Source organism: Hyaena hyaena, unplaced genomic scaffold (assembly GCF_003009895.1).
Source record: "Hyaena hyaena isolate Hyena2069 unplaced genomic scaffold, ASM300989v1 scaffold_501, whole genome shotgun sequence".
Classification (NCBI taxonomy): domain Eukaryota; kingdom Metazoa; phylum Chordata; class Mammalia; order Carnivora; family Hyaenidae; genus Hyaena; species Hyaena hyaena.
This window is the reverse complement of record NW_024081135.1, coordinates 1008900-1152107: the sequence shown is the minus strand read 5'-3', so window position 1 is coordinate 1152107 and position 143208 is coordinate 1008900. Positions and strand designations below refer to the sequence as shown.

Here is a 143208-nt window from a genome sequence, read left to right as displayed (position 1 = left end):
ACTCCAAGAGAAAGGAAATTACCAGAAGTGGAGTGGGACATTATATGATAAAAGAATCAATCCACCTAGAAGGCACAGCAACCCTAAATGTGTATGTACCAAACGAGAGCTGCAAAATATGTAAAGCAAAAAATGATAGAATTGAAAAGAGAAGTAAACAAGTTCATAATCATATTTGGAGTATTCAACATCCCCTTTTCAATGATGGCTAGACAGCTAAACAGAAACTCAGCAAGGATGTAGAAGAACGTTACTCCAACCAACACTCCACCACCAGCAGCAGAATACACATTATTTTCAAGTGCCCATACAACGTATATCAAGATAGACTATATCCTGGGCCAGAAACTCGACAAATTTAAAAGAACTGACATCGTACAGAATATATTCCCTGACCACAATGGAATCAACTACAAATCTGTAACAGAAAAATAACATGACCAGCTCCAGGCACTTGGAAACTAAAATCACATTTCCAGGCAATCCATAGGTTAAAGAAGAAGTCTCTAGGGTAATAAAAGTACATTGAACTGAATGCAAAAACACAACATATCAAAATTTATGGGAAAGAGCTAACACAGTGCTGAGAAGGAAATTTGTTGAATTAAATGCACAATTTATACAAGAGGAAAATTCTCAAATCAATAATCTAAGCTTTCATATCAAGAACTTAGGAAAAAGAGCAAAGTAAAGCAAAAAGAAGGAATAAATTAATCAGTAGCAGATATCAAAGAGATTAAAAATAGAGAAAATGTATATCACACTTCTTGATTTCAAACTATATTACAAAATTATAGTGTCAAAATAGTATGGTGTAAGCATAAAAACAGACACATATGTCAATGGAACAGAATAGAGAGCCAAAGAAATAATGACCATGTATGTATGGTCAATTAATTTATGACAAAGCCAAAAATATATAATGAGGAAAGGACACTTTCTTCTATAAATGGGAAAACTGGACAGCCATATGCAAAAGAGTGAAACAGGACCCCCATTTTATATCACACACAAAATTCAACTCAAAATGAATTAAAGACTTGAATGTAAGACCTGAAATTATAAAATTCATAGGAAAAAAAATAGGGGGTAAGCTCCTTGGCATCAATCTTGACAATGATGTTTTATATTTGACACCAAAAGCAAAAATAAACTAGTAGAGCTACTGCAAACTAAAAAGCTTCTGCACAGCACAAGAAACCATCAAAAAGTAAAAAGGCAACCTATCAAATGGGAAAAAATATTTGCAAATCATATTATATGATAAGGGGTTCATAAGAAAAATAAACAAAGAACTCATACAAGTCAATAGCAAACAACCAATCTGGCTTCATAATGGGCAGAGGACCACAACAGACAGACATTTTTCCAAAGAAGACATACAAATGACCAACAGACAACATGAAAAGGTGTTCAACATCACTAATGATCAGAGAAATGCGAATTAAAACCACAATGAGATGTCACCTCACACTAGTCAGAATGGTTAGGATGAAAAAGACAAGAAGTAACAAATGTTGGTGAGGATGTGGAGAAAAGGGAACCCTCATGCACTATAGGTGGGAATGTCAACTGGTGCAGCCACTGTGGAAAACAGTATGGAGGTTCTTCAAAAAATTAAAAATAGAACTACCCTATGATCCAGCAATTCCACTTCTGAGTATATATCCAAAAGAAATGAAACCACTCTCAAAGAAATATATCCACTCCCATGTTCATTACAGTATTACATGCAACAGCCAAGATATGGAAATAACCAAGTGTCTGTCAATGGATGAATGGATGAAGAACATGTGGTTTACACACACACACACACACACACACACACACACACATACACACATACACACAGAGGATATATGTACATATATATGTATAAAATGTGATATACACCCACATACAATGGAATATTGTTTAGCTATAAAAAAGAAGGAAATATTGTCATTTACAACAACATAGATGGACCTTGAGGGCATTATACTATGTGAAATAAGTCAGAGAGAGAGAGAAAAATATCATATGATTTCACTTATATGTGGAATTTGGAATCTTATAAAAAACCAAACCCACAGAAACAGAACACATTGGTAGTTGCCAGCGTACAGAGTAGGGAAATGGGTGAAGATGGTCAAAAGGTACAAACTTCCAGTCCTAAGATCAACAAGTTTTGGGGATGTAATATATGGCATAGTGACTATAGCTAACATTATTGTATTGTATATTTGAAAGTTGCTAAGGGAGCAGATCTTAAGTTCTCATCACAAGAAAACAATTAAAACTATGTGAGATGATAGGCATTAACTAAACTTATCGTGGGGGTCATTTCACCATATATCTATACATCATATCATTATGTTGAACACTTTAAATGGATATAATGTTATATGTCAATTATATCTCAATAAAACTCAGCGGGGGGAGGTATTTAAAAATAGAGAAAACCAATGAAACAAATGAACAAGATAAATAAAATTGCCAAGCCTCTAGCAAAACTGACAGAGGAAAAAAAAGACACAAATTATCAACATTTGGAAACAGAAGATAATACTACATTCCCCACACTCATCAAAAGAATAAGGGAATAGTGCGATCTACATACATAAATTAGACAATGGACCAATTCCTTGAAAAACACAAACTACCACAACTCATTCAATATGAAATAATTTCAATAGCCCTATAACTATATGGAAATCAAATATATAATTTTAAAAACTCAAAAAAGAAAACTCCAGGCTCAGATAGTTTTATTGGAGAAACTACTAAACATTCAAAGAAGGAGCAATACCAATTCTACACAATCTCCCTGAAAATAAAAGAGGTGTGTATCAGCCAGAATTCAATCAGTGAAATAGAATCCAATAAATGTATGGATTTATTGCGAGGACTTGGCCTATGCTATTGTGGTGGCTGGCTAGGCACTCTGACACCCAGAGCATGGTAGTCAGTAAGGGCTGGCTGGAGCTCTTGGCTATGACATGAAGCTGTAGTCCACAGGCAGAGTCTCAGGGAAATTTCAGGGAAACCATAGTACTGCTTCTATAACAGTTCTATTGATTGAATCAGGCCAACCCAGATAATGTAAAATAATCTCCTTTGCTTAAAGTCAACTGAATGAATTATGAATGATAATCAATCTACAAAACACTTTCATGACAACACTTAGATTTGTGTTTAAAGGAGCAACTGGGGACTAAAGCCTAGCCGAGCTGACAGATGGACTGACCATCATCACAATCACCCCCTGTCAGCTTGGCACCCATACACATTTCCTTAAACCATACATAATCTATAAAAAAAAAAAAAAAAAAAAAAAAGCTACATCATAGCTTCATACAACATATTGTAACTACTCCTTTTTTTAATGTTTATTTATTTATTTTGAGAGAGAGAGCATGCACACGCGAGCTGGGGAGGGGCAGGGAGAGGGAGAAAGAATCCCAAGCAGGCTCCATGCTGTCAGTGTGGAGTCCAACACAGGACTCAATCTCACAACCATGAGATCATGCTCTGAGCTGAAACCAAGAGTCAGACACTTAATGGACAGAGCCACTAGGTGCCCCGATATAACTGTTCTGTATACAACTGAAAATATACTAACCGTTTCCCCAGAAGACAATGCAAAGTCACTGAGTGATGTTCTTTCCCCCTTGATTTCCTGTCACCTAAATACTGTGATATAAAGTTAACCATTATTAATACATCTTATGTTAGATGGTAAGTGGATAAAGGAGGTGGACCCATAGCTAAAACAAAAATATTTGCATAATAGGTCTACACAAACATATTCATAACAAAATGATGAAGAAATACTCATAACTATTATAGCTCCCATTTCCACAACTGGTCAGCTGATTGTAGCTGGTGTTTATAATGATGTACTTCTACTACACATTCCACATTCCATTTGCCCTTAGCTGGTCATGGTTCTTTATTAAGTGGGGTGACCCAAACCTTCATTTCTGAATGGTTTGGGCCACTGGTAATTCTACCTGAATTGGATTTTTGTCATTTTTCCATTTACTTTAATCACATGGTGTGGCATTATTAAGAGACAGCCTAATGGATCTCTTGTATTCCAGACATACTTTTCCTTGTATTATGCAATGGTCATATTTTGCATATCTGTATTGCCACATCGTACCATGGTCTACCAGTATCCTCTACCACTGAAAACAGTTGTTCATGTTCTTAAATACAATCACATTAGAGAACCAACTTTGGAAAACCCAGAACCAATGAAAATAACTCTTCCTTCAGATTGTATTCCCCCAGAACTACTTCTGGTACCAAAATTTGTATCGGTTAGGATTTCAACCAGAGAAACAGAACCATATGTTTCTGTCTCTCTGTATGTATATGGATTTATTGCAGGGAATTGGCTTCCATGTCTGTAGAGGCTGTCTAGGCAAACCTGGAATCTGTAGGGCAGGCTGTCAGGATTTGGGCACAAACTGAAGCTGCAGTCCACAGGCAGAGTTTCTTCTCCTTCAAAGAAACCTCAGCTCTGCCTTTCAACTGATGTCAAAGATGATCTAGGATAATCTCCTTTCTTTAAAACCATCTGATTATGAATGTTAATCAGATCTACAAAATATCTTCACAGCATGGGGCACCCGGGTGAATCAGTCGGTTAAATATCCGACTCTTGACTTCAGCTCAAGTCATGATCTCACAGTTCGTGAGTTCGAACCCCACACCCACCTCTGGGATGATGGTGTGGAGGCTTCTTAGGATTCTCTCTCTCTTTCTCTTTCTCTACCTTAACCCTCCCCTGGGCTCTTGAACTCTCTTTCTCTCAAAATAAATAAATAAACTTTTTTTTTTTTACAAATAGTTTATTGTCAAGTTGGTTTCCATATAACACCCAGCACTCATCCCCACAATAAATAAATAAACTTTAAAAAATATCTTCACAGCAACACCTAGTGTTTGATCAAATAACTAGGTACTGCAGCCTAGCCAGGCTAACACATAAAACTGATCATCAAAAGGAGAGAAATCTTCCCAATTCATTTTTAAAAGCTAGTATGATCCTGATACCAAACCAGGCAAAGACAGTCAAAAATGTCCTGGGAAGAGCAGGAACCCCATGGGGTTGGACTCCGTCCACCAAGTGACCTCAAGAGCAGGGTCATATTTTTCACCTGACCATTTGGCTGCCCAGTTTCCATTTCATGGGAGAAATTTCAGCACATTACATCAGTTTCAAATTACTTGTGACTAGTTTGGTAACTCCACGCTATGATTAAGAGGGTTCCCTTGTGTGTGTGTGTGTGTGTGTGTGCACGTGTGTTCATTGATTAATTCTAGTTAACATTTATTATGGTGTTTGTCACACACTGGATGAAGGAATTTAATGTCATGAGATTGTTTTATCTTCCCAGGAATCTGACACAGTGGATACCCTTGGCCCTGTTTACAAGTGAGGAAACTGAGGCTCAGCAAGTTTATATCAGCTTGAAGATGTTCAGCTGGTGGTTTTGCTTTGACCCCAAAGCCTGTCCCTACAATAGCATTTGATTCTGAGGCTGCAGACTGTCATCTGAACTTGAGCATCTAGGAGTCTAAGTTCCTTGAATCTCTAGGAAAGTTGCCCAGAGCTTTAAGTTGGCCAAGAAACACTGTTGATAATCTGTTTGTCCCAAGGTTTTCATTCTTGCCCTAGGCCTTTGCTCACGACATTTCTTCCTACTTTCCAGGGGCTGGGCAGTGGTAACAGTGCAGGCTCCAGACCCAGTCAGAACCCTAGCTGTGTGGCATGAGTCAGGTGGCTTCACCTTGATAAACTGACTACTTAAAAATGGGGAAAAGAATCTTTATCTCACTGGATGTGGTGGAGGCTAAATGCCAAGGTGCAGGACACCTCAGTGTGAAATGTGCCTACGAGTTACCTGGCCATCTTGCTAAAATGCAGATTTGGACTCAGCAGGTCTCAAGAGGAGCTGGAGATTCTACATGTCTGACACGCTCCCAGGGGATGCCACTGCTGCTGGTCCACAGGCCACATTTTGAGTAGCAAGGGAGTTGTTCACATGATGCACTTTATGCAATGTTAAGTAATACATACATACCCCACAATAAAGATAATAAAAGTTCACCTGCTCCAGAAACCCAACCCAGCTATCTTGCCCTGTCCTCATAGGCTTCTCTGATTAAAGGAAACATACCAATTCATTAGAAGGGACAGATTTGTGTTTCTTGGCACTGACTTCTGAGAGACATTTGTCACCTAGATCCTCATCTAAGAGATGCTGGTCAGAATGAAGGATCCTGTCTTCTAGAAACGATCCCGCTGCAGGCGCCAGCAATGTATAAGAAAGAAAACTTGATGGCCCTGGGTTGTAGGCCCAGCTCTGTCTGCATGACCCCTGAGGGGGAGCTTCCTCTCTGACATTCGATTTTCCTACTGGCTGGCATGGAGCACAGGCTTCATGATGGTGCCCATGACACTGCCTAGGCTGCTCTTCCCCTCTCTGGCCTGTAATGCAGGCCTGGCAGTACCCTCCCCATATGATGGTTGTGAGAGCCATGGATAGCATAGGTCAATGGTTAACACATGCTCTGGGTCAAGAATTTTAGGAATAGGTCAATGGTTAACACATAATCTGGGTCAAGAATTTTAGGCTGAACCATATGAAATTGCTGACAGCAACATTTTTTGACCTGTAAAAATGGCTTGAACTAATATGTGTGATCCTTACAACAAACCTTTGAGGCAGATACAATTTTTATTGTCATCTCCCTTGAACTACAGATGAGAAGAGTGAGGTCCTGCCCAGGGTCACAGAGCCTGTGATGGGCAGAGGCTGGATGGGCAGAGCCAGCACACAGGCTGGCTGCAGTCTCATGCTTGCTCTGCCACACAGCCCCACCTTCCCTCTAAGGGGCCACAAAGCAGACCCTGAGTGTGCCTGTCTTCCCACTCCAGCTGTGTCTAATGCAGACCCCTATGAAAGCCAAAGGTCCGTAGCTAATTGTCCTTTTCTGGCAGCATTTCTGTAAGGAGCTGGGCCAATTCATTCTGGGAACGCTGCTTTCTGATGATCTGGCTGGAGCTTGAGAAGCCAAAGAGGGAAACAGGCTTGGCTTGGCCTTTACAAACAACCCTTGTCTGAGTGGCTTCTAGTCCAGGAGCTCAATATGGAAACCCAGCATCTATCGTGCATTCAGACCTGGCCTAATGACTGCCAGCTTGGCCAAATCACTGGCCATCCATCCATATCTTACCCATCCCTGCATCCTGGTCCTAAGATTATCCTGCTCCAACCCACTCTGCCCCCTATCTCTTCTCATATAAGTCCCTCCCTGGGCTTTTTGAGCATCATTTCGTGGCCAAGCACTGTGGTGAGCATGCCTTCAGCCAGCAAGGAAGGTGTGATGAATACCTAGCTATGGATGAGGCTCAAAGAGTGGGTGGTATTTACTCAAAGTCACATAGTGAGTGACTAACCAAGCCTGTTGAACAACCATGACCTCCCATCAGAAGGTCCCAAAGAGCCAGTACCTTTGTATCATTGGGAGGAGCTGCAATGGGGGACCTCAGAAGATGGGGATTGGGACTGCCCTCAGTCCATATGACTGGATAAGTTTACTTAGTAAGAGCCCTACATTCATGGCTGCAGGGATTGGCTCAGAGATGGTCATGTGACGTGTGCCAGGCCAGAGTTCATCCTGGGACTTTTTCTGGAACTATTGGGAAAAATTGCCCTCTCTCTGTTGAGGCTTCTAAGCAGATAGAGCTCCTAGGGGCACCCTGGCCACTCCATGGGGAAAGGCCTACTGGATATGGAAGCCAAACTAGGGGAAAGTGGAGACAAAATGTGGAGAAGGACTAATTTCTGACAATATCCTCTGAGGCTCTGGATCTAGCCATGCCTCCATATGCTTCTATTTGCACACTGCCCTTCACACACAGCTCATCACCTTCCAAAGTAGCCCCTTTTGTTCCTAAGCTGAAACCTACCTTTCCAGATGTTTGACTGGTCTAGTCCTACCAATCTGAGAGGCAGCAAAAGACTCTAATGGCAGACAGATATGATTTCAAATACCAACTCCAGCATTTATGCTTCAAATCTCAATTTAAAATTGGAATGATGATACTTATGTGAGAGGGATGTTGTAGGGATGAAAGGGCTATTGTAAGTGCTTCGTTTTTGTTATCATATTGCCACTGTTTTGTTTGTTGCCAGATTGTGAGGCCCCAGACAGCAGAAACCTCATTTTATTTAACTCAGATTCCCCAGCACTTGGCAGCAGTTGGCAAAGAATAGGTGCTCAATAAATGCTTGTTGAGGGGCACCTGGGTAACTCAGTCGGTTGAGCAACCAACTGTTGATATCAGCTCAGGTCATGATCTCACATTATGGCATCAAGCCCTGCATCGTGCTCTGTGCTGACAGTGTGGAGCCTGCTTGGGATTCTCTCTCCCTCTTTCTCTGCCCCTTTCCCTTCCTGCGGTCTCTCTCCCTCTCTCAAAATAAATAAATAAACTTAAAACATAAAAATTAGTAAATGCTTGTCAATATAAATTTGAAGTACATTCTGACCTCCCACCTATAGTGAGCTACAAGAGACTGCTGCTGTGCCACCCAGAATCTTCTCTCATCCCTGCCTTCCTCTCCACCATTTCTTTATATAACACGGATGGTTTTCCTTCTAAAAAATGTACTAACTCAATTATTCTGTGAATATTTATCAGTTACAACCAAAAGAATGAAAATAAGCTCCCATGGTACAAAGAACCCAGATGTTTGGGGTTAGTTTTTTAACACAATGCTCAACTATTTTACTTATTTGATGTTTTTTCTCAAGAAATAAAACAAAACCAATCTGCCCTAAAATTTGGAAATGAGATCCCTTTCTCACAGTGTCTCTTGCTCTCTATTGGGAGTGGTGTGGGCATGCTTGGCAGTCATGACAGGCTGCTGAAATGGGACAAGCAGGTAATGGGAAACAGCTGCTTGGCTTGCGCTGTCTCTAAGCCCCAAATTGGTGACGAGGTGCCGCAGACAAAAGACAGGCAGCTATGGTTTGGGTGGAGGCCCCACAAGCAGTGATTAACTCCTCCTGCCAAGGTTCACCAGGCGAAGCAGAGTCTGCTCGGCTGTTCAGAGGACTCCAGACAGCACTTTCTGCACATGCATCGTCTTTAGGGCAATGCACGCCCAGAGAGATGAGTCCACCATCCTCCCTCTCTCTGATGTCGGAGAAAACATCAGTCAACAAGGATGGATGCTAAGAAAAGGCCCCACCTTCCTCTGTGTCCTGCAGTATTTTATAACCTTACTCCATGGTGGTGCCTCACAGGGCAGCCAGAATAACCTTCTGAAAATATCAGTTAGAACAGGAGTCAGCAAATTAGTCTGTAAAAGGCCAGAGAATAGGTATTTTATGGTTTGTGGGCCAGGTGGTCTCTGCCCCACACACAGCTCTGCCTTTGAAGCATGAAAGCAGCCATGGACAATGTGGAAATGAATGGGTGAGACTGGGTTCCAATAAAACTTTATTTACAAAAAACAGGCACCAGCCTGGATTTGGCCCGCAGGACTGTAGTTTGTTGCAGCTTGGTGCCTCTGTTTGAAAGTCTATAATGGCTCCTCATCCCCATAGAAGAATGGCCCCTGCCGATCTCTCTACCCTTATTTGGGCCCCAGTCCTCACTCACCATCCCCCAGTTGCACATGGGCCTTTGCACTCATTGTTTCCCCTGCCTAGAACACCCCTCCCCCATCCCCACTTCACATTTCCACATGACTCACTCATTCCCCTTATTTAGGTGTCGGCAAAAACAACACTTCCTCAGAAAGGCCATCCCTTCAACCTTCCAACGTGACCATCACCTCCCCCCTCAGTCACTCTGTCATAGCACAGGGTTTATTTTCTGCACAGCATTTATCCCAGTTTGAGCTGATCTCTTTTCTTTGAGTGCTTACTTTTGTTTGTTTGTTTTCCTTCTGCCCCTTGAGCTCCAGGAGGGTAGAGAGCCTTATCCCCACTGCCTTTAACCCATAGAGTTGGAGTGCAGCACAGACTTAAAGAATGAATGAATCACCTCCTCACCAGGTTCCCTCATCTGCGCATTCCCTCCAGTCCCTTAGCCACTCATCTGACAGAAACACCTTTTAAAAATGAGTGTCCAGATCAGGGCCTGTCACTGCTTTAAACTCACAAATAACTTCCCATTGCCCAAAATCAAAACTCTTCACCATTGCCCTGAAGGCCCTGCAGAAACAGACTCCCGGCTGCCTTTGCTCACTCACCTCTCCCACTGTGAAGAGCAGGCTGCTGGAGGGTCCATGGATGTGACCCCAAAAGACATCATTTGGCACTGAAGGTGTTTTTGCATTGATATCAGAAAATGGGTTATGTTCCAGGAATTCACTTTGAACAAAAGAATGAGGCCATGAACACCTGACTCATGAGAGGCTGGGAAGTCATCCAGTTTCCTCCAATCACCCCACCCAGGTCAGGCTCCCTCTTGTGTTGCGCTCTGGGTAGAGAGAACGTGATCTTTTCAGACAGATGCCAAAGCCCAATGGGTCTCGAGCTTTGGGGCAGTATGGGGAAGACTGGGAAACATAGAGCTTTTAGTGCTCTTTCTGGTTGGACTGAAAACTATATTCAAATCAAAGTACAAAAGATTAGGGGTGGAGCCATCAAGAGAATATGCAAGCTGAGTGGGCAATATTGGAGTTGTGGGCTTCTTATACAACCAGCCAGTTTACAAGGCTTTCTCCACTGCTGCAATTCAACTAGTTGAATTCTACGGGAGAGACAGGATCATGTGGAGGGCCCACATGGGCCTGATACAGCTTACTGATTGGGCTATATTGAGATGAAAGACTGGAGAGCCGACACTTTATGGCTTCTCAAATGGGCCTAGAGAGCAACATCAAAGCGGCTAAAAGTAGTTCTGATTCTCCAGCTGATGTTGTATAAAGTAGGTAACTGAAGTTAGGAGAATATTCATTTTTTTTTTCATGGATGTTAACAGAGGTATTTTAATTTTCAGTATATGTGTGGTGGGGGTGGGAGGAGCATGGCCCTTAAACATCTCTGTTTTTCTGAATGGGCCTTCCCAAGCAGGTGCTCACTGGTGCCTACAGTGCAGTGTGAACAGCAAGACACAGAAAGCACTCCACTTCTGGGCATTTTTAAAGCCAGGCTAATGCACCAGGCATCACATTGTCAGCCTTATAAAAGTGACCAGTTAGTATCTCTGTCCTCCAATCTTACTTGATCTTGACCTGTTTTAACTTTATCTTATCTCTTCTTGTTAATTTTTCTCTCTCTGCCCTGAATTCCTCCCTCTTTCTGATCATCTCTGACACTTGGGTCCTGGCTCTCCTTCTAAGGGTTAGCCTTGCTGCTCTCCTACCTCCTCTTTGTTCCACTGCCTCCTGTGGCCCGAACTGATGCCTGTAGATAAGCCTTGGCCCCAAATCCCTGAGCAGGGAGGAGAGGTGCTGTGTTAGGTTGTGATGACATCATGAGAACAAGACAGACATCATCTCTCCACTTGGTGCATCCCATTCATGGCCAGGAAGCTCTCAACTCCCTAGGACTGTCCTTTTCATTTTCTGACAACCTTATCAGAAAGCTTGAGCTGTCAACAAGCTTGAGAGCTGTCCTAAAGTCATCTGTTTCCTGCAGAGTGCTGACGGTGTGGTGTGAACTCCAAGGCAGCTGTCAACATACATTCTGCTTACACTTGCTAAGACCGGCCCAGGGGGCATGCGACATAAATTAATCACTTCCACTTCTCGACAGCACAGGCTCCTTGTGCTTTTTCTGCCTCTGGTCATTCATGCATAGAAGATAACCGATAGCCATAGCACTCTGTGGAACATGGGCATGATTCCGGGTGAGCCAGATATAGCCCATTATCATTGCAGTTACAGTGTGTGGGCTCATTGAGAAGTTTCGGGACACTTTATCAATGAGGGAGGCTGTCCCAAAACTCTGGCATTGGGTTTTGTGTGAGGGAATGGAGGTGAAGATGAAGGTTGCTGAGATAGCAGGGCCTTCTTATCTGACATATTTTCCCAGTGAGGTTAAATATCAGTGCCATGGCCATCTTCCCAGGCGGAAACAAACCATAGAACACCAGAGCTGGGAGACCTTGGAGGCTTTGCAGAGGGAGAAAATGGACAGTAGCAAGTGGACAGGACTTGCTGTCCTGTCTACAAGATTCTACAGGGAGACAGTGTCAGAGACTCATGTCTGCAAGAAAAACAAGGGCCCCTTTGCCCTCTTCAGTAAAGACCAGGCTTTGAGGAGGAATAAAATCTTCGAGGATGTGAATGTTTTGCTTTTCTGCCTTTAAACATATAAAGGGGTAAGCAAGGAGCCAGAGATGAGCTTTCTTTAGAATCCCAGTTGAAACATGACTTTTTATTTACATCAAATGTCTGTATTTTTAAAAATAATGTCACCCATTTTCAGTTTCAGGGTGTCTGTACACATGAAAAAGAAAATGACAATGATTGCTATTGGTTCCATGAGAACACAGTGGGAAGCTTGGCTGGCTCAATCCGTGGAATGGATGACTCTTGATCTCAGGGTTGTGAGTTTGAGTCCCACATTAGATATAGGGATTACTTTCAAAAAATTCTTTAAAAAAAAAGAAACATTGTGAACTATTACGTGATGATAGTTTTATATTACTGGTATTAATGATTCAAATAGAAAAGTCTTTGGTTCCAATGATGTTGGCTTTTTTTTTTTTTTTTTTAAAGTGTTTTTTTATTTATTTCTAGGAGAGAGAGAGACAGCGTGAGCAGGGGAGGGTCAGAGAGAGAGGGAGTCACAGACCGAAACAGGCTCCAGGCTCTGAGCTGGCAGTCAGCACAGAGCCCGACGCGGGGCTTGAACCCACGAACCGCGAGATCATGACCTAAGCGAAAGTCGGACGCTTAACCGACTAAGCCACCCAGGCGCCCCGATGTTGGCTTTTTAAAATTCAATTCTTTCAAGTTCTTTTTGCCCAAGGTACGATGTCTGACATTTTTTGTGAAGACCATTGTAAATTTAGCTTAAAATTCAGCTCTTAAAGAAAACATCATTTCTTTTTCAGGTAATAAGACACATAAAAACTTAACTGGAGCACAGCACCATGATACAGCCATGTTCTTACTTAACAAAAATAAGTAAAATAAAAAGCCTAAGGCTTTTCCCGTCTGCGCTCGCGGAGAAGCAGAGCTTTCGGAGAGATATCCCACCTCTAACTGTGGGGCTTTCCTTGGACTGGTGGCCTCGGTCTGGCACTGGACAGTGGAAGTTCCCTCCGGGTTAGGTGGTATCCCAGGGACGCGGTCGGCATCAGGAGGAACCAGTTCCCTGCCCTGAAGTGCCTTGGCTTGTGGGATTGCAAGTTGGGAGGCATCATTAACAACACACGGAGTGAGGGCGTGAGGCACGGGAGATGGCCCGCCTCCTCTGCGCCTGTGGCACAGGCTACTTCAAGGAACAAACCTAAAGTGCACATCGTGGAGAGTTCAAAACATCACTACGAGTAGAGAAATAAAACCAAAGTCACAAGAGAGACCAAGGGACACCCTTCAAAGAAGACTTCCTGAACGGCCAGGCCCTGGACAGTGTATGAGCCTCCTTCAATATTAATATAGCAGCACTCACAGGGGCAGAACACATCACAAGCTTTTAAAACTAACGAGAAAGAAAGCTAGCCAAAATGACAAAACGGAAGAACTCTCCTCTAAAGAAATTCGAGGGAGAAATAACAGCTAGAGAACTGCTCAAAACCGATCTAAGCAACATAACTGAACAAGAATTTAGAATAATACTCATAAAATTACTCATTGGGTTTCAAAAGGGCTTGGATGACATCCGAGCCATTATTGTTGCAAATACTGATGAACTAAAAAATGCAACACAAAATAAAATGGAGGCGTTGGCTACTGCACGGATTGAAAAGGCAGAAAAAATACGTGAATTAGAAGATACAATTATAGAGAAAGAGGAAGCCGAGAAAAAGAGAGAGAAATTGGTCCAGGAACATGAAAGGAGAGTTCGAAAGCTGAGTGATACAATCAAACGGAAGAATATCCATATCATAGGAATTCCAGAAGGAGAGAGAGAGAAAGGAGCAGAAGGTGTACTTGAACAAATAATACCTGAGAACTTCCCCAACCTGGGAAAGGAAACAGATATTGAAATCCAAGAGGCACAGAGAACTCCCCACAGACGTAAACTGAATCGATCTGCACGACATACAGTGAAACTGGCAAAATACAAGAACAAAGAGAGAATTCTGAAAGCAGTTAGGGATAAAAGGGCCCCAACATACAAAGGGAGACATATCAGGGTAGTAGCAGACCTATCTACTGACACTTGGAAGGCCAGAAAGGAATGGCAGGAAATCTTCAGTGTGATGAACAGGAAAAATATACAGCCAAGAAGCCTTTATCCAGCAAGCCTATCATTCAGAATTGAAGGAGAGATCAAGATTTACCCCAACAAAAAATGGAGGAATTCATCATCACTAAACCAGCCCTACAAGAGATCCTATGAGGGAAATGTTGCAAGGAACACAAAGTCCCAGAGACACCACTACAAGCATGAATCTAACAGAGAACACAATAACTCTAAACCCGTATTTTTCAATAATAACACTGAATGTAAATGGACTAAATGCTCCAATCAAAAGACAGAGTAGCAGAATGGATTAAAAAAATTAGATCCATCTATTTGCTGTTTACAAGAGACCCATTTTAGACCTGAGGACACATTCAGATTGAAAGTGAGGAGATGGGAAAACATCTATCATGCTACTGGACATCAAAAAGAAAGCTGGAGTAGCCATATTTATATCAGACAAACTGGACTTTATTTTTTATTTTAAAGGCAAAGAAGGGCATTATATAATAATTTCAGGGTCTATCCATCAGGAAGAGCTAACAAGTATAAATGTCTATGCACTGAATTCAGAAACACCCAAATACATAAGACAATCACAAACATCGATAAGAATGTGCTAATAGCCAAATATGGAAAGAGCCTAAGTGTCCAACTGATGAATGGATCAAGAAAATGCAGTTTATATATACAATGGAATACTACATGGCAATGAAAAAGAATGAAATCTGCCATTTGTAGCAACATGGATGGAACTCAAGGGTATTATCCTAAGTGAAATATGTCAGGCAGAGAAAGATACCAGGTTTTCACTCATGTGGAACTGGAGAAACTTAACAGGACCATAGGGGAGGGGAAGGGGGGAAAACAGTTGGGGGAGAGGGAGGGAGGCAAACTATGAGAGACTCTTGAATACTGAGAACAAACTGAGGACTGATGGGGGGGAGGGGAAGGGGGCTGTTGGCATGGGGAAGGGCACTTGTTGGGATGAGCACTGGGTGTTATACGGAAACCAACTTGACAATAAACTATATTTAAAAAAAAAAGCCTAAGGAAAAGTGTACTTAGAATTAATTTTGGCACACACATACTTCATAGTTGTCTCCAAAACAACCTGCAATAGTAAATATACAAAAGTTTGTACATCCCCATAGTTAGAGTAACAAAACTTTTTTCTCTCTTTCTTTTTTCTTTTTTTCTTCCTTCCTTCCTCCTTTCCTTCCTTCCTCTTTTCCTTCCTTCTGTCTATCCTTCTTTCCTTCCTTCCTTCCTTTCTTCTTTCCTTTCTCTCTCTCTTTCTTTCTTTTATAAACCCTTGTGTCAAGGGAGGACTTTCAATAGATCGGAGTGAGGGAGCTGCTCTGCTACATATGAAATACAAAATATTTTCATTACAAAACAAATGATAAAAAAAAAGAATCCCAGTTCACAACTCTAATTACTAGATGAATTCCTTAATATATTCCTGAGGTCCGCACAGAAATGACGATAAATCCACTTACTCATTGATTTACTCTATAAAAATTTGCAGTCTCATTCACTCCTTTTGCAGGCCCTGTTCCAGAGGGCCACAGAGGTGAACCAGACATCTAGCTTCCATCTTCATGGAGCTCCTATTCTACTCGATAAGGAGGATGGAAAATAAACAGTAATATAGAATGTAGAGAACTTAGAACTTATTGAATATAGAGAAAATAGAATGTTGAATATAGAAAATGTTAAATGGTGATAAGTGCCTTAAAAAACCAAAGTAGATTAAAGGCATCAGAAATTCTGAGGACATGGGGTTGCTGTCAAGATCAGGTTGTTGATGAAGGTGTTGCAGAGAAGGTGTCATTTGGGCAGAAATCTGAAGAAATAAAGGAGCAAGACTTGGAAGTATCTTTGGGGAAGACTGCAGGCAGGAAAGAAATAGTGCAAAGCCCCTAAGGCAGGAATGTGTTTGCTATATATTAGGATCATCAGGGAAACCAGTGGGGCTGTAGCCAAGGGAGAGAAATGAAGAGGGGTAGGAGATGAGGGCAGATCATGCGGGGCCTTGTACACTCTTATTTGGACCTTGGGTTTATTCTGAGTAGATGGGAGTACCTGGAGTTTTTGAGCAAAGAACTGACATGACTGGACTCACCTTTTCAAAGGTCACTCAGGCTGCAAGGTTGAGAGAGGACTGTAGGAAGGCAATAGCAGGAGCAACTCTAAGCACTGAGGGACTGGATATAGGGAGAAATCAAGAGGCACCCCAAGGATTTGGCCTTAGCTAGTGGACAGATGAGGTTGTCACTGCTGAAGTAGAGAAAATACAGGATGAGCAGGTAGGGGGGATAGAGAATTGGGAGTTTGGTTTGGGACATGTTGAAGTTGACATATCTACAATTATCCAAGTGGGATGGCAAGCAGGCAGCTAAACATGGAGTGTGGAGTCCAGGGAAGAGCCCCAAGGTAGTGATAGTGATAGTGATTTGTGCATTGTCAACCTACAAGAAGCATTATATTGTATTGTATTGTATTGTATTGTATTGTATTGTATTGTATTGTATTGTATTGTATTGTATTATATATATATTTTTTAGCTTATTTATTTATTTTGAGAGAGAGAGAATGAAGAGGGAGGGGCACCCGAGAGAGAGAGAGACAGAGAGAGACTCTCAAGTAGGCTTGGTGCTGTCAGCACAGAGCCCGATTGGGACTTGAACTCACGAACCGTGAGACATGACCTGAGCCAAAACCAAGAGTTGGACACTTTACTGACTGAGCCACCCAGGTGCCCTACACGAAGCATTTTAAACCTACAAGAGGCAGGAGGAGGGAGTAAGCGTGGTCAGAGAAGGAGGAGTGCTCTGGAAGAGGAAGAGAGTGCTTCAGGAAGGAGGAAGTTAGCAACATTGTCCACTGCTGCTGATCAGTCAAGAAAGAATGAGGAGTGACCACTGACCATGGGATATAGCAATGTGGAAGTCATTGCTGGCCTTGATGGGCATTTTCAGTGAAGTGATGGGTACAAAAGCCTGATTTTGAAACTGACAAGAGAGCAATTAGAGACAGGAGGGGAAGAGAATAATTTTGAAGACTTTTTCTGTCAAGAGGAGCAGAGAAATGAGAGAAATGAGGCACAAGCTAGAGGAGGTTGTAGGGTCAAGACAGAAGATACCTCTCAAAGTTCTGGGAAAAGCTGATCCTACCCTCATCCCACTGTCCCCATCACCAGGAGTCAAGGCCATGCCCCAGAGCTCTGTGTTCCCCTGGCAGATCCTCCTCCCTCCTTCTGAACACTCAGGGCCTATCACTGCCACCCATCTGCTTTGGAGACTTTTTGGCCCATCTCAACAGTTCTGTGTGCTTTGGTTAAAAGAAAGATATTAATCAGATAAGTACACCAAAAATATACGAAGACAATTTAATATAAACAGAAATTAGAAAGGCAAAATGCCCTCTGAAAAAGAATAATGGAAGGAAATAGTTTATATTAGGGGTTTAGAGGCAGCCTTTTTTTTTTTTTAAGTGGCTTTAAAGCTAAAATCTGAAGGATAAGTAATGATTCACCAAATAGCAAATGACGGAAAGATCATTGCAGGTGGAAAAACATGTGCAAAGGCTCTGAGGTAGGATATGGTACAGCATATTCTAAAACTAGAAGAAGGCCTGTGGGGCTGGGTCCAGTGAGTGAGGTGGACAGGGGCCTAAGGGAGACTAGAAGGAGGCTGAGGTCAGATTGTGGTGGGGATTGTGTGTGGACTGTGTTAAAGAGGCTTTTGGTTTTGGTTTTTTATTCCGAGGGCAATGGGCAGCCACTCAGTGAGCAAAACATTATGTCCATCTAAGTGCCAACTGTTTTTATGCTTGAAAGGGAAGGAAAGTAGTCAGAAGAAAGAGACTAAGCTTCCTTGAGGGAAGGAGGACAGACATGGTGTATCTTAGCCTGGGTTCCCCAAGAAGCAGATCTTGAGCCAAGGATTTGAGTGCAAGCAGTTTATTTCATGCCAGGAAGCACTTGCAGGAGCAGGAACTGAGATAGAGAGGGAAGGAGCCAATAAACTAGGTGATATCAACAAGTTACCACTGTGAGCAACTGGAGGTTAATTCCACTGGGAAGTCCGGGAGCCAGCATAGAGTACAGTGACATCCTGATACCTTCTGTGATATCCTACCCCAAGAGGGGAAGTATCTGAGGGCTGCTATTGGGGGTAGGGTATTTATACTCTGGTACTTACAGATGTCCATGCTTGTGATTAAAGCAGGCTGCAGGAGCCAGAGAAATCCTCCAGATAGAGATGCAGAAGCTGGCAGATGAAAGTCAGGGCAGCTTGCACTAAAGATATTGGTGGGGCACTGATGCCCTACACTGAGTTCCACTCCTTGTTGATATTTATTCTTTGAGGTGGTTACCAGTTACATCTTCTACAAAGAACACAAAAGGGTTTGTGGGACCAGCCACAGGACCCACTTCTGCAAGTGTTTCTAAAGTTATAATTGGTGTTCATCATTTCCTTGTATCACTATTCATTGTCCTTACTTTAAAAAGTCTATAAATTAACTATTTAAAATATCCTCAAAGAGGGGTGTCTGGGTGGCTCAGTCGGTTGAGCGTCCAACTTGGGCTCAGGTCATGATCTCACAGATTGTGGGCTCAAGCTCCACATCGGGTTCTGTGCTAACAGCTAGCTCAGAGCCTGGAGCCTACTTCAGATTCTGTATCTCCCTCTCTCTCTGACCCTCCCTTGTTCATGCTCTCTCTCTCTCTCTCTCTCTCTCTCTCTCTCTCTCTCTCTCAGAAATAAATTAAACATTAACAAAATTAAAAAACCAAAAAGCAAATAAATAAAATATCCTCAAAGAGCTAAAGGAAACCATGATTCAACAAGAAGAGAATATCAATACAAAAATAGAAATTATAAGAGAAACTAAAGAGAAATTTTGCAGCTGAAAAAGACAATAACTAAAATGAAAAATTCATGGAAGAGAATAAACAGGATGTTTGAACAGGCAAAAGAAAGAATCAGCAAACTTGAAAATAGGTCAGTTGAGATTTCCAGTCTAAGGAGCTGAAAAAAAAACTAAAGAAAAATGAACAGAGCCTAAGAGACCTGTGGTATACCATCAAATATACCAACATATGTATAATGGGAGTCCCAGAAGGAATTCAGAGAGAAATAAGCAGAAAAAATATTTGAATAATGGCCAAAACTTTGTAAATTTGATGCAAAACATGAATATACATATTCAAGAATCTTAATAAAATTCAAGATCCTCACTGAGACACATTATAATCAAACTGATGAAAGTTAAAGGTAGAATTCCACAAGTACCACGAGAGAGATGACTTTTCACATAGAAGTCATCCTCAATAAGATTACCTGCTAATTTCTCCTCAGAAACCATGCAGGCCGGAAGGTGGTGATATGACATATTCAAAGAACTAAAAGAATAAAATGGTCAACCAAGAAGTCTATATCCAAGAAGCTTATAATTCAAAAGGCAAAGAGAAATTAAGACTTTCTCATATAAACAAAAATGGGGAATCTATTGCTTGTAGATCTACTCTACAAGAAATGCTCAAGGAGATCCTTCAGGCTGAAATGAGAAAACACTAAATAGCAACTTGCATCAGCAAGAAGAAATAAACACTAGTAAAGGTAATTACATAGATAAATATAAAAGTCAGTATTAAGGTATTTGTAGTTTGTAACTCCTCTTTTTTCCTATATAATTTAAAGAGCAACTACATACAACAACAATTATAAGTACTATATCGATGGGCACAGAATGTATAAAGATGCAACTTGTGACAATAACAACATCAGTGTGGGGGTGGGGGACAGAGCTATATAAGAGCAATGTTAAGTACTATTGAAATTAGTATTAACTCAAAATAGATTGTTATGAAATAGGATGTCAATTGTCGTTCTCAGGCAACTACCAAGACAATAACTAAAAAATACAAATAGTAAAATAAATAAGAAAGGAATCAAAATGGTAAAGAAGAAAATGTCTACCACAAAAGAAGGCAGTAATGCAATGGAGGAATTTGAGGAATAAAAAAGGTATGACATATAAAAAATAGCAAAATGGCAGAAGTAAGGCTGTCCTCCTCAGTCGTTACAATAAATGTAAATGGTTCAAACTCTACAATTAAAAGAGAGACTTTAGCATAGAGGATTTTTAAAAATGATCTAACAATATGCTGTCTACAAGAGACCCACTTTAGATCCAAAGATATAAATAGGCTGAAAGTGAAAGAATGGAAAATGGTATTCTATGTAAACAATAACCAAAAAAGAATTGGAATAGCTATACTGATTTTGGACAAAATAGACTTTAAGACATAAATTGTAACTAGAGACAGAGAAGGACATTACATAATGATAAAAGAGCAAATATATTGAGACGATAAAACAATTATAAACATATATGCACCTAACAACATAACCCCAAAATATAGGAAGCAGAAACTGACAGAAGTAAAGGGAGAAGTAGACTGTTGGACAATAATTGGAGATTTCAATACTTCACTTTCCATAATGGATAGAACAACTAGACAAAATATAAAAATAGAAACAGAAGACTTGAACAATACTATAAACCAACTAGAAAAAGAAGAGAAACTAAACCAAAGCAAGCAGAAGAAAAAAAAATGAGCAAAAATGCATGAACTCAAGAATAGAAAAATGGAATTAATGAAATCAAAAGTTGGTTCCTTGAAAAAATTATAAACTGTCAAAATTTTAGTAAGACTAAGCAAAGAGAGAGAGACAGAAAGAGAGAGACAAATTACCAAAAGCAGGTGGAGACAATATAGAGAAACAGAAACATAGCATGGAGGTTAAGAGTCTGGACTGTGGAGCCAAATTGCCAAAAGCAGGAATGAAAGCAGGGACATTACTAACAACTTTACAGAAATTTAAAAAGGATGATAAGAGAAAATTATGAACATTTACATGCCAACAAAGTAGATAATATAAATGAAATGGACATACTCCAAGTATACACTATATACTATATGCTATATACTCCTAGAAACACACAAACCACCAAAGCTAACTCAAGAAGAAACAGAAACTCTCGATAGATCCATAACAAATAAAAAATTAAATCTATAATTAAAAGCTTCCAACAAAGAAAAGCTCAGGACTAGATGGCTTCATTGGTGAATTCTACCAAGTATTTGAAGAAGGATTAACACCAATTCTTCTAAACTCCTCCAAACAACTAAAGAGGAAACACTTCTAATGCATTTTAAGAAGCCAGCCTACAAGTGGTGGAAGGGGCAGAGAAAGAGAGAGAAGAAGAGAATCCCAAGCATGCTCTGTGCTCCACACTGAGCCTGATGCAGGCCTCAGCCTCATAGGCCATGAGATCATGAGCTGAAATCAAGAATTGGTTGCTTAACCAACTGAGCCACCCAGGTTCCCCTGTCATACATCCTCTGCCATCAAGTGGGTCCCTTGGTAGAAGACAATGTGGGATCTTAGGAAGATAAGCCAGACCCTCTGTAAGATCTCATATGGTTCTGCTGGCTGAGGCAGCATTGACAGGAAAGTCAATGAGAAGCTGCTGGAAGTTGTGTCTGCATACAATGAACTATCAAGGCCCACTGAGAAAAGGATGAGGCACCAACGATGCATCTTTCAGAAAAGAAGTTCAAACCGATGAAAATCTTCCTGAGATGTCCTAAGCAATGCTAACACTTTACCGAGAGGACCCCTGGAAAAATGAGATGACTTTCTGCCTTTATTAAAAACCAGAGCCTCCATTTGTGGTGTAACACGATTAGCATCTTCTGCCATTAAACTCCACTGATTCTTTTAGAGGCTCTTCAAGATAAATATACTCACTGTGCAAATGTGGGAATTATTGCCTAACAGGCTAAGTCACTGCAGCGTGATCATGGGACTAAAAGGTAAAGGTGACTGTGAACAGGGCTGCTGCACTCTGTGATTCATGATGTTTCTTTAATGAGATGGCAAAGACATGGCACGCACGTAGTCACAATTACCTACTTTAGTGCTCCTGGCAAACATTATTAATCAATCATGGCTTCCTTTCCCTCGGAGTCTGGATTCAGCTTTACCATCCTCTGCAAGACAGCCATTATCATTCATAAATGGCACCTAAGAGAAAAACTCCTTTGCCATTCTAGCCTCACACAGAACACTGACTCCCTCTATCTGAACTGGCATCTCCTGAATCTACTTTTGAGCCAACAGTGAAGTCCAAGTCAACCCCTCTAGAGAATGTGGCCATTTCTTACCTGGGGCCAGAATGAGGTGTGGTTGTTAAGCCTGGGAAGCTGGGCACCAACTGAAGACAGAGAAAAGGGTCAAGAAACTGAAAGAAATAGGAGGAACTAAAGACATATGTCCAAGGTCCCAGCCCCATATCTGCTTCATTTCCAGAATGAAGCAAGTGATTCAGGCCTGGTCAGTCAGGTCCAGTAATTTTTTTCCAAGATTTTCTTTAAATTCAACCAAGTTAACATATAGCATAGGATTGGTTTCAGGAGTAGAACCAGCGATTTATCACTTACATATTACACTCAGTACTCCTTCCAACGAGTGCCCTCCTTAATGCCTATCACTCAGTTAGCCCATCTTCCTACCCACTGCCCCTCCAGCAAGCCTGTTTGCTCTCTGTATTGAAGTCTCTCATGGCTTGCCTCCCTGTTTTTATCTTATTTTTTCTTTCCCTTCCCCTATGTTCATCTGTTTTGTCTCATAAATTCAATGTATGAGTGGATTCATATGATATTTGTTTTTCTATGGCTTATTTCGTTTAGCATTATGCATCTTAGCTCCATCCACATCATTGCACATGGCAAGATTTCATTCTTTTTGATGGTTGAATAATATTTCAGTGTGTGTGTGTGTGTGTGTGTGTGTGTGTGTGTGTGTACCACATCTTCCTTATCCATGGACATTTGGGCTCTTTCCATAATTTGTCTATTGTTAATAGTGTTGCTTATATAAATGTTGGGAAGTCCTAGCCTCAGCAATCATACAACAAAAAGAAACAAAAGGCATCCAACTCGATTAGGAAGAAATCAAACTCACTTTTCACAGATGACATGATATTCTGTGTAGAAAACCTAAAAGACTCCACCAAAAAATTGCTAGAACTGATACATGAATTCAGCAAAGTTGCAGGATATAAAATCAATGTACAGAAGTCTGTTGCATTTCTATGCATCAGTAATAAAACGGCAGAAAGAGAAACCAAGGAATCGATCCTGTTTACAATGGCACTCAAAACCATAACATACCAAGGAATAAACCTAATCAAAGAGGTAAAAGATCTGTACTATGAGAACTGTAGAATACTTATGAAAGGAATTGAAGAGGACACAAAGGAATGGAAAAACACTTCATGCTCATGGATTGGAAGGACAAATATTGTTAAAACATCTATACTACCCCAAATGATTTAGGCACTCGGTGCAGGCCCGAGTGAAATGGGCACGTGAGCTGGGCAAGGCCCTGGGAGCTGGGTTGACGTTTGGGCGAAGAGGCAGGATTGCTAAACTGTAGAGTGTCCACTTGGTGTTGTTGTGGCCATTTTGCCACCATGAGAGGAGCACCTGGTGAGAGCAGAGCGCTCTGAGAGCAGAGTGAAGGGCAAGTAAAGCGGAGCCAGCGATGGGGCAGGGCAGATTCCTGGTGCTATCATTTTAACTCCTGGATGCAGCCATATCTGCAGTCAGTTCCCTTGCTCATTTTCCCCCCTGAGCCAGTTAGAGGCGTGGGTTTTTCTTTTCTTCTGCCAATTTCCAATGAAAAAATCTTGGTTAACATAATCTACTTGTTTTCTATAACTGCTCTCTGCCTCAGTTATCATTTAAAAATATGCTCTTAATCTTCTATGAGGAGTAAGCATGTCTTCACTTATCTTTGCCCTAATTTATTTACCCCCCTCCCCACTATTAATGCTACATGCGAACCTACAGGCAATTCCTGGGTTATTTGCTCAAACTCCTCCAAGGTTTATGAGAGATTAGCTGCCAGGAAAGCCTCTGAGTGTTTTTTGGAAAACCTCTTTTTCTAAGACAGGAACTATGGTGTTTGTTGCCTAATGTTCCCTGTGAAGAAATCATGACATAAAACCCTCTGTGCAGTGTGCCAGGAAAATGTAGGTGCTATTATTATCATCGCCTTTTCACAGCGATGAACAGGGACCCTTAGAGACTAAGTTTCTTGTCCAAGATCACACAGTGAATCCATGATGGCCTGCGACTCCTGAGCTCACTGTCTACACTGAAGTAGACTGTCCACATTCAGTAAGTGGCTACAATTGCTGTTATTAACAATAATAATCGACTCCAGCAAGGCTGATGGCCTGATGGTTTTCTTATCCCTGATCACTGGCCCTTCCCCATCTTCCAGTGACTCCAAATTTGCTTTATAAAAAGTGATCTATAGCTGGGGGCACGTGGGTGGCTCAGTCAGGCTCAGTCAGTTGAGTGTCAGACTCTTGATTTTGGCTCAGGTCATGATCTCACAGTTTGTGAGTTCAAGCCCTGCATTGATCTCTGAGATGACAGCGCAGACTCTGCTTGGGATTCTCCCTCTTCTTCACTCTCTGTCCCTGCCCTGCTCTCTCCCTCTCTCTCAGAATAAATAAATACACTTTAAAAAAGTAATCTATGGCTGGATGAGAGGTAAACTAGCCGTGTTAAGACTTCCAAGTGGAGAGAGTCACTTAGGATGGACTCAAAGCTGTCTTGTTCCATAGTTATCTTTTTCAATACAAGAAGCTTCAGAACCAGTTTATTTGGTACAATAGAAGCTAGGTCAATCCATAAATTATTACCTGGCTGTCTCTGTTCCAGCCAGTTTAACCTGGGCACTGTGGCTGATAAGAACTGTGAGCCGAGGAGTGAAGAAATGGAGGGGGTCCAGGCCTAGCTGTGGATTAACTATGTACAACTTAAGTCATTTTCTCCCCCTCTCTGGACCTCACCTTCTGCACCTACAAAATGGGTAGGTGTGTTAGGGGGTGTCTGACTAGAGTGATAGATCCCAAAAGTGTTTTCTAGTAGGTATTTTTCGGAAGTTTAAAAAAAGGAGACACCACCTCCCACACTTTCCTGGTCTAGGAATTTGGGGAACACTAGGTAGGACAAACTTAAACAGAAGTATATTTACCACAGGACTTCTCAGAAACTTCATTCTACTTCTGTGCCTTGCAATTCCTCCCAAACAGGGAGGTAAAAGCACTAGAGTTCCCAAATTTACTTGACAAAGGAAATGATTCTGGGTGCACTATTTTGTGGGGGGGTTGTTTTGTGAAACAGAATTTGGGAAAAGTTAGATTAGGGGATCTGAAAGGATCCCCTTCAGCTCTGAGAAGTTGTAATTCAAAATTCATTATTTTGACTTAGGGCTCTGTGAGATGCTAAACTACATCCTGAATCATGAAAGCAAAATAAACAAACAAACAAACGATTATGGTCAGTCAAGTCTAGGTGGAGTTCTGCTGTAATTTGTAGAATTCCAGCTGCTGAAAATGAGAGTTTGTGAGCAGAATGGATAGTAATGATCCAATAAACAGAACATTCATGAACTTGGACCAGGCTGGGCAATAGAAGGAGCTGTATCAAAAGCTGATCCTGCTAGGTGTTTCCTTTTTGGAAATTCCAGGATGCATAGATTACCCTTTCTGTACCACCAAATTCTGGGTTGAATATAAAGTCGTAAACTGCATGGCTGGAGGACAGTGACCTAGAGACTCTGAGATGTAAAACCAAAATGGCTTTGGGCTTTTGGAGAGAGGAAAAACAAATGTCTGGTGGTATGCATGTTGTCTGCAGGAGAGCAAACAAAAATGAGCTAACAAGCAACTCACTGAACCTGCCTGGAGAAGAAATGGATTCCACAGCAGCCCTTATTACTGCACACAATGCGATTGACATTCTCTTCAGGGAGCTTTATTTTCATGTTTTTGGTGAGTATAAAAAGTACCCATAGAAAAGGACTTCATGGAATCAGTCTTTTTTTTTTTTTTTTAGTGTTTATTTATTTTGAGAGAGAGAGAAAGAGAGAGAGAGAGCGAGCATGAGCAGGGGAGGGGCAGAGAGGGAGACAAAGAATCCGAAGTAGGCTCCAGGCTCTGAGCTATTAGCTCAGAGCCTGATGCAGGGCTCAAACTCTTGAGCCAGGAGATCATGACCTGAGCTGAAGTCAGATGCTCAAATGACTGAGCCACCTGGGTCCCCCCTCATGGATTCATTCTTCACTGAAATCCTCCACGTCAATTTTTTTTTTAAATTTTTTAATGTTTATTTATTTTTGAGAGACAGAGACAGAGCATGAGTGAGGGAAGAGCAGAGAGAGGGAGACACAGAATCTGAAGCAGGCTCCAGGCTCTGAGCTGTCAGCACAGAGCCCAATGCAGGGCTTGAACTCATGAACAGTGAGATCATGACCTAAGCTGTAAGTCGGATGCCTAACCGACTGAGCTACCCAGGTGCCCCCTTCCAAGTCTATTTTCACTCATGCTGAAGTTTCCCATCATGGGGGTTTTCAAGAGGAAGTGAGGTATGTGGCATTAGAGGCAGACATTTCATCAATGAATGCATATTGGGTGGCCCTAGGTGCCAAGCATTGGGACTACAGCAGCAAACAAAGGGGTCAGAAGTCCCTACCCTAGTAGTGCTGCCATCCGGGTTCTGTTACTTATCAGCTGTGTCTGCTTGGGCAAGTCTTGTAACCTCTCTGAGCCTTAGCTCATTACAACATGGTCACAGGATTGCACATAATTCCAGGAGTGCCGGAAAACTAAATGTCAGATTTTGCAGGGAGAGCATCAAGCCTAGGGTCTAGTGCTCAAGAGGCTTCCAGAAACAGCACTCAGTATTATGGCTCTTGCAGCCAGAAGGGGAGAAGGGAGTTCAGTTAGATTCAGGGAGGCTTTGCCCCACAGGCACCGCCTTTAAAGAAGATGCAGGAGGAGCAGGAACATCTGAGAATAATGGCTTTCTTCCCCCAAATAAAGTCCTGCTTTTTTGCCTGCCCCTTACCTGATTCCCCTGTGCCTTCCCAGCTTCACCAGTGTGGGCAGCTGCTGGGCTGGTGACCTTGACACCAGGGCTCTGCCTGCCGGTCCACATCCTCACACAGGGAGCCAGAGTCCCTGTCACACATTCAGCCCCCACTACCCTAGCCCCTTGGATATCCTCCAAGGTAACACCCATGGCTCTATTCCAGCCTTGGGGCAGGCCAACCCTACTAAGCCCAAAGACACCCAGAGGGTAGTCAGCACAGATCTACCTGAAAGCAGTCCACTCAGCACACCCCAAGAGTCTGGAGACAGGGGCCTTTTGTCCTGCCTGCCTGTCTTCCTTCGTGCTCCTGAGCTGCTCATTTCCCACCCCTGAGTCAGGTTCTCCTTCACATACTGAAGGGATGAGATCAGACACCTCCAGCGCAGTCCCCCAGTTTGGGCATTCTGCACAGCACAGCTATTCCTCTCATGGGACATCTGGCCGAGATTTGGGTCCAGTCAAGTTTCAGCCTGTCCAGTATTACCTCTGCTCTCTGAGCTGTTTTTCTATCAGCAAAAATGGGGTTAATAATTCCTACGTTTAAATCAAGGCTGCAGACACAACGGAAAGAATATGAATCTTGGGTCAGACTGGCTTGAGTTAGAACACTGGCACTGCCACCTGCAAGGCACAGCACTTCCTCTCTCTAGATGCCTCAGTTTCCTCATCTGGAAAATAGGCATATTTTCAAGCACCTAGCTTGAAGAATTGTACAGGTGAAGCAAATGATGCATCATGCCTGCACATGGCAGATGACCAATAATTGGCAGCTCTTACTGTTACTATGGATGTTATTTACTCCAGAAATAAGTGCCTGATTAAAAGCTGATACTGGCCCCAATTTCTACCCATGCTCACCCTCTCTAGGTCTTTGATGCTGGGGTTCCTCTATCTCTAATCAGTGACAGGGCCTCTCTGGCTGAAACTTACATGCAGAGGGAGTTCAGTGGCCACACCAATTCCTCTTAGGCTGGAGTCCATGGTCCATGCAGTATTCCTTATTGAAAGGTGTGTCCTCAAATACACAATACCCTACTTACCCTCTTCTCCTGGGATCTTAATTCTGGTTCATGCTTTGTAGCGAGTATAAAGCCATCCTTTCTTTGCATGATTTGAATCTCAAGTTTACCCATTAGCTCACCTGTCATCACCTTCATCCCCAAGTGCTGCTGCACAGCTCCAACGGTCTATTCAGAAGAGCATGTGACACAGACAAGGAATCGAATCCCTGAGTCTCAGGGCTGGAGGGGAACGAATGTTACTGAGTTGAATCTCTCTTCTGGTGCTTGAGAGCTTTCTCTACTCTCTACTCTACTCTTTGCTGAGAGTATGTCCAGCTTATCCTTACTTACCCAATGATGGGGAACTCACTAAATGCAAAAGTGGGTAATTTTATCATCCACCCACTGGTCAGTTAGCTGCCTGGCTCACTTGGAAAAAAGGTCACTTAACAGCAACAAAAAAGCTTCTCATGGGTAAGTAATCTGTGAGTCGTAGTTCCAAAGAACAATACTGTTTTCTTGTCCACCCCTCTCCCCAACTCTGAACTTTGTGGCCACAAAAAAAAAAAAAAAAAAAAAAAAAATGGAGATATGACATTTTCCTCTAGAATAACAAAAGTCTGTTAATGTGTCTCTTTTATTCACCCACCCGCTAGACATTCCCGTAAGGAATCTACTTGGATGCCCACAGAGAATGTATTTTCAATTCTCAACATAATTAGCTAACTTCCAGAAGGAGAAGCATTTATGGGCATACCCTTGGCTAATACCCTCCTCTACTTTCCAGTAGGGAACCCAGAGCAATTTCAGGACACGACTCAGGGGGTAGCATTGTTTTCCTTGTATAACTTCAGAAACCAAGGCAGAGAAGTGAAGGTCGCCCAACAAACCAAGGGCAAAGGCATGCACTAAATCCCAGGAATCTGAGACCTCCCAGCATCGTAATTGATCCCCTAAGATAAATGTTTGTCTTGCTAACCAGGGAAATTTACTGTGGTCTTACAGAGGGATTCTTGAGGCTCAAAATCATAAACAGGGAAACAGGCCCTGGTAATAAGTTGAGTGATTAATTGGCAGAGAAGGCTTTCAAGGGGAGGAAAGGATCAATGAGTTGAGGAAAAATTAAACATCCTTTAGGAAGTTGTCCCAACTCCCTTACATTGTTTTAATTCTTCATGCTCAGTCTCTTCATTAAACATTTTTTGAAGTGGGTTTTCATTTTGATTCTCAGTTTTTGCTTTTTCAGTTATTTTTCTGGCAAGGTTATTTGATCGCATCTCCAACTTAGATTTATTTCTCAGGCTGAATTTACCTTGACCTTTGTCCAGTGAGGCAGAACCGGCTTTAGCTTATCGGAAGTAAATGGGACCAGGAGGCCATGGAATAATCAAAACCATAATCAGAAATAGCTGAGATACAGCACGCTCTGTTTCCGTGCCGGCAAATGGAGCACAGGGAGAACTAGTGGTGAGGTCAGGGGACACAGGTGGTGTGACAGCTCTGAAGGAAACAGCCCAGGAGTGGACAGACTCACGGCGGCTTCCCTCCCTTGAGGCAGCCCCTCAGCAGCCCTAGGAGAGCTTGGGCTTTGGCCGGAGATGCTTGTCATCTTCCCAGCTGTCCCTGTGCTGGCTGCGTGACGGCAGCAGCTCAGGCAACCTCTCTGAGCCTTGGGGTTTTCTCAGTCAGCTCTGGCTAATGCAGCAAGCTCCATGGGAGTAGAGGTGGTAATTGTCATGTCAGTTTTTCTCTGTGCCTTTTAGACAACTGGCACTCAGTCCACATTTGCGGATGGAACAAGGGTACTGTCACCAGTGTGGCAGGATCGTTGTGGAGATTAAATGACAGATTGTAAGTAAAAGCCTAGGACATGTTGGATGTTCTTTAAGCAGTAGCTCTTATGTTGCCCGACGCTGTGAGTGTCAGGGCTGGGAAGGAGCTGGGTGTTGAGTTGTGGAGTCCCTTGTCCTGCAGATGTGAAACCTGGGACTCAGATACATAGATCTGTTTGCTTGTTCATGAATGTAACACAAACCCCCCACCCCTCTAGATGTTAGGCGCTGTACTGGAGGATGTATGAGGACAGAAAAAAAAATCTCTATACTTAAAAAGTTTACATTCTAGTGGGAGGAGACAGGAAAGGAGAGGGCAAATCCATAAACCGGGATAATTTTACAGTTAACAAAATGCTATGAGAATAAGAAAGCAGGTAATGTGATAGACAGGGTGTGACAGTGGTGGGGGGGGTTTCGGTTAGATGAGGTGACCAGCTGGGGCCTCTCTGACGACGTAATGGAGGAACAGAGACTTGAATGACGGGAAGGACAGAGTCGTACTAAATTTGGAAGCAAGTGTTCTGGAACACTGCTTCTTCCCTGGTTTATTTTGGTCTTTGCTCCCCCAGGTCTTTTTTTTTGGGGGGGGGGAAGGACGGGGGGGGAAGGACTTTCATTTTGATATAGTTTCAAACTTACAGAAATTGAAAAGTTGAATAGTACAAGGAACTCTCATCTTCTAGATTGGCCAATTGTTTACATTTGCCCCACTCTCTCTCTTCTCTTTCTGTATATAAATATATACCCATACTTTTACACATACACATATACTTTTTCAGAAGTGCTTGAGAGCATCTAATGCAAACATACAGCCCCATTACCCTACACTTCAGTGTGTATTTCCTAAAATAAGAACATTGTCTTACATACCCACCATCTGTATAAATCTTGTTGGCTGCTCCATCCTTTTGAAATTACATACATTTTTCTGGGTCCAGGATCACCTGCTTGCATGTAGCTCTCCTTTAATCTGGAACAATTCCTTAGCTGCTGTCTTTCTTGACCTTGACATTCCTTAACAGTGCAGGCCAGCTATTTTGTGGAACATTCCTCTTGGGTGTCCTAGTGATTCTTGAGGAGTAGACAGAGGTAACGCCTTTTGGCAGGAATGCCACAGAAGCAACATCATGTCCTCCTCAGTACATTGTAGCAGGAGGCATGTGGTGTCAGACTGTCTCAATATGGGTGATGTTAACTTTGACTGTTGGGTGAAAGAGGTCTCTGCCAGGTTTCTCCACATAAAGTTACTGTGTTCCCTTCTGTAAGTCATTTGTGGGGAGGTTACTTTTAAAGCATAAACATTCTGTTCCTCAAACTTCAACCTATTAGTTTCTGCATTCATGGATGATTTTCTTACTCCATCTTTCCTTCTCTACTTATTAGCTAACATTCTATTGTAAGGAAGACTTTTCTTCTCTCATTTATTTATATGATAATCTATTTCTTTAATACTATGAACTCATTGGTTTTCATTTTATTCCACTACTATCAGATTCTTTCAGATTTGGCCAGTGAGAGCCCTTTTAAATGGACCCCTGTGTCTTTCTGACATGTTCCATCATCCCAGACACCTGGGGGGCTCAGTCGGTTGGGCGTCTGACTTTGGCTCAGGTCATGATCTCGATGTCCGTGAGTTCGAGCCCCATGTCAGGCTCTGTGCTAACAGCTCCAAGCCTGGAGACTGCTTCCATTTTGTGTCTCCCTCTCTCTCTGCCCCTCCCTTCCCCCTCCACCAAATAAATAAATTAAAAAAAAAAAGAATACCCTTGCTTTCTGACACAAGATATTTCAGGCCTTCTTGCACTTCCCTGGCACTAGCCCTGGAATTTCTCTTCAATGTGCCCAGTTCCCATTGATATTAAATGGTATTTGGAATACAAGATGTAGGAAGGGTGATGTGACCTGAATGCCTTAATTATGACCCTCATCCAACAGTCTTGAGAACAGATCTTCTGCCAGGTCTTTCTACCCAAAGGAGTTTGGATGGTGACAAATAAAGTATGAAATGGATTCACAGGTTTCTCTAAGTGACCCTTCCCCACATGGATTTTGTTTAGAATTACTGTCCAAGGCTTTGAAATCCTTGGAAGTTAAGTTTAAGCACAGTAATAAGGGGGAAAGGACTTGGTGGATACAGGACATCTCTAATTATTGATAAAGACATGTAAGAGTGCTTTAAGAAAACTAATGTATGTTGCACAATAATGTGAATATGTATCTAACACTACTGCTTAAAAGTGAAGATAGTAAATTTTATATTATGTGTTCTTATCACAATTTTTAAAAAAGATATTTATCATACATGTGGAAGACAAATCTGCAAAGCACTGAATTCTTCAATTTGTTAATTTTTCATTTGTACACCAGTAAAGTTACTGTATTTCATTACCATAAGGAAAACTATATCATACCATTAAGAATAATAGAGTTTAAGCCAAGAATGAAAAAAGATAGAAGAAAAATGTAAAAAACCATGAATTTGAGAGATGGACAAAGTTGGGAACAACTACTCATTTTAACGCAAAGATTCTTGATGTGAGCATTTGCATCAGGTTGACCCTCTAGGGCACTAAAAACATGATTCACTTGACATGTAGCATTTGCAGAGACAGAACCAGCCTCGAGAGAGAGAGGATGGCGAGAGGCCTTCCGAGATGTCAATTCCAACAAAGTGATAATAACTTTGAGATTCTGCTTATCTGCTCTATCCCCTCAAGGCCATTGCACAACATGAGTGTGCTGGGATTGGACAGGATTCCTGTGACACGATTCACATTCTATTTTGATTCTGGCAGCTGGTAACCTTTCTTCTAGGAAATGGAAAAAACCTGTTGGTGACATTCTGCTGTCCTGAGCGTGTGAGGGCAATGAGGCTGCCCGGGGCCAACTGAGCAGAGGCCGCTGTGGCCCCTGTGTGATTTTTAGCAACACTTCCAGGCCTGATATTTGGTGGTGGCCTGCAACTAGCCTTGTCAGCCTGCCATGGAGATGACCTGCCCTTTCCCTCGGTTATGTGAGCCCTGGGTTTTTCCTGGGCAGGAGCTGACAGTGATGTCATCATCTCGTGATGTTGTTGGGTGACCTTGTTCGCAGAGCTGGTTCCACTCTTTTCTCTTCTACCCTAAAGTTGAACTGTGAAAAACATTCCTGGGAACCAAAGATGAGGAGGGTTGCAAAAGGGGAGCCCCCTGGTCCTTCGCACCTGATTTCCAAACCGTTATCATGATTAGCTTTTATTTGACCCAGTTTCCAGCAATCCTCAGCCTGGAAAAGTCATAAAGGAAAAACAATGTGAGAAGAGATTGATGAGATTAGTTTTTCAATGTAATGGACTGAGCAAGGCAGAAACTATGGACTCATAAAGAATGACTTTGATCCTTTGTAATAAAGACAGATAAGTATTGTCAAGGTGTCTTTTTGCACCACGGACCAACCACAGAGGCGGTTAGGAGAAAGGAAGCACATTATGGGGAGCCACTGGTTTAGATAAAGGAAAGAATGATACTGTGAATTCCTGCATGCCAGGCCCTGAGCCCTTCTGCAGGAGGTGGGCATTGCCCACCATTTCATGGAGGAGAAAACAGAATCAGAGAGGCCGAGTCTGTTATCCAATGAATAAGTGCTGGTGCTGGAATATGAACACAAAGCTTCTTGACTCCAAATCTGTATTCTTTCCCTAGCACACACAAGTGTTGACTTCCAGATACTGTCGCCAGGACCCTTCCAGAACTCTGTTACCCCAGGCCTTGCCCTGCCACAAAAGGTCTGAACTGAAAGGACATCACACAGATGAAGGCACTGAGGCTTTGAGCAGGTAAATGGATCTGCTCTATAGAGTGGCGGCATCTGGCCTTAAATCCTGACCAAAGCGCTCCCAACCACCAGTCAACTGCACACGAAGGAGTGCTGACAAAAGCCATCTTGTCTGGAATGTGGCCTTGTTGACAATCTCCTTTTAGCTCGACAGGATGTGGGCACAATTAGGAGGGCATTTTACCTTACAACTTGCTCCCTGGGGCCTAAACAGCATGTTGTTTTCTTTCCTTCTTTGCTCTTGGCAGCAACAGATACTGTTGGGCTGGAACTCCACAAACTGTTTAGATTTAAGAAAATAAATGATACAGGCTTTGCTGGCCAATATTAATACACATGGGAACCCAAGGAAAGTTTCAGGCTGAAAAGCATAGAGCACAGCACCACCTGGTGTTGAGAATCAAGACACGTTAAACTGAGGTGCCCTCGCTGAGCTAGAAGCAGCTTTATTAGCAGGAGCCTGGCAGGGGTAAAACTTACCCCTGCATTTCCCTTCAGGTGAGGAACTGAGCCCGGAAGGGCTGAGAGGCTTCCTAAAATTCACAAACATGAGATGAGAAAGATGATCCTGACTATTTGGTTTCTGTGTCATTTCTTTGTGTCATTTCACCCGGCCCAACTGAGGGGGAGAAAGCGCAGTCCTTTTGCCGTTGGTGAACATGGGCTACTAGCTCATGCTGGGTCTAGAAGGCAGCTGGTACTCAGAAGGAAGACCCTTCCTCTGCAAAGGGGAGTGACCTTCCTGGCAGGGATGACCTCCCTCTAGAACTTGCCTCTTGCAAAAATCTCCATCCGTCTGCAGGAGAGAAGAAGCACAAGAAGGGCCCCATGCTCAGGCCCCGTTCCTGCACTCCAGCAGCCTATACATCACCGCCTTCTGTCACCAGGCACAGGCAGCAGTGCCCTACTGTCCTCTGCCAGCCCACAGGAGGAAAAGCAACACTTGCAGACGGTGGCTGCTGCAGACAGAGGCCGCACTCTGAGCCAAGAGTGGAAAAACATCCCAATAAACATGTTTTGTTTTCACAAGAAAAAAAGTAAGAGAAAAGAGGAGGGAAATAGCATGTGATCAGAAGTAAGGGGCTGTGTAGCTGCACAAACTACACCTTGCATAGCTCCAGGGACTACGGTGTGAGCGGTACTTGCTGGAATGAGCCACACAGTGCCTCCAATTTAGGTTTTAGAACTAGATTGGGGTGAATTGCTTGTGGCCTTGGGCAAGTCTCTTGAAGTCCTGGCCTTTTCCTCCCCACGTGTACAACAAAGATGCTGACTTACACCTGGACTGCTGAGGTCTCTGGGATCTGGTGGCTCTCTGGCCTCCTCTCCTTGGCTCACTCCCCTCCAGCCCACCGGCCTCCTTGCTGACCCTTGACTGGGTGAAACTGTTCCTGCCTCAGAGCCTCTGCACAAGTTCCAAATGCCGGGACAAGTGCGATTTTGCCAATTCCCAATAGGGCCGGCTCCCTCTGGCTCTTTAGATGTCTGCTCAAATGTGACTTCTTTGGACACACTTCCCCTGAGCCCCTCGGATGTTCTTCCTTCTCTCCTGCTGCTGTCATGCCCCTTCACCTTACCATCCATGCCCATAGCACTTAGCACTGTGGCTTCCCCTTGTTTTGTTCTATTGACAGGGCCTGGCACTCAGTAGATGTTTGATTATAATTTTTAATTGATTGAATTAAATTATTTAACATCTCCTGAAAACTATCTAGGGAGAAAAAGAGCAGGGATACTTGGAATAAGATGAATGAGTGATGAACTGGCCTCCAATACTGCATCCACTCCTATGACTTCTGCCATTGGTGCCTATGATGTGTCAGGAACATTCCAGGCACTACCCTAGGCTGTTTATACAAATACTTTCCAATCCTTACTGGTGACCTTAGGGCAGATGTAAGTTGCCCAGCGGGTACATGGCACAGCTGGGATTTGAAGCCAGGTTTATGACTCCACCAGACTTCCAGACTTTATGGTCAGTTTTCCAAGTGACCAAGGGCAACACTGTGAGGTCCTGTCAACACCCGGGGCCCAGATCCCCACAGTCCTGTAGGTGGGTGGGAGGGGAGCCAAGAAAGAAAATTCCTCTGGAGTAATCAATATCAGGAACTGCAGGGGGGCATGTTGCTTCCACATCCAGCAAGCTTCTAGAAGCAGCCAAGAAAAGAAGAATCTACATGCTCTGCGTATTAAGAGCAAGCAATGGATCTAAAAGGAATTTAAAGCACTTGGCTTTGGCTTCCTCATTTCTTGGTGTTAGTTTTCCATGTAAAGTGATAACAAGTTAGGTATCTACAGCTGGCACATGTAAATGGTAATGGAGACAAGACGGCTAGAAGGGCAGAAATGGGAAGCATTGTCCAGTTATAAGGAGGACGTCACAAGTATCTGGAAAACAATGTGCAAAATTCACCTTGGAAGTATCATTTGGTATATGTGCTGCCAAAGCGAGCACACCTTGGAAGTATCATTTGGATAAAGAAGTTGTGTGTGCGTACGTGTGTTATTTGTTTATTATTCAGCCATAAGAAGGAAATCTGATCATTTGCAACATGATGGACCTTGAGGGAGTAATGCTAAGTGAAATACACCAAAGACAAACACTCCATGGGTACCACTTATATGTGGAACCTGAAAGAAAGAAAGAAAGAAAGAGAGAAACAAAAAAGGAAGAAAAAAAGAAGTCAAACCTTTAGATAATAGAAAGTGGTTGCAGGCACTGGGGGTGGGGGAAATAGGGAGAGGTTGGTAAAAGCATACAAACTTTCAGGTATAAGATGAATAAGCAAAGAGGATCTAATGTAAAACATGGTGGCTACAGTTGGTAACATGACATTGTATAACTGAGACATGGCTCAGAGAGTGAAACTTAAATGTTCTTACAAAAAAAAAAGAAAGAAAGAAAGAAAGAGAAAGAAAGGATAAATATATTAGGTAATGGATGTATTACTTATCTAGGAGGTGAGAATCCTTTCACAATGTATACATAATTCACAATGCACATTTTAAATATCTTGTAATTTTTTTCAATTACATTTTCATAAAGCTGGAGGAAAAAGGTACTACATGTCCCTCCACTAACTGTTGTCATTGGTTTTCCTGTGGCTCAATGACTCATTCAGCGTTTACTGAGGACAAACTCTTGGCCAGGCCCCATGCCAGGGGTGGTGAGCACCCAATCCCTGCTTATAAGCAGGAACTTGTCTGGTGGGGCTCGGTGTTCTTCACTCACCTCATGGACGTAACCTGTCTGCCTCTGAGCTCCACAGACCCCAATACCCATTCTCAGCCTCATCCCTTCCTATGTGGCAGGTCTCATACCAAACCCCCAGAGAAGACTCCAGCTACCATCAGGCCCCGTCACAGAACAAATCTAAGCTTCCCCCACACTGACTCTTCCTTGGGACTCTCCAGGGCGTCCAACTAGATTCCAGAGTGATGGCTTTAAATAAGTCTCCACTATGAAGTGTGTTTCAAGAAGTTTTACCACTAATCAAGTAAATCAAAGGAGTTTTCTATCAGCCAGGAGATTCCAAGTTCTATCTCAGGCATTTTTTGTCTGCAGCTCCCACTCTGGTTCCCTTTAAAGAATGACTCCCTCCACACGTGGACCATACGGCTTAGGTGGGGAAAATCTGGCTTAGTTTCAGGATGGACATGTGGCTCAGGCCTGGCCAATCAGAGCCCTATGTTCTCATGGCCCTCATGAGTGGCCGTGGACCAACGCACAAACACTGCCAATGGCAGGTGGGTTGTAAGCCTGATCTGCTACAGGGGAAGGCCTGCCCACATGCTTGAGTGGAGCTGGGTGACAGAAACACCAGCCAAACCTCTTGATCCTGCCAGGATGAATCCCAGAATTTTTGGTTCCCTTCTGTGTCCCACACAGAAGAGTACTGGCCTAGGGGTGGCAATGCTCACAGTGAAACATTCCTCTCATTCTGACTACAGGCTAAAAGCATTGTGCACAGTAGGTATTATCTGTAACAAAACGGTGTATGGAGCCAGTTTCTCTCTCTGCATACAGAAAGGTTAACACCTTGAGTTTATGGAGATCTTTAAAAGTCACTATTTGAAATGTGTGAAAATTTGTAGCTAATATTTTTAGTCTAAATTGAGATACTCAAGTTACTTGGGTTTCAGTTTGGGCAAATTTTGTCTCAAAGAGAAATGTGTGGTCCTACATTTCATCGGTCCATCTTCCTTTGTGGGAAGCAGTCATTCAGGACAATCTCCTTCAGGAAACCACCATGACAAGGTTCTAGGTATGGCATCTGCTGGAGAGGCTTCCAAGGGAGATGGTCAAAGGCTCCCCTTGAGCTATGTGACACCACGGTGCAGAAACCTCACCACTAGCTCCAATGACCACGGCCGTCCAGCAGGACGGAGCTCCGAGCGCTGTGCAGCCTAGGGGTCCAAGGCGTGGCTCTGGGTGGCCCCTGATGGCAGCCCCGTGCAGCTCAGCAGAGGAAGCCTTGATGCGGAGGGCTGTGGCAGGAGGCTGCCTGAGCTGCCCCACTGCAGACCTGAGGCCCAGCTCCAACCCTCCGGGCAGGTAGCCTACACCACAGAAGGGCTCACAATACCCACAGCGCTTCCTCCTCCTCTGTCGGGTAACATGTGAATGCTTATCCTGCAGCTAATCTTTTATTGCCCCTCTTCCTATATCTCAAAAGCTAGGAGGTAAGTGGAAATTTGTATGTCGCACATGAAATCAACTGTCAGATTTTAAAGACCAAGGTTTTTAGAAACCTATGTGTGTAAACAATAGCCTTCACAGCCAAGAGTTCTAGTGTAATCTATCACTTCTAAGAGAAAAAGGAGAAAGATGGCCAAGAATGGAGAAGTAGTATCCAGGAACTAAGCACGGATATCATAAGCTACTAAAAATAACACAAGGCTGGAAGGAACTGGAGGGCGTGGCAGAGCAAGAGGGCCAGATAGCCCAGGCGCCACGGAGCAGTGTACTACCCTGAGCCAGGGTCTGCACAGCGTGCCCGTCCCTGCACACACAGGTAGGAGTCCAGCAGACTCACATCCCACTGTGTCATGCAGGCTGTGGGGCCACAGGCAAGCAACGCAAGCTCTTGGTTTGTGTAACACTCTGCAGAAGAGTTGCTGTTGGGATCGAAGAGGGATATACATTCAAACTGCTTTTGCCTGATGCCCTTTGTTCAATAAATTACAACAATCACTATTGTGCAGTATCATCTGCAGCAGCATCTAGGCAAGAGTTCCTCTTGGAACCGGTGATCCAAAGCATCCGCCGCTGGCCACTGCCAGAACCACAGGTCCCACTTTCTCAGTGCTGAACAGGTTGAGGTACACAGGTTACCTTCTGGGACTACTGAGGCCTAAGGACAAAGTGTGGGGGTAGGCGGAAGTAAAGGAAGGTTCTCTCTTGTCTCCTCACAGAAGATAAAACCTCTGTCAGCTTGCCCATACTTGTCTTCCTCTTCTCCATTAACTTGCAGGGACAGGTACAATAAATAATGGAGATGAAAGCTTTTTACAGTGTTTACTCGAAGTATAGCTGAAAATGCTGTGCATAAGTTAGCATACTGTGCTTGATGATGGATTAACAAACACATTTGGCATATTCACAGGCAAGCCATCCATACATCAGATTTTCTACACTTCAGAATGGTACAACCTACTTAGGAGAGGATGTCAGGTTCTAAGTTCTGTCTAAATAAAGTTTTAAAGACTGCCCCCTATATATATATATATATATATGTATATGTATATATACACACTTTCCTCTTTCGCTTTTAAGTATTAAGTGCTGACTGACTCAAGCTAGAAATAAAAAGAGCTTTGCTTTTTAGCCATGGTGTTTCATTGTGCCACTGAGATATATTGCTGTAGACCTCTCATCATTAATGGCCCGTGATCCAAGAGTGGAAATTTGTTCTTTGAGTCATTAAATATGTGCGGCATTGGTAGAAGTGACAAAGCTGAACCACACAGGCATATAACCTCTGAAGCCTGACCTAGGACATAAATCAGACCAAGCAGAAGTAACAAAATCATGCTTCATATTTCATAGCAATGTTAGTATCTACCATGTCACAGTACCACCACCATCACACACACCCACCCACCCAACCTGTTCTTCTTTGAACAGTCTTCTTTGTGCTCTTATGGCATCCTGTACGTGCATTATTCTATCTTTTCTCTGCCCTGCAATTACTGGTTTCAAGAACTGTCCTTCCCAGAGGATTGGAAGGAAGAATGCCTACTGGAAAAATTCTAGTTTTCAGGGGTCCACCTGGTGCCTCAAACCTAGTAGATGTACAGATGAATGTATACAAATAAAGTCAATGAAAGATGTGTGCTTACTTTTTAAAGAGTTCTCAAGACAGGACACTGCATTAAAAAAAGAAATCGACAGGAAACATCAAATTCAATTTTAAGGGAAAAAAAACAGAGACTGCTTGAGAAAACAACAAAGCAAATCAACTCCTGAAAAAGTTCTGCATCTTGGTGATCACATTTATTGAAAGGGTTGGAAAAAAATAAAAATACTCTTTAGCTTAAGAATTTTTGAAATATCTGCAAATCGACTCATTTCAGGAGTGGAAGAATCCATGGTCATTTCTTAAATGTCGAAATTAACGTGGGTTCCTCTTTGGAATGTCTTCTACATTTAAAGAGGGAATCATACAAAGTCTCCTATATTCCACAACACGATAAATTCTTTGTTTCAGCCAACTCTTAATGGAGGGGCAACTAGTACGACACCATCTCCCCGGACAAAGAGCATCGGAATATTCCGTTTTGTTGACTGGAAAAGGGAAAAACAACAACAACAATATTTACACAAACATGTAGTTGTATTATTTATTTTTTGAGAGAGAGATTGAAAACAAAAAACCCCACATAGACACATTATAACACAAATTGATTTAAAAACCTGATCACTTACTTACCTTTGTAGCACAAAGAACCACTTTATTAGCTGTTTACTTTTCCAGGATGTCAATAATTGGAGCAAAGATTGGAGCATTCACTAATATCCACTTTCCTCCTCTTCCTAGCACAGAGCTAGACTACATTACTCACACTCCCTTACAGCCAGATACAGCCATGAGATTGGGTTTTAACCAGCGGGAAGTACACAAAGTTACTAGGCTGCCCCACCAATCTCCCATGAATGCCCCTCTGTGGTCTTCCTCACATGACTAGGTGGACTCAGATAAGGAACTCAGGAGATGGAAGAGCCATAAGGCAGAGGAAGACCGGGTCCGTGATTATGTACCTGGAAGAAAGCTATCATGCTGAACTAGAACTCCACTCAGGACTGTTACGTGGGTGAGAAATAAAATTGTGCTGTACTGAGCCATTACATGTTGCTCCTATGTGCTACTACTGCACTCACGTCTGTGGAATGAACACCTTGGAGCACTAGCCTACAGGGGGACCTAAGCCTAAGTGAGGAGACAGATTTGGAATACAAGTATTTGACTTCCTTTTACACCTTGGCAAAACATTAGGTAAAACTGTTGCCTGCAATGGCTTGGAAGGTAGCCCAAGGGCCCCTCTAACCTACAGGTTGTAGGGAAAGAGGTTAGAACAAGCCAAATGTTAGTTGCTGTTAACCTGATACATTTAGAAAGGCAGTATAAGAGATGAGCCCAAGGCAAGAACTAGCTGGTTTTCAAGCAGAAATTACAAGACATAGGATTCATAGGGTTTGAAGAGCCAACAGTTTTTAGATTCCAAACTATAGACAATAAACAGGAATAAAAGCTTTGTGGACTGAAGCCCAGCAAATCTTCTCAGTTAAACAGACTCAGCCCTGAGGCAAGGATCAGATTAAGGGTGCTGCTTTCCCACCCAAATTTACTTTAGCAAATACCCTAAGGGTCAACATTAATTAAGGGGAGAAGAACGGTGGGAAGGAACTCAAGAAATAAAAAGAGGCATCTACAGGTTATATGTAGGCAAGAACGTTGAGGTTACTGGCCCATAGAATTGATTGGAAATGAACAGATCAGATGCATACAAAGTCCTAAGCTTTTAAAGAAATTGCATTTAAAGAAGCCATAGTCTGGCTACAAAGGCTTTGACTATTTTTCAGTCTTCCAGCATAAGTGAGTACTTGGCTGTGAAAACTCTGCAGCCCCCATTTAGGGTTGCCAGATTCAGCAAATAAAAATAGAGTGCTCAATTAAATTTCAATTCTAGATAAACAGAAAATAATTTTTTTTTGTCTAAGTATGTCCCAAATATCCATTCTTCTCTTTTCTAAAGGCAAGCCTGCCTTTCCTTCCTTCCTTCCTTCCTTCCTTCCTTCCTTCCTTCCTTCCTTCCTCCCTCCCTCCCTCCTTCCTTCCTTCCTTTTTGCTGAAAATTCTGTCCCTGCTCCGCTATAATGGCCATGGGAGGGGCAACAGTAATTAATTCATCCTTTTTAGGTTCTAGGACTCTATATCACAAGTGGCCACATGTGGATTTGACAGAGAGAACAAAAATATTAATAATAGTTGCCATAGAGAGCAAGATGGAGTCACTCATATCAAGCAGGGACCTGTGTCAAGCAATGACGCAAGCAGCCACGGGTACTGCGGCTGCCAGATATCCCTGAGACCAGCACCCCGCAGAAGCAGAGGAGGTCTGCAGGGGCCCAACGCTGATTAAATCCCTTTAAAAAGGAGGATTTTTGCAGCAAGCTGTCACAGACACTGACCCCTGTGTGACCACTTCAGAAAGGTGGCGGCTGCCAAAGGCTCCACTTGAACAGAATGAGCAGTGAGTGCCGAGAGATGACCTGAATGGGACCAAGGCCTCATCTCACTGTGCACGCACATGCTGACCTTGCATTTGGTTCCTTAATGTCCTGCCCCTGTGTGTTGCCTTGTTTGCTGTGTGACCTGTCTTGTGTTCTGCTTTGTATGCCACGTAAGAAGCCAGGTGGATCACGTGGTGCAGTGTCACTGTGTTGGGAATCCTGAGCCTGCTTTAGAATTATGTTAACCCTGCTTTATGACTGAATTAAACTGACATCGTGGAGAGACACAACTTATGTGTCTTCATAGTGTGCTCAAGACAGCTGTGTTTTTATAACTTGCTTTAAAATGTAAAACTCATGTTTTATGGGCTTCTTGGATACTGAACTAAACCTACAAGGAGAACCCCTAAGAATAAGTTCAAGTAATACTTATAAGTTTAACATACTAAACTCAAGTATACTTATCTGTCATCCAAGAAGTGATCTAACTCTTTCCTAGATAACACTCTCTCAGGCAGTGGCTCTCAAATTATAATGTGCATAAAGAATCACCTCTTTAACAGCTCCTTATGACAGTTTCCTAGGCTCCAAGCCCAGAGTCTTATTTAGTAGGTCAGGGTGTGGCCCATCAGTTTGCATTTCAAGCACGTTCAAGGGTGATGCCAATACTGCTTGAAGGAGCACACTCAGAATCAGTCTCCAAGAAACAAGTGTCATAGGACTGCTATCTATAATGAAGCAATACTTCCTTCTGGATTCCTAGATGCAAAAGGTGCATCTTATTCTAGGACAGCAAGTTTAGTGAAGGAGCCTGTGCTCATCAAAATAACCGATATATTTTATTCAAATACCTTACTTGGTGGTCACATTTCTGAACTAAAAAGCTTCTTTCCTTACCTTCAGATGGAATCCACTTCACCTGTGATGATTCTTCATTAGTTCAATTATGTTTTTCTGGAGATTCAGTGAACAGAAATGATATGGCAGCATTCTCCAAGGCAAGTAGCTTCTATGACTGCCCTTAATGGACTTGTGCCTCTTGATGTTCACACCACACCATTGTGTATCTCTCTCTGACTGTGGGTGAAACTTATGCCTTGCTTCTAACCAACAGAATACTGCAAAGGTCATGGGATATCACTATCATGATTAGGTCACATAAGATAGTGAGTGCCGTCCTGTTAGCCAACTCTCTTGCTAGCTTTGATGAAGCTAGCTTCCAGGTAGTAGAGATCTACATAGCAAAGAACTGAGGCTCTCAGGCCAACAACCCGTGAGGAAGTGAATCTTCCCAACAACCATGTGAGATCAGAAGCAGATTCTTCCCCAGCTGAGCCTTCAGATGAGACTCTAGCCCTCATGTAGCCTCATCAAAGACCCTTGAAGCAGAAGATCCAGCTAAGCTATGCCTGGATACCTGACCTACAGAAACGGTGAACTAATAAATGTATGTGCTTTTAAGCCTCTAAGTTTGAGTAATTTGATATGTAGCAATGTGTATTCTTACGACGGAGTACTATGGTTATAGAAGTTTGGGAAATGCTGCAAATTATACACTTGCTGAGAGACAGCAATGTCCATTAGCTTTAACCTGGGTCTATTTTACTAAACTGTTAGAATTAAATACGATGTATACAAAATGGACAGCACAGTGCTTGACATACAGCGGGCATTCACCAAAGGTTAGTTCTCAACCTCTCCCATTTCCACTTGTCTATTAGAGTAAGTTAATATTATGATAGAACACTTTTTTACATCTGGTGTTATCTCTCTGAAGATATTTTGCATGACTGCTCATATTCAAGGCACCCACAATTTTTCTGTATACTGGGCACTTTCTAAATTAGTTTTAAAGCCCACAGTGGCAGGGACCAAGCGTGGCATGCCAGATCCTAGAGATTTATGATAGGCAGTCTTCCTATGTTAGCTCAGCTGCTGCTGAGCTATCGGGAAGAACTAAGTGCTATCCTGCTAACTTAAGGTTTCACTGTCCATCAATTCCATCATCAATTACTCTGAGCTTCAGTCCCTAATACAGAGGAATGAACCCTCCAGGCTTCAAAGCCAGTTAGGCTGGAGTTGGAAATCCCTATGAGATCCCTTCCTAGCTGAACGTAGTCACCTCAGCTAGAAAACGGGAGTAACACCACTGACCTCAGTGTTACCTAATTAAATGTAATAAAACATGCAAATCTTTGGCATACACCAGTTATTCCACATGTATTAGTTCCCTTTTCCCTATCTATTCTCTTCCTGGATGTTTTCTCTCTGCTTTTATCTCTTTAATTTTTGACTTTACTATGATACAAAAGCAAAAAGCATTCACTAGTAACTGTACTTCAAAACTGAATTTTGATCTTTTCCTGGACTTAATAATATACAGTCTGATACTCTCTCATGATGCTGGGCGATGACAGCAGCCCAGCTCCAAGTCAGCCATGTGATTGAGAGTGAACAACCAATACACTCACAACCACTCTGTTTTTCACTTTCAGTACTACGTGGATTATTCAATACTTTATAAAATAGGCTTTGCAGTAGGTGATTCTGGGCAACTGTAAGCTAATCTAAGTGTTCTGAGCACGTTTAAGGCAGGCTAGTCTAAGCTATGATGTTTGGTAGGTATTTCAAATGCATTCTCAACTTATAGTGGGTTTGTCAGTCTGTAACCTCATGGTAAGTCCAGGAAGATCTGTACTTTGTCATCTCTACTCCCGCCCCTACCCCATATTCCTCTAACAACCTGTGCATACACTTATTGTCTATAGCTAACATGGAACTATGGGCAATAGAATGAAAAATGTCCTGGGCTCTGCTATTGAACAGCTCACAAGATGAAAAGAAATACAGAAATGAGGAGTGTGTAAGATCAGTGTCAGCTGAGTGCCAAAAGTTAGAAAATCCAACCAAAAGAGGAAATGAACAAAGAAAGAAAGAAGGTCCAGATGGTCAGAGAAAGTGTCACTGAAGAGTAAGCACTAAGGCAGTTCTTGAAAAAGGCTTTGCAAGAAAGGGACAAGGGTAGACATTCCAGCTAGGGGGCATATTATGGTAAAGACAGAAACAGAACTATAGAGGGCGCACTCTGACAACAGTAAGTGGACCAACTTGGCCAGAGAAGTCATCGGAGAGGAGACTGGAAAGTTCCAATCAGTCTTAACCTAGTATGAACTTGTGCTTTGCTCTACAGGCCACAGAATGCCTTAAATGTCTCTAAGCATGACTGTAACAAATGAAAGCATTATTTGAGGACAATTACTTTGGCAATCAGTTGTGCATGGGCTGAAATGGAGGGGGCATGAGAAGTGCCTGAGCTACCGCCATGGCGATGGGAAAGAGAAGGAAGGACACATTTAAAGCAATGTGAAGAATCAACTGAATTAGCTATTGATCAATGTGACTGAAAGAGAGAAGTCCAAGAAAATTCTGAGATTTGTGAATCATGAATAGAAACAGGGAATGGAGAATGACCTCATTTTGTTTTATTAAAAATTTTTTTTTTTATGTTTTATTTATTTCTAGGAGAGAGAGAGAGACAGCGTGAGCAGGGGAGGGTCAGAGAGAGAGGGAGTCACAGACTGAAACAGGCTCCAGGCTCTGAGCTGGCAGTCAGCACAGAGCCCGACGCGGGGCTCGAACCCAGGAACCGCAAGATCATGACCTAAGAGAAAGTCGGACGCTTAACCGACTAAGCCACCCAGGCGCCCCAAGAATGACCTCATTTTGAAGGTGAAGAGCAGCTTCAAAAGAATTTACTTATAGATGTACTGAGTTCAGGATAACATCCACAGTGAAAACATTTTTAATTAGAATATTGGATATGAAAGAGTGAAGCTCAGAAAAGAAACTGGAGACACAGACTGATCCACAATCATATTAGCTACCAATACCACATGCCACAGCTTTACATATACCAAATTTAGTGCATCTTGTTATAGCCCTGGGAGGCAGGCATGGTTACTGTCATTTTCAAAAGAGGTCCCCCTAAGGCTCAGGTAGTTTCTCTAACTTGCTCAAGGTCACGAAACTAATCACCAGCAGCAAAAATGTGAGCCCAGATCTGTGAAGAACTCAAGCTTTGGTGCTGTACTGATTACTGTTATGGACTCTGAGTCACTAAATGACATCTCTGAGAGGAAAACAAGACATGTAGGTTAAAAATGTAAAAACCCATGTTCTGAGGGAGAAAGAAAATTCGCAAAGGAGTCAGTAGATGTTGAAGACAGAAGGCAAGGCAGCATAAAGCAGAAATACAAAAACCAAAAAAGGCTAACAGATTGAACACTTACTATGTGCCTGTCACTAATCTGAAGGCTTTCCGTGTAACCTCTCAGTGAATCGTAATAACTGTATAAAGTGGGTCCTATTACCATCCCCATTTTACAGACAAGGAGACTTAGTCACAGACAGGTTCCGTATTTTGATACAATAGCTGGTAAGCAAGGGAGTCAAGACTTAAATCCAGTCCTGCAATCTTAATCTACATTTTAAACCACTATACTCTAGAAGGGTCAAAGACTGGATTCCCAATACTTAAAAGACGTACGTGATTTCCTTTTTTTTTACATTGAACAATGAAATGTGCCGACATTCAGAAGATCTGCATGGCTCCACGAACTAATATTTTCCAAATGACCAGTGCTTGATGTTACAAAATCACGCAATGTAAACGATCCATTCAAAGGACAAAGTAGACCAATGAATTCGCATATAGGAAGAGTATGAAAAGTTCACTGATGTGGTCTCAGATTCCACACTGCAACTAACCTTTAAGAAACTACCACTTGTTGAGTTTTAATGTAGCATCAGAGGCAAATACCCACAAAAAAATTCTCCTCCCTTTTCTAACTACCTGTGAGGATGGATTTTCTTCAACTATGACATACCATAACAGATTAAATGCAGAAAAAGATGTGAGAATCTAGGTGTCATCAATTAAGCCAGGCATTAAAGAACTTTGCAAAACAGTTGAACAAAGACATTTCTCACTAACTATTTTGTTTTAGCAAGTCAACACGTAATAGGCTCATTATTACTGAGTTCGTATTTTTAAAATTTCTGAGTTAGTTTTTATTAATCATTAAAACCTTAAATTCACATCAAACAAGGCACACTGTCCAGCACTACACTTACAGACTAACACACATGGGCATCTTACACTGACATATATCAGTGAATCCTGGCAACCCGAAGATGTAAGTGGTAATATTCTTGTTTAACAATGAGGAACTTAAATCTGCCACATTAATTCACTGGCAACATACCCCAGTGGGACATGGCCACACCAGCACTGTAAATTAGGTCCGTATGACCCTAAAGTCTTTGCTTTTGATAGCTATACTTTACAAAGTCCACAAGTAGGTTAAATCATGTTAAATCATGACAGGCTTTTTATAAAATAAGTGTTAAGCTGTTGGATGTTGAGAACAATTGACATTTTAAAAGTGAAGAACAAAATTCCATGACTTACTTTATATATCTCTTCGTATGTTTCCTCATCAATTTCTATGGTAGTCACAGTCTCTTCCACATCTCCCAAGATCATATTTAAATGCTGATCATAAGCCTGCAGTGGAAAGGTGAGGGACCAGGAAATTTAGTAATCAAATTAAGAAACGAACAGGGCTCATGCACAGTATTTACACCACTAACTTTTACACACAAATAAAAAATAATTCTCCTGTATTAATACACTGTTTCTTTACAAATTATTTCCAGTGACAAGTTAACTGACCTGATAAAAATGCAAAGCTGTTTATATAGCCCAAAATGAATTTACTCAAAATAATTTGAACTTATTATTTTTTAATGTGTCCACCATGCTGGTCATCCACAGCAGTCCCATCATTTACAATAAAAGGAAGTAAGATTCTTTAACTGCAAAGATGGCACTGTAGCCTCCCCAAAGCACAAGACAAGACACTACCATTCACACTGCCCTGTCCTAAACTAAACACCACCATGTAACATCAGTAAAGCAACACCCTGCCCACTTAAAACCTGGCCAAAATAAACTGTGTTTGGCACTTGTGGGCTCAATCAACAAATGTTGCAATCCCGATATTCAGTGATAGCCTCAATCCAAACTCTAAAGTTCATGTATTTTACTAAAAAGTGCATCTCCAGGGGCCTTGTCCAGGGGCCCACTTATGCTTACTTCTTTTTTTAAAATTTATTTTATTTTTCACTTGAGGGATGGAAGCAGGGAGAGAGAGAGAATCTTAAGGAGGCTCCAAGCTCAGTGTGAAAGCCCAATATGGGGCTCAATCCCACCACCCTGGGATCATGACCTGAGCTGAAATCAAGAGTTGGATGCTCAACCGACTGAGCCACCCAGGTGCCCCTCATTCATGCTTACTTGTAACAAAGTATTAAATGGTTTACTATCTCACATCAAAATATAAGTAGCCAACCACCCACGTAGCAGCCATTGCTAGCAAAGCACACCAACAAGAGCAAAAATCTATAGATGAGATCAGAAAACAAACAAAACGTTGGGGGCCATTTGGTATAGAGGCAATCAAGTCTAATAGGGAGCTAAAGCGTCCAAGAACTAAGGCAACGTATCTGTCCTGGGAAGTCTCTCCATGTGCCACTGGCCCAGTGGATTAAGTGCAATTCTATTTTTCTTGGTAAAGTTGACACTCTTCCATTTCCTGGGGTTCCTCTTCTCAAAAAGGTAGGTGTACCTTAAAGATTACTGTCTCCCTAGGTCTCTACTTCCTTTTCAAGTATAGGACATTCTTTACCTTTAGGTTTTATGGAAGGTAAAATCAAAGTACTTAAGAATATGGGGGCTGCACTCCTACACTGTTGGTGGGAATGCAAACTGGTGCAGCCCCTCTGGAAAACAGTGTGGAGGTTCCTCAGGAAACTAACAATAGAACTCCCCTAGGACCCAGAAATAGCACCGCTAGGAATTTACCCAAGGGATACAGAAATGCTAATGCATAGGAGCACATGGACCCCAATGTTCCTAGCAGCACTCTCAACAATAGCTAAAACATGGAAAGAGCCTAAGTGTCCATCAATGCACGAATGGATCAAGAAGATGTGGTTTATCTATATCATGGAATACTACATCGCAATGAGAAAGAATGAAATCTGGCCATGTGTAGCAATATGGATGGACCTTGAGGGTGTTATGCTTAGCGAAATAAGTCAGGCAGAGAAGGACAAATATCATATGCACGTATAGGAGGATTAGGAGGAACTTAAGTGAGGACCATGGGGGAGAAGAAGGGGGGAAATGGTGGGGGAAAGGGAGAGAGGCAAACCATGAGAGACTCTTGAATGCTGAGAACAAACTGAGGACTGATGGACGTGGGGGGGAGGGGGGAGATGGGCATGGAGGAGGGCACTTGTTGGGATGAGCACTGGGTGTTATATGGAAACCAATTTGACAATAAACTATTTGTAAAAAAAAAAAAAAAAGAATATGGGGCTGCAGTCAGATTGCCTCGGTTCATATTCTGGACCTTCCTTTACTGGCTATGTTAACTTAAGCAAGTAACTTAGCATAACCAGTCTAATTAGTATCTACCTTCATAGAGTTGTTATAAAGGTTAAATGAGACATACATACAAAAACACTTATAATAAGAGCACATGGAATGTAATTAATGCTCAATAAATATTAGCTCTTTTAGCTATAATGACAGTAATAAAAACAATATACACAGCAGAGTGACAAGTTGTCAAGAAAAGACAAAATCTTCAGTATACTCTCTTTATGAATAAACAGGACCACTTTAAGGGACCAATCCTATAGAAATATGTGCAGATATACACAAAGAAATATGTATAAAAATACATACTGCAGACTTATGTATATCAGCAAGAAATGGACAACAATCTAAAAACCACTTTTAGAATACACAGAATTCTATGTGGTCGTTTTAAAGAATAAAGGAGGCGTGCCTGCGTGTCTCAGTCAGTTGAGTGACCAACTCTTGATTTCAGCTCAGGTCATGATCCCAAGGTGTTGGGATCAGGCTCTGCACTGAGCATGGAGCCTTCTTAAGATTCTCTCCCTTTCCTCTGCCACTCTCCCCTGGCTCATGCTCATTCTCTCTCTCCAAAAAAAAAAAAAAAAAAAGACAAAAGGGAGATTTATATGCACTCATGATCAATAATTTCCAAGAAAGATTAAGTGAAAAAGAAAGCTGTTCCAAAATATATATAGCAAGATCCCATTTTTATTTAGAGGTGGTATATATAGTGCAAATACATTCATGTGATCACATTTGTAAGTATATATGTGTAAATATATACATAAGATCTAAAAGGCCACAGACTCAACTTCTCAGTGGGTAGCAAAAGAAAAAAATGGATTTCACCTTTACTCTATGTACTTCTGTGCTATTTAATTTTTCTTACAAGAAAACACAAATCCATGTACATGTCAGTAACTGATAGAATATTTAAATAATGGAATAAATGCCACAAATAAACAGAAGAAATGAAAATGTTCTTTAATAAACATATCATTTCTGTTAAAAAAATATTAAATACGTGAATTAAACGCAGTTGTACTCAACTTGTAGAAATATGGGTGACCTTCACCTTCTTATCTTCACTCAAAATACTCTTCTACATTGGACAGTGTTTATACCTCAAGCGGGTAGTGGGAGGAAGGCATGACAAAGAGACAATCTGATTTCAAGGTAATTTGATAAATTTACTTACGTGTAATCTGCCTCGAAGCTCTCTGTCATTTCTCATTTTCACATAAATTCGCTCATCCAGGCTGAGCCTGATGAGATCCAGGGGCTCCTCTACTGTGTTGGTAGTTTGTTGCTGATTAAAGAAACAGGCTTAGTAATTAGTACTGGAGAGTGTTCAAGTCATTGCTATCCTGTGTGACTGTCATCCTAGCCCTGATCTCTCTGGGACCTATATTTCCAGCAGTTCTTTAATTGGAAATAACAGGAACCATTTATAAGTACTTTCAGTTTGCCAGGTACCATCGTGAATACACTTACTACATTAATTTAATACATTAGCTCATCCAGTCCTCACAAGTATTGTGAAGATTATGGCTTCCTCGTTTTACAAACAAGGATGCTGATAGTTAGAGGTGCCATGATTTTGTTTTATCTGAGTTTATAAGTTTCAGATTCAAGAGTTGAACCCACACTGCTTGACTTCAAAACTAGTGCTTTCAACCAGCAGTCTATACTGCCTGCTCAATATATTCATCCTCCTGGTCAGTTGGCACCCTAAACTCAACTTGCCCACAGTACCTGGCAAACTGAAAGTACTTATAAATGGTTCCTGTTATTTCCAATTAAAGAACTGCTGGAAATATAGGTCCCAGAGAGATCAGGGCTAGGATGATTTGGAGTCATCCAAACGTAAGGGATGGGTGAAGGCAGGAAAGTTGGTAAGATTATTCAAGGATTTTCCTCGGTGAGCACATCAGGCCAGTGGCAGAATGTGACTGAATGTTACAGACTCCAAGGTTTTAAAAAAGGGAGACTGAAAAAAGAAAAAAATCCTATCCTCGACTGGTCCGCAACCCCAATAAAACAGGTGATTGTCCAGGATCAGCTAACCACCTACTACATCACAATAGAGAGGTCAGAACTCCCTCAAGGAGTTCATTCTAGTGGGGAGAGGTATAAAAATAGATACATAGTAATTCTACAATCATATACACAACACAGAGCCATACCGCTCCTCTGGCTTTAGTCTAGAATGCCCACTATTCATACTTTTCATCCTGTATCTTCAAATCTGCCTTTTCAAAGAAGCCTCTCTGATTAACCTACTCATTCGCTCAATAAATATTTGTTCAGTGTTTCCAGCAGTGTTCTGAACCTGGAGGACAGAAAGGTGAACAAAACCCTGCTCTCAAGGATCTCACACTCTAGTGGGGAAAAAGACAGACATTGAACAACGAAGGGTATAAATGATATGAACAAACAACATGTTATGAAGAAAAATGAAGCAGACTGGGAAAGAGTGCTATTTTTGCGGGTGGCCAGATAAATCCTCACTGAGGAGGGGAGATTTCAGGAGAAAGCTAAGTTGTGGTCTGATCCACAAATATATCTTAGGAAGAGCATTTGCAGGAAACGAAGAGAAGATGAGGAAGCCTAGAGGACCATCAAATTACTTTACATGCCACTTCCTTGCTTGTTTTCTTCACACCACATCACAATTCTTACATATTGCACGTTTGTTTACTTATCTGCTTGAACCTAAGCTCCAAATGGGGACAGGGATCACGTTTGTCAATGCCGGTGTCCCCGGTGCTTAGAGGGGTGTCTAACTACACGATCTGATGTTTACTACTCACTTGTTGAACGAGTAACAACCGTCGCGCTCAGTAATAATAATTATTTAACTTTACTTTCACTTTTCCTATTAGAATCCTGACAGCTCCGTGAGGCAGGCAGGGATAACTATTTCCATACTACAGATGAAGATGAGATACAAGGGAAAGGAAGTGACGAGCGTGAAGAATAATTAGTTTTCAGGCGGGCTTCGGAGAGGAAACTGTCTCAGGGACCGAGACAAAATTCGGAAGGGGCGCGGTTACCAAGGGGTCGATTTAAAGCCGTGATTACCTAGAAACAGGACGGCAAGAAGACCACCTTCCGGTGAGCCTGGAGAAAGTTTCGAGCCCTGAGACGCAAAGCTGAGCAGGCGGAGGGATAGTAGTGGAAAAGCCGCTCTGGAGCGAGCAGTTCAATACACTCACCTGGTCCACGTCGTCCGCCATGTTTCAAACCCTGCGCTCTTTGCTGCCTCTCGCGAGAATACGCGAGCCGCTCGCGTCTGCCCGCCCTCCCGGCCACTGCCTCCGGAAATGCGATACTAAAATGAGCCGGAAGTGGGGAGAATTTCGCTTTGGGTTCTTGGTTCGTACAGTTTGCATTGGTCTTTTGAGAATGGGGCGGAGCTTCATCGGCGTCGACTTGGCCAATTAGGAAACGGCTAGCCGTGCCTCGCCCCGCTGGAAGCCGAGCTTGAGCTCCCTTTCCCGCGGCTTGGTACGTCAGTCTCCTCAGGAGTCTTGCCCGGGCAACATGGTGCGTAGTCGTGCGGCTGCGAGGAAGCAGCAGAGACGTGAACCGTGCGGGCGGAAGGCCAAGGGCAAGAGCACGGCCCGGCGTGAGGAGAAGGAAGCGGGTGAGAGCAACACCGGGCTGGGCTTAGGGGAAGATGCTAGAAGAGGGCAGGAAACAAGGTCCGGGGAGCGCGGGGGGTGGGGCGGGGGGTGGCAGACTTCTGGAGGTAGGGCGCGGAGAATATCCTGTCTTCCCTGAGCAGAGCCGGCGTTACGGCGGCCGGGAGAGGCGGGCGGTTGTAGAGCCGCCCGGGTCCTCACCGACATCGCTGTGCTTTAGTCCTCGGGAGGACGGATGCGCTCTGGGGGTTCCCCTGGAGCTCAACCTGACCACTGGCTCGCCGGCGTTGCCTCTTTCCTGCTCCCTGTTGCCCACAGGATACTGTCCAGCCTCCTGCAGATGCAAACGGCTGAATAGGGGAAAAGGCATTACAGTTATTTTGTGGCCCCAGAAGTCGGATGGACCAGAGTGCTGTAGTGTGCGGACTCCCCAGAATAATATCTTCAGTTAAATCTCACCTAGAGTTCCAGATTCAGATGCAGCCTGACTTCTCCACCTGGATATCGGATAGGTTTCTTATATTCGTCATGAGCAAAGCAAAACTCTTGATTTTCCCCTTTAAGCGTCTTTCTTCCCCCGCCTTTTCCCATTCAATAAATGATCCCTTCAACCACCTGTTAAAGCAGAGCCCTCCCTTTCATTACACATACCCATCTAATCAGCAAGTTCCACCAACCCAACCTCAGTTGTATCTCAGATCCCTCCACTTCTCTTTATTTCCGTGGTCACAGTCCCTGCCTGAGCCACCATTACTTTTCAGTTGAAGGACCACAGTTGCTTCTTTACTGGTCTCCCTGCTTCCCTTTATCCCCCTGCAATGGTTTTCCACCCAGCAGCCCAAATGATTAAAAAAAATCAGATCATGCCATGTTCCTACTTCAAACCTGTAGCTTCCCATTGCTCTTGGCCTAAAATCCAAATTCCTTACCATGGCCTGCAAGACCTTACATGATTTGGCTGCTGCTACTTCTGTTGTCTTCTACGACTCATTTCTTTGCCAGATAACCTGCTTCTTGGCTTCCTTTCTGTTCCTCAAGTATGCCATGTTATTTCTCACCTTGAGCCTTTGCCTTTGATGATCCTTCTGCCTGGAATGTTTTTCCGTGGCTCTAGGGTGGCTGATTTCTTCGGTACCTTCACATGTGAACGCACACTGCTTTGAGTGTCTGATCTAAGGGGATCTTTGCCAGGTCCTCACAGGCCCTCACAGCCTCTGTTCCATAATGTAGTGATCTTGTTAATTTATTTGCTTCCTTTTTGGATGGTGTGTCTTACTACCATTTAAGTATATGCAGATGTGTTTTATTTTTTGTTATGTCCTGTATTCTCCTCTCCCTCTTCCCTGCATATACTGAGTACTCAATAAACGTTTTTAATAATTGCATAGTGCATGCTGTAAAAGGGATTTCTGGGGTTCCTAAAATAATCTGAATAGAAGTTTAGGTAATCAGCAAGGGCTCCTATGACACTAGGTTCTATTTTATGATTCTTTTTATATAAGTTCATTATCCATTAGTAAATAGGCAAATGGAAGTCATTTCTAAACGTAGAAGGTAATTTACCTCACAGTTAACATTGCGAGTTCCATTTGATTCATTTACTCATTCAGATAACATTCTGAGTACCGATATGTGCTGCACACAAGCGAGGTGACATGGGAGGCAGACATTACTTGGAGGAGCTTAGCGTATGTTAGTGTTGCCATTTACGAAAATTGTTCAAGACAGTGTGATATCTTGGAAGAAGGTAGTGTGCTTTGTGGCTTTTGAAAGAACAATCAAGTTTGACTGGAGAGATGGGGACATGCTCTCTGAAGGAGTCACGTTTGATCTGTGACTTTTAAGAATGGGTACGTTTCAGCAAGTGGCTATGAAAAGGGTTGTTATTCCAGTTAGTGGGAATGTATTCTGAATATGTGGCAATTCAAAGTTAAAAAGTCTTACTCTGATGGAAATGCCACCTGCTTGGGAACCATTTCTTCCAGCTAAAACCTGGATCTGGACTCCAGGTTCGGGCTGCTTAGTAGTTCTGTGCACTTGTGTAAATTATTTTGGACAAGTAGTGTACCTCTCTGAACCTCATCACTGAAACACAATACTACCTTTCAGGGTAGTTATGATTGTGAGTGAGCTAGAAGCATCTGCCACGGTCCATGCCAGGTAATCAGATGGGCTAGCTTCTATAGGTTCAGCTGATGTAGGTTTGTCAGAAGGCTCATCTGCCTCACTACAGTTGAGCAGTGGGTTGAGTGGGTAACTGGAACGATGGCTAAGGGGGATTACTGTGTGAAATGATGAAACTATGGACATTCTTTTTTGATTCACAGGTATTTTTTGGTTTCCATTCTTGCCCCCCTTTTAACTCCTCTACCTCTCTCTTCAAAGCACAGAGCACACAATTGTGCTTTTTAACCAACCACGTTTGGTGACGAGGAAACAGTGCTTTTAAGGTATCTTCCCACCTGCATTTTCAGATTAGTAACAATGAAGTGTTTCACACCTCTGTTTCCTATCTACTCATAGAAGGCTAAGAAGCATTGTAAGATCCAGAAATTCCGATTTCAAGGACACCCTACTCAAACTGTTGAGTCATAAACCCTCGAGCAGCTTCTGGCCATGGAATAAGAAGTGTCTCCAGATTCTAAATAACTTTGAAATTTTTTATGTTTCCATTAAAATGTTCAAAACACGAGAATGCATGGATTCCCTTTATAAAACTTTCTAAAGAAACTAGTCAGTGATTTTATCTAGCATTAGAACATATGCCCCTCTGTAATGAGAAATTTATGAAAATTGTGATTTGATTTAGATCAAAAGGGAGAGTTTTCCCCCTGCAAAAGCATATTCTTGGGGAATATAGGTCTGTATCCACAGAGTCAGTAAGACAAACCATAAATGAGAACAATCAATCTGATATTAGGTTAATATTGCTCAACCTCAGTAAAGGCTAAAGTATTTTTGTTTTCTAAAATTAATTGAAGCAGAGCCATGCAAAGGCAAAGGAAGATGCTTTATTTCAGATTCAGGATTGTTTATTTTTATGAACATATTTGCAAAATAGAAGTTATCTTCCCCTCTCATATTATTACTTATTAAATGTTGATTTATTGAAACATGTTAAGAAACAGGCCATACTTTTAGATACCCTGATTTAACTAAAGCCAACAGCTTGTGCATTTTTTAAATTTCCCTTTAACAAAAGCCAACACTAATTATTTTAAGGAAATAAAGGTATTTTTGAATTACTACTGCCTTATTCCAACCCTAAGTTTGCCAAGACAGTTGATACATGAGTGCCTTTGGGTTAGATTGGAACGGTTTCGTAAGTATGTATCGAGCAGGGTTTGGTTTTGAAAGGCGGCAAAAACATGGATCAGTAGCAGTAGTGTTGTGGTAAAACTTGGACATGTTAATGAACTCCACACATTTCACTTAATAGAAGTGGGTTACCCTTAAAATAAATAACTAGTCTTGGCAGCTAGTAAATAAGCAGGGTGCTCATAGCAGATTTATGTGTTTTCCTTCCTGGATATTAGCTGCAGTTTGAGATTTGGAAGCCAGATTTTTGAGTCACTGCAGGCTCTGTAGTCCCAGGAGGAGTCAAATAAGATGCTGATGAAAGTGGGTTTTTACTGTGAGTGCGGGTGTAAGGCGGGGTGGAGACAGGAGGCCGCAGACTGGTTGTTGAACACACAGGGCCGTGACCGGTGATGGAGATGTGCCCTAGAGGGAGGTGACAGAAAGGGGCTTTTCATCACCTGCCTGTGAAGGCACACCACCTCCACCTTTCCTGTGCCCCTTACCTCATGTTCCATGTGGTTGTCTAGATGTCTCGGAAGATGAGAAACCTCTAAAGAGGAGCCTTCTCTCAAAAGTTTCACGAGAAACGAGGAAGAGAGGCTGCGGTGATCCCGGGAGCCCCACACACAGTCCAGCCAGAAAGAAAGCGGCCAAGGTGACTGTTAAATCAGAAACTGCCGAGGTGAAGGATGAAGCCCTCAGTGATGGGGAGGATCTCAGGTGAGATGGCTGAAAAGCTTCCAGCCAGGGCTTGATTGCTTCCATCAGGGAAGTGTGAGTAATAAAACCTCTCCTTCTTGCTTGTCACTAGGATCTGGGCACAAGATGGGATCTTCAAACTCTTCCAGCTAGAGCCCAGACCGCTAGTATGATTCTTCTTAGCAATTACAATTGGCCGTTGAACAGCCAGGCTTGAAATGCAGAGGTCCACTTAGATGTGGATTTTTTTCAAATAACATTTTCTTTTCTCTAGCTGACTTCATTGTAAGACTACAGCATATGAGACGTGTAACATACAAAATATGTGTTAATTGACTGTTTATATTATGGGTGAGTCAACAGAAGCTGAGTCGTAGTTTTGGGGAGTCAGAAGTTCTGTGCAGATTTTCAACTATGCACCACCCCCTGTGTTATTCAAGGGTATATCGTTTACCTCTCAAACCTTTCAGATGACAAGGACAACTTGCAGAAAGTCATTTATCTGTGGTCCCACAGCTAGATAGATGGTGGCAAAAACCAGATGAGACTCAGGTCTTCTGACTCGCGGTCCAGTGCTCTTTGTACTGCATCATGGTACTAGATGCCCGAAATGCTGGCTGCACTTCTAGCGCTCTCTCGTGCTGTTCTCGAACACACTCTCCTCCCACCCAACTGGACTTCTTGTCACTCCTGCTTTCCCACCTGAGTTGTGCTCATTCTTCCTTGTACCTGGAATGTTTTCTTCCACCTTGAAGGTGTGGATCAGAATCCATTCACTTGACAGTCTTTGTTGATTCTTCCCCCTTTTCCTGCGATTTCTTGCAGTGTCCCTTAAGAGTGTAGCTTGTCTACCTCGTGTTGCGCTTATTTGTGCGCATGCCACGTACTGTGGCTTGCTCCCCTATAAGCTCTCCGAGGCTTCTAGAGGTTCTAGAGGTTCTAGACCACTCCTGGTTCGTTTTCGTGTGCCCTGTGGCATCTGGAGAAGGACCTTTTGTTTGGCAGAAACGGAGCAAGATTTTGGCAGTGAATGAACATTCTTAATGATACGTGGTGAACAGGGGTTATAAGCCCAGTGAACACTTGATCATCTACCTCCCAGGAAAGTTGTGGGGAAGAGAGGAAGAGGAAAGACAGAGGCAGTGGTCCCTTTAAGAACAAATCTTCAATCTTGGTGTTGGCTTTTCCAGCAACCTCCAGTCCTGACAGAGGAAAGTGGCCCAGGAGAGGGCAGCAGTAGACGGGAGTGTGAGGAAGCAGGTCACTTTTGCACTCAGTTCATCTCTCCTTTTCCCTGAGGCTTTTCCTGAGACTATCTCTGAGCTTCCTGCTTCCTGGCTGCCTCTCCCCGACTAGCTGAATTCTTTCTCCAGTGAAATCCACATACAGAAAGACCAGGATACTGTCAGTTAAAGTTCTGGGAGCTTAGCCTTTCCCTCTCTGTTGAGTCGACTGCAGTCAAACCCACAGTGCATGGACATTTTCGTTACATTTACTCTAAGGAGAGATTTTTCTGTTTCTGTGGCCTTGAGAGAGAGAGGCAGGCTAAAAAGGCAAAATGTGTATTTTTAGAGCTGAAGACTCAGGATTGGTTACTTTAAGTGTCTGCGCTAAAATCTGAGATGATGTTCTCACTTGCTACCACTGTTGAACATTACAAGAAAGCTAAAAAGCAACTCAGTTCTAAACATATTTTATATGTGAAATTGCAAAATGTAGGTTATGTACGTATTAACCATTTCATCCTGGGCCAGTAGTCAGCTAGCTACTTACCTATGTACTTACTACTCAACTAGCCAGCTGTCTGTGCTTTTGTTGTTATTTATGACATACCCGCATATAGTCACATCCCTGCATACTCTGAAGTTAGAATTCTACCAGTTTCTGTCCCCTTACATCATAATTCTTAAAGTGGGGAGAAATAATCATCTGAGGTGGCTCATGGTAGGATCAGCAAATGGAAATTCCCTCTCCTTCATCGTGGTGTCCACCTGCACATGTATGATAGCACGGCTCTTACTTTCAGGACTCCCGTTCTTGTTGGGGTTCCTTCTGACTGTCCCTGTACCAGCAACCTGCAGGCACAGCTGTGTTTCCCCTCACACAGCTCTAGGTTGTAGGGTCCTTGTGTTCTTTCTGTCTGGCAGCACATCTAGCGTTAGACTGATGATCAGAGCACATCTTGAGAAGCCCTTGAGGCTCACACTGATGGAGGATACAAGGTTCAGCTCACATGTCATCTTTCAATAATTGGAACAGTAAATTAATTCAGTAAATAGAAGGAGTCCTTACAATGCCGTTCAGCTTAAATGTAGCGCTAGGATATGGGAGACTTCTTCACCTTCCCTCCTGTGATCTTTACACAGGGACTTTGCAAGCGCCCCCAAGAAGGCACCCCATCCAAGGAGAGAGGCTGCTGTGGACAAAGGTGGCTGTGAAGGAAGCGATGAAGAAGAAAGTGAAGATGATTGGGAAGAGGTAGAAGGTAAAAACATCAGAGCTGTGTGATCATGTTTTCCTGTTGGAGGCATGTCACATAGTTGCAATCCCGTTGTTTCCTTTTGAAGCTAAGTAAGACCTGAGAAGGTTACAGTAGGGACTTGCTTTTGATGCAAGGAAAAATTCATGACCAGGTCACCAAAAGGGTATGGTCTTCCTCTGGTGGCTGTCAGGAGTAGATTGTGAGACAGAGAGGCAATGTCATCTTGTCGAAAGTGCACAGGTTTTGAGAGTAGTGAGATCTGGGTTCAGAGCCCAGGTTTGTCACCTATAACGGAGTGAGTGAGTAAATCCACCTGTCAGAGCTGAGTTTTTTTCCCTGATAATATTCAGCAAGCATTGAATGCTCACTGTGAGCTGTGCACAAGCTAGGCTCCAGAATGGTATTGGTGGAGGAAAGGTTGGCAAATACAGTGTGTGTAGAGCATCATATATTCACAGTAAGTGGCAGCTAATGTTACCATCCCTGATTCCTTCTGTCTGCTTGATTCTGTCCCAGCTTTTGATTTTGAAAATGATTTTTGAAAACTACAAAAAAGTTTTTTTTAATTTTTGTTAATGTAGTACATAGATGCCACCTAAATTCACTAACTGTAGCATTTGTCATAATGAGCTCACTAACTGTAACATTTGTCATATTGAGCGTGTCTTTCTCTCTGTAAATATACATTGTAGAACCATTTGAAAGTAATTTGCAAGGGTGCCTGGGTGGGTCTCTGAGCTGACAGTACAGAGCCTGCTTGGGATTCTCTCTCTCCCTCTGCCCCCCCCCCCACTTGCACACATGCACTGCTCTCTCTCTCAAAATAAATAAACATTTATTTTTTTATTTTTATTTATTTTTTTTAATTTCTAGGAGAGAGAGAGACAGCGTGAGCAGGGGAGGGTCAGAGAGAGAGGGAGTCACAGACTGAAACAGGCTCCAGGCTCTGAGCTGGCAGTCAGCACAGAGCCCGACGCGGGGCCCGAACCCACGAACCGCGAGATCATGACCTAAGTGAAAGTCGGACACTTAACCGACTAAGCCACCCAGGCGCCCCAATAAATAAACATTTAAAAAGAAAGTAAGTTGCAGACACTTTGCTTGTAAATACTTCATGTATTTCAAGAGTAAGACATTTTCCTACATGATAAAATGTTTTTACACCTAAGAAGATGAAAAGTCCCCCAATGTTATAAAAATATCCTTCCTAGCTATTTTGTGTTTGTTGCTAATCCAGGATCTAAGGTGTGAACCATGTATTTGGTTATACCGCTTTAGTCTCCTTTAGTCTAGAATGGTACACCCTGCCCAGCCCCTTTTTTTACTTTTTGTAGCACTGCTGTTTTTGAAGAGTCCTGGCCTCTTCTTTTGTTTTGTTTGATAAACAGACATTTCAGGGTGGTGGTAATGTGTTTCAGTGTCTCCTGATTTCTTGTAAACTGCAAGGTAAGGTTTACTTGAATTCAAGTTAAACTTTCATTTTCTTGGCAAAATACTTCAGAGCTTTGTACTTAATACTGCATCCATTAAGGGGCACCTGGGTGGCTCAGTTGGTTAAGCGTCCAGCTTTGGCTCAGGTCATGATATCACGGTTCGTGGGTTTGAGCCCCGCGTTGGGCTTTGTGCTAACAGCTAGCTCAGAGCCTGGAGCCTGTTTCAGATTCTGTGTCTGTCTCTCTCTCTGACCCTCCCCTGCTCACACGGTCTCTCTTTCTCTCTCTCTCAGAAATAAATAAAACATTTTTTAAAAATTAAAAAAAAATACTGCATCCACTAAGAGGCACCTAGTATCAGGTTGTCCTACTAGAGATGCTAAGTTTGATTATCTAAGGTGGTTCTGCCAGATTGTAACAATGAAAAGGTACATTTTTCCTTTGTAGTTAACTGTCTTGGGTGGTACTAAAGAGTTTTTTTTAATATTTCTTTTTGTGTGTGTGAGAGAGGGAGGGAGGGAGGCGGAGGGAGACAGAGGATCCGAAGCAGACTCTGCATTGTCAACAGAGAGCGTGATGCGGGGCTCAAACTCACAAACAGAGAGCGTGATGCGGGGCTCAAACTCACAAACAGTGAGATTGTGATCTGAAGTCAAACACTTAGCTCACTGAGTTCCCCAGGCGCCCCTACTTAATGGTTTTGTATGCATTGATCTTTCCAGAGTCAAAGATTATTACATTGAGCATTGCAAAACAGAATATTCTGATTCTATCATTTTATATACATTCATCAGGTGACTTTGATCTGTAAAGGAGAGCTTTCTCTTTTAAGAATTGTATTTATGTTGAGTATCAGTAGGGACTCAGATATTTTAAAAGTTCAAATATGTTATCAGTTATTATTGTTATACTTTTCAATCTTCAGATTGTCCCAGATTTGGCTCATGGGAGCCCCTTTAAGCCAGCTACCCTTCCATGTCCTTTTGACATGGCCTCATTGGTTTTTGGGAACATTTTTGGTTTCCGTCATGAGAAGATGTTCCAGGCCCACCCTCTATGTTTCTTGCTCTAGACCTCCAGACTTTTGTTTCTGCAGGAAGGCCTGGCTCATTTCAGTCAGGACCTGTATATATAAACCAGATCTTGGCATTAGGTGTGTTCATTACCAGCGGGATGTCACTGCCTCTGGACCCAGAGTCCCTTTAGAAGGGCCTTTGCTAATAAAATTCACAGGTCCAGTTCATTGAATTTTGTTTATTTCAGCCAGTGTTTACAAGTGATGTAGGGGATAAAGAGGTTAAAAAAAGGGGGGAGGGGTTAAAAAAAACGAGGTAAAAAAAGAAGAGGTAAAAAAAGATTCCTTGTCATTACAGGTTTGCAATTGGGGCTGGAAGACCCTTCAATCAGGCCTCTATACAAAGCAAAATTGTGATATATGTTTATTGTAGTAAAATAGAGAAGAGGAAACTGTTCTTTTTGGCTTTATTTTTTCCTTGGATAAAGACTAAGTCTCTGCTAAAGTACACATTTGAGCCTCAGCTCTGATCCCAGAGATCTGTATTTAATTCAACTCAGTATTTCTGTGCCTTAGTTTCCTATGTCTCTGGGTTGCTGTTCCATGAAGTTCCATGAGCAATAAATGTAAAACAGCACAGTCTGTGGTGTTTTTGAGGCACTCAAAACGTGGTAGGAGTAGGGGAGTCCTGTTGCTTACTCCTTCCATCTCAGCAGAACTCAGTTTTGTTCAGTGTGATAGCTATTATAATGTCACTGATTTTTGAAAATTATCATTGATAGAACTTAGTGAGCCTGTGCCGGGTGATGCAGGAGAAAACACAGCCTTCTCTAAATCTGTCCTGCCTGTGAAGCCAGTGGAGATAGAGATTGAAACACCCCAGCAGGCAAAAGCAAGAGAAAGAAGGTAAGGTTGGGCATTTGCTTCTAGACTCCTGTCATGTATCATCAGCAAGAGCTGCTATACAATGAAAGCTTTTGAGAAACATGTAGGAGACCAGGGCTGAGCACAGCAAGAGCTGCTATACAATGAAAGCTTTTGAGAAACATGTAGGAGACCAGGGCTGAGCACCAAAGTGGTCGGGAGCCTGAGGTGGGAGAGCCCTGGGTTCACCATGAGGACTCGAACAGGAAACTTTGTTCTCTGGCTGGGGCAGGGCATGGAGAGAGGAAACTCTCAGTTACCAAACATCTGTTATGTGCCAAGGACTCTGTGGGTTGTACATTAACTTAAACTTAAGTTAATGTGTGAATGAGGACCTGCAGGCCCAGAGTAATTGAGTCACATTTTAGAAGTCACTCAGGCAGGAAGTGGATGAGCCAAGATCCAATCTTGACACTCTCCATCTAATTTGACACTCATGTTTTTCGCACCACATCACACTGCACGACTTGAGGCAGTGCCCCACTATGGTAGGGAGCCCCCGTTCCGTCTCAAGGTTCCTGGACCACTGTATCCCCTGGTGGCTTGGGAATGTGTAACACAATACCTGGTAGTTAATGGCTAATGAGTCCCGCTCTGTAATGGGCATATCGTTAGGCACGAAGAAAGGAGATGATAGGAGTCATTCAAGAAGTGTTAAGTTGGCTTACAGATGCAGGGGACATGGGCAGGAGAGAGATTTTACAGCAGAACCGCACCAACAAAGGAGTGCACCAGTGTAACACAAAGGTGCTTGTGCTAAGGAGGGAATCTGTAGTCAGGAGGTCAGACAGGCAGAGAGGGCCGCTTGGAGAATGTGTGCTTCAAAGCCTGTCCATGAGGCGTGTTGGTAGAGAAAGTCCTGGGCCTTCAGGTGAGAAGGACCAGAAAAGTCTATGGAGAATAGCCAGCTTTCAGATTTGCCTGCACAGCCGTGTGCAGGAAACCAAGGAGAGCTACTCATGAGCCATTACGAGGGAACGGAAGTGACCGGGTGCTGGGGCCAGGTATCATCCATCTCCTACTTCACTCTTGGATTTTTCGATATGCATGGCAGTGAAAGGATAAAAATGGAGTTTGAGACGTATCTTCGGAGGATGATGAACCGTTTCAGTAAAGAAGTCCACGAGGACACACACAAGGTAAGGGCAGGGGGTGAAGGGACAGTGTCCTCTCTGTCAAGGCAGGTCGGTGTGGTGCACGGAACATCGGTTCTTAGTCAAGCCTGGGAATAAGGAAAGGGATTGCTGTAGGTTGAGCAGCGGAGGAGGGCTTTATTTAAGAGAAAGGGCGGCAGGGAGGAGTGGGCCGAGGACAGAGGCTGGGGAGACTGCCCAGGCAGAGCTGAGAGGGTGTGGCTGGATGACCGATGTGTCTGCATCTTGGAGGGTATGTGCGTCGGAGGCCCCTGGAGAGTGAGGGAAGGGCACTTTGACATCCCTCTGATCGTCAGCCGAGAGCCAGAGCAGGGAGAGATGTAAGAGGTAGCAGAGACCCTGTGTCTGCAGCAGCCGCAGAAATATGGAGGTGAGACGAGTGCAGAGCAAGGACAGTGAGGAGATAAGACACACCCACCTCTCCGGAGCCTTGGGGGGGTATGTGAGATAGCCATGCTGCTTGTACCTTTTGGTGGAGATGAAAGAAAGGGAAGAGTTCATCTGGCTCCCAGATTGAAAGCTTCAGTGAGGAGAGGAGGGTGGAGCCGTTGACTGAAATGGGGAGATTATAGGTGAGGAGAAGGAAGACAGTTTTGAAGGGGGAATGATGTAAAGCTGTGGGAGGGATGGGGAGGAGTCTGATTATCTCATTAGGTGGAGGAGCAGTTGGAGCTCAGGTGAGGGGGCAGACGTGGGGTCTGCGGTGCGAGGGGCTGGGTTCTTCCCTTCTAGAGCAGGGGTGGGGGCCTGGCAGTGTGATGAACCCGCGCCAACCCCGGCTTGGACGGCTACAGGCGCTTGCGCATCTCTACCTTCTCTTCCCCAACACTTGTCCTCCCGATCTTTCTGGAGCAAACCCCAGACATTGTAGAACGTCATCCATCAATCCTACAGTATCTATCTAGAAGACAAGGCCTCTAAAAGAAGGAAAAAATATTTGTGGTATGCAACTTTGAGATTGGATTATTTCTGTGAGGGAATAAGTATCTAGGGAAGAGGACAGGGTGACAAAGTCTTGGGAAATGGCTGACAGGGAGCCTCTCTCTCTCAAGGCCACAGAAACAGAAAAATCTCTCCTTAGAGTAAATGTAACGAAAATGTCCATGCACTGTGGGTTTGACTGCAGTCGACTCAACAGAGAGGGAAAGGCTAAGCTCCCAGAGCTTTAACTGACAGTATCCTGGTCTTTCTGTATGTGGATTTCACTGGAGAAAGAATTCAGCTAGTCGGGGAGAGGCAGTCAGGAAGCAGGAAGCTCAGAGATAGTCTCAGGAAAAGCCTCAGGGAAAAGGAGAGATGAACTGAGTGCAAAAGTGACCTGCTTCCTCACACTCCCGTCTACTGCTGCCCTCTCCTGGGCCACTTTCTCGTATGTAGATAGAACAACAGATAACCCCTGCCCACAAAATGCCTCTTGGTTTGGCAGCAAACACCCCTCCAGTTCTCAGCCACCCGTCTTCCTCATCTTCCCAGGTTCACCTGCTGTGCCTGCTGGCAAACGGTTTGTATCGTAGTAACGTCTGCAGCCAGCCAGATCTGCTTGCTATCGGCCTGTCCATCGTCCCAGCTCGCTTTACTAAAGTGCCACCTCAGGACGTGGACATCTGCTACCTGTCAAACCTGGTGAAATGGTATGGCCCTCCAGCCTACCCTGCAGAGCCCTCGTATAGGACTTCTGTCCCTGAGCCCAGGGGTTGGTCAGTTCCACACACCTTCCCTGAGGGAACCCTGTATGCCGGGGCCTTAGGCACCGCACTGAAGATAAAGAAATGTTGGGCATGATCTCTGCCCTAGAGGAGCTCCCAGGCTGCTTGGGGAGACAGGTGCACCCAGTCAATCTGGGTAGCGTGAGGACTGCTCGGGAGGGGGTGCGCTGGGGTCTCTGGGTGCACAGAGCAACTGGGGTCTAGGAAGGGAACCAGGGATGTGGGGACAAGGTCTTCAGTGGTGAGCAGTGGTCAAGCCGCTCAGACTGGGAAAAGCAGGGTATAGGCAGGCAAAGCTCACAGTTCTCTTCTAAGACCGTCTCTTCTGATTCTCTTGGCTATAAAAGGGGCACGAGCATTCCTCTTTGCCATGACCTGTGACACGGGAATGCCTGGTTTCTCTCCAGGTTCATTGGAACATTTACAGTTAATGCAGACCTTTCAACCAACGAGCAAGATTGCCTACAGACCATGCTGGAAAGGAGATTTGCTATTTACTCTGCACGCGATGATGAAGAGTTGGTCCATGTAAGTGATCCTCCTGGCGGCACTGTTTTTTGAACTGTTAGCAAATGACTGTGGCCGTCACTTGCCAGATACCGTTTCAGTGTTTTCCATGTTCCTATTCAGTCTTCGTAAGGTAAAAAAAAAAAAAATGTTCTGAAGCTCAGAGAGGCCAAATAACTCTCTCAGGGCTATGTTGTTGGTAAGCGCTGGAGTCCAGATTGGGACACAGCCTACTGTTTGGTGTGCAGAGCGCTTCAGGTTTGGTCACGTTGCCCTCAAACTGTTTCCATTAAAATATTCAGAACTTACGTTCAGACACCCCAAGGAAATGGTTTTTCAAACATTGGCTGCTGAAAACCTTCAGAAAGCGTTTCCCGGCCTTCCAACTTGAGCAGTGACATTGGCCGGCAGCTGTGCAGCGAGGCAAGTTCTATCCACCAAAGATATTTTTGTGCCTGAAAAATAGAAGTAGAAATACAGTTTTCTCCCTGACAAGTTCCTATGAATCACATATGCTTGTATCTAAGCTCCAGCTTTTCTGTTTGTTTAGGCCAAGAGACCAGACTTCTTGGACCTTAAGAGCCCGTATGATAGGCATCTTTACCTGTCTTCAATTTGGCTTGAAAAACTCTCAGATATCTGACACAGCCGGTAATCCTGCCACCTCCCAGGGACACACATTAATATTTGGGTACCATCCTCCCTGATTTTGTTCCTATGTGTATTTCCAAAATATTTTACCCTCCCAAAATGATACTGTGAAACAGTTACCTGCAGTCAGCTTCCTCCTCCCTCTGCCTCAGGCACCTGGCAGCCACTGGTCTGGGTTCTGTCTCTAGATTTACGTGTCCTGGATGTTTCATGTGGAAGAAATACAACCTGTGACCTTCTGTGACTGGATCGACCACATGTCTGTGGGCATTTAGTTTTGCCCCATTGCTTGGTTGTTGTAAAGAGCACTGCCACAAATGTGTGTGTGCGTGTGTACTTATTTGAATTCTGGTTTTCACTTTTTTTGAGTACGTACCGAGGAGTGGAGTCGCTGGGTCATTCAGTGTTTAACTTTTTGAGGAACTGTGAGACTTTTCCACAGTGGCTGTGCCGTTGCACCTTATCACCAGCAGGGGGCAAGGACTCCACTTTTTCCACATCTTTGCCAGCACTTGTTACTTTCCTTAAAAAAAAAAAAAAAATTTTTTTTATTATACTCCTCCTAAAAGATGTGAAGTGGTATCTCATTGTAGTTTTGATTTATATTTCCCTGGTGACTCGTGGTTAGTGTCTCCATGTGCCTATTGGCCATTTGTGTTTCTTCTTCAGAGAAATACCTGTATAAATCCTATGCCTGTTTTTTAATTGGGTTCTTTGTCTTTTCATTGTTCTGTTGTGAGAGTTCTTTATGTATTCTACATTCTAGGCACCTATCACATATATGCAAATATTTTCTCCTGTTGGTTGTCTCTTCCCTTTCTTGATAAAGAAACTAAAGTTTTCATTTTGTCGAAGTGCAATTTTTCTATTTTTCCTTTGTACCTCATACTTTTGGTGTCATACCTAAGAATCCATTGCCAGATCCAACCTCATGAAGGTTTCTTTCTCTATCTTCTTCTAAGAGTTTTATACTTGCTGACCTCTCACACATGGGTCTTTCATCCATCTCAGGTTACTGTTTATAAGTGAGTTCACCTTCATTCTTCTGCATGTGGAGACCCAGCCGTCCCAGCCCCTTGGTTGAGGAGACCGTTCTCCCAACTGTTTGCTATATTATCTTCACTCTTGGCCCAAGAGACCAGGTTTTCTGTGGGGATTGCGTGGCCTTGGCACTCACTCTCATCAAAACTCAGTTGCCCGAGGATGGACGGGTTAATTCTAATTCCGTGTATCTGTACAGATTCCTTGTCTCCCTACCGTCTGACAGTTTCTCAGTCTTCCCTGGTCCTTGCTATCTTGACATTTTTGAAGACTACTGTTTAGGAATTTTGTGGAGTGTCCCTCAATTTGGGTTTCTTTGATGTTTTCTCATCCCCTATGCTTTTAACTTCAGAAGAAACAGGCGAAAGTAATTATTTTTTTTTCTGACATAACACGGGTTTTCACGGAAAACTCGTCCTCCTGTTTCTGGCTGTCTTGGCTGGGCATTCCAGTAACTCAGGAGAAACAGGCCCCCAAGGCCTGCATGGGAAGGTCTTGCTCAGGAGCTTTGTCATGGTCGCTGTTTTGGAGGCTCCGTCCTTACAGGGTGACAGAATTCTTACAGCTGCAGCCTCCAGTTGAAAGACCCCTTGTGCAGAGAATGGAAATTGGAATAGACTTTGGGGATCTGGGGATAATAATGTTTCCTGTTTTTTCTTTTCAAAGTGATATGTCATTTAGTTATTTTCTTTTAATCACAAGCACGACATATATTGAATCCAGAACAATCAGAAGACAGGTACACTGGAAACTAATCACCTGTGAACACCCAAGCCCCAAAATGGGTTCTTTTCCAGACACACATATGTATTTATAGTAACTTGTCTTTCTTTCTTTCTTTTTTTTTTTTTTTTTTACAAAAATTAACATTACACATAAAAAACGATTTTTCTACAAAGATAAATCTCTCCAGTGTTGTTTTTAATAGTGGTAAGTTTTCCAGACTCTCTTGATTGCTTGTTTCTAACTTTTCCCTGTTAAAAAGAGCTAGCCATGAGAAACAACATGGAATTAGTTACATCCTCGTTTTTTTTCTTAGAATAAATGTGTCATTCTTTTTTGTTGTAGATATTTTTACTGATTCTCCGGGCCCTGCATCTCTCCACCAGACTGGTATTGTCTCTGCAGCCGATTCCCCTTAAGTTACCTGCAGCAAAGGTGGGGTTCTCCCAGAGGGTAGCTGTATCTATGGGGAGGGAGAAATTCTCAGACTTCGCAAGATAATTGCTCATTGGACTAGTTTGAAGGGTTGGTTTTCATGGGGCCTGGGCCTCTTGGAGCCTGCCTTGCACATGCCCTGTGTGGGGAGGACGGGACAGCAGCGGGCCTCCAGCAGCCTGAGCCTGGTGGAGCTGGATGTGTAGAAGGGCCTGAGAGAGCCCTTGGCTCCTTGTCGGTGTGGAGTGATGGCAGGTGAAGGTCTCCTCATTCTGCCGTGATTTAAAGAGGAGGCTCAGCGCTATACTTACTGCGCTCTTGGCCCTGTCTGAAACTTAGTGGTCCAGATTCTTTTTTTTTTTTTTTTAGTTTATTTATTTTGAGAGAGAGACAGGGAGAATGAGCAGGAGAGGAGCAGAGAAGTGGAGGTGGGGGGGGATGGAGGATCCAAAGTGGGCTGTGTGCTGACAGCTCAGATGCGGGCCTTGAACTCAAAAACCATGAGATCATGACCTGAGCCAAAGTCAGCTGCTCAGTCGACTGAGCCCCCCAGGTGCCCTTGAAATTCTGTATTCTTAATGCAGCAACTTTATTAAGTCTGTCAGTATTTGTTTGCAGGCACAGTATGTGCCCAAAATAGATACATTGTATGCAAGATGGGTGTTACTGCCAAGGACACTGAGATTTAGAGGGTCACACATACTTAATGATATGTTCATGGGTACATACGGAGACATTCATAGGTATTTACATATAATAGGTCTATATGTAAAAAAACCATTTGAAAACATGTAAATCGATGTCTACATAACATTTGAAAACATGTAAATCAATGTCTACATAATTTGCCGGCACCGTGTAAGATATAAGAAGCAGAGCTGGAATTGGAGCCCAGGTTCCCCAGGCCACGCTCTAGAGTGGAAAGAGCTGCACTGTGGCCCATCTGAGTTGCCATGGAGGTTAGTGAACGCAGACTTATGGTCCTAAAGGATAGTCACTCTGTCACTGTCCGAGCTGGGGACATCCTGTGTATGCTTATCCTATAAGCCAGTGACTTAGGCCTAGAAGATTATAGGATCTCCTATAATTAGAAAAAAAGAAAAAATGAAATTTCCTCTTCTGTTTAAGGGAAAGAAAGCTGCCAAGGAGAGGTCTACAGAGGGTCCTGGAGGCTCCTTGGAAACTTCAAGCCCAGTTCTAGAAAACCAAGCCAAACCTGAGAGCAGCAAGGGGACCAGACAAGAGAGTACGTCTTCTGCGGGCACTGGCGCCAGAGGGAAGGGGAGGAAGGCGGCTGCGGCTGGGAAGAAACGGAGCGGGCCCTCTTCTGGGGAGGAAGAAGAGCACAAGGCAAGGGGGCAGGAGGGAGGCCCCCGGGCACGTCGGCAGGGCCCGGAGCGGCAGGCGGCCTCCAGGGTGTCCTATAAAGAGGAGAGTGGGAGTGAGAAGGATGGCAGTGGCTCTGACTTCGAGCTCTCCAGTGGGGAAGCCTGTCATTCATCCGATGAGGATTCTGAGCCTGGCCGTCCCAAGCACCGGAGGGCCCCGGGCCCCCAGAGGACAAAGGCAGGGTCCAAGAGTGACTCCAGGCCCCAACGTGGAAGGCACCCTAAGTGCTCTGGCCTTCCGGCAGCGTCCACGAGCTCTTCGAGCAGGAAGATCAACCGAGGCAAGGAACTCTCCAGTGATGGTGAAGGGGCACAAAGAGGGAAAGCAGCTGGAATCGACCAGTGGCTGGAAGTGTTCTGCGAGCAGGAGGAGAAGTGGGTGTGTGTGGACTGTGTGCACGGTGTGGTGGGCCAGGCTGTGGCCTGTTACAAGTACGCCAGCAAGCCTGTGACCTACGTGGTTGGCATTGACGGTGACGGCTGGATCCGGGATGTCACCCAGAGGTACGACCCAGCCTGGATGACCACAACCCGCAAGTGCCGAATCGACGCCAAGTGGTGGGCTGAAACCTTGAGACCCTACCGGAGCCCGCTGGTGGAGAGGGAGAAGAAGGAGGACTCCGAGGTAAGGCTGCTGGAGAGGGAGCAGGAGGACTTAGGTAAGGCTGGTGGGGAGGGAGGAGGAGGACTCAGACAAGGCTGGTGGAGAGGGAGAAGGCAGATTCAGACATAAGGCTGGAGGAGATGGAGGAGGAGGCAGACTCCAGGAAGACTGGTGGATAGGAGGAGGACCCAGAGGTAAGACTGGTGGAAAGGGCAGAAGAGGAGGACTCAGAGCTAGGGCTGGTAGAAAGGGAGGAGAAGGACTCAGAGTAAAGATATTGGGGAGAGAGGAGGAGGAGGACTCAGATGTAAAGCTGGTGGAGAGGGAAGAGGAGGAGGACCGAGGTAATGTTGGCGGAGACGGAGGAGGATGTCTCAGAGTAAGGCTGGTGGGCAGTGAGGAAGAGGAAGACTCAGAGGTATTGTAGTGGAGAGGGAAGAGGAGGAGGACCGAGGTAATGTTGGCGGAGACGGAGGAGGATGTCTCAGAGTAAGGCTGGTGGGCAGTGAGGAAGAGGAAGACTCAGAGGTATTGTAGTGGAGAGGGAAGAGGAGGAGGACTCAGAAGAAGGTCTGATGGAGAGGGAGTATGAGGAGGACTGTGGTAATGTTGGTGGAGAGAGATGAGGACTCGGAGGTTAGGTTGATAGAGAGGAGGGAGGAGGACTCAAGGAATACTGGTGGAGATAGAGGAGGAGGAAGACTCAGGCAAGCCTGGTGGAGACAGAGGAGGAGGACTCAGGTAAGGATCATGGAGAGGGAGGAGGAGGTCTCAGATTTAGGGCTGGGGGAGAGGGAGGAAGAGGACTCAGAGGTAAGTCTGCAGAAGAGGGAGGAGGCAGAGGACTCAGGCAAGGCTGATGGAGAGGGAGGAGGAGGAGGACACAGTGGCATGGCTGGTGGAGTGGGAGGAAGAGGAGGAATCACAGGCAAGGCTGGTGGGAGGGAGGAGGAGGACTCAGATAAAAGCTCATGGAGAGGGAGGAGGAGTCGGACTGAGGTAATGTTGGCAGAGAGGGAGGAGGGGGACTTAGTGGTAAGGCAGGTGGAGAAGGGAGGAGGAGGACTGAGGTAATTTTGGTGGAGAACAAGGAGGAGGCCTCTGAGGTAAGTCTGGTGAAGAGGGGAGAGTAGGGGGACCCAGAGGCAAGGCTGGTGGAGAGGGAGATGAAGGAGGACTCAGAGGCAAGGTTGTAGAAGGCGGAGGAAGACTCAAGGTAAGGCAGGTGGAGAGGGAGGAGGAAGCCTCAGGCAAGGCTGGTGGAGAGGGAGGAGGACGACTCGTGTAAAGCTGTTGAAGGGAGAGGAAGAGGACACGGAGGTAAGGCTGGTGGATAGGAGGAAGAGGACTCAAGCAAGTCTGGTGGAGAATGAGGAGGACTCACAGGCAAAGCAGATGGAGAGGGAGGAGGGGGACCCAGAAGTAAGGATGCTCCAGAGGGGGGAGGAGCAATCCAAGGTGAGGGTCAGAAGTAAGGCTGGTGGACAGGGAGGAGGAGGACTCAGAGGCAAGGTTGATGGAGAAGGAGGAGGAGGACACGAGGTAAGGCAGGTAGAGAGGGAGGAGGAGGACCCAGAAGTAACACTGCTCCAGAGGGGGGAGGAGCAGTTCGAGGTAAGGGTGGTGGAGAGGGAGGAGGGAGACTCAGAAGTAAGGTTGGTGGAGAGAAGGGAGGAGGGCTCAGAGGTAAGGCTAGTGGAGAGGGAGGAGGAAGGTTGGTAGAGAGGAAGAATGAGGAGGTATCAGAGGTGAGACTGGTAGAGAAGGAAGAGTAGGTCTCAGTGGTAAGGCTGGTGGAGTGGGAGGAGGAAGATTCAGAGGTAAGGCTGGAGGAGGTGCGGGAGGAGGACTCAAGACTGGTAGGGAGGAGGAGGAGGACTCAGAGGTAAGGCTGGTGGAGAGGGTGGAAGAGGACTCAGTTAAGGCTGGTGGAGCGGGAGGAGGCGGAGAGCTGAAGTAATGTTGGCTCAGGTAGGAGGAGGACTCAAGGCTGGTAGAGAGTGAGGAGGAGAACTCAGGGAAAGCTGGTGGAGAGGGAGGAGGACTCAGGAAAGTCTAATGGAGAGAGAGGATGAGGAGGTTTGAGGTAATGTTGGTGGAGAGGGAGGAGGATGTATCAGAAGAAGGCTGGTGGGCAGTGAGGAGAAGGAGTCCTCAGGGGAAAAGCTGGTAGAGAGGTAGGAGCAGGAGGACTTGGGTAAATGTGGTGGAGAGGGAAGAGGAGGAGGTTTCAGGAAAGTCTGATGGAGAGGGAGGATGAGGAGGATTGAGATAATTTTGGTTGAGAGAGAGGAGGAAGACTCAATAAGTAAGGTTGATGGAGAGGAAGGAGGAAGAGGACACAAGTAATACTGGTGGAGACGGAGGAAGAGGAGGACTCAGAGGCAAGGCTGGTGGAGATGGGGGGGGATTCAGACGTTAGGCTGTTGGAGAGGGGGGAGGAGAAGGACTTAGAGGTAAGGCTGTTGAAGAGAGAGGTGGAAGAGGACTCATAGGCAAGGCTGGTGGAGAGGAAGGAGGTGGAGGAATCATAGTCAAGGCTGGTGGAGAGGGATGAGGAGGACTCAGGTAAGGCTGATAGAGAGGTGGACTAGGACTCAGGTAAGGCTGATGATGAGGGAGGAGGAGGAGGTAAGGCTGGTGGAGAGGAAGGAGGAAGAGGACACAAGAGGTAAGGCTGGTGGAGAGGGATGAGGAGGACTCATAGGCAAGGTTGCTGGAGAAGGAGGAGGAGGACACAAAGTAAGGTGGGTGGATAGGGATGAGGAGGACTCAGAGGTAAGGCTAGTGGAGATGGATGAGGAGGACACATAGTAAGGTGGGTGGACAGGGATGAGGAGGACTCAGAGGTAAGGCTAGTGGAGAGGGATGAGGAGGACTCAGGTAAGGATGGTGGAGAGGTAGGAAGAGAGGACTCAGTTAAGACTGGTGGTTGGGAAGGAGGAGAGCTCAGAGGGAAAGCCTGTGGAGAGGGAGGAGGAGGACTCAGGCAAGTCTGGTGGAGAGGAGGACCCTGAGGCAAGGCTGTTGGAGAGGGAGGAGGACTAGCCTCAGGTAAGACTGGTGGAGAAGGAAGAGGAGGACACAGGTAAGGCACGGAGAGGGAGGAGGACTAGCCTCAGGTAAGACTGGTGGAGAGCATGAGGAGGAGGCCTCAGGCAAGGCTGGTAGAGAGGGAGGAAGAGGAGGAAAAAGAGGCAAGGCTCATGGAAAGGGAGGAAAAAGACTCAGCAGTAATGGTGTTGAAGAAGGGGGAAGAAGTGGACAGGGAGGAGGGAGAGGACTCAGAAGCAAGGTTGGTGGAGAATGAGGAGGAGGAGGACTCACAGGCAAAGCTGGTGGAGAAGGAAGTGGAGGACCCAGAAGTAAGGATGCTCCAGAGGGAGGAGCAGTAATCAGAGGTAAGGGTGGGGGAGACGGAGGAGGGAGAGTCGGAAGTAAGACTGGTGGTGAGTGAGGAGGAGGACTCAGAGTAAAGATATTGGAGAGGGAGGAGGAAGATCAGAGATAAGGCTGGTAGAGTGGAAGAGGAGGATGACTCAGGAAAGGCTGGTGGAGAGGGAGGAGTAGGACGACTCAGAGGCAAGGCTGGTGGAGAGGAAGGAGGAGGGCCCTGAGGTAAGGCTGGTGGAGAGGGAGGAGAAGGGCCCTGAGGTAAGGCTGGTGGAGAGGGAGGAGGAGGACTCAGTGGTAAGGCTGGTGGCGAGGGAGGAGGAGGAGGACTCTGAGTTAAGGCTGGTGGTAAGGGAGGAGGAGGACTCAGAGGTAAGGCTGGTGGAGAGGAAGGAGGAGGGCCCTGAGGTAAGGCTGGTGGAGAGGAAGGAGGAGGGCCCAGAGGTAAGGGTGGTGGCGAGGGAGGAGGAGGATTCAGAGTAACGCTGCTAGAGAAGGAGGAGGTAGGACCTCACCTGCCATGAGTTCGAGGCCCATCTTCATGCACATTAAGTCCGACCAGCCCCGCGTGGGGTATCTGTTTGTGGTCTCCTGTAATTATGACAACAGTATTAAAGAGGTGGAATGATTATTGCCTAAATTTTATCAGTTAAAATACGATGTGATTAATTGCCTTAGTATTTGAACTAGTGTCTCTCTGGCTTTGAAGCCATATACCGGGTGCTTTCTTTCTTCTGTAGTTGTAAACTTGGATATAATAATTTATGCAAGTCCTATAAATTGCACTGAGTGAAAGAAGAAAAAGTCACTAATGCGATGGTCTTCTGTTCCCCCCCTCACCCCCCACCAAGCGTACACACAGAGGCCCCTCCTCGGGTCTAGAACAGTCCTCTCCTGGGAAGGCATTCTAGGAAACTGACCGCTAAGAGAGAGTACAGTGTGTTCTAGGACCACTCCTTGACCCCAGCCCCTTGTGCGTGGCAGTTGTGTTGGGTGGAGCTCGGCATTTGTCCAGATTTGCTGACAAGTTCCCCCCACATATCAGGATGGGTGAGGCCGTGTTTATGGGGCATTCCTTGTGGCATTGCAGTTCTCTCTGCCCTGAGTTAGCTCCGGTGGTATTGGGGCTCATTTTACTTAGAAGTGATGGGATGGGTGAGGGTTGCACATGTGGTGTCCTGAAAAGTATTTGTGACGCTGATGGTGCTCCCACTTTGCTAATTTGCGAGTGCCATTGGGAAAGGGGCCAGGGACCCCCCCCGCCCCCGGCCCCTGGGGAATAGGATGTGAACTGCAGCAGTGCAGTTGCCCCGAGAAATTGCATCCTTGAAGGAGCGCTAGGAGAACAAGTACTAGTTACTGCAGACTACACCCAGGTACATTTGAGTTTCCCAGGAGAGCAGGGTCAGGTACACGCTCACTGCACAGCAGTGGTGTCACTTCCGGGTAGGGCCGCCTTCCTGAAGAAAGCCATGTGTCTTCCCCAAGGACCAGAGTAGGCACTGTTCTGCAGGGCTGGCCCAGGGGTCTGCGTGCTAAGAATGAGAAGGTTAGGTGACCCTTCAAGGTGTTGTGAGCCACAGAATTACATGCTTCTGTAGCTTTCCTTTTATCTAAAACCTACTTATATCCCTGACCTACAAATGGGATGTTCCTGATACTGGTGCTTGTTAAACCTCTGCTCCACTGCTCTGAACAAGGTGGTCTAAGCATCGCCCACCTCAGACCTCACCTCTTCCAGACATGCTCAGTGTTGTCTCTCTGGCCTTTGCAGTTTCAGGCAAAGCACCTGGGCCAGCCTTTGCCAACTGTCATTGGCACATACAAGAACCACCCTCTGTACGCCCTGAAGAGGCATCTCCTGAAATACGAGGCCATCTACCCCGAGACAGCCGCCATTCTTGGGTATTGTCGTGGAGAGGCTGTCTACTCCAGGTGCGTGAGGCGGCCCGGTGGCTTTGTCTTCCTGATGGCCTGGGACTAGTGACCTTCTGGGGAAGGGGCTGCTAACGTTGGCCCTTTGTCAAATGGATTGAGCTTTCTGGTGTGTGCGTGCTGTCCCATGTGGGACATGTGTAGAGGGGATTATAGCTTGAAGATGAGAACAACAGGATTGAAAGATAAAAAAAGGTTATGGGGAAAATTAAAAGTACAAAGTTTATATAAGAGTAAAAAACACACCTGTAAACTATAAGGAATAAAGAGAATAAAAGATTTGATCATGACAAAGTGAGTGGATATTTTAATGGGGACAGAGCTTCTCTCTGGGAAGATGAAAACGTTCTGGAGATGGATGGTGAGGATGGTTACTCAACACTGTGTACTTAATGCCACTGAATTGCACACTTAATCATGGTGAGCATGATGCATTTTATGTATATTTTCTACACACACACACACACGCCAAAGAAGGGAGGAAAGGAATAAGAGAAAATGAACATTAAATATACACAAAATTAAAACAGATCATTTTAGCATTCCGAAAAAAGAAAAATAGAAACAGAACTTTTAAGAAATAGCAATTGAGAGAAGTAATAACTAAAAGTAATTTTTTTTTAAACATTGGAATGCAAGACCAAAGGTAGTATAGAGGATGTTCTTCACATATGGGAGAAGAAAGAGAAAACAGGGAAATCACACGAGTGGGTGGGGTGAGTCCTCTGAGCGGGGACTCTGTCCGCATGGCAACCCCACAGGGAGGCAGCCACCACCCTGTTCAGGGTCTGGGCTGGAGTTTTCTGTTCCAGCGTGCTCAGGGCCTCAGCTTCTGTCCCAGCCTGTTCCTGCTCAGGGCCTCGGCTTCTGTGCCAGCCTATTCCTGCCCAGGCCTCGGCTTCTGTCCCAGCCTGTTCCTGCTCAGGGCCTCAGCTACGACGTCAGAGGTCCTCGGGGCAGGCCACCCTGACTGTGGTGGTAAGGCACAGGCTTCTTCACATGGTTGGGGGACAGGAGGTCTGGTAGGAAGAAGGTGCCAGTGCGGGGACCACCATGTCCGCCAGAGGAGAAAGCATTAGAGGTAGACAATTTTTCAGGTGGTAAAATATACCAGAGTGCCATTTAACCATTTGTGAGTGTACAGTCCGGTGGTGTCAGTCATTGATGTGATCATACAGCCATCCCCACCCAGCATCTCCAGACCTTTTTCATCTTCCCAACCTGAATCTCTGTCCCCATTGAACACTAACTCCCCATCCCCGTTCCCACAGCCCCTGGCACCCACTCGCCTACTCTCCACCTCCGTGCATCTGACATCTTTCAGGACCTCACACAAGTGGGACCGTGCAGGGTTTGTCCTTTTATGGCTGGCATTCAGTGGTGGACACTTGTCACTTTTGTGCTTGGCTACTGTGACTCCTGCCTCTATGGGCAGGGGTGTACAGCTGTCTCTGAGTGACTGCTTCCAGTTCTTTGGGGCATCTGCCCAGCAGTGGTGTTGCTGGTCGTACGGGAATTAGGTGTTTCACGTTGTGAAGACCCGCCATTATGGTTTTCCACCAAAGGTGCGTCGTCTCACAGTCCCGCCAGCAGAGTGCAAGACCCCAGTATTTCCACACCCTTGCTGACACTTACATTCTGGTGTGTTTCATAATAGCCGCCCTCGTGGGTATGAAGTAGTTAGAGGCTGAGATTTATTCTAACAGGGCTGGGTCCCTACCCGGCTGTTCTCTTTGGGAACGTCCAGATAGTGCCCACCTGCCTCGCTGCCTGTCCTGCGTGAAGACCACGACTGTGACTTTATCCCTGCAGGCAGTCGGAGACATGCGGCCTTTAGTAGGAGTGTGGGTGGAGCTCCCAGTTGGGACAGGGGCGCTGTGGACTGAGGAGCGTTGCTCCGGGGCCTCGAGTGCGCCTGATCGTCCAGCAACCTGGCAAAGCAGAGCACATAGAGCTCATTACCCCCTGACTGATCGAGGAGGGTGCTGAGGATCAGGAAGGGGAAGGGGGTTGTCCGGGGTCACTCCGTTAGGCAGTGGCGCAGGGGAAGGCGGTGCACCCCTCGTGCACTGTGCTGTGCCGAAGGTCTGCCTGAGATGGGGCGGTCGTGGAAGGACCTGATTGCTGCACTGGAAGAGCACTTACTTATTGCCCGTGCTCACTGGAGCTGCTCCCTGGGCAGAGGTCAGGGCTGCCAGCTGAGGAAGAGACAGGCATGCCCCGTCAAAGGAGGCTCATCAAGGAAGGCAACTGGAACTTGTTGGAAAGTAGCCTTGTAAGGGTATAGCTCCTAGCTCTGGAAGGAGAGCAAAACCAGAGGATCTATCTCTAATCAGGCTGCTGGGAATTAATGACTTTCTCACAGGCATGAATCTTAATTCCGTGGTCGTTCATTAACTTCTTGTAGTTAATCTTCCTTGGGGTTCACTGCCATCTTTGGACACTCATCCCCCCCCCCCCCCTTGTGTTCAGCAGCAGACTAGGCCTTCTGCAGCCATGCACTCACTCAGCTACCTTGCCCTCCGCAAGCTGCCTCTCTCAGTGGGAGAAGGGGCGAAGCTTTGGCATGAAGCCTAAGAGACAGAGTACTCCAGCAGGTCAGGGTTCGTAAGTGGATGCCTCCCCCAGAAGATAGGAAGTCCAGGTTAGCTGTTTGTGTAACGCAGGTGCCCCGGTTCCCTCAGGAGCAGGGCCTTAGGAGAGAATTGAGGGCTGAGCACATCCTTCTGGGAGGAGGTGTGAGCCGTGCCTCTGTGCACACCACGCTCCTTTCGGGCTGGTGTGACCTGGGTTTGTTCTGTGTCTCCCCCTGTGGGCTCCTACAGGGATTGCGTGCATACCCTGCATTCCCGGGACACGTGGCTGAAACAGGCGAGAGTGGTGCGGCTGGGAGAAGTGCCCTACAAGGTAACCGCTAGGAGGCGCGCTGAGGGCTGAGGCATGGGCACTAAGGGCTGCTGAGTGCGGGCCCTTCTGGCTGGAGAAAGATTGGAGGAAGGGAAGCACATTCAAATATGGCTTCCTTTAATGAGGAATTTGTAAGGTACAAATTATTGAGAGCATGCAGGAAGTTTCATATTTTGTAAGGGTCGGAAAACAGGCTGCACATGACTCTTTACGGAAAGCCTTTGCCGAACCCCTGTCCTGGAGGCAGCCAGTGTGCAGGTGCCAGTCCTTGGCCCTGCTCCCTTCGCCCATACCACTCCTCCTCGTAGAAGTTATGTGGCCTTCTAGCCAATCCCTCCGAGGGAAAATTTTGGCCGCTAGACATCATCGGGGAGCACGGGTGTGTTGGGAAGGTTTACTGGCGCCACGGGTGTAAAGCACTCAGCACAACGGCCAGTATGCAGTCAGTGCTTCAGAAGTGGTAGTCTGTGCCGCAACCTGGCTGATCCCTCTGGTGTAGATGGTGAAGGGCTATTCCAACCGGGCCCGGAAAGCCCGCCTCGCCGAGCCCCAGCTGCAGGACCAAAATGACCTGGGCCTGTTTGGCAGGTGGCAGACGGAGGAGTACCAGCCGCCCGTGGCCGTGGACGGCAAGGTAAGGGCGGTGCACAGTGGGGCCCGGACCAGGCCGCTTCATTCTGCAGCCGGCTAGACCTGGTGTGCCACCCCCCTGCAGGTCCCCCGGAATGAATTTGGGAACGTGTACCTCTTCCTGCCCAGCATGATGCCGGTCGGCTGTGTCCAGCTGAACCTGCCCAACCTGCACCGCATAGCCCGCAAGCTGGACATCGACTGTGCGCAGGCCATTACTGGCTTCGACTTCCATAAGGGCTACTCCCATCCCATGTGTGTGGGGGTTTCCAGGGAGGCCAGGAGGAGGGGCGGGAAGTCCACATGAGGGTGGAGGCCATTTTCCGGGTTCTACTCTGCATCTGCAAAATCAGCCTTAGCACTTGACCTTTTACTTTCACACTTCTACTCTGGCTTCCATCCAGAGGGAGCAAAATTAATGATGTTGGATGAAAACGGTTTGCTGGGGGTGGTGACAGGTGACCAGACAAGGGCAGCATGCTTCCTGCTTGGTGGCCTCTGTCCTCCCAGGGGGCCTGGGTGGGGGGCCCTCTTCCTCTGCATGGGCAGCGTCAGTTGGCAGCTGTGGCTGGGACTGTGGGTGGCTGATGCAGGGAATCCTTCAGGGCACTGAGTGCCTAGGAGCTGCCTGCTGGCCTCCACGCAGGGGAGGAGAGGCCAGAGTAGGAGGCAGGACCATCCGTGTTGCATCCCCCACAGAACTGATGGGTACATTGTCTGTGAGGAATACAAAGACGTGCTCCTGGCTGCCTGGGAAAATGAGCAGGCGCTCATCGAAAAGAAGGAGAAGGAGGTGAGTGGCCGGGCCTGGGTGGGGGCCTGAGGTGTTGGAATGGCAGGGGACACAAGCCCCCAGTGGGGCAGGGCCCTCTTGCACCATGGAGAGGAGAGTACATGCGCTTGAAAGCTCTTTCCAGCACCCCAAGGAGCCCGCCCTAGATAAACAGAGTCCTGTGTGCACCTCATAGTCCACCATCCTTGCCCACAGTCTGCCTGACTCCTGGCTCTGGGGACCCCTGCACCTGCTCCTGCGGGAAGGAATGGCCCGTGGTCCAATTCTGTGTAGCCCCCTCCTTGAGGGTGTTAGGGTTGCTAATAGTTCATGAGATGCTTCTGTTGTGCTGCCTTTTATGTGCCTCATTTTATAAATCACGCCAATTTTGTTTTTAACGTTTAAGAAAGGAATGCCTATGGGGAGGGGCAGAGGACCCAAAGCCGGCTCTGCATTAGCAGTACAGAGCCTGATGCAGAGCTTGAACTGAGGAACCGTGAGATCATGACCCGAGCTGAAGTTGGATGCTTAACTGACTGAGCTACCCAGGCACCCCAGTCCCATTGATTTTAAATGTTTTTCTTTTAATCTTTATTTTTGAGAGAGAGCGAGCGCGCGCGTGCGGGTGAGTAAGGGAGGGGCAGAGAGAGAGGGAGACACAGAATCCAAAGCAGGCTCCAGGCTCCGAGCTGTCAGCACAGAGTCTGACATGGGGCTCGAACTCAGTCTGCGAGATCATGACCTGAGGCGAGTCAGCCGCTGAACCGCCTGAGCCCCTGGCACCCTATCACCCTGATTTAAACAGCTTAGGCATATGCTCGGGAAACACTTTAGCTTAAAATTTTATTTTGGATCTTTATACGTTCACAGGGTCCATCTTGACATTTCTCCTGAAAATGGCGGAACTCAACATTTTGTGCTCTTGTTTCGTCTTGCCTGCAGAAAAGGGAGAAGCGGGCCCTGGGGAACTGGAAGCTCCTGGCCAGAGGACTGCTCATCAGGGAGAGGCTGAAGCTTCGCTACGGGGACAAGGTCAGTGTGGCTTCTTTGGGAGGAGATGAGCCTGAGTGGGAGAGGGCGACTGCGAACCACGGGCCCCGATTCTGCCCAGAGGTTCCTTCTGTCTTGACACCATGGTTCTGTGTGTCTGAGGCCCCAGGTCCTTATCTCGTTGGGAGAGGTGTCCCTGAAATGAGCCTCGGCTGGCTCTTCCAGCCCCCCAGTGCTACCCTGCCACCACTTGCCTGTTTTCTGCACGAGCCAGTGCCTGCTGTGGGTCTGATCTCGTGCTAAAGCCATCCAGGGAGGGACAAGTATCCTGCATTTGTTTGACATGTCACCCTTACACTGCAGTGCACCCTGTGCCTGTGACCATCCTCCGGGCCCAGGGCTCCTCGTGTAATTCACATTCCGGGCTGGGCCAGCCTCTGGGCACAGGTGTGAAGCTGACATGACACAGCCCTCAAGGAGCTTCTGTAGGGGGTGGAGAGGCCCCTCCATAGGGTTATGCGGTGTGGCCAGTACTGGGTCAGACACAGAATGTGCTCTGGGAATAGCTGTGGCCACACCTATTTTCTTCCCCGTCTCCAATTTGCCTTTAAAAAATATTTTGTCATGCTTCTCCCTCAAATCCCTTTGGTGACCTTTCACCAGGCTTTATGTTGACACCGTCCACCTGTGCGCTGTCACCTTCTGCCTCCCAGCCCTCCCTGCCCAGCTCCCCAGCCCACCCATTCCCACGGAGGTGCCTCCTTGGACCGCTTGGCACTGAGAGTGGTCCTCTGGAGTTAGAGACATTAATGCACCTTTTTCCCAAGCGAGGTGGCACTAAGAGGTCTAGGTGTGGTCGTCCACTCCGCCAGGGCAGCTTTCTGTATAGACATCTTTGTGACCCCAGCAACATGCCCACAGCATGTTCTCCAGGACTCGTGTGGAGGAGTCCCAGTCTGAGGAGGGCTCTTCCCCAGCCCCAGTGGGGCCTTGTATTCCCAGAACCACTGGCTCTGGGTAGGCTGCTATGGGGGCTCTCCTGCCCCAACGGTGCTTCCTGCCTTCTGAGCTGACCCGGGGCCTGCCCCATCCTTCCCCCTGCAGAGCGAGGCTGTAGCTGCCCAAGTAGATGCGGGAGGCGGACTCTCTTCTGACGAGGAGGAGGGGACCAGCTCTCAGGCACAGGTGTCCAGGATCCTGGCTGCCTCCTGGCCCCAAAACCGAGAGGCCGAGGAGGAACAGAAGCTGCAGAGCCCCAAGAAGACCAAGAGGGAGCGGAGGGCGGCAGCCTCCCACCTGTTCCCATTTGAGAGGCTGTGACGCATCCTGGGCCACCCGCCTGCCCCGGGGGCGTCTCCTGTGAAGGCACAGAAGCAGCGCTGCAGCTGAGGGCCAGGGACAGACGGTCAAGTTCAGGTGTCTGGTCTGGCCCCGGTCCTGGTCAGAGTCCCCAGGGGCACGCCTCCCACGCTTTCTGTGCCCCGGCCCTGCGCTTGGAGCTCCGGAGCACCTCCCGGGAGACTCCGCCACACAGACGTCGCTTCACGCATCTCTGGAAATGTGAGTCACTCTTGTACAGCCACCTCTGGGCAGTTGAGGAACGTACCGGTCCTTCCAGGTGGATTTCTGTCAGACCCCCGTGCTGCGCTTTTGCGTCTCTTGCAGACCTGGGACCCCTTCTCTGCAGGCCACTCACCTTCCCTCCGTCAGGTTTACTACCACTGCCTACAGCCACCCTCTGTGACATGGGAGAGAGCAGGGGGAGGTGTGCTCAGCTCAGATGGTGGGTTGTCGGATCTCCTTTGCAAAGTGACATTTCAGGGTGGCAGTTGTCTGGAACACAGAGCTGAAATCAGGAAAGAAAAGGAAAAACACTGAGAGTTAAATGTTAGTATGATGTGGATCGGTGTTAAACTGCGTTTTATTCATTCTGGGGTAAATTTATAAAAGCTCTATGCGTTGTAGATACTCAGGAGAAACACCTTTTGTATCATGTTGAGGAAGAAAATAAAGCATTTATGTAAAAAGACTTGGCTCTGCATTTTCTTGTAGATTTCACGTCACCTGCGACCATGTGTGAGGCAGAGGGTCTGGCCATGTGCTGACGCTGCAGGTCAGTTCTCGCTCTCCGGGGCACTGGGCACTCCTCATACAAACTGCCCCTCTTCCTACAGGAGACAGGTTACTGACCCCTTGACAGGAGGAGCCACTAAAACTTGGAGGCAGTTCTGTCCACGGGAAACAAACAAAACACTTGGGGTGTGACTCATGCAGCAAGAGCCTGGCTGGAGGGCTGGTGCTGACAAACAGAGCAGGGTTGCCATGGCCACGGCGGGGCCTCCCGCTCCTGCGCGCCCTCCGAGAGGTAAGCACAGGGGTGAGTGGGAGCTGAACTACAGTGTCTGCAGAGTCAGCTCCAGGGAGATGGGAAGGAACTGAAGCGTCAGATCACACATGAGAAGAGTAGGTTTGGGGAAGTAACTCACCTGCGTCACATCTTGTGACAGAAAGCACACACGCTGCCAGCTCGGGCATGACCGTCAGCAGTCAGTCCGTGGGCTCAGAGCAGGAGGCAGGGGGCAGGGAGGCACCTGGGTGGCCCCGTAGACTCAACATCCTCTTGATTTCGGCTCAAGTCATGACCTCATGGTCACAAGATTGAGCCCCGCATCAGGCTCTGCACGGAGTGTGGAGCCTGCTGGGGTTCTCCCTCCCCCTTATTTCTCTCTCTCTGCCCATCCCGTGCACGCACTCTCAAAGTAAACAAACATGGAAGGAAAAAAACAGGCACAGGGGGAAAACTAATGTGCCCCATGGCAGGGCTTCATCTCCTGTGGCCCTTGCTGCAGGAGGGGAGAAGGGCACTGTGGCCATGTCACAGATGAGGGACCGGAGACTCTGGTCACGGACTTGGCCGGCGTCACACGGCCAGAACCCTGGTCTGTGCCAGCCTAGCGTCTGGGGCCCTTCGGCACCGTGTTACACCGTGCCTCCGTCCCGCGCTTCTGCTGCATTCCGAAGCTGGGTGAGTCATTTACTTCGAGTCGATCCAAAACAAAGTATGCGTTAAAAATAACAAGTTGCCCTTTTAAAAAACTGAAATCCATTTTAACCATGAGAAGCTACTTAGAATGGCGTTCTACAAACTCCTACAGTTCTTTAGTTCTGCAGCTCAACTGCTGAAGACAGAAATTTCAAAAAGAGAGTAACAAGTTCTTATAAAAGCTATTTTGAAATTTATTTTGAATTTTTATCAAAAATACAAATAGGATACAAATTTCATGATTTCCCAAAGACTCCAAATATTTCTTAATGTGACTTTGCTGTTTAAGAACACTATTGAAATTTGCAGTGATTTAAAATGGTTGTGCTGTCTTCCAAAAGCATCCTTCAAGAGGAGAGAGACTCGACACGCGCTCATGTAATAAGCAGTGGTGAACACGGTTTCGATTCTTAAATCTAGCTCAGGCCTCTTTGGGGCCGGCTGTCTTCTGAATCTGAAGTCACACCACAGACCTCCCAGGCCACGGAGAGATGAAGTCTGATCACTTACTCAACTACCAACTCATCTGCCAGAGCGACCGCTCCCAGCAGGGCAGACAGTTTCCAAGGAATAAAAAGATAAACGATACACGAAGGCTCTTTTAAGACATCAAGGTGACAACATACGTGTTTCAGAGGGTGAGAGGAGCTGGGAAACGGGAGCGGAGCGGAGTGCGGGGAGGTCTCACTCCGTGAAGCCGGGGACATGGGAGAACAGGAGCCACCCAGAGGCAGCGCCCAGGACGGCCGCAAACAGAAAAGCCTCGTGGGCCCCGCACAAGCCTCAGCTCGGATTTCTGGTTTGGGGTGAAGGGGGCACAAGGGAGCCCGCTTAAGATAGGAAAGCTTCCAGCCTTCTTGAATGGCTGACTAAAAGCTCAAAATCCTCTTCAAGTGAATCGGTAGTTTCTGACGCCAGAGGATAAACGGCAGTGCCTTTCTCCACCTCCCGCAAACTTCCCTCTCCTCCCAGAGCGGGATCGCTTCACCAACGCTGGCTCCAAAAGCACCCTCAACCCCCCAGTGACCAGAGTACCGACGGAGCTACTTTCTAAGCAGCAAGGCACGCCCCTGGTGACACCTCTCCGTGCCCTGCGTTAACTTCAGCTGGCAGATGAGGTGTTTTTCTCAAACAGTCTGAAGTGTTCAGCATTCAAGCAGTTCTGTGTTTTTACATCTTAACTGGAAACAACTCCAGCCTCTCAGGGAAGGAAAACACACATGAAGTGTAGCAAAGAAACATACCAAGTGAGACCTCTGGAAATCCTATACACTAAGAAATTTCAGCCAAACCATCAAATACACGTAAATAGAACCCAACAAATGTCCCAGTTGTCTTCACTGTGACTGGCTTTTGGGGCCCCGTGCACGGTCTGTCCAGCAGTGCTGCCCAGGGGATCACGGGCAGGGGCGGCTGGGCAGAGCCCTGGCACTTATCTCCACGGACGAGGGGGGGAGTGTTGCGGCAGCAGCTCTGTGTGGGGTGTCCCCACCTCCCCGTCTGCAGACATGAGCAAAGCAAAACGGGAAGGGGCCGCACACAGTCCCAAGAAGGGAAGGAAGCAAGCACAACGGACGGCTGTCGCCCTGCCAGTCAGGAGCTGCCTTCCCTGCTCACCAGATCCTGGAGCTGCCCAGTGGCAAGAAGGCGGGGACGACACAAGCTGGTGGCACCAAACCTGATGTCCATGCGCTCCGCTGAGTCTGGACACTTGAGGAGCAGGTGCAGAATCCAAAACCAACGTGGACTCATGTGGGGGCAAGCGGCGGGTCACGAGGGGCGGAGTGAGCTGGGTCCTGAGGGTCACGTGGGCGTTGGGCGGGTGCCAGGGTCTGTGTCACTCCAGCTTTTTGGCTGGCACCCGCGTCCGAGCAAGGACGATGGGCACCAGGGCCAGGCAGCCGATGCCGAGGGCCCACAGGGGCCGGTAGAAGAGCCAGCCAGCAGCCACGGTCAGCAAGGTGAGCGAGGTGGCTGCGCAGAAGGCGAAGGCCTTCAGGCCAATGGCAACCAGGTCTCGGAAGACGGGGAACCAGTCCACTGTGAGGAGGAGAGAGGTGGTGAGATGCCGAGGCCATGGTGCAGTCGGTCTGAGACCAACAGAAGACGTGCCCATGATGGTGGCAAATTACCTTTGCTTCGCACCACAAAGAACCTTCTGCGGGTGCCGATTTGGGCTTCTCAGCCATTCAAGTCATTACCAGTTACCTCTGTGCACACAGCTCTGTGCCACAGGACGGAAATTAGCTTAAGTCGGGCGGCTCCCACCTTAAGGATGTCACAGGCCACTGGTCTGGTGGGGTACAGTCTAGGATCCAGCGAATCCAGCCTTTAATTCCAGAGAATCCAAGGGCCCTCTGAGACAGATTCCCACCTCTGGCGATGGGGGATCTGAGGCTCTGAGAGGGGAAACGGCCTGCCCGAGGTCACACTGGGGCTCAGTGCAAAGGATCGTCAGATGGAGGACTCTGATCTCCTAAATGGCGCAAGATGTGCCTGGCGGCTGTGAGCACAACTCAGCTGTCTAGAGGTGACAGCTTGGAGGGAGATGTGTCCTTTTACCTCCTGGGCCGGGATGTACTGCGGCCAGACCTCTCCCCCACTGGAAAGGGTACATGGGGCCCGGCGAGGGCTGGTCCTGGACACACTGGGGTAAAGGCATGGAGGCAAGTCCCCTGGGAAGCCCCATCCCCCTAGATCGGCAGCGCAGAGCGGGTGCTTCCTCAGTCACCCGGGGCCTCAGTCCTGCTGGGCCCAGCGCTCTGCCTTGCACTCTAGCTTGCTGGCTGCCCCAAATCTAGCCCAGCTCATGGGGGGCAGGGGGAAGCGTAACAATTCTGGGGTGTTTCCTATTTGCCAAACATCTCACAAAAATGCATATTAGGTGTGAGGTGATGTGTGAGATGACGGACGCTGAGACAGGAAGGGGCAAGGCCCAGTACCCAGTGCTCTGACGTAACAGATCTGAGGCCTGGCCCACTGCAGTCTGGCCACTCTCCCCGCCGGGGCTGCTTGCTTATGGGGTGAAGGTGAAGGAAAGAGTGGATCAGCTGGGGACATGTCACAGGAGCCACAGGGAACCCTCCCACACACTCCCTCCGGGAGCTGGCACCCCGGCCCACCCCCACCCCCGAAAGCACCTGTCCATCTGTCTTCCTCCGCCCATTCCTCCCAAGCTGCACAGTGGGACCCAGACATGGGCCGGATGCCTGGACTCTGCCCCAGAGAGTGGCACAGTGGGCCACAGAGGCTGATGGACAGTGCAAGAAGTGCAGGGGAAGCACACGGGCTTGAGGGTGTGCAAGATCCCCCATCTGTTCCCGCACACCTACCCAGAGTGTAGAGGATCCGGGTCATGAGGTTGAGGCCCATAAACATGGCCATCCAGCCGGCGGCCCGTAGGCCCCATGTCTTCAGGGAGTTGCTCTTTTGTTCTCTCTGAAACACCTCCTGCAGGGCAGGGAGGGGAGGGGCGTCACATCTCAGGTCTCTGAAGGGCCAGCAGCCTCCCCAGCTAGCAGGGTGGGCGCCAGGGTCCATGCTGACCCAGGAGCTGTTGGCCATTTTTCTGAGACCAGGGGAGGTGAGGGCACATCTCCTACTCAGGCCTAAGTGCGTGCCTGTTGCGCTCAGCGTGGGGTGGAGCAGGAGACCTCTGGAAGGTGGAGAGTCCAGAATGAGCCCCAACCTCCATCCGACGGCGGTTCCTTTCCAGGGTCATTTACCCCCCCCCCCCCCCCCCGTGTGTCCTGTGTCATGCTACACCTTGGCCGCTCTTCTTGGGGTTCTGGGCACCCCACTCTGTTGCCCCCCTGCTTCACCGTCTCCGTGGCCACCACACCCTCTGACTGCCCTCTGCATGGGGGAGTCCCAAGGTGCACCCTCTGCACCAGTCCCACCACCTCCCCGGCGCCTCCATTCCAGAACCACCACCCTGCCCGCCCCCCACCCGCCGTCTCTAGGCACAGCCCTGCCCGCCTACTGTTCCCGTGACATCCCACACCAATGCTGCTGCCTACCCCCGCCCCCAAACCCCCCAACCTATTCCTGTCGTCTCCATCGCAGCACGTGCTACCATTGCCCACCACCTGCACAAGCCCAGAGTGTCACCTGGGCTCGCTGCTCCCAGCAAGTGCCGCCTCCCATCCGGCCCGTCGGCAAGTCCTGTCAAGGCTGTGCCCACGTTTCCCCAAATCTCTCCCCACAGTCACCTGCACCAGGACCCCTGCAGTGGCCTCCTCCCCTCTAACCTCCCCACTGCCACCACCTTCTCCCCACAGCTGCTGCCTGTCCAGGGACCAGGTCAAGTGTCGTTCTGTCCCAGGGCCTTTGCACATGTGCTTGCTCCACCTGGAGCAGGTTTGCACACAGTCCTGCCCAGCCAGGTCCTACGCATTCTTCCAGTGCCAGCCTCACTGGCATTTCGTTAGAGAGCGCCCCCGTCGTCTACGACAATCACAGTGAGGGCAGCGAACATTTACTGCTTGCCCCTTACCAGCTGCCGTCCTCAGGCCTTTACAAGTACGGCTTTACTTAATCCTCAAAAAACTTCACAAGGTAGACACACTTATCTCCATTTTACAGATAAGGAAACCAAGGCTCTGAATAAATGAGTGAATGATCTTAACAATACCAAATAAAATAAAGATCATAGTTATTATCATCCAAGAGGATCGACAACAGGCTCAGGGTCCTGTAGTGGACCCTGAGGTGGAAGGCAGAGCAGAGCCTGAGCTGGGCCAGCTCGTGGCCATGCTTGTCCACACTGGGCCCTCCTGCCCCCACGGCCAGAATCTGGGCACCCTGACTCGCAGGGTCTGGTTTTCTCCTCAGGGCTGGGCCACCTCATTGGCTCAGGGCCTTCTCTCCCTGCTTGGAAGAGACCCCAGGCCCTGGGGTGCTCAGCACTGCCTGAGCCTTCCTTCCTGGGAGTCATCAGGTCACGAGCCCCATCCTCCCAACTCCCCTCTGGGGGCAACAGCTCTGAGACCTGGGCCCCCACCTGCAGGAGACTGAAGTGTGGGATGGTGCTGGAGCCACAGGAGACAGAGAAGCCTGGGCAGGGCCTCCTAACTCTGGAGACTCCCCGAGAGCTGCCACAGAAAGGGTGACTCATGCCCGCCCACTGCCCACTGGGAGGTGGCAGCCTCTCTCCGAGGCTGGCAACTGGCTCCGGGGCCGCAGCCAGCCCACACCCTGGTCCTGGGTGGAGTGAGGACAAGGTGAGGCCCCTCACCACCTGGGGCTGGGGGCCAGATAATGGAAATGGGCCACAGAGGTGCCTGGACCCCCACCCACCTTTCCTTCTCAAAGCCCCACAGGATTTCCCACCAGGGACACACTGTGTTCGTCAACAATGTAAAAACAGTTTTTCTGTTAAAGAGAAGGGTTTCCACCTGGAGGAGAGAGGATGACCTTTAAGGCATGCAGTCGAACTAATGAGAGATTAGGGACTTAGGTGAGGCATGACCCTCCCCATTTTACAGATGGGGACTCCGCAACTCTAATCCCCTCACTAATACTCTTAAGCCACACCCCTCAGGAGCCTTCGCCCATTCGGCAGCAGCCCTGCCTTCCCAGTTCACCCTCCTCTCTGGGCAGCAGCTACATGCCAATCTAGGTGCTCCCACTCTTGGCCTCAACTCCTCTGGTCTGACCCTGGATTCTTCCAGCTCTGACCCCTCTCTCTTCACTTATGGTTCCACCAAACTCAGAGAGGCTTCCCCTGACCACTGTCAGTCCATCTCCTATCATCCTGTCCATTTTTCAGAGTGCCTGCCTCCCCTGTATGGCTCTCAGCACCCGCTGTCCTCACTTGCTGCTGCTTCTGATGTGAGGAGAGGTCTGCTAGGCCTCTGTTCCATCCTCAGTGTTGCACACAGTCCACTGCACATACGGGTAGATTCCTCCTCCTTTCAATTTTCTTGCCTCATTAAACTAGCTATGGCGTCTGGTGTGGGAGCTTATTAAATAACCACGGGAGGGGAGAGGGGTGGAGGGAGATGCCTCCCCCTCCATCACACAGGCAGGCAGCAGCAACTTACCTCTGCCGAGAAGTCCCCGTGGTGCAGGAGAAGCAAGGTGTCCCCAGACTTGGTGGAGTAGGGAAGCAGCTGGTCACCCCGTTGCCGGGCGATCACAGTGACCTGATCGGAGAACTCAGTGTTAGAGCTGAGGGGACTGGCACCCCTCCGCACTGGAGGGAGACTGGGGGAGACTGTGAGAAGACCCGTGCCAGCCTGGGGCCCCTCTCTCCACCTATCGGCCCCCAGAGCTCAGCCGAGCTGCCTCACTTCAAGCTCCAGGGAGACCCTGACAGAAAGAAGCATGTGACAGGGTCAGGAACTGGGGACTGAGTATTTACAGAGCAGAAACTGGGGGCTGGGGGAGGACGAGCTGCATGCGATTGGAAGAACTTGTGTGAGCGTGATTAGGAGGTCCCCCTACAATGGCAGTTCTTATCCCGGGGCCACCGATGTCCCCGGATGGCTGTGGAGCACACAGAGCTCTGACACTGCTCCAAGGCCCCCTGCCCGTGTGCTGGGCTGAGCACGTGCACGCACTTCCTAGAGGAAGGGTCCAAAGTGTTCATGGCATCATACGTGGTGCCTGCGCCCTGGAAGGTCAGGAGTCTGGGTCTGCCCTGGGGAAGCCGATTACCACGTGAGCCGGGCCCAGGTCGGGGTCATCGCTGCTCAGCCCCGCATAGGAAAAGGATACACGCAGGTCTCCAACCTGGGGGTGGAAGAGAAGTGGGCAGAGTGAGGCCAGGAGCAGCCAGCCTGGGCCCATGTCCCCAGCACCCAAAGCCCAAGCTCTTTTCCTGCCTCCACACCTCGGCCCAGGTACTCCCATCTCAAGGCTCTTCCCTCTGATCTCAGTGGGCCAAGCAGATTCAACTGAACCGAATCAGAGTCCCAAGCAGGAATGTGGCTCCTGGGTGTTGTCCAGGGGTGGACACTCTGAGGGCCCCGATGTCTGCTGTGTGAACAGCCCAAGCCCCTGTGTACCTCTGGATACTTAGGGTTTTCGCTGTGGTAGAAATAGTCCCCCCGGCGAATGATGTCCACATGCGGGTCCTCCAGCTTGGAGAGGCTCAGCGGCTTGAAGTTGTCAACTTGGTCAATGAGGCCTGAGGAGCGCACAGCGGTTACAACAGCAGTGTGCAAACACCCCCGATCTGCACACTCCTCACCTGACCGCCTCCCGGGAGCACCCTCTCCAACCCTGCCTTCTGCACCAAAGGCCCTTTCAGTCTCTATCTCCTCCAGGAAGGCCTCCCTGTGCCCCTTCTGGGCCAGCAGGAGTGGCAGCAGCTCTAGAAACAGCCCACCCCTCACACCCATCCTGCCTCAGGTCCCGCCCCCCACACCCTGCCCACTCCCTGCATGCACTGCACTAGAGGCGCAAGCTGCTACCTGAGCAATAGGGCAGATGGTACACAAGTCAGGGCCCAGGGCACAGCCTCTCTCCCTCACCCGGGTGCAATATGGGGCCCGAGTGCCTTCTCTCCCACCCTACTGGGGCAGGCCCAGGGATAGCACCCCAGGATTTACTGGGGCTGGTGGTGCCACCCTGTCCCTGGAAAGCCTCTCTTTGGTGTCACCCAGGGGGCCTGCAATGAACCACCCCCTTGGTCACACAGGGCAGGGTGCCGGCTGGGGCTCAGAGATGGCGGCCTCGGGGGCAGCCTTTTCTCTACAGCTGGCTCTGCGGCTGCATGGGGAAGGGCTCTCAGCTGTCTGGTGACAGCAGTGCCTGGAACTCATTCTCTGGGAGGGACCATGGTTCAGAGGAACCAGGCTCAGGTGGGGCCGCCCCCACAAGTCACCACTTGCTGGGCGTCTATCTGCCTTCCCTCTGTCCCCAGCCCAAAGTGTGCTGCCGGGAAAGTGCGGGCTGAGCCCACAGCCAGCTCCGGGGAGGTGGCTGAGTACAAGCATAGGCCTCCAGGTGCCACCGGCTCACCTGAAGGGGCCTGAAACTTACCCGCTGAGAGGAAGAACCTGCCAATCTGGACAAAGGGGGCTGTTGCTGTGAATGACTCCACTGCCATCGCACTGTGAAGAGAAGGAGCTGTCAGCGGGGTGGGGCGCTGGCCGGAGGCTGTCCCATCTGTGGGCTGTGCGGGGCCAGGTTCCCACCCATGGGCTCCTGCAAGTCCAGACTAGCCCAGGCACTGCGCACGTCTCATCTTTACCCCCGATCTACCCCCGGATGCTGCTGTCCCCCTCGGCTGCTGGAGCGCCCTCGTCCTGCCTCCTGTCCCCCAGCGCTTCATACCTCCTGCCCAGACCCCCACCAACTTGTCTCACCACGGCCACCAGTTGTCAAATGGGCCCTCTGTGGTTCTTTACATCCTCCCTGACCTTTCCCCACCTGCCTGGCCCCAGGCGGCTCCCAAGCCCCACTGTGCATTCAAGACCCGTCCCAACACGGGCCTGCTCCGGGCTCCAGCCAGGCCCCAGCACCAAGGCCATCTCCCCATCCCCCGTTTCTCGGCCTTCTGCCAAAATCCTACAAAGGCCCAGATCAAATGCCGCTGCCTCCTGAAAGCCCTTCCTGATTGTCTTCCCACACCCACAGGTGTTAACAAAATGCATTCTTGGTGCAAGTCCCTTTCAGCACTCATTCCGTGCCTTACATTCACAATTTGTTTGAGGGGAGCCCGTGGGGGGTCAGAAGTCAGGTTTTGTCTCCGTGTTCCTGGTGCCCAGTAAAGGAACTGGCCTCTCAACCATGGCCCAGACTTGCACCAACTCATGCGCCAGGAGCAACTCAATCCCATCACTCAGTGGAGGAAGCTGAGGCCGGGGACCTGCCAGTGGCCAGCAAGGTTATGCTCAGGCCTGGGGACCCAGCTCTCACCTGGGGTTTTTGTGGCCAATCTCTCGGTCAAAGTTTCTGCTGTTGACAATTTCGGACCTCCATTCGGTGTCTGTCACAGGGAGAGGGAACTCAGGAACCATGGTAAGAGTGGCCACATGTCTGAGGCCCACTGGCTCTGTGTCCTTTTATGCAAGCCCATGGCCACTCCAGGGCCGAGGGACAGCTCCTGGAGCCTCAGTGGACACATGACAGAGCTGGACTCTGAGGGCTGATGCCAAGGGATACCGACACCTGGCCCCATGCCTTCCCCACTGCCATCAGCCTCTGCTAAGGGCAGAGACCACATGTGTGCAGGATGGTGGGGGCCCAGTACTCACTGTAGGAGTACCTTGTCTCTGTCTTCACCTGCCCATCCTCGGTGTACTCCCTGTGGGGAAAGCAGAGGCACCCCGGAGTTAGCCTGTCTCCCCTGAGCAGTCCCATCTCTACATATCTCCAACTGGATGCAACTTGGGGCCATGAGGTCAGAATCTCCCAATGCAGCCGCCCTTGTCCACACCGGCCAACAGACAGGGCTTGCTCCCTGCCTGACAGCCGGCTCCGGCCCTCAAAGGCCCACCCTGGAGAAGAGAGCTTTCTCATCCTGGGCTGAAACGTGCCCCCACTTGGCTCACACCAAGGGCTGGAGGCCTGCTGTCTGAACTCAGAACCTGGCTGCAGCCTCTGCTCCAGGCCAGTCCCACAGAGGCCCCCTCGCAGCTGCCCCGGCCCCCCAGCCTCCTCTCACCCTCACAGTCCATGCCGCTCGGCTCCAAGTGACTGAAGTCTGCCTAATGACAGCTGCCCTCAGACTTCAGTTAGAAAGGAGAGGACAGAACTGGGGGCCACCTCTGCCCCGTCACGGGAGAGGGCATGGAGCCCACGCGTGGGAAAGCACTGTTTGCCGCCCGGGTCCCGTTGTGCCTCAGGCCCAGGCACCCCGTATAACATCCTAGACGAGACAGAGCTGACCACCCTTCCACTTGCATTAGATTTCTGCCACCTCCAAACAAAAGAGTACTGGCTAATAACGTGGGTGTAATTCAACATTTCTGATAGGAAGATTTAAAAAAAGTTTTTTTTAATGTTTGTTTATTTTTGAGAGCAAGAGAGACATAGCGTGAGCAGGGGAGGGGCAAAGAGAGAGGGAGACAGAATCTGAAGCAGGCTCCAGGCTCTGAGCTGCCGGCACAGAGCCCGCTGCAGGGCTCAAACCCACAAACTGTGAGGTCATGACCTGAGCCCAAGTTGGACGTTTAACAGACTGAGCCACCCAGGCGCCCCTCTGATAGGAAGGTACAATACTTTAGACTTCAGAAGTGTCAAAATAAAAAGCCACCTGTGCCTGGTCCTGACATCTGTCCCGCCCTCCTCCGAGGTTCTCCTTGCTGCCAGCTCACCTGGACTCTTCCGTTTCCACCCACTGGTACATCTCCACCTGCCGCCGCAGCTTCACAGCCGGAAGGTGGACCCCGTAGTTTGGATCTGACAAGAGCTTCAAAAAGAATCAAACAGATCAAATACACACACACACCAATAAAATACAGGACAAGACTCCCATCCGCCCAGGATGCCAGAGGAAGCTGGACTGGATGAAAGCCAGGTAGAGGGGACAGGGCCAGGACGGTGGTGCCACAGCCGCTCCAGGTGGGGAACGGGGTGAAGCTGCTCGGACACCCAACGTCGGGGGCTGGAGCCTCGCAGCTCTGCACGACCCAGTGCCACGGCGCCAACAACCTCCTGTTTAGGGCTCGAATGAGAGAGGCAGGTCCAATAACCAGAGCACCTCTCAGCCCGGCACTAGACGCATGAGCTGCTCACAGTCACTAAAGCGCCTGCCGCGTGCTTCACTGTGCCAAGGGGTGTCTAATCCCACCACCTCTTCCAAGCTGGCCCCCCAGTGTGTTACAGTTATCCTCTGCAGATGAAGATGCCGAGACCCGGGACTGGCAGGCCCGCGCAGCTGCGGAGGGGGCAGCCGGGAACCATGCCCGGGTGTCCCCCTGCAAAGCGCCAGTGCTGAAAGTCCACAGCCAGACAATGACCAGCGACGTGCCCCGGCCCCCAGAGGGTCAGAAAGCCTCGCCTGACCTACCTTGGATGTGCGCAGGGCCCCAACGATGTGCACCAGCCTTCCCTCGTTCTCGGGAGCCACACTGTGGATGCTGTCAGGGGACACCACGAGCGAGAGCCCCTCGGCCAGGGATGTGGCCGTCTTCAGCGCACGGCCCTGGGAACAAAAGTGAGTGGGGATCTCACCTCAGGCGTGGTTCAACACGTGCCTACCACAGTATATCATGTCAGGAAGGGGCCGTGGGAAGCAATGAGCTTATCTCCCCATGTTACAGCCAGAAAACCGAGGCCTAGCAAGGGGCACAGTTGGAACCAGAAGCCCAGACTCCTGTTTTCCCAGACTTCCCAGAAGTCCTCTTCCTGTCCCCTCTCCCCTGTCCCCCGGCCCAGTCTCCTCACTGCCCTGTGCTTCTGTCTGCTATGTGCCCTTTTCCCCATCTTTCTCTGCCTTCTCCCTCGCTGTCACCTCCCAGTCCGCGTGGTTTAGATGGCCTGTCTGTAGTGCTGTCTGAGTCACGTGACCATGCCTAGCCAATCGGAACATGGGTTCATTGTCCATGGGGATTTGTTCAGAGAGAGGACTGAGATGAGCCAGGACCCTGAGCCCTCTCCCTGCAATGTTTGCTAAGTTGGTTTTGGAAGGGATGGGGCTGCTAAGCTGGTTGGATGTTACCCTGGAGTTGCTGGCCACCTTCACCACCACAAAGGAAAAGCCTGCCAAAGAAAATTCCATAAAGAGAAAAACAGGCAAGCATGGAAAAATGGAGATTCCTAGTGAGCCAACATGAACACTTGGATCCAACCATGCCTGAAGCTGATGCTACCCCAGGATTTCAGGCCTGTGAACCTCTGGACCTTCATTTGTCTTCCTACTTATGACAGTAGGTCATAAGTGTCTTCGTTTGTCTTCCTCCATATGACAGATGGGTCACAAGAGAGAGCATTCTGACTAATTTAGCACTACCTCCCCCAACCTCTTCCGCCAACCCCACCTGTGGTAAAATCTAGGCCCTTGTTACCACACCCAGCCTCTGGACTTTGCTCTCCAATACTGCACAGGGGGACCCCAAACATTTTACCTCATTGACAAAAATTAAGTAGAAGGAGAGCAGGAAGGTCATAAGCCCCACAAACATCCCACCAGAGGTCTCGCTGAGCCGCTCCAAGAAGCCTGGCTGGGGGCTGGTCGTAGTTTTGACATGTTCTCTCCTGTTGCTCGTACTGGAATACTGAGGGGGAAAATATTTTTAAAAGTCAAAATGAAGATTAGTTTTTTAAAAAACAAGTTGAATTTTGCTATTTGTTCAGTTTTCACTGAAATGATATACAGTAAAAATGTACAGGGTATGAAATGTATAGTTTGATGGGCACATCCCATTTGACCAACACCCAGATCAAGGTAAGAATGTTTCCATCATCTCAGAGAGTTACTTTGTGCCTCTTTCCTGCCAATACTCCTCCCTCCCCCAAGTCCCTAGTGGTAACAAGTATTTGAATTTGTATCATCACAGATTAGTCTTGCCTCTTAGAGAGCCTGATAGAAAGGGGACCATCCTACAGCACAAATTGCTTATCTGTCAGTATACTGACTCAACATAATGCTTTTGAGGTTCAGCAGCACTGTGGTATGTAACAGCACCTCATTCTTTTAATATGGAATTTATCCAGTATTAAATTCCCAAGTACACCACGTTTGTCAACTCAGTTACCCGTGGATGGATATGGTGGTTGCTTCCAGTTTCCAGCTGTTATGAACAACACCTCTGTGGATATGCACAGAGAAGTCTTTATGCAGATACGGTGCTTTCCTCATCCTTGGGGAGTGGGTAACGAATCCCCACACAGGGGTGAAATTGCTGATCACAGAGAAGGTATATATGCTTTTAAGAAACTGCCAGACTGTTTTTACAAAGAGGTTATCAGAGATATATTATTAATTCAATTCAAGAAACGGTGGCTCAGCTTCCCAAGGGCCACACTGGGCCTTGTAGCGGCGAGGGAAGGGGAAGACATGCTGCAGGGTGGTCGAGTTGCGGGCACAAACAGTACTAGGCCATGCTGAGTGTCTGGTGAGGAGCAGATCAGGTACAAAAGGAGTGACCCCTTCCAGCTGGGGGATCATGGCAGGCTCCCCAGAAGAGGGGCATTTGATTGGGATCAGAGAGGTGGACCCTGGGGAAAGGGCATCCCCAGCAGGGGGAACCATGTGAGTGATGGTGGGGAAGCAGGAAGCAGTCCTGGGTGCACAGCTGCCTATCTGCTCTGGCTGGGTCTGGGGAGGCATGGGCTGGGGGGGAGATGAGGGCAGCCGGACACATCCAGGAGGCTTCATGATAGGCTTCAAACTCCAGAGTCAGTGTGTCCGGTTTTGTGCAGCCAAGAAGAGCAGCAGGGTTTGAAGTGTCCACTGCCGACTGCCATCGTCAAGGGCAGAACACCGGAACCAGAAGAACTGGGTTTGAATCTGGGCCCTGCCTTGTACCAGTGATGGAACCTTGTGTGAGCAATTAACCCCTTGCTCTCCATTCCCTCATATGTAAAATGGGGATAATAATCCAATCCATAGGGCTGCCGAGACCAAAGGACTACATTATCAGGCAGCTCAATGACTAGGGCACAGGAAGGAACGTACAGGTGCCAGCTTTCTCCGTAACTGACACCAAGGATGGGTGCCACAGCTGGGGTCAGCTGACCAAAGTCACAAAGATGTAAAGTGGTTCTGAGGTGAGTGATCAGAGTGAGCCAGGCCCCTGGCACAGGGGGCCAGAAGAGAGACTCGGGTCAGTTTTTGCTGGAACAAGGCTGATGCTACATTCTTTGATTGTCCCCAAATGCCCCCAGCCCCTGCCTGCCAGACACCAGATGTCCATTACATCCAGAGATGGTCTTAACTTTCCCCAGCACTGGGAAACATCAGTGGAGCGGTTCAATGCAGGCAGGCGGTGGCCATCGTCCGTCATAATGATGACAACAGCCAGCATGCCAGTCTATTACAGGCCAGGCACCGGCAAGCTATTGCTATCCCATTTCACAGATGAGAAAATCAAGGCTCAGCAGTTAGGTCATCAGCCCAGATTACTCAGCTTCTAATGAGGGAGAATTTGGTTTCATATCTGGACAGGCCAGAGGCCACTATCCTACCACTTTGTTCCTCGCTGCATTCTGGCTTCTTGGGCTGTAAGAAGAGTTGAACACTGGGGGACCACTGTGGAGAAGATCAGGGAAGGGAGGCAATCCCACTATTAGCAGCATGGCCCCAAACCTGGAAGCCAGAAGGCATGACTTCCTCCTGGGCCTCTCCTCAGCATACATCTAGGAGCCAGCATCAAGGAGAGGAGCTCGTAGAAGGCCTTGAAGGGAAGAAACAAAGGCACAGGAGGGCACATCTCAACCCACAGGAGGCGTAGGTTGGGTAGTGACATGACACACTCAGCCCATATTCCAAACCAAAATGCCAGTAAACACGGAGGGCCTGTAGTAGAGGACGATGGTGACTTCCTCCAGCCACACCTCGCTACCCACTTGGTCCTTTCCCTAGCCGCGGGGCACCCTCTGGTGCCTCTTCCTCCCCTTCAAGGCCACCTTTGAGCCCCTTATGTTGATGCTGGCTCCTTGATATGTGTTGAATACATACGTGTATCCTCAGTGAGCACTCAAGGCTCAGAAGCAAAGAGATGGAACAGTGGTTGACACACAGGCCCTGAGAATTACCTGTTGCCTTAGTCACTCTACCTCTCTGATCCTGTTTACTCACTTATAAAAGGAGATAGTTAACAGTACCTCTGTCACAGGGCAGTTTTGTTGATGAAGAAATTGTGTCACCTCCCTGCTCCACCCCACCATCTTCAGATCTTTCTCCGCAGTGGGCCTGGTGGCTCCTAAATGTGCACCCAGCTACTGGATGACTCAACAAAGGTTTGGCAGCAGATCATACCCAAACTCAGCCACATTCCTTGGACAAGGTCAGGTGCCAGTATACCCAAGATAGGCTCTGCCCACCAGGGCCACGCGTGCCAGATTGTGAAGACGGATTTTTCTCATGTATTAGGCACCCTGTAGGTACCAGGTGCTGTGCTAACCACAGACTGACTCCCCTGAATGTCACAGTAACAGATCCCATGAAGACACACAGACCCAGAGCGGTGAAGGCCACACCGCTTCTGTTTGGAAGAAAGTGGATCTGTGCTCCCAGGTCTGCTGGACTCCAAAGCCTGCGGTCTGTGGACCGCGTTTTCTCCTGAAGTGTCTGGCTGGCCAAGCTGGCTGTCAGACCCTGAGCAAGTGCCTTCCCCTGCTGGGGAAAAGCTCCATCTGTAAACATGGTGCTGCTGCTGCTGCTGGTATGGGGGTGGAGAGAAATCTACCTCTGGTCTCCTGACTGCCATCTCCCTGGCAGACCCTGGGCCTCAGACTAGCCCTGAGGCGTCTCTACGTGCAGCATTCATGGTTTCTACACCTCCCGACAACTCCGGCTGAGGCAGAGGGCACAAGCTCTGTGGGTGATACAACCCTAACCCTGCGTCTTCAGGGACGTGGGGCGCAGAGAGGCCCCAGGGGCCTGGGAAGAGGGTGTAACAGGCCAGGGGGGAGTGGCGAGGACATTCCAGCAGAGCAGGAGGGAGGGAGTGCCTGGGCTGGCGGGGAACCAGGGCTGGCTCCAGAATCACTTTCACAGAGGAGGGGACTGGTGAGTCACCGGGCTTCTCCCACACCCAGCACTCCGGTTGGAGGCGATGGTCGGTTTGTTGAATCAATGTTGAGCTTCAATCGAAAGGTTCCCGAGACAGGCTGGCTGCAGGCAGAAAGGGCCAGCAGCCTTTTTGCAAGGAACCACCTTCAGCCAGGACCTTTCTGACCAAACACACCCTAGAAGGACAAGGGGCCCGGCAGAGGGGAAGTGCTCCCTCCCAACAGCCATCTTACCTCCTCTGCTCTCAGTCTCGCCCGCACCCCTTCGCAGCCTCGGTTTACGCACTTCCCCTAGAGCGCGGAGCTCACTGCCCGCCCGCGCAGCCCAGTCCCTCCGTTGATGGGCAGCTTCACCTGAGCCGTATCGTCTTCCCCACCCTTCCCGCGGACCGGCTCCCTCGGGCGTCCCGTCCAGCTCTCAAAACCCGTAGGGAAAGACAAGCCCGAGGGCCCAGGTGGGCGCCGGGAATGGAAGGAGGGGCTGAGGGAAGGCGCCGCGCACCAGGAGACCCAAAGCCGGGAGCAACGGCTCCCGAGTCTCTCTCCCCGCACACGCACAGCCCGACGTCGAGGTCCGGACAGACAGAGATGAGCAGACCGGGTTAGCTGCCCGACGGCGGGGGCAAGAGCATGCGGAGGCCGGGGCAAGAGCATGCGGAGGCCGGGGCAAGGGCATGCGGAGGCCGGGGCAAGAGACGGACGGGCCGCACGGCCGAGGGTCAGGCAGGCAAGATGGACCTGGGCGGCCCCTTCGCGGAGGACGCCCGGGGAGATGGGATAGTCTGGGTGGGGTCTGGTAAACCCGAGACACTCACGTTCGCGGCCATGGTGAGACCCGCCTCGCCGCTCACCCTCGCTCTGCTCAGCTGCGGACGGGGCTGACGGCCCGAGTGCAGGACGCAGCGGCCTACAGCCTTACCCCACAGCTGCGAAAATCCGCGTGGACGCCAGAAATCTGGAAGCGCAGTTACCGCCCCCTGAGCCACAGCTTTTCTGCTCATGCGCGCCGCAAGCCTTCCTGGTAAATGTAGTCTGGGATTAGGTGCTTTAGCCACTAAATTGCAACACGCCCCGTACCTCATTGATGCGCCTGCGCACTGCAAGCCATTCTGGGATGTGTAGTTCCTACTGCCTGAGGGCGGGCCGCGCGCGGCTTTCTGGGAAATGTAGTTCCCGGCTGAGGGGGAACAGAGTTTAGGGCTGGGAGGGTGCGGAGGCAGGCGCGCGGCGGGCAGGCCTGGAGGGGGCGGCTCCGCGTGGGCCTCGGAGGCTCCCGCCCAGCCGGAGGAGAGGTCCCAGCGGGAGCCTGCTGCCGCCTTGCCGACGCCACCGCTATCGCCGCGAGGTCTGAGTGCAGGGGCTGAGCCATGGCCTACTGCCGGCAGGAAGGTAGGGAGAGCGGGCTGCCATGGAGACCGGCCTACGAGGGCCTGCAGGGGACACGCGGTTTTGCCACCCGCGTAGCCCCACAGGCCCCAGCGCCCCACGACCCCACTGCAGGCGCGGGCGACGCGAGGCGCGGCCCGGGGTACCCTCTTCGGGACCCTTGGGAGGGCCGGGCGGTGGGGTCGCCACCTCCGTTTTGCAGATGAGAAAACCGAGACCGAGAGAAACGAGGCTGGTCCAAGGTCACGGTGAGACTCGAACCCTGACCTCAAAAGGACCAGCACGTGGGAGATTTCATACACTAGGCTGAGGGGGCGAAGGAAGTGCGGAGCATGCTTCCCCTGCCTCGCGGTCGGGAATTTATTGTTACCGTCGCTCTTATCTGCACACCACGCGTTTCCATTTGTACCCGCTTTCTAACTGTCCCGAAAGAAAAGTTGCCACTCGGGTTAGGGGCTGTGCTGGAGTGGTAGAAGTGCCACCGGCGGGGACGTTTATTGAGCCCCTATTATGTACCAGGCACTGTTCAAGAGCCTTTATATGGCTTTTCTCATGGATCTCGCAGCGATTTTTATCATTGTAAGTGAGGCTGTATTATTCTTATTTTACCCAAGAGTAGACCTTAATTTAGAGAGGTGACATTAAGTCCTGGAAGCTGGGGTTCGAGCGTCTGATCACACAGCTGCACTTCCCCAGTTTGTTGCCCACTGGATTCTAGGGGGCTGTCTGCTGGGACCCTCCTCCCCTCCCCTCCCCTCCCCTCCCCTCTCCTCTCCAATAAAGTGCCCATCTCCTCCACCTGTCTCCTCTCTGCTTCTCTGTTCTTATCTCTACTGAAGAGCCCAGGAGTCTCTGGCTGGAGTCCCAGGGCCTCCTCACACACTGCCCCTAACTGGCTGTTCCTCCCTGAGCTGTCACCTGACCTCTGCAGGCCCCAGCTTCCAGTCTTCTAAAATGAGACCTTGGTCTTCATTCATTCATTCATTCATTCATTCAGCAGATACTCCTGGGCATCTTCTCTGTGCCTGGAGATAGGTATGGTGGACACACAAGGACGCAAAGCTACGGAGAGAGTTGGCACTCACCCAGAAATCCTTTGGTGAACAGTCAGTCTGATTCCCTCAGTTTAACTCAGGGAACTGAAGACCAGAGAAGGAGATGTCCTACCCCAGGTCACACATCCAGTTAGGAGAGCAGTTCAGTCTAAAATGTCAAGCCTTCTTCCCAGCACCTCATTCTGCTTCTAGACCTACCCCTTTCCTGGGTCATAAAGCCATAATCCTCACTGATATCTCTACTGAGTGTGCTACTTTTATTGATTAATAACTGCGCCATGAACAAAAGTCCTCAGCCCTCACCACTTTGTTTGACAGTAGGTCCCTTGTTTTTAATTTTCTTTCTCTGAGTCTCTAATGTACTTCATTTAGCAAATAACTTTGAGTTTTTTAGGTAGAATGAGGCCATGCAGATGAAGAAGATCCTTGCCTGTGAGGAGATAAAGAGTTGCAGGTTGTCTGGGAAGGAAAGGAGGTTTCCATCCCCCACCAAAGCATGGGTCCACATCTTTTCTTGGGTCGAAGATCTCTCTCTCTTAGTTTGGGGACGAGAGTTGAAAGCCCTGGCCCCCTCTGGTTCCAGACTGATTTCTATCTACCCCGTCACTGCTGAGCCAAACTGGCCTTTTGGTGGTTCCTTTGTCGGGTACATCTCTTCTCCAGCTCTTCCCAGGCTGGGCTGGCTCCCCGTTCTGTGCTCTGAGTGAGTCACGTGCTGATGCGAATTTACTCAGGGGTCCACCTACCACTCACATTCGAGGTATTCCACAGCCTGGACTCAGCCCTGCTCCCAGGCCTCAGACCACCCACACTTTTCTGCACCAGTGCCATGAGGTTCCTTTCTTTAGTTCCCTCCTTTTCAAATGCCGCCTGCCCTCTCCTATTCCTCAACAAACGTTTATCGGGCACCTATGGTGTACCAGGCTCCGAGCACGTGGTGGTGATCACAGGTGACAGTCTGATTTGTGGTGTGCCAGAAGAGGTGGGCGCTCCTTCTGGGTTGAGATTCTGATGTGTAAGGGTCCTGTGTTTGTGTGTGCCCGTTCTGGGGGGAATGAGACCGCCCATCCTGGGGTTTTGGTTTTGTAATCTGGTTAATTGTAATGGTTAATGGTGACAACCATTCTGTCTTCGTGCCCTGTGGTGAGGCTGGGGTCTTCAGTGTCTGGTTTCTCCACTCATGTCGTGCTCAACAAGTACTGATTACCCGCCACATTCTGGATACCGTTCTAGGCTCTGGGAATACTGCAGTGGATGGGATACCCAAATCCCTGCTCCAGAAGAGCTGATATTTCAGCAGGGGAGACAGGTGTTATGGTCGGTGAGGAAAAGCACTTTGGAGAAAAAGAAGGCAGGCTGGGGGGTGGGGGGAGGTGGTCAGGGAAGGCAGCCTCTGAGCAGAAGGAGGAGGTGTAAAGGCAGGGAGAGGTGGCTATAAGGGTATCTGGAAAGTGCTCCCAGAGGTGAGAGCAGCCTATGCACAGGCCAGAGGTAGGTGTGCACCCAGCACGTCCAGTAAAGGCAAGGAGGTACGGTAGTGGAGGGAGCCAGTGGTGGGAGATGGGGTCTTGGCGGTGACGGATTGCAGATCTTTCTGGATGTATTTGAAGGTAGAGCCAATCAGATTTAATGATGGAGCTTGAGAGAAAGGAGTCCAGGATGGCCGTTCAGAGAGTAAAACTACTGAATTGGGGGTGTCTTGGTATCCAGCTGCTCAATCAGGCTTTCTGTCCTCAACCTCACCCTTAAGTCCTGTTTTCCAGAGTGGGTCCTGGGACCCCCAATTCCTGCCTTTACTGGGGTCCTGGAGTGGGAACAGACTTTCTTCTAACCGACTTTCCCTTCTTCTGACTTTGGTTTTTTTCTCCCAAATTTACTTATTTTGACAGAGGCGGAGACAGCACACGTAGGGGCAGGACAGAGAGAGAGGGAGACAGAATCCCAACCAGGCCCTGCAACGTCAGCGCAGAGTCTGATGCCCAATGTGGGGCTCAAACCTGCGAAACTGCAAGACCATGACCCAAGCTGAAACCAAGAGTCAGACGCTTAACTGACTGAGCCATCCAGGTGCCCCTTCCCTTCTTGTGACTTTGGGGTCAGCTTCCTGTGACGTCAGAGACCACTTCTCTGTCAGCTTTCCCACTTCCAGAACTCTACTGATCTCTCTGGCCTGTGATGGTCTCTTTTCTTGGCCATTTTATCCTTGTCATTTGATGCTGTTTTAAAAATTACTGTCTTTTGAGTGGGATTTCAGGTGAGAGCAGAAACTCATTTCACCCCTTTTGTTTAAGTAAAGTCCTGGGACTCTTGCCCCGACCACAGGAAGACGACAGGCTGAGCTGCTGGGGGACCTGTTTCCTTAGGCCTCGAGAATGTGCCTAGATCACAGCTGTTAGGTGCTTAAGCCCAGATTTGAACCCCAGTCCTAAAACAATGTGATATTGATGCCACTTGGCCAGACCTTCCGAAGCTGGGCTTCTGTCTCAGGCTCAGAGCTATGCTTCTCTTCCTTCCACGCATGGTTTCCAGCCCTTACAACAGTCCACGCAACAAAAGGAGCCTCATCTGGATACCAGGACTGGGGATGCAAAGAAATGTCCCTGCCCAGAAAGCAGTCGGATCGCCCAGGGGACCAGCTCTCCTGTGTTATTTGTGAACTACCTCGGTGGTAGTATTTTGTTAGAGCAGCCTGAGCGGACCAAGACACCCATCAGGGTAGGAAAAGTGCCACTCAGTGAGGCTCAGAATCCTTACACTGTCTGCTGGACAGAGCTCAGCAGGACCATCCCCCCACCCCCACCCCAGCACTTCATCTCTGTCCATGAAGCCTCTAAGACTTAGGTTCAGCCACCAAATTCAACTAAAGGTATCACGAAATTTAATTTAAAACATCTAAATAAAAATCCACTAAGTAAAGAGACTAGGGGAAGAGGCAAGGAGCAGCAAGATCCAGTACTTTTCTTTCAAGGCACTTGGAATCTGCAAGATGGTCCAGAGGAAGCTAATTTTGCTCATGTGTTTGCTGAGTGCATAAACAGGAACTTTCTTCTAGGTGACTGGGTACCCACCTGCTGAAGGGCAAGGACAAATTCTAGGGAACCAAACCTCACTCAGTGAAGGACCCAGAGGGTCTCTGCTGTGCTCTGGTGAGAATAGCAGGCAGAGAGGCCCTGACCATCTTGCACACTTCCCAGCTGTGTGGCCTTGGCCTGGTAGACATGTTGAGGGCTCCAACCCAGAAGTTCACTGTCAGGGACAGGACCGCAGTTCAGCCTGTGTAGGGACAGCTACAGTTTAACAAGCATGAGAGCAGAAACCTCAGGTGGGCTGGAGGTCCGGACCCCATGCGTGCCAAGGCTCGGCCGTCCTTACTGTTCGTTACCCCATGTGAGGGACCCTGGGGAAGCACGGGACTCTGTCCCCTGAACTGTCCTCACTGGAGGTGTTGCTCTGATTTTAGCCCAAATAACCTTCCCCAAGCATATTCCTTAAATACTCAAGCTCAATGTGGGCCCAAACCTTGTTCCTTGGCTTCTCTTAGCAAGCCTAAATGTAAGGAGAAAACAACTGAAATAATCAGAGAAAGTGCCAGCAGCTCTCAGAGAGCCACATTTCTGCAGGCCCAGCCTCTGCCCCCATTGTAGCTCACCCTTCAGGCCACTGACCGAGGCCCTGTCCAGTGCCCCGTTTGGGTGGGACCTGAAGTCTCCTTAAATGCCAGGCACCTCCCGTCCCCTTCCCATATTTCATGCATCAGAATGGGGAGTCACTAGGGTTGTTGAATTTGTCCTTGCCCTTCAGCAAGTGGGTACCTGGTAGCTTAGAAGAAAGTTCCTGTTAATGTACTCAGAAAACATGTTTTTGATTCTTGGAGCAGGAATTGAATCGGTATTTACTGTACAAAACAGTTATTCCTGCCCAAAGCACACAGAGCTCTCGGGACAGTGTCCAGGTCATACCGAGTACTCAGTTTGGCTGTTGTTTGTATTCTTGTGTGTGTTGGGGATGGGGGCAGTGTGGGTCTGTGCAAAGGATCTCCACAGCGCGGTCTTTGGAGACACTCAGAGCTGGGTTCAAATTCCAGTTGTGTGTGAGCCCGGGTACATCACTTCCCAGAGCCTTAGGCTCCCGCTGCCTCCTGTCACAGTGCTGACGGGATGGCAAGAGGGAGCTGATGCACAGGACCCAGACAGGGGCCGGCCCCAGTCTGCCAACAACAGGGACTGCAGGGCACACTGATCACACATGCGTGGAGTGCTGAAGACAAGGTGCTCCTACGCACACCAGGACTATCGGGCAGACACCTGTGTGGTTAGCTGATGGCCAGGGGTTTTTAGGGAGGTGAGGTAGTATTGGCAGCTGGAAGGTACAGGGGAGAGCTGGGAGGGGGGCGGGCAGCTGAGGGGCCTGCCTGCCCATTCCAGCTGGATGGTTTTGAGTATCTGCTCTAGGCTGGGTTTTCTGCTGTATAAAAAGCCCTGGGTCACACCCATCCTGGTTCAGTCGATGCTGATTCCCTTTTCTATGCTTACCCAGCATCCCTTGAGGAGAAGCCCCTCCTAGAGCATGCCTTTGGCTCCCATGAGTCTGAAAGTTCAGGACCCTCTGGCAAGCCAGGCACGTAGGGCCAGGGGCTCTGGCCTGACCAAGGCCCTGTTCACATGAAGAGCTGGCTTCCTGATGCCGGTCCCTGTGAGGCCTCAGTCCTGACCCAGTCTGCTATGTGTAGTTTGGGTGATTGTTCTGAAAAATAACACTGCAAATTGTTGACAGTGTTATCACAGAAGTGGATAACATCAGCACTTCGGGAGATGGCTTCTCCTCCCCATTGCTGGGGCATCGCCCCAGGCCTCGTGGGCTGTGGGGAACTGCCGCAGTGTTCCCCACCATCATGACCCCTTCTTTCTGGCCACAGTTAGGGGCGAAGAGGCTAGAGGTTGTCTTGACTGTGGTCACTCTCAGATCACCTGTGTCTCCAGCCTTTCAGAGGTAGGTGACCAGGATATTTTCCCACAAGGAGTCTTCTTGGACACCCTTAAGTGGACACATCAGCCAGTGGGCTGCTGGCCGAGCACCCACATCACTGCCCTCTCCTCTTGTCAAATTTTCGGTCTCCTTAGACTTTGTCTGCATTCTGAACACTGTGGGGCTAGAAGCAAGCCTTTTCCTGTCCCTTCCACCCCTTCCCCACCCACATTCATTCGAGCCCTAATGGGATTAGGTGAGGTGGCCCTAGTGAGTCTCTTCATTCCACTAGAGCTTGTGGCTCCCACCGGGCCTGGGGAAGTGGGGAGACCTAGCAGATTGATGAGGGCATCCTAGGTGGATGGGACATAACGGGGACAGTCAGAGTGCCACAGAAGATCTGAGAAGGGACTGCTCCTTTCTTGATGGGAAGAAAGGAGTTGTTGCACCACTGAATGATCAGCAGATCTGGGGAGGAAAAGCAGTGTGCATTTGGTTGGATCGGGCATTTCGTCTCCTGCCCGGAGGGTGCGTATGGCATCTTCTTCCTCACCTTCCTCACCCGTAACCTTGGTGGAGTTTTTGTTTCAGTTGTGGGCACTCAGTAGCAGTGGCTGCTAGACTGTCGTACAGACTCAGTGATGCAGCCCAGGGAGGGCATTTGGATGGTCATGCTTTGCTTTGGGGTTTTGCATGGGAAGCCTTAAAACATGGTTTGTTTGGCTTCCTTGGGTTTGGGGCTGTGTGGCTGCTCTCGAGTGAAGCATTTTTTCCTCTGTTCTCCCAATGCTAGGGAAGGATCGAATCATATTTGTGACCAAAGAAGACCATGAAACTCCAAGCAATGCAGAGCTGGTGGCTGATGACCCCAACGACCCATACGAGGAGCACGGTGAGTGACACGGGCCTCCCGGGGACCACAGACCCTCCCTGGGGGAAGTGTTCACAATTCCTTTCCCATTTTGTCCTGGCCAAGCTTGAGTGTTCGGGTGCCCCTCTGAGCCGATGACTGTCTCCTGGGACAGTGAGGCACCTCGTCAGAGGTACGAGAGGCTGTGCTGAGTGCTGTCTAGCCCTCGTGCTGATGCACATCCCTGGCTATTAGGCCAGAGCCCGAGTCTCTCCTGAAGCCTTCTGCCTCTTTTTCTTTTGAGGTTTTACGCCGACTAACGCTGGCTAGATGTGTCCGGATGACAAAGTTTTAGGCAGGGGTGCGGGCAGTCATGGATTCCACCGTTGAGGGCAGGTCATGGTGATGGACCTTCCCGCTCAGTCGGGCTGCCAGACTGAACTATGCCGCCTCTGCAGACTATACGCAAGCAAGCGTGTAAGAGTCCCAACACCTTGATCCACAAGGTGGCGAGGTCTGCTCTCTCCTTGTACATGCTCCAGGAAGCACCTTTCCCAGAAAGCTCACTCGAGATAGAGGTACAGCCTTCCAGCAGCAGGGTCCAGCTTACCTAGTCAGAACCATTGCACACAGTTTAGTTAATGGTCATTTGGTCATTTGGTCATTTGGCCCTTGGGTGCCACTCTGAAGGCTTTAGACTGCTGGGCTCACTGGAACTTGCCCAGCGTATGTAAGGCTGACAGTCATATCGTAAATAGTCCTCAGTGTGCCAACCTAAAGCCGTGTCTGACACCTGTGATGCTAACTAACAAAGCTCCCAGTGCTGACTAGTGATAAACACGGTTGAAAAGCTTGCGACAGCAGCCTGCGGAGTTTGGGCTCCTGATGGGAATTTTTCAGACGCTGACTGAAGTGTAAGTTCTTGGGTGGGACACCTGACGTGTTACCCTTGCTGCTCCTGGGGGTTAGAGTAGAGTAGAGCTGAGGCTGTGTGTCCAGTACCCTGCCGGGGATGCTGGGAGGGACAGATGCTCTCCAGTGTTCACAGTCTGAGAATGGCAGCTATGGGAATAATCTTGAATCAGCACTCTTAAAAAGAAAATAAGTCACATGTCAGTTCCAGGACTCTGCCTCTCTTTAGGTCCAAATTAGTGAATCATCAGATGAAGACTCCTGCAGAGCTGGGCTCTTATTTTTAAATGTTACTATTACAGTGTCTTGTTTGGAAGCTGGTTGTGCAGGTTTCCCAGTTTTGAGCCTTCAGAGGCAGCATTTGAATATAGGCCCCTTATTTTATCGTGCTTTGTAGATAGTGCGTTTTTCACAAATTGAAGGTTTGTGGAGACCTTGCTTCAAGCATGTCTTTTGGTGCCATTTCTTCCACAGCATTTGCTCACTTCATGTCTCCGTGTCACATTTTGGTAATTTTAGCAAATAGTTCAAACTTTTTCGTTATTATATTTGTTAGGGTGATTCTGTGATCAGTGATCTTTGATGCTACTATTGTAATTTTCTGGGGTGCCATGAACCATGTCCACGTAAGACAGGAAATTTAACCGATAAGTGTTGTGTGTGTTGTGACCGCTCCACCAGCTGGCTCCTCCTCCTCTCCCTGTCGGTGGATCTGTCTCCCCATTCCCTGGCGAGACAGTATGAAAACAGGCCAGGTAATGATCCGACTATAGCCTCTAGTTGTGCAGTCTCTCAGGTCACATCAAAAATTAGAAAATGATTGAGTTAGTGAGGAAGGCATGTCAAGAGCCAAGATAGGCTGAAAACTAGGTTTCTTAAACCAAACAGTTAGCCAAGTTGTGAATGCAAAGGAAAAGCTCTTAAAGGAAATGAAAAGTGCTACTCCAGTGAACACAAGTGGTAAAAAAGCTAACAGCCTTTTTGCTGATATGAAGAAAGTTTTAGTGGTCTGGATAGATCACACCAGCCATTAAGCCAAAGCCTAGTCGAGAACGAGGTCCTGACTCTCTTCCATTCTGTGAAGGCTGGGCAAGGTGAGAAAACTGCAGAAGAGTAGGAACCTAGCTAAGGTTGGTTCATGATGTTTAAGGAAAAAAGCCATCTCCATGACATAAGTGCAAGGTGAGGCAGCTAGTGCTCATTTAGAAGCTGCAGCAAGTTGTCCAGAAGATCTAGCTGAGATCATTAATGACGGTGCAGGAACGAGACAACAGATTTTCAATGTAAATGAAACTGACGTCTGTTGGAGGTAGATGCCATCTGGGACTTTCATAGTTAGACAGAAGTCAGTGCCTGGCTTCAAAGGACAGGCTGACTCTCTTGTTAGGATGCTAATGCAGTGGGAATGTTAAGTTGAAGCCAGCGCTCACTTACGTTCCAAAAATTCTAGGGCCCTTAAGAATTTGAATGTAAGGGGACCAGAGAGCAGAAGAAAGAGATCAATACCTCAGCTTCTTAAGGTGTTGGGGCTTTGAAAAAGCTTCTCGCTAACCAACTCGATGATGGCTTCTACTTTGGATTAAATGGTTTCCAATTTTTAGTTCTCGGAGCACAGCCACAGCCATCACACTGGGAGGCGACTTAGAATACAGATCAGTGCTGTGCATGGAGAAAGCTGCCGACGGTGGCTTCTCTCCAGCTGATGCTGCGTTTGAACCCAATCCAGATGGAGAGGTAGGTCCACAGACAAGGGCCTAGCAGGCAACAGTTTCTACTGTCCTGACCTCCTGAGTAGCTTTCAAAGACTGCACTTGATTTTACTTTTTGAGAAACCGTAGAGAGTCTGTCTCACATTGTCCTTGCTCATCTTCCTGTTCTAGGATTGATCCTGCCAAATGGAGACATTAACTGGAACTGCCCGTGCCTTGGGGGAATGGCCAGTGGCCCCTGTGGGGAACAGTTCAAGTCGGCCTTTTCCTGCTTCCATTATAGCACAGAGGATGTCAAGGGGTCAGACTGTGTAGACCAGTTCCGGGCCATGCAGGAATGCATGCAGAAATACCCCGACCTCTATCCCCAGGAGGATGAGGAAGAAGAAGAGAAGAAGCCAGCAGAACGCTTAGAAGAGACAACTCCCACTGAGGCCACTGCAACCAAAGAAGAAGAGGGGTCAAGCTAATGAAAGCCACAAGGTGCTGGGCTCCAGTCCTCCTTCAGAGTGATATGAACCTTCGTAAGATGCCTTTTGGTCATTCTCTGAGAAAGTGTCTCTCCCTCTGTTGTTCTGTGCACTATAACGTACAAAATAACTTATTTTGATGATCAGGGGTCTTGGTCCTTTGACATATACACTGGAAAAAATGTACGTGTGTCTCACATAAACCTATCAGCAAATGTAGCTGTCACTTTTGAAGTCTCAGATTATCCTGAATTTTGCTCTTTGAAATAATGTGCTGACTATGCTCAGCAACTAAAAATCATTATCTGGGAGTGTCTTGTGTGTGAGCCGATTTATTCTGATTGATTATATTCCCTTTTAGATTTTATACCCCTGTGGGAAGTGAAATAGAAACAAAACCATCTTCCTTTAAAAATGCTGGAGTGGGGCCATTCCCAATACAAGGCCAGATGATCAGATAGTTATTTCTCATGAACCACCTTGACCTTGAGTATATGAGGAGGTACTATATTTCATTACTGATGCATTTTGGTTTCCATTTTCATTTTGAGCTCCAGATTTCCCGTGTTTGGAAACTGGAGCTTTGGACCCTCTGATTCACAATCCCTTTCTAAGTGAAGAGAAAGGCTGGTTTTGCTGTTGTTGTTCTTCCATAAGCCCTGGTTTGGGCCCTGTTTTCACACTGGCTCTGTGTCAGCCTGTTCAATGCAATGTTCTTGAGAGGTGGGGACCTAATTGTTACCAAAGTAGCAGCCAAGGGAAGAAATGGTGTGAAGTAAGTAGTCAATTAAAAAGAAAACATGATTTTTACCTGGTGTTGAATGTGTCCTTTGTTTTTACTAACTAAAAATGTTTTTGATGTAAGGAAATACAGATATGAAAAGTTCATTGAAACTCCTTGAAGACTGAAACTCCTTGGAAGTTCATTGAAACTCCTCCAGCTGGAGTCTGTTAAAATTTTCTGTGTTGAATTCATAGCAAGCCGGCTATGTTTGTCAGTGAGCAGATCCTTCACACAGATTCTGCAGTTAACATGTGAGGTAGGGAAGGCTGTTCCCTTGTTGAAGGTAAGGAGCTGCTGCCCTTGCAAGTTAAGTAACTAGTCAAAGACAACTGTAGGACAAATTCCAGGCCATTATGTAGTAAGGTCTTGTTTGTCCCAGGTGTCTTAGTCGTCTATTGCCGTGGAAAAAGTTACCTTAAAACTCAGCAGCTTGAAACAAACATTTATTAACTAATAGTTTCTGTTGGTCAGGGGTCTGGGCACAGCTTACCTGGGGCCTGGGGCTGGGAGTCTTAACAAGGCTGTGATCAAGGTGTCAGCCAGGGCTGTGACCATATCAGGGCCTGACAGACCTTCCAAAATCACTCAGGTGGTTTGGGGACGAATTCAGTTCCTTGTGGGTTGTTGGGCTGAGGGCCTCAGTTCCTCACTGCCTGTTGGCCAGAATCCTCCCTCAGTTCCTGGTCACATAGGCCTCTGCTGAGGTGAGCTCATAACATGGCAGGTGGCTTCCATCAGAGGAAGCGGGAGAGCAAGATGGAAGCGGCAACTCACGATCACAGTGATTTGCACCAAGTACCTACACACACAGTGCATTCTGTGTTTTGTTACTTTGTGATGCCTGGGACAGAAGGGAGGACAGCCTGGCTCTTTGTGGTGTGACTGGCACTACACCAGCCATCAGAGGAGATCACCATCTTTGAAGTGGATGCTTAGGCAATCAAAGCTCCAACCAGGCACCTAACCTTATAAAAAAGGAACAAACAAACAGACATTGTCAGTGCTTCCACTTCTAATGAACTATTAATTGAATCACTCTAATTTCATATATGTTTGAAATCTTCCATACAAAAAATGAAAAAGGCTGAGAGTGGTTTAAGCACATCTCATTACCTCAAGTCATAGCCAGAGAATTACTGTCCCACACAAATGGCCCTGCAGATATTTCTCTAAAGAAGATATGCAAATGGCCAACATGAAAAGGCATTCAACAGCATTGGTCATTGGGGAAATGCAAATCAAGACCACCATGAGTTATTACCTCATACCTGTTAGGATGGCTATGACTAAAAAAAGAAAAGTGTTGATAAGCATATGGAAACACCAGAACCTTGGAGTTTCCTCAAAAAGTTAAACATAGAATGAGCATATGACCCCACAATTCCATTCTCAGGTATATGCCCCCAAATTGGAAACAGGTATTTAGTCACCTGTTCATTTGTGTTCATAGCAGCACTCTTTACAGTAACATAAAGGTGGAAACCACCTAAATATCCATCAGTGGATGAATGGATAAGCAAATGGTGGTATGTACATGCAATGGGCTACGTTCAGCCATAAGGCGTGAAGGATACTAGGCTGGACAAACTTGAACAACATGCTAAGTGAAAGAAGCCAGACACAAAAGGTCACTTATTGTGCGATTCCATTTATATGAAATTTCTAGAATAGCCAAATCCAAAGCAGTAGAAAGTAGATTAGTGGTTGCCAAGGAGTAGGAGGAAATGGGAGTGATTACTTCATGGGTACAGGATATTTGGGGGTGATGGAAAAGTTCTGGTTGCACAATGGGGTGATTGCACTAAACACCAAGTTGTACACTTTGAAACAACTGTATGTTCTGTGAATTTCACCTCAGTGTTTTTAAAAACTGAGATCTCAATTACAGGGAAAAAGGGATCAGGTACAAATGGTAGAAATACAAAATGGTACAACCATTTTGGAAAAAAGTTTGGCAGTTTTCAGAAAGTTAAACATACACCCACTACATGACCCAGGGATTTCATGCCTACCTATTTATCCAAGAGAAATAAAGGCATATATCCACATCAAAATGCATGCATGTGTGTTAATGGTAGGTTTATTTGTAAAAACAGAAAAGTGGAAACCATGAAAAAGTCCATTAACAGGTGAATGGTTAAACAAATCATGGTGTATTCTATACAATGAAGTACTCAGCAATAAAAAGAAATGAAACATTGATACAATATGAGTGAATCTTAATTAAGGAAACCAGATAAAAACTACATTCTGTGTGGTCCCATTTTTATAAAAACTCTACAAAGTGTGAACATGATAGAAAATAGATCAGTGGTTGCCTGGGGATGGGGCTGGATCAGGAGGGAAGAAGTAATTCAGGAGATTTTGCGGATCATGATATATTATTTTAATTATGGTGATGGTTTTCATGGGTGCATACTCATTGCATGCTCATCCAATTGCATGCTTTAAATAGTTCAAAGTGTATCAGTTATATGTCAGTAAAACTTAAAAAAAAATGTTTTTCCCAGGTGGGGGAAGAAACTCAGCAGAGTAATACTCCATTATGTCTATATACCATATCTTTATCCATTCATCAGTTGATGGACACTTGGGCTGTTTGCTACTGTAGGGACATCTGGGTGGCTCAGTCAGTTAATAGTCTGACAAGCTCAGGTCATGATCTCACAGTTTGTGAGTTTGAGTCCCGCATCAGGCTCCTCTCTGGCAGTGGGGGGCCGGCTTCAGAGTCTCACTCTCTTTCTGCCCCTCCCCTGCTCATGCTTTCTCTTTCAAAATAAATAAATAAACTAAGAAATCTATATATTGGCTATTGTAGATACTGCTGTTATAAGCAAACCAAGAAAGACTCTTAACTATGGAGACCACATTGGTGGTTGCCAGAAGGGAAGTGGGGGGCAGGGGAGGGGGAGGAATGAAACAGGTGAAGGGATTAAGAGTACACTTATGATGAGTACGAAGTGATGCATAGAATTGTTGAATCACTATATTACACACTGATATTACACTGTATGTTAACTAACAGGAATTTAGATTAAAACTTTTTTAAAAAGCAGAAATAAATACAAGTAGATATGAAAAAAATAGAAAACTTAGAAATAGAAGAAGATCATTGAGAGGAAAAATTCTTCAAAAAGCTGAGTTCAAGTTTAAACTAGTTTCATCTCCAGCACCCAGTGATTTAATCAATTGTGGCCACATAATGGAAACTTTGCAAAATCACACAATTTACGGGGCTTGGAAAGCTTCTACCAGAAGAGAGCACAGTTATATACAGAGATTTTTTTAAGAACAACTATTAAATACTGAAAATAAATTAGCCAATTCCAAAATAAATCTAACATAGATATAAACGAGAGTAAAAATAATTGGGAGAAATATCCAGAGACGCAGAAAGACTTTGCCCTCAGGTAGAAGTTGCACACAAGTAGAGAAACTACTGATAAATCAAGGATAAAGAAAAAAAAATCTTAAATATCTACCAGGGAAACAGACAATTTTTCAAAAAAATTAATAAAAATGACAGTAGATCTCTCATCAGCAAAACGGAGGAGTAATAACATGAGTAAATGCCTTCAAAATGCAGAGAGATCATGGTAATTGGTAGCTCCCAGTAGATTCTATACACAGGTAAAACTCTTAGGGGGGAAAAGCACAAGAATATTTGCACATCTACATATAATATGAAATCTTAGTACTTACAGAGGCTTGTTGAAAATTTAAAAATCTAAACAGCATTTTTTCAACAAGAAGAAAAACTCATTTAGTCAGAAACAGGTTCCCAATATCTGCGAAATCTGAACATTACTTGGCAGGATTTAGGGTTGGCCCTCGGATGGCAGAGCAAGTGACCACTTGTGCTATTTGTCATGTGGCCCTCCATTTCCTTGCCGTCCCATGGGACCAGGTGCATGGGGACCTGACAACAAGCACATCCTCTCTGAATCCCTTTGGGCTCGTCGCATCCTTTCTGCTTATTCTGTGGAAGTATGACAAGCCAGCCTTGCACCTGCATAAGTGATCCCGGTGGCCTTGTGAGCCACTAAGCTGCTTGTTGGGGACTGCTTGACAGTGGGTGATGGAGAATGACTGACAGTTACTGTAGCTATGATTCTAGGTACCTGGGGCTCACGCACAGGTGACAGCCAGTGGAGCTGAGACGACTGCAGTGCGGGACACATGGGGGTTGGACCCAGGCATGTGCTTTATTTTCCACTCCCACTGGTGACAAAACAAGAAAAGTTTGCATTTAGATGGCAAAGACACAATTACCTTTACTATCCTGCCCTGGTGCTATGCCCACCCCTCCTGTCTATTGTAACAAAGTCTGAGGGAGGCTGTTCATCCTTAAATGCTCCAGATCATCATGTTGGTTCACGACGCCCTGCTAATGGGATCTGGTGATCGGGCAATAGGAAGCACTCTAGATTACCGTCTTATTAAGACAAGCAAGTTTTCCTGACAGTGGGAGATAAATTTAAGTTCAGCAGCACTGTCAAATAGTTGGGAGTGCCTAGGAGTCCAACATTCTGGAGCATGTGGGGAGGCCATGGGAAAGCGAGAGATAAGGTGCTGCATTTTTTACTATCCAGAAGGGAAGAGATGTTAGGGCGAGCGTCTCAGGATTTGGAGGCAACATGTTTCACTTGGGGACATGCAGTGCTCATCCACTTACTAGGTAATCCATAAGGCTCCCAGTTTGGAATGGAACTCAAAGTAAGAAAGGTCTCTGCAAAAGGAGCGAACTGCCCTGGTTCTTGGTCCTTATGCCCCAGTACAGCCCCAGCATATCAGGGGTGCCTGTCACAGACAAGTGCTGTGTCCACTGGTAAAATGTACAGGAGAGTCCGTGCTGACCATATGGAGTAAGATTATGCCTTTCTCCTTTTCTTTCTTTCTTTTTTAATATTTCCTATATATATATATATATATATTTTTTTTTTGAGATAGAGAAACAGAGTATGAGCAGGGGGAGGGCAGAGAAAGAGAGGGAGATATAGAATCTGAAGCAGGCTCCAGGCTCTGAGCTGTCAGCATGCAGGGCTTGAACTCACAAACCATGAGATCATGACCTGAGCTACAGTCAGATACTTAACCAACTGAGCCACCCAGGCACCCCACCTTTCTCCTTTTCTGCTGTCCACTACTTTCCACTTTAAAAGTTGCTCCTGCAAGTGCCTGGCTGGCTTAGTTGGTGGAGTGTGTGACTCTTGATCTCGGGGTTGTGAATTCAAGCCCCACACTGGGTGTGGAGATCACTTAAAAAATAAATTAACAATAAAATTGAAAAAATAAAAGTTGTTTCTGCTTTCTATGAACACTGCAAGAGACTAGATCCCTGGTCATGGAACAAGTAAACTGAACTTCTTATGAATTAGGTATAATGTGATTCAGTGAATCACAAAATTGCATATGAAATAAGTATAAGTTGATTTGACATATAAAAGTTTGGGCCAAAGCAGTTCTGAAACATACAAGTGAAGTTCATGGACTGGGAGCTCAGATAATCATGGTTCCCTCTCCTACTCCTTTACCTTCTCTCCCTCAGTTCACACCTACAGCCTCATGGGGGAAGTTTCCCTATGACCAGCCAAGAGTAAACGAAAAAAAATTCAGGACTTGATTTATAGACCAATCTCCAGGATTTGCCAGCACCAGCTGCAGTGGTCAGTTGGATGGTCTCTGAAACAAGAGTACTGAAAAGAAACACCCCTAGTGGACAGAACTTGTGTGGGACATCTTATTGGACACCTTGTGTGAAGGAGAGGTGGCCTGAGATACAGATCTACAGTGATTCGTGGGCAGTGGCCAAGAATTTGCCTCTGCTGATCAAGGCCTTGGAAAAAACAGACTTGAAAAGTTGTTGGCTAGTAGGTTGCGGTGGTGGAGTTGGGGCGGTGGTATGAGGATCAATCTCACGGGGTAGGCAGACTATGAAGACAGTCATCATCACGCAAATGCCCAGCAGACGCAGCTACATCAGGGGGAATTCTCCATAATCATAATCCTGTGGATGTTACTCAGCTTCTTGCCCAGCCTCCTCCATATTCACTGTGACCAGGCACAGAATGGCTATGGCAGGAGAGACGGCTCTGTGTGGAGTAAACATCAGGACATTCTGCTCACCAAGGCTGATCTGGCTACCACCTCTGCAGTGCGCCCAACCTTCCAGCAGTAGAGGTTGACATTGGGTCTTTGATATGAAAATATTCCATGGTGACAGGCTGACTGTATTGGACCTCTCCTATCATGGGAGAGGGGAGGGAAGGTGCTACCTCATTCACTGGGGTAGACATGATCTGAGCATGGATTTGACTTCCCTGCCCACAGATCTTCTCCCAGCACAACCATTTGTGAACATCCAAACCTTATGGGTTTGGGATGCTGCCACACACAGTGTTGTATCTTCAATAAACGGAGCTGCTTACCTCAAAGCTGGAGTGCACAGATCTGGGAACCTGAGGCAAAAGGTAGGCCCCTTTCATGACTACATATAGAATCCACTTGCAGAATTTTTGTTTCCTGTTTTTTCTTGGTGGGTTTGGAGGTCTTGGTGCCTCTGTATTGGCTTGAGAATCAGGCTTCAGATCGGGGCAGCTGGTACAATTCCTACACCCTTGTTAGAGGTACGTCTGGATGAAAGAAGAAATAATGTCTTTTTCAGAACTGAACACAAAGTTCTCATTTCCCTGATAGGCTTGTCATGGTTCACATGGTTATCTACCAATAGGTCAGTGTAGATGAGATTGACTTTCTGGCTTTGACCTATTTACAGATGATATTCGTCATGAATCCATTGGTCGAGTCAACTCTGCAGAATTACATGGTGTGAGAAATGGAGAAGGATCATTTTTCAGTGAGTAGCTGAGATGCCTTTCACCTGTAGGTACCTACTCTAGTCTCTGACTCACTTTTAATTCCTACAAAATGACACCACCTATGGTCCCCTCTTCAAATCATCTATTTCTAGGTGCTGTGTCTAGCTACATGAGCAACGTGCTTTCTGGAATGTTCATTCTACACTTCTACACATATTTCTAATCTTCATAGGCCATAGCTCAAAATTCCTATAATACCTTTGACATACTCTGTCCTTTAAACATTGCATCTGTACTTCATGGCATTCAAATTTATCTTTTATATTTATTTGTGTGAATATTTTATTAATGTCTGGCTCCTCTGTTAGGCTGTGAGCTTTATGAGGCCAGTGACTGCATATGTTTTGTTCACAAATTAATCCTGTCTCTACAGGGGCCTGCATATGTTCAAACCCATTAAATACATGTGGCTTTTGTATATTAATTATACCCCAATAAAGCTGTTAAAAAATAAAAATGAAAACATTTACCTTTGAAAGCCTTGGAAATAGCTGGGTCATATTAAGGGCTCAAGAATATATATACAGTATATAGTTTTAAGTAGGCTCCACATTCACCCAGCATGGAGCACATACTGGGCTCGAACTCACAACCCTGAGACTTGAGCTGAGATTGAGAGTCAGATGCTTAACCAACTGAGCCACCCAGGCACCCCAAGAATATTTTTAGATGAATACATACAGAAGTAAAATAATATGAAAGGTTGAGAAAGACATATATTTAGAATGAGTCAGGAATTAAGGAAGAAATGCAAGGAAACAGATGAATTATCAGGTTCTACAAATTACAATATCAAGGCATGTAGCTCAGAGAAATAATCCAAAGGAGGGTGACACAGCTCAGAGCTCCTCAGACAGGAGTAGACTGGCTACAGCCAAGAGCAGCTCTTGGATTCTCATGGTGGAACCAGAAAGGTAGAAAATCCCTTCCTTGCCTTTCTGACTTCATGATGTAACTAGTCATACTGTAAATGGCAAGATTGTGATGTAGGATAATGCAAATGAGAAATGATGTTTGTGCCTTCGAGAACTAGGAATTTTGGAAATTTTGAGACGTATTAATTCTTGGTCAATTATATGTCCTACAAATATCTTCTCCTGGTTTGCAACTTGTTTTGTTTTGTTTTTTTGTTTTTTGACCCTGTTTATGGTATCTTTTATCAACTTTTTTCTTTAGTTTTTTTTTTTAATTTTTTTTTAATGTTTTTATTTATTTCTCGGAGAGAGAGAGAGACAGCGTGAGCAGGGGAGGGTCAGAGAGAGAGGGAGTCATAGACTGAAACAGGCTCCAGGCTCTGAGCTGGCAGTCAGCACAGAGCCCGACGCGGGGCTCGAACCCACGAACCGCTAGATCATGACCTAAGTGAAAGTCGGACGCTTAACCGACTAAGCCACCCAGGCGCCCCAGTATCTTTTATCAACTTTTAAACATTATAGAAAATGTGAAATATAAACAAAATCAGAAAGGATGGTGTAATATCAGAAAGAAATAAAGATATAAATTGATAAAATATAATGAAAATCCTTAGTTCTTGTTTAGTTCTTTGTCTGTTTGTTTTTAGAGAGAGAGAAAGGGAGAGCACTTGCTCACACACACGAGTCGGGGAGGGGCAGAGGGAGAGAGAATCTTAAGCAGGCTCCCCACTCAGCTTGGAGCCTGATGTGGGGCTTTGTCTCATGACTGTGAGATCTTGACCTAAGCCAAAATTAAGAGTCAGACGCTTAACTGACTGAGCCACCCAGGCACTCCGAAAACCCTTAGTTCTAATTTGAATTTGAATTGTTAGTATAAACTCATATGTATTTTTAAGAAGATTTTTTTTTGTTTTTTGATAAAGAATGCTTTGAAAAAATTACAAACCCAATAGTATTGAATTTTTCTAGCACCCGGACTGTGGTCCGTACAAAACCATTTTTACTAAATGGACCCAAGGCTTCTTGGTGAAATGACTGACTGCAAGTCTGGGGCAGGAAAAGTAGATGAACTTGGAACTTCTTATGCAAAGAAGTGTGGATGCTATGCTATCAAATACTATGAGGGTCATGTCAAAGGACCCAGAAACCAAAATAAATAGACTTCTATATACCAGAGACAGGATAGTTTGATCATCAGGAAGGATAGAAAAATGTAATATATTAAAATACATTAAATATGTTTAAGTCTATGAATTCATAAGGATACAAAAATAACTCTTTAGTCACTTTGGATAGTGCTAGGAAACAAAATAAAAGATGAAAACCAAAAGTGTCCCAGACTACTTGCTAGGGATGTATGGACACCCTTTTAAAAGGCATTATCAGTCAGTCACAATGTAGGTGCTTTACTCTGGGCCAGATTCAAACAGACAAGTTGGAAATATATACAACAATCTGGAAAATACGACCATTTGATACTTTATGATATATCTAATTAATGTTAAATTTTTGGGTGTGATAATTGTGATTATGTTTAAAAGGGAAAATTCTTATATTGAATGGAAACATTGACTTTTACTGATGAAGTAAACTATTTATTTATTTATTTATCTACTTATTTATTTTGAGAGAGAAAGTGTGAGCAAGGGAGGGACAGAGAGAAGAGAGCGAGAATTCCAAGCAGGATCTATACTGCCAGTGTGGGGACTGATGCAGGGCTCGAACTCATGAACCATGAGATCATGACCTCAGCCAAAGTTGGATACTTAACAGACTGAGCCATCCCGGTGCCCCTGATGAAGTAACTTATCAATGATACTTGTTTCAGCATAAGATGGGAAAGTAGTGGGTATAAATGAAGTGAGATTAGTCATGAATTGATGATTTCTGAAGCAGGGTAATGAGTACATAGCCAATATATGACTATCCCTTCTATTTTGGTTTATATAATAAGAAGCTTAAAAGTTGGAGAAAGATACCATGAACAGGGTAAAAAACAAGCTGCAAGCTGGGAAAAAATATTTGTAGTATATGTAACTGGCAAGTGATTAATATACAGAATACCAAATGGACTCCTAATATAAAACTACAAACAATCCAATAGGAAAATGGGCAAAAGATATGAACAGACTATTCAGAGAAAAAGAAACAAGAATCTTAAATGTGCATTTGAAAATATATTTGTCCTCATTATTAATCAAGGAAATACAAAGTTAAAAATAAAATAAAGTACAATTTCTTCACCAGATTGGAGAAATTTTTAAACATTGATCATAGTGTTGGCTAGAATGAAAACTCTTACACACTGCAAGTGCAAGAAGTAAATGTCTAGAACAATTTGAAAAACAATTTAGTATAAACTAATATAAATAAACACAGGCATAATTTAGGAATAAGCAAATTCTCTCAATGGTATACACCCTAGAGAAAATATTACATATGTGACCAGGAAACACCTAGAGTAATATTCAGAGGAGACTTGTTACATGCACATGGTCAGGAGATAGGATAAAGACATTTTGTTATATTCATATGATGCCATTCTCTGGAAATACTGATGAACTATAGCTTCATGTATCAAGGATATTCTCAAAACAGAAGACTTAGCAGAGGAACCAACCACCAAAAATGAATATAGAATTATCTACAGCAATCTTGAGAAAGAAAAGCAAAGCTGGAGACATCACAATTTCAGACTTCAAGCCATATTATGAAGCTATAGTCATCAAGGCAATATGGTACTGACACAAAAACAGACACTTAGATCAAAGGAGCAGAATAGAAAACCCAGAAATTGACCCACAACTATAGGGTCAACTAATCTTGACAAAGCAGAAAAGAAGTATCCAATAGAAAAAAGACAGTCTCTTCAACAAATGGTGCTGGGAAAACTGGACAGCAACATGCAGAAAAATGAACCTGGACCACTTCTTACACCACACACAAAAAATAAGTTCAAAATGGATGAAATACCTAAATGTGAGACAGGTAACCATCAAAATCCTAGAGGAGAACATAGGCGGCAATCTCTTTGACCTCGGCCAGAGCAACTTCTTACTAGACACATCACCAGAGTCAGGGAAACAAAAGCATAAATGAACTCTTGGGACATCATCAAGAATTATTTACATATATAAGCTGTGAAGGGAACTAAATATCTTAATGATATATTCATATACATATGTGGCAACAACTTTAAAATGAAAAGCAAGGAAGTAATTATAATAATCAAGATAGCAATTCATTTGGGAGAAGCTTTTTGGTTTTAGAATTTTATTTTGTTTGTTTTTTGTTTTTTGGTTCAATGCATTTAGAGAAAGATACATTCAAATATATGAATAGACTCCTATTTTCTTTTATAGGCTGAGAGGTGGTTTTAATAGGGTTAATTCTATTTAATATAATAATAATTATTATTCTTTAACATCTTATTTCCCAAATTAAGAAATAAAAATGGAAACAGAGATCCCTTGGAATTTACTTTAGAACATTTGTAAGGACATCACAAAATTGATATTTTTCATGAGATACTATGGCCTAACAAAGTATTATATAATTAGTCTAAAAAGTTTTTCTTTCATATGCAAGTAGTGGTTCCTCTGGTAATTTAACAGACTAGAAATACAGAAGAACTTTCCACTCCTAAAATTTTATCAGCCATGTATAAAGCAACCTTTCAAAAAATGTAGAACAGTTTACAAAATAGTATGGGAAATCCTCAGGGGGCTAAAATGAAGAGGGACCTGAAATTGAGAAGCTGGGGTTCCTCTTGAGTCATTTACTGAACCTGGAAACATGGATCTCAACAGCTATGCAGAGACAGGAGACAATATCACGAATCCACATAAGGCAGAAAGGAGGAAGAAGGACTCCTACATGAAGCCTGGCTTCAGAAGGATTGCCATCTTTAGCAAAAATTTGAGCTAAGAGAATCTCGTAAAGGAATTTAACAATGAAATTACTCAGCCACTTCATTGGCTTCTTTTTGGGAACAAAATCTTGCTTTCATGTTGGCTTGGGGTTCAAATTTATCCCCATGTATAGAGTCCAGAAAAATCTAAACAGATGAACCTGAAAATTCCCCAGACTTTTTTCCATATATTGGAGGAAGAAAATTTAAATGCTCTCTGGATAAGTATATCTCAACTAAGATGTTCAGTTTCCCTATGAATTACACGTTGCCAAATATAAAACTATAATTTAAATTTTAAAAATGCTAAGAATAGCCCTCAAGAACTAAGTGGAATTATATTTGCATGGATATCAGATATTGTTTATTAGGTAGAATAAAACATTTAAAAATGCTTAAGGACATATAAAAGTTAATAAAATATGAACAAAATATATAACTATAAAATACTACCAGGCAGATTAAAATAAAACTCTTAGGAACAAAAAATAAATAAACTAAATATAATACACTATTAATGGATGTGTGAAACAGCAGTTTAAACACACCTGAAGAGAGAATTAGTAGACTAGAATACTGGACTGAAGAGACTGTTCAGGGTATAGTTCATAGAGTGTAGAGATGGAAAATATGAAAAATATTAGGGGATACAGAGAATAAAACAATAAGGTTTAATGCACACTGAATTGGAACTTCACAAATCATGAGTAGGGAAAAGGACAAGTATCTGAAGCAATGAAGACATAGAACTTCCCAGAGAGGATAATCACATACATGGATTGAGGCTCAATAAGATACATATAGCAATAGCATATTAAGACACAATATGAATGTAGAAAAGGAATGTAGGTACATTTTAGTGAAAATATAGAATATTTTAATACAAGAAATGAAAACCAAGAGTGGAGGGAATTTTCCTGAAAAGAAAAAGAAACAATCTTTCCTAAAAATAATTTTCATGAAGACAACTTAATCCTCAAAAAAGTGCCAAAATTATTTACAGTATGCTTTATAGCCATATATATATATTAAGATTCCCATGTTATGACAGAAAATTTATAATCCCATATTTAATCACTTTTTTCAGAGAGATAATTCTGTGAAATATAAGCTTGTTCTAATGAGAGTGGAAACATTTTTCTTTAAGATATTAGTATTGCTGTTTTGTTAAACACCAACCTTTTCTCTCCCACATGCTTTGTGGGATAATTTTTATTTGTTTCAGCAGTGATTAGCACCGAAGGACTACCCAGCCTCTGGCCACGAGCATCTGCATATATACTAGGATTGGGCCATTTATCCATGTCCTGTCCATGGAAAATGAAATTATGAAGTCCACACAGTGTATGATCACAAAACAACTCACCAACAGCAGAATCATCTGAGTGGTCCTTTCTTCTGGAAAGCTTCTTGGAGAGAGACTCTTGCTGTGAAGATACTACGGCTGCCGCTTATGTCTGCGTCAGAGAATGATCATGCATCCACTTGATGGGACCATATGACCCCTGAAGGTCTCTCTGAATGCCATCAGCATGAAAAACAGCCCCTGTGGAGGCATCTCATGGGACAAAAGGGACAGCGCTCAGTGAGGAGCCGAAGACTAGCCTGGGTCTCACTGGGCATGGCCACAGTACGGAGGAGCAGGCTGCTACAGATGGGTATGTTCAGGACCCATAAGAGGAGAAAGAAACACAGGATGGGATTTGGAGACTGAAGTTTGAATTTGGTGAAGCAGGAGGTGCTGAGGATGAAGGTGATGGCCTGAGGCACACTCAAGAGGCAGGTGGTACAAATGGAGAGTCCCCTCGGTACCTTGTTCAGGAAGACAGTCACTTCACATTTGAAGTCACTTTGGATATTCCGTGTCCCCTAAATGTCTGCAGACACGAACCCCATGGTGAGGAGTACCATTAATAACTATTATAGCTAAGTAGGTAATAGTCGGGTCAGTGAGCCTGGCCTTGGGTCCCACAAGGAAAGCTGAAATGTGGAGGAAAAGAAGTAAGATGCTTTCTGAGACCTCGATACCAGCTTGAGGGTAAAACATAACCGGAACGTCTGTTCATCTTCATGGGAATGTTAAAGCAAATAATGTTATTTCTGGAAGGAAAAACAAGAGACTCTGTGACAGTAGTGCTTTCACTGACATTCTGTGAATCATCACATACACATTTTCAATCTCTAGGATCATCATTTTAACCAAAATAATTCTATACGACTTGCTCTTATTCAAGCATTTGAGGGTCACCTCAAACACTCATTCCTCCCAGGCAATCATTTTTGCGGATCTCCCCTTCACCTCACGGTGGCACTAACCTCACACCCTGCTCTGTGAGCCTGCCCAGCCTCTCCTTTACAGCACACATTACCCTACTAAACGGAGAGCTTCTGTTTACTTTTCTATCTGTCCTGCAAATTCCTCAAGGGCAGAGATGCTGTCTTCTTTGTCTTTGGACCCACAGCACCTGGAACACTGCCGCTTACATAACAATTGTTCATTAAAGCTTGTTGATGCAAGTTTTGGACAAGGGGAAATAAGAATCTTCCTTCCGAGTAAGCAGTCCCAACAGGACTGTTCTCCCTGTTTATTTATAGAAGTGCAGAGTCGTGGAGGATTTAGTAGTTTGTACCCTAGAACCACATGGCCTTTGTTTAAACCCAGATTCCACCCCTGACCAGCTGGGTGAACATTATCTGCTCAGTTAACTACTTTTGTCTCAGTTAACATCACAAGTAACAGTACCTTCATCATAGCACTGTTGAAGGAATGTATAGGTCAGTATATGAAAAGCATTTAAAATCTTTAAAATTTTTTAAATGTTTATTTACATGAACGGAGGAGGGGCAGAGAGAGAGAGGGAGACCCAAAATCCAAAGCAGGGTCCAGGCTCTGATCTGTCAGCACAGAGCCCAATGCAGGGCTTGAACTCACAAACTGTGAGATCATGACCTGAGCTGAAGTCAGACACTTAACCAACTGAGCCACCCAGGTGCCCCTATATGAAAAGCATTTAGAAAATGTGTGACATATATGAAGCACTACAGAATTGATTCATTATTTATCACCACCTAACTTTGGCTTGAGAGAATTTTATATATACATATACACACATTATACATTATATATAATGTATGTATATACATATTATATATAATATGTGCAGTGAACATATAGTCATATTTCCCCTCAGAATCTCCATGTGAATAGTAAGAATGATGGAATAAATTATTCTAAATATCTACTATAACCATATAATTTTATCAATATGCAATTTTTAATGTTTATTCATTTTTGAGAGAGAGAGCATGAGCATGTGAGTGGTAGAGAAAGAAGGGGACAGAGGATCTGAAGGGGGCTCCGTGCTGACCACAGAGAGCCGGATGTAGGGGCTTGAACTCACGAACCGTGAGATCATGACCTGAGCCAAAGTCTGATGTTCAACCGACTGAGCAGGTGCCCCTATCAGTATGCATTTCTAATGGAAGCCAGAGGTAATGGGAGTCTGTGTCCTTGACATAATGCTCATGAAATCAATGCCAAACCCATGACAGAAATACAGAAAAACAATGGGCATGGTGAAGGAAGGCCAGATACCCCCTCTGTGAAATACACAAATGACACATGACTAGGAGAAGAGGAATGCTTACGTCTTTAGGAGGTGATGCTCTTCTTTGCCTGTCAAACTCTTCTATGGAATAGATCTTTATATTAAGAAAGAGAGATACCGTTGGGATAAGCAAATGAAGCTGACCTGATCAGAGGTGGAGCGAATAGTCTACTGGAATTTACTGCCCCAAGGCATTGCTCTGTGTTCTGTGAAGGAGGAGGAGGACAGCACTGCAGTGAGGAGACGGGAAACAGGAGGTGCCACAAGTACAATGCTAAGTTTAGCCGGAAGCCCAGACATCACGTCTGGAGGTGTCTTTGAAGCAAAGAACAAAGTGGGACTTTTATCATACAACCTGTCAATTCTCTTATATCTCAGCAGATAGCGTTACACACACATTCTCGTAACAGGTGAATGAAGTAGTCAATTTCTAGGATAACAAAGTATTTAAAATCTATATTCCAGGCATTGGTAACGGGATCAATCGAATTCAACCCATCACACTCTTCAGAACAGCAGGGAGAGGATACTCCAACATGAAGGACTTTGAGAACTAGGAGTTTTCTCAGTTGCTTGGCCACTATCTGAATCATACAGGATGTTCTGACATTCTTTACCTACACTGTTTCTGACACTGTATTCACTCATGCCCTGAGGGTCACTTCTCAAGAGTAGGAACCCATCCATGCCTTCGAGTCCCCTTCAATAAATCCGTCCGTGTGTCCCAAGATAACATTGTTAGATATTTGGGATGCAGGAAGGGAAGAGCCTCCATTATCATCTTCTCCTTCAAAATCAGTTACTGGAGAATATGCTTAATTTATATACACACCCCAAATTTAAAATCTGTGATATTCAAGGACTGGATTAAAATTCTGTTTGGCAAATATTTGAGGAAGAACGTTCTCAATGAGATCATCACTTGAAATTTGGGAGGAAGAAGAAGTGTAAAATCCTTTGGAAGACAGAATATTATTATTATTATTATTTTATTATTATTAAAAGAGAGGATGCATGCACATACTAGCAGGGGAGAGAGGCAGAGGGAGACAGTGAATCATTTTTTTTTAAGTTTTTTAATGTTTATTTATTTTTGAGAGAGAGAGACAGAGATGAGAGAGAACCGGGGAGGGAGAGAGAGAGAAGGAGACAGACCCTGAAGCAGGCTCCAGTGTCTAAGCTGTCAGCCCAGGAGCCGACATGGGGCTTGAACTCACAGGCAGTGAGATGACGACCTGAGCTGAAGTTAGATGCTTAACCAACTGAGCCACCCAGGTGCCCCGAGAAGACTCACTTTCTATTAACACTTTTGAAATGAGAAAGTTTGAGAAATGGAGCACAGATTAGTGATTCCCGAGGTTAAGGAGTGTGTGGGGGCAGAAGGTAAATGAGTTTGGCTATAAAATAGCCACATGAGGGATCCCTGTGGTGATGAAAATTTTCTGTATCTTGACAGAGTCAACGCCAATACCGTGGTTGTAATGTCCTATAATTTGCTAGATGTGACCATTGGGAGAATCTGGATAAATCGTGCATGGGATCCCTCTGTATTAACTTTTACAACTGCATGGGAATCTATGGTTAACTAGAAAAGATGTTTATATAGAAAATATATTCAGGTATCACAGCCTTATCCTTGAGATACGGAGACTATATTTTATATAGGTAATCAACACTTGAAAATTACTCAAATTGTGAAATGTATGACAGCTACTCTGTGGCCTGTAGAAGTTCTACTTTCCATGTAGAAAGTCGATTCCTGGCCCACAAGGAACACAATGATTTGTAGCACTTTTTTTTTTAATATTTTTATTTATTTCCAGGAGAGAGAGAGAGACAGCGTGAGCAGGGGAGGGTCAGAGAGAGAGGGAGATACAGGCTCTGAAATAGGCTCCAGGCACTGAGCTGGCAGTCATCACAGAGCCCGATGCGGGGCTTGAACCCACGAACCGGAGATCATGACCTAAGCGAAAGTCGGATGCTTAACCGACTAAGCCACCCAGGCGCCCCTGTAGCACTTTTTATTAAGCCAATATTCCTAGTAGTCAATAGTCTAGTTAGACATGTAATCATTTATTTTCCTGATCATTTAAAACAGGAAATTTATCTTTAATTTCTCTTTATTTCTTTGAATGGGTAGAAATTTTGTCTTTCAGCTTCCCTTCCTAATGAATGTAATAAAAACAAAAGTTGAGAGTTGTTCAATATGACGATATGTAACATTCTTCCTTTCATGGAGTGTTGACATTTGATTCCTCTATTGCTGGGGAAATCCTTTTAGTCAGCACCACACTGGTCCATTATGATGTGCTGCTCATTTGGTGCCCTGGAGGCTCAAAGATTAGATTTCCCAGTATGAGTCATGAAATGCCAAAGGTTCCTAGCTCTTTGCACACATTTGCATCCTATCTTGGAAAGGGCTGGGGCCACCAGTGTGCAGGGGTACACATTTATATCACATTTAAGGCCACTCTAAGGGCGAAAATGAAAAGAAACTGGCTCCAAATGGTTTTTCTGCCTTCACCTGGCAGGTATATTTTATATCTGGAGTATTTTATATCTTATTTAACCTGAAAGAGAGCTTGAAAGAGAGCTTGGAGGGAGATGTGAACTTGGAAATCATGGCATACATGACTATAAAACCTGGAAAGCGTGCACTCCATTTGAGAACTGACCTAAAGATGAGGGTGTCCAGCACGCACTGTAGAGGAAGGATGCTCAGAGTCACACTGAACTCATATAGGCACCAAGACTCCCTCACCGGCGTAGTGGCATTACAAAGTCTGAAATGGATTGTATTAATTTGATCCCATTAGTATTGTCACCATGATCATGACCCTTCTGATCCCTCCATGCAGATGTGGCAAGGGAAGTGATTAGAAAAGTCTTGAGCTCAGCTCTTCTCAGGTTGTTATTTTCCAGGAGAGAATCAAGTAAACTGAAGAGACAGGTAAAATGCTCCCACTGGGGACACCATGGTACTCTCCCCAGCCTGTCCCTGTCACCTTTCTACAGACATGAAAATTACAGGCCTGTGGAGAGATGAGCTAATGACATCCTCACCTTTAAATTGTGCAGATTGTCCTGATGTGCACAGATCGACCTACGTGTCCACCCGGGTAAGTACCTCTTTGTTCCCCAGACTCAGAATCAGTGCCCGGGCAGGGTCATAGGCAGGTGGTGGAAGCAGGCAAATTGGGTCTAATGATAGTGAAGTTTCTGGTAGCCTCTGGTGAACCATCCAGCTCTAACCATCTCCCATGGCTCAGAGGACAGTTTTCTCTGCCATGCACTGGGAAATATTATTAAAAATTTGTTGGTTTTTTAAATGTGAAATAATTAACTTTAGATACCCATTTATATCTCAGAATAAAATGTATTTCATTTACTTGCTGTCCATTCTTAAGTACATGTTGTATATCTAGTTATTTTGACTAAAACACTGCCAATTTGTATTCACACTGACATTCATCAGATTGGATGGTAAGTTTTAACTCCAAGTTTTAATTAAATATACTAATGGTTGCTTGTTTTGTCTTCAGAAAACAATTAGAGCTATTAATTTTTAATGTACTTTTTAGTACTTTGTGTAATTAAAAATAAATTAATACAAACAAAATGACCTCTAATTGTTTACAAAGAAATGAGGATTTTTTTATACACTCACCTTAAAAAGGAGTTTAATCCTAGATTCCAAAAATATCCAGAAGTATTTGCTTATGGAGACCTCCCTTGTCATAGCTTTAATTTCAAAAATTTCACATTAATGATGTCAGTACTTAAGCTTGCAATTCTAACAAGAATTTTTTAAAGAGGACAGTGACAATGAGTCTGTAATTACACTAAAAATGAAATAAAGTGAGTGACTTTTCTGTCTGGTGTCTAGGACATATGAATACAATCTCATGGAAACTGGCAAGGAGAAGGAGAAATAAACTATTACTTTTTGTATATAATTCATTGTAAAATACGCTTTCCCTTTTCATTGATAATGGATGTTCCAGAACCATTTAGGTGGGGGCAGAATTTAGGACCAGGTGAACCACATCTGGCTCTGATATCTGTTCATAGGTTTTAGAATATTTCTCCCAATCTGTATCTTATGCACTTATGGTGAACAAATATGCATCAATTATACTTTCTTATTAGTAAGAAACAAAGACTAGTGTTAAAGACAAAGTGAAAACTATTTAGCAAGAAAGCCAGACGTTGCTTTTGTTTCCTTATTTGGTTGACTGGAAAACAGATTCACAGACAGGACTGGTGGGCTTTCCAGGACTGACAGTCTAGTGTTCGTGATGAAGGGCTCTAGGCTTTCTGAGTTCTATACTTTGGAAAACTATTTTTTCTTCTGATTTTTCTCCGAACAGATTTAAAAGTCCTGGCACTACAATTTCCTGACTTATATCAGACAAACTAGACTTTAAAGTAAAGGCTGTAACAAGAGATGAAGAAGGGCATTATATAATAATTACAGGGTCTATCCATCAGGAAGAGCTAACAATTATAAATGTCTATGCACCGAATTCAGAACACCCAAATATACGAAACAATTAATCACAAACATAAACAATCTTATTGATAAGAATGCAGAGGATTTTAATACTCCACTTACAACAATGGATAGATCAACTAGACAGAAAATTACTAAAGAAACAATGGACTTGAATGACACATTGGACCAGATGGACTTGACAGATATATTTAGAACTCTACATCCTGAAGCTATGGAATTCACTTTCTTCTCTAGTGTTCATGGCATATTCTCCAAGATAGATCACATACTGGGTCATAAAGTTTCTCTCAATAAATATAAAAGAATTGAGATCATACCATGCACACTTTCAGATCACAATGCTATGAAACTTGAAATCACCCACAGGAAAAAGTCTGGAAAACCCCCAAAAACATGGAGATTAAAGAACACCCTACTAAAGAACGAATGGGTCAACCAGGCAATTAGAGAAGAAATTAAAAAATATATGGAAACAAATGAAAATAAAAATACAACAATCCAAACTCTATGGGATGCAGCAAAGGCAGTCCGAAGAGGAAAATACATTGCAATCCAGGCCTATCTCAAGAAACTAGAATAAGCACAAATTCAAAATCTAATAGCACACCTAAAGGAACTAGAAGCAGAGCAGCAAGAGCACGCCAAACCTAGCAGAAGAGAAATAATAAAGATCAAGGCAAAAATAAACAATATAGAATCCAAAAAAGTATTTGAACAGATCAATGAAACCAAGAGTCGTTTTTTTGAAAAAATAAACAAAATTGATAAACCTCTAGCCAGGCTTCTCAAAAAGAAGAGGTTAATCACCCAAATAGAGAAAATCATGAATGAAAATGGATTTATTACAACCAATCCCTCAGAAATACAAGCAATTATCAGGGAATACTATGAAAAATTATATGCCAACAAACTGGACAACCTAGAAGAAATGGACAAATCCCTAAACACACACACTACCAAAACTCAAACAGGAAGAGACAGAAAATCTGAACAGATCCATAACTAGATTGGGTCTAACTAGATTGAATCAGTTATCCAAAATCTCCCAATAAATAAGAGCCCTAACCAGATAGCTTCACTGGGGAATTCTAACAGACATTTAAATCAGAGTTAATACCATTCTTTTCAAACTGTCCCAAAAAACAGAAATGAAAGGAAAACTTCCAGACTCATTCTATGAAGCCAGTTTGATTCCCAAACCAGACAGAGACCCAGCAAAAAGAGAGAACTACAGGTCAATATCCCTGATGAATATGGATGCAAAAATCCTCAACAAGATACTAGCAAATTTAATTTGACAGCATATAAAAAGAATTATCCAGCATGATCAAGTGGGATTCATTCCTGGGGTGGAGGGTTGGTTCAATATTCATAAATCAATCAATGTGATACATCACATTAACAAAAGAAAGGATAAGAACTATATGATCCTGTCAATAGATGCAGAAAAAGCATTTGACAAAATACAGCATCCTTTCTCAATAAAAACCCTCAAAAAAGTTGGGATAGAAGGAACTTACTTAAGCATCATAAAAGCCATTTATGAAAAGCCCACAGCTAATATCATACTCAATGGGGAAAAACTGAGACTTTCCCCCTGAGATAAGGAGCACGACAGGGATGGCCACTTTCACCACTGTTGTTTAACATAGTGCTGGAAGTCCTAGCATCAGCAATCAGACAACAAAATGAAATAAAAGGCAACAGAATTGGCAAAGATGAAGTCAAGCTTTCACTTTTCGCAGACGGCATGATACTCTACATGGAAGACCCGACAGACTCCACCAGAAGCATACTAGAACTGATCCATGAATTCAGCAAAGTCGCAGGGTACAAAATCAACATACAGAAATTGGTTGAATTTTTATACACCGATAATGAAGCAACAGAAAGAGAAATCAAGAAACTGATCCCATTCACAATTGCACCAAAAACCACAAAATACCTAGGAATAAACCTAACCAAAGATATAAAAGATCTGTATGCTCAAAACTAGAGAAAATTTATAAAGAAAATTGAAGACACAAAGAAATGGAGAAACATTCCATGCTCATGGATTGGAAGAATAAATATTGCTAACATGGCAATACTACCCAAAGCAATCTAAACATTCAATGCAATACCTATCAAAATTGCACTGGCATCCTTCTCAAAGCTAGAACAAACAATCCTAAAATTTATAAACAGCCTCAAAAGACCCCGAATAGCCAAAGTACTACTAAAGAAGGAAACCGGGGTGCCTGGGTGGCTTAGTCGGTTGAGCGTCCGACTTTCGCTTAGGTCATGATCTCACGGTTCATGGGTTCGAGCCCCACGTCGGGCTCTGTGCTGACTGCCAGCTCAGAGCCTGGAGCCTGTTTCAGTCTGTGACTCCCTCTCTCTGACCCTCCCCTGCTCACGCTGTCTCTCTCTCTCTCTCCTAGAAATAAATAAAAATATTAGAAAAAAAAAAAAAAAAGAAGGAAACCAAAGTGGGAGGCATAATAATCCCAGACTTTAGCCTGTACTACGAGGCTGTCATCATCAAGACAGTACGGTGTTGGCACAAAAACAGACACATAGACCAATGGAAGAGAATAGAGAACCCAGAAGTGGAGCCACAAATGTATAGCCAATGAATCTTTGACAAAGCAGGAAAGAGCATCCAATGGAAAAAAGATAGTCTCTTTAGCAAATGATGCTGGGAGAACTGGACAGCAACATGCACAAGAATGAAACTAGACCACTTTCTTACACCATACACAACAATAAACTCAAAATGGATGAAAGATCTAAATGTGAGACAAGAAACCATCAAAACCCTAGAGGAGAAAAGAGGCAACAACCTCTTTGACCTCAGCCGCAGAAATTTCTTGCTCGACACATCTCCAAAGCCAAGGGAATTAAAAGCAAAAATGAACTATTGGGACCTCATCAAGATTAAAAGCTTCTGCACTGCAAAGGAAACAATCAACAAAGCTAAAAGGCAACCGACAGAATGGAAAAAGAGATTTGCAAATGACACATCAGATAATGGGCTACTATCCAAAATCTATAAAGAACTTACCAAACTCAACACACAAAAAACAAATAACCCAGTGAAGAAATGGCAGAAGACATGAACTGACACTTCTCCAAAGAGGACATCCATATGGCAAACAGACACACAAAATAATGCTCAATGTCACTCAAAACCACTCTGAGATACCACGTCACACCGGTCAGAGTGGCCAGATGGCTTCCCAGTAGAATTCTACCAGACATTAAAAGAAGAGTTAATATCTATTCTTCTCAAACTGTTTGAAAAAATATAAATGGAAGGAAAACTTCCAAATGCATTCTAAGAGGCCAATATTACCTTCATTCCAAAACCAGACAAAGACCCCCACTAACAAAGAGAACTACAGGCCAGTATCCCTCATGAACATGGATGCAAAAATTCTCAATAGAAACTAGCAAATTGAATCCAACAGTATATTAAAAGACCCATTCACCATAATCAAGTGGGCTTTATTCATGGGTTGCAAAGGTAGCTCAATATTTGCAAATCAATCAACATGATACATCACATTAGTAAAAGAAAGGATGAGAACCATATAATCTTTTCAATAGATGCAGAAAGAGCATTTGACAAAGTACAGCATCCATTCTTGATAATAGCCCTCAACAAAGTAGGTATAGATAGAACATACCTCAACATCATAAAAGCCAAATTCAAAAGACACATAACTAATAGCATCTTTAATGGGGAAAAACAGAGAGCTTTTCTTCTACCGTCAGAAAGAAGACAGGGATGCCCACTCTTACCATTGCTATTTAGCATAGTACTGGAAGTCCTAGCCCCAGCAATCACACAATACAAAGAAATAAAAGGCATCCAAATCAGCAAGGAAGAAGTCAAATTTTCACTAATTGCAGATGACATGATACTTATATAAAAACCTGAAAGTCTCCACCAAAAAACTGCTAGAACTGACAAGAAATTCAGTAAAGTTGCAGGATACAAATCAATATACATAAAGCTGTTGCATTTCTATACACAAATAATAAAGCAGCAAAAAGAGAAATTAAGGAATCATTATAATTTACAATTGCACCAAAAACAATAAGATACCTAGGAGTACACCTAACCAAAGAGGTGAAAGACCTGTACTCTGAAAACTATAAAACACTGATGACACAAATTGAAGATGGCACAAAGAAATGGAAAGACATTCCATCCTCATGGATTAGAGGAACAAATATTGTTAAAATGTCTATACAACCCAAAGAAATCTACACATGTAATGCAGTCCTGATTGAAACTGGACCACTCTCTTACACCATACATAAAAATTAACTCACAATGGATTAAAGATGTAAATCTGAGATCCAAAACCATAAAAATCCTAGAAGAGAACACAGGTGGTAATCTCTTGGACATTGGCCTTAGAAACATATTTATGGATACGTCTCCTCAGGCAAGAGAAACGAAAGCAAAACAAACTATTGGGGCTACATCAAAATAAAAAGGTTTTGCACAGCAAAGGAAACCATCAACAAAACAAAAAGGCAACCTACTGAATGAGAGATATTTGCAAATGATATATCCAATAAGGGCTTAATGTCCAAAAAATATAAAGAACTTTTACAATTCAACACCAAAAAACCCCAAACAATCCAATTTAAAAAATGGGCAGAGGACCTAAATAGATATTTTCCAAACAAGACATCCAGATGGCTAACAGAATCTTTTCATCCCTCAATCATCAGGGAAATAAAAATCAAAATCACAGTGAGATATCATCTCACATATGTCAGAATGGTTGATATCAAAAAGACAAGAAATAATAAGTGTTTGGCAAGGATGTGGAAGAGAGGGAACCCTCCTGCACTGTTGGTGGGAATGTAAAAGAGTACAGCCAATGTGAAAACAGTTTGGAGCTTCCTCAAAACTTAAAAATTGAATGATCCTACAATGCAATAATTCCAATACTAGGTATTTACCCAAGTGAAGTGAAAACACTAATTTGAAAACATATATGTACCCTTATATTCACTGCAGTATTATTTACAGTAGGCCACCCAAGAGTCCATTGCAGCTTATTTATAGAAGAACCCAAGTCCATCAATAGATGGATGGATAAAGAAAATGTATGATATATATATACACACATATAATAAATACATATAATGAAATATTATTTAGCCATAAAAATGAGATATGCCATTTGCAACAACATGGATGGACCTAGAGGGTATTATGCTAAGTGACATAGTTGGAGAAGTCAGAGAAAGACAAACACCATATGATTTCACTTAGATGTGGAACCTAAAAAACAAAGCAAATTAATAGACTCTTATTTAAAAATGTTTATTTATTTTGATAGAGAGAAAAAGTGCAAGTGGAGGGGCAGAGAGAGAGGGAGAGACAGAGAGAATCCCAAGCAGGCTCCACTCTGTCAGCTCAGAGCCCAATGTGGGGCTGGAACCCATGAACTATGAGATCATGATCTGAGCCAATGGCAGACATTTAACTGACTGAGCCAGTGAGATGCCCCATCAAACGAACAGACTCTTAAATGCAGAGAACAAACTGTTGGTGCCAGAGGGGAGGTGGGGGGGGGGGGGATATGGGTGCAATACGTGAAGGGGATTAAGAAGTACAAACTTCTTTTAATAATAAAATAAATAAGTCATGGAGATGAAAAGTACAGCATAGGGAATATAGTCAATAATATTGTAATAACATTGTATGGCAACAGACAGTGACCTGGCAACAGATAGTGACCACACTCATCGTGATGAGCACTGAGTAATGTATAGAACTGTCAAATCATTATAGAGTGCATAAGCAGGGGAGAGGGACAGAAGGAAAGAGAGAATCTTAAGCAGGCTGCACACTCAGGACAGAGCCCAACACAGGGCTTGATCCCACAGTCCTGAGATCATGACCTGAGCTGAAATCAAGAGTCAAATGCTCAACTGGCTGAGGCACTCAAGCATCCCAAAAGCTCTGATTTTTATGAATCTAATTAGAGGTAGAACTTTGTGGCAGTTTAGACAGTTATAAGGTTAAATTATCTGTTAGATATTTGTCAGCCACATATATAAAGTAAATATGTTTATTAAAAAACATAACTCAGGGCGCCTAGGTGGCTCAGTCGGTTAAGCATCTGGCTTCTGCTCAGGTCATGATCTCGTGGTTTGTGGGTCCGAGCCCCACATCAGGCTCTGTGCTGACAGCTAGCTCAGTGCCTGGAGCCTCCTTCGGATTCTGTGTCTCCCTCTCTCTCTGACCCTCCCCTTTTCATACTGTCTCTCTCTCTCTCTCTCTCTCTCTCAAAAATAAACAAAACATGAAAAAATTTTAAAAAACATAACTATGTATTTCAACTATGCAAGAAATCATATCCTCTATACAACTATTAACTATTAATCACTCTGAAGCCAGTGCATTGGCTCATCTTAAAAGAAGTTATCTTGGGGCACCTGGTGGCTCAGTTGGTTGAGCATCTGACTTTGGCTCAGGTCATGATCTCACGGTTCATGGGTTCGAGCCCTGCATTGGGCTCTGTGTTGACAGCTAGCTCAGAGCCTGGAGCCTCCTTCGGATTCTGTACCTCCCTCTCTCTCTGACCCTCCCCTGCTCATGCTGTCTGTCTCTCTGTCTCTCTCTCTCAGAAATAAATAAAAACATTTAAAAATTAAAAAAAAAGAAGTTATCCATCACCGAGTAGTAAACATTTACTGTTACATGGATTTTAAGAATTGGATCCTTTGTTTTTCAGTACTGATTTGTGCCCAAGTGCTGATTGTGGTGTAGCCATTTCCCAAAAACATCTGGACACACAGATGAGCAGGGTCATTGTTTTACAACATTTCTGAGGAAGAAGTGACAATGTAGTCCAAAAAGTATATAATCACAAAAAAAGCTCATGAGCAACAGAATGGTCCTGCTTGTCTTTTCTTCTGGGGATGCTTTTGGAGAAAGGTGGGTGCTGTGAAGATGCTGGGTCTTCCCCTTATGACAGTACAAGAGAATCATCAAGTCCCTACCAGAGAGAGCAATGAGCCCTAGAAGGGAGATATCCTGGAAGGTCAGGAGTGAGAAATATATGTACCTGAGCATGTGACTCAGGGGCCAAAGGGAGCAAGATTCAGTGATAACCAGAAGACTATCTTAGGTCACATTGGGTGTGGCAATGGTCAAGGTTATGTAGGGAATACTAATGGATACATTAAAGACCCAGAGGATGAGAAAGCAATGCAAGTTGTGATCTGATGGTTTGTGTTTGAATTTAGCCAAACAAGAGATTCTACGGCTCAGGGTGATGGCCTGGAGGACACCCTGCAGGCAGGTGGTACAAATGGAGATGCCTCTCATCAACCTGTAGACCAGTCAGACAGCTGGTTTACATTTGATATCATCCCAAATTTCCTGAGACCCAACCATACCTGGTACCCATGAATCCCAGGGTCAGCTGCATGACTATGTGGCTTAGGGCCAAGTGATCAGTGGTCAGATCAGTAGGCTTGGGCCTGTGCTCAAGAAGGAAGGTGTGGACATAGAAGAAAAGAAGGATGGTGTTGGCTGTGATTCCAATCCCAACTTCAGAGAAGAAAGGCATTTCTTATGAGAACAGAACTGGGGAGCTTATTAATTTTACCCATCTTTATGGGGACATTTGAAAAATAGTAAATATCTAAGGAGAAGAGCAAGAAAATTCTCTTTACCACAAATATCACCTTCATCCTTCTTGACCAACACTACTGCCATCATCAAAACATGTAGATACATCCTGATGCATTCTTTTCCACTCTTCACTACTCAAGTTCACCTTCGCTCTCCTGGATGCCACTGCAGTTCTCTCCCCTGTCCCACCACTTCCCAGTCACGATTGCATTTGTATCCATTCCTGGGCTCCAACAGTACTTCTACAATTAAATTGTCATATTACATAGAAGGTATTTCCTTCTTTTAACCTCATTTTTTATTTTTCAAAGTCAAGGCCAATGTCTTATTTGCTCTTCTATCTGCAGAAAATATATAAAGTGCCAGGTATTATCACAAGAGTTCCACAATCTTTGTTGAATTCAAGGGAAGAGAATTACATAAAACTAGAGATCAGACCTTCCCAAGCAAAGAGACAGTGTCAGTGGGATAGCCAAGCACACAGTCATATTATCTCAGTTATCTTATCTTACTTATATTATCTCGGTACTATCTTTTTTCTGGTTTATTTATTGCTGGACTGTATTCATAACAGGTAACAGCAAAATGTTGATAAGTGTGGGTTCTGAAGTCAGATGGTTGGAATTTAAATCTATTATCTGACAGTTAGTAAATGTGTGACCTGAGCTCATCTGAGCTCATTATCTCATCTGTAAAACATATAATCACATTAGTACTTCCTAGAGGTATTATGTGTGTAAGTGCACCAAAAATGGGTGAGTATATGGAACACAATGATCTATATAGATGTCAGCTATTATTTCTATTGTGCCGTTCTTCACACATTTGACTTGAGAGTATTAAGTGAGTTCTTTTAATACTTTTTTTTTTTTTAGCTCTCTCCTTCCTTAAAAGAGCAAAAGGAAATGAGTACCAAAATAATACTCTTAATAATTTCTATTCATAGGATAGTGATGGAATATAAAGTGTTTTCTCTGAATCCACCAAAAAACTACACACCTTATCTATTTTAGAAAACCTAGTCTGAGTGACCAAAGTCCAGGTATCAATTATGGGCAGGGCCACATTTCCAGTTTCTTTTTTCTCCTTTCATTCAGCATGTGGAGTCAGAGTGTTAAAACTTAAAAACAAAAATAAATAGATCATCTTAATTCCTTTCTAAAGATTTAAGTAGAGGACAGTTCTCCATTCCCATCCTGATGGGATATAGGAGTTCAAATTTTCACATCTTCCTCAAGTAAGCAAGGACATTTCTGCAGTCAAGGGGCCCAAGTATCAGACTTCTACTAGACAATTTGGTGATTACCTATATGTGGAGATTTTTATTGTGCAATGCAGATATTTTCTTTAATTCAGCTCTTTATAAGGCTAAATATAATGTAAGGTACATCATATTGTAGGTCCAGACACATATTCTCAGATTTATTATCTGAAAATCGAGAGTATAAGACTAAATTGTTTGCACAGCTACTTAGGGTAGTTGTCCTATATATGTTGCTAAAGCTTAACTGAAATGTTTATGAGTCATGAACATGAGATAGCATGTAAAAATTCAGAGCCTGGGTGGCTATATGGTCTAAAGCCTTTGGAAAACTCTGGAATTTCATAGTAATAAATAGAAAAACTTAATCTTTTCCCTAAATATGGAACTAGTAAAGTGATACAATTTTCTCTGTTCATAAATTCAGTAAATTAAAGTTTTCTTCTATTATATGCCAAGGAGAAACAACAAAAATATTAACTTATTTGTGCAGTTGTCTCTGAGTTTTATTGGTCACATACTATCATTAAGCACATGACCCTAAATGGTCTCCTCTGTTTTTCAGGTACTTGTAAATAACATACACATATTTCCTCTACATATATTTCATGGAAGTATTTAAAAACAAAACATTTTAAAGTATATAATACACCAATCATGTTTTAAATAATAACACTAGATAGATATATAACATTTAAAATATATTATTTAAAAGAATAAAATAAAGAGAGTCTGGGTGGCTCAGTTGGTTAAGTGTCTCTACCTATTGATCTTGGCTCAGGTCATGATCTCACAGTTTGTGAGTTCAAGTCCCACGTTGTGGACAGTGTGGAGCCTGCTTGGGATCTTCTCTCTCTGCCCCTCCCCTGCTTGTTCTCTCTCTCTCTCTCTCTCTCTCAAAATAAGTAAATAAAACTTTAAAAATGAAATAAATTAAAATAAACATTCTAAACTTGTCTTTTCTCATGTATTTCTGTGAAACACAGGTGTTGCTTTAATTCAGTTTTTAAAAACCGAGCCTTACAATTGTGTAAAGCTGGCCAAAGAAC

The 143208-nt window shown here is 45.6% G+C and overlaps 4 protein-coding genes across 5 annotated transcripts; 2 read left to right on the top strand and 2 right to left on the bottom strand.

Annotated features, from left to right (window-relative positions):
• Window positions 1–40666: 40666 nt before the first annotated feature.
• On the bottom strand, window positions 40667–53572 carry LSM3 (LSM3 homolog, U6 small nuclear RNA and mRNA degradation associated). Its single transcript, XM_039254943.1, has 4 exons — window positions 53497–53572; window positions 51477–51587; window positions 48260–48355; window positions 40667–40842 (listed from the first exon to the last, which is right to left on the bottom strand). Exons 1-4 carry the CDS (start codon window positions 53515–53517, stop codon window positions 40762–40764), a joined length of 309 nt encoding a protein of 102 aa, XP_039110874.1. The 5' UTR covers window positions 53518–53572; the 3' UTR covers window positions 40667–40761.
• Window positions 53573–53709: 137 nt separating this feature from the next.
• Window positions 53710–84640, top strand: XPC (XPC complex subunit, DNA damage recognition and repair factor). Of its 2 annotated transcripts, XM_039254956.1 has the most exons (17): window positions 53711–53927; window positions 57753–57945; window positions 60291–60409; window positions 63637–63760; window positions 64833–64917; window positions 66406–66563; window positions 67046–67166; window positions 69906–69995; window positions 71124–71241; window positions 71629–72008; window positions 77155–77315; window positions 80141–80222; window positions 80722–80856; window positions 80938–81107; window positions 81552–81645; window positions 82567–82656; window positions 83719–84640. In XM_039254956.1, the coding sequence occupies exons 1-17, from the start codon at window positions 53825–53827 to the stop codon at window positions 83932–83934; spliced, it is 2439 nt and encodes an 812-aa protein (XP_039110887.1). In that variant the 5' UTR covers window positions 53711–53824; the 3' UTR covers window positions 83935–84640. The 2 variants fall into 2 exon arrangements, with proteins under 2 accessions (XP_039110886.1, XP_039110887.1); XM_039254955.1 differs by having other exon boundaries at window positions 53710–53927; window positions 71124–72008.
• A 1187-nt stretch (window positions 84641–85827) lies between these two features.
• TMEM43 (transmembrane protein 43) lies at window positions 85828–102272 on the bottom strand. The gene is made up of 12 exons (XM_039254954.1): window positions 102103–102272; window positions 97678–97827; window positions 96621–96755; window positions 95926–96020; window positions 94864–94913; window positions 94526–94595; window positions 93647–93717; window positions 92668–92789; window positions 92318–92392; window positions 91702–91803; window positions 88990–89107; window positions 85828–87697 (listed from the first exon to the last, which is right to left on the bottom strand). Exons 1-12 carry the CDS (start codon window positions 102112–102114, stop codon window positions 87495–87497), a joined length of 1203 nt encoding a protein of 400 aa, XP_039110885.1. The 5' UTR covers window positions 102115–102272; the 3' UTR covers window positions 85828–87494.
• A 213-nt stretch (window positions 102273–102485) lies between these two features.
• Window positions 102486–113444, top strand: CHCHD4 (coiled-coil-helix-coiled-coil-helix domain containing 4). Its single transcript, XM_039254944.1, has 3 exons — window positions 102486–102676; window positions 109487–109585; window positions 112336–113444. The coding sequence occupies exons 1-3, from the start codon at window positions 102655–102657 to the stop codon at window positions 112632–112634; spliced, it is 420 nt and encodes a 139-aa protein (XP_039110875.1). The 5' UTR covers window positions 102486–102654; the 3' UTR covers window positions 112635–113444.
• The last annotated feature ends 29764 nt before the right edge of the window (window positions 113445–143208 follow it).

Excerpts from the sequence above, each read along its gene's own strand:
- TMEM43 (XM_039254954.1), bottom strand. Across the intron at positions 94,596-94,863 it reads AGAGACAAGGTACTCCTACA|ACACCGAATGGAGGTCCGAA; the intron begins GTGAGTACTGGG and ends TCCCTGTGACAG. Across the intron at positions 91,804-92,317 it reads ACCTGGGCCCGGCTCACGTG|GTCACTGTGATCGCCCGGCA; the intron begins GTAATCGGCTTC and ends TTCTCCGATCAG.
- CHCHD4 (XM_039254944.1), top strand. The coding sequence starts at position 102,655 with ATGGCCTACTGCCGGCAGGAAG. Across the intron at positions 102,677-109,486 it reads GGCCTACTGCCGGCAGGAAG|GGAAGGATCGAATCATATTT; the intron begins GTAGGGAGAGCG and ends TCCCAATGCTAG. Across the intron at positions 109,586-112,335 it reads CGACCCATACGAGGAGCACG|GATTGATCCTGCCAAATGGA; the intron begins GTGAGTGACACG and ends TTCCTGTTCTAG.
- LSM3 (XM_039254943.1), bottom strand. The coding sequence starts at position 53,517 with ATGGCGGACGACGTGGACCAG. Across the intron at positions 51,588-53,496 it reads TGGCGGACGACGTGGACCAG|CAACAAACTACCAACACAGT; the intron begins GTGAGTGTATTG and ends TTCTTTAATCAG. Across the intron at positions 48,356-51,476 it reads AGCTTCGAGGCAGATTACAC|GCTTATGATCAGCATTTAAA; the intron begins GTAAGTAAATTT and ends TTTCCACTGCAG.
- XPC (XM_039254955.1), top strand. The coding sequence starts at position 53,825 with ATGGTGCGTAGTCGTGCGGCTGCGAGGAAGCAGCAGAGACGTGAACCG. Across the intron at positions 66,564-67,045 it reads CTGTCAAACCTGGTGAAATG|GTTCATTGGAACATTTACAG; the intron begins GTATGGCCCTCC and ends GTTTCTCTCCAG. Across the intron at positions 82,657-83,718 it reads AGCTTCGCTACGGGGACAAG|AGCGAGGCTGTAGCTGCCCA; the intron begins GTCAGTGTGGCT and ends TTCCCCCTGCAG.